The sequence below is a fragment of the Pipra filicauda genome, unplaced genomic scaffold (genome assembly GCF_003945595.2).
Source record: "Pipra filicauda isolate LSUMZ 115617 unplaced genomic scaffold, ASM394559v2 scaffold146_size1912638_pilon, whole genome shotgun sequence".
NCBI lineage: Eukaryota > Metazoa > Chordata > Aves > Passeriformes > Pipridae > Pipra > Pipra filicauda.
The window spans coordinates 766,118-910,296 of NW_024103951.1; the positions used below are offsets into that span (position 1 = coordinate 766,118).

The following is a 144,179-nucleotide window of genomic DNA, read 5'->3' on the forward strand; positions in this document are numbered from 1 at the left end:
AATTAACACATCTCCACCATGCACATTGTGAAAATATTTGCAGAAGTTAGCTTTCTAGCTGAGCTAACTCAAGTGCAGTTTTGCCTTTCATCAGCCAGACCGCCCCTTTGTTATTCTTTGCATCAAGATGAAATGGATACTTTAAACATCAAAACAACACAGCCTTACATTCTGCTTACATGCCTCTAACAATACTGCTTCCCACCTGTAGGTCACCAGTTCAGAGGTGAACAGGTCATTTCTGTCAGTTCTTCAAATCTAAGACTAGAAATCCACAGTGCTTAAAGGTTTTTCAGAGCAGCTTCTTTGAGCCAAAGTTCCTCACCGCAGGTGCGTGCCCCTATTGTCACTAATTGCTGGAAACGCTGCCGATTCTTTTCTTCAAGTGACAGTCTTTTGAAGTTGGCTTGGGCACCTTTCTGCTACCTTCCTGCAAGTACATACTACGGATTAAACAGGGACAACAGTGCCCCGACGAGTCCTCTGTATCAATTGATGTGGGAGATGCATGAAGAACAGCAGAAATCACTGGGAATAATCACTGCCTAAAGCACTTGGTAAAAAAAAAAAGAAATTTCAGGAATTGTCTGGTTTTGAAGGGAAAAAATTATGAAGATGATTTCCTTGTTAACTAGAACTGTGTGCACTTCAGAGAGCTTTTTAAATTTTTACATAGTCCCAGGCCAAACAAAATTTGATTAAAATACTGAAGATTATAAAGGTTCAAAGCTCTAGCTCTGCTGCTGTAGGCTGACACCGAGCATTTTTGGCTATTGTGTAAGAGCTGGTACACAGCTGCCCTGGCCTAGGAACCCTGGGAAAGAGCTGTGACTCAGCAAACGCCTTCCTTATTTCCAGGGAAAGCAAGATGAACCACAGTTACTACAAGTCACTACGTACTGATGTAACAGGACCATAGTAAGACCAACTTTTTTCACAGGGACCTTAAAGTGCGATTGCCCAAGAGCAGCTGCTACAAAGTGCTAATTAAAATAGGATAGTGCTTTGCTATTTTTTCTCACTGTTTTCTCTCCCATTAAATTGTCGGTGAGTACAGTAAATACGCTTCAACCCACGAAGAGTTAAGAACCAGTGTTTACACTTCCGTCCCTCAGTTGTTTTAGCCCTAATCACCAGCTACAAGGCATTGTCTCCAGATTTCCCAATGACGTGTCTGGACCTGACAGATTTTGAGACATATTTAGTAACATCAACATCTCCCTTCACTCTGTGGTCCTTTCTGTCTTCTCTTCCACCCCCCGCACTAGGAAGCTTGGTGCCCTCGACATAGCGCAAATGACTTCATATGCATCATTTCAGATGAATGAAACTGTGTTATATTACATTCCACACAATAACAGATAAACTGATCTCGAACTTGACTATTACCTTTCGAGTTGCATTTCAAAATTAGTAAGTAAGGTCAGATTCTGCCACCTTTCAGTTGGCTGTTTCTCTAGGACGTTCCAAGTATTTTAAAAAGAATTATCGGAGGAGCACAGCATTTATAAAAAGAAGTCACTATTTATGCAACGGCTGTACCTTCCATACCGAATGCTAAGGGAGCTTTAACACATGTCCAGACATACATAGGCAGGCTTTAAACAGCTCTTCCCAGTAGCTTTTGACATTGCCTAGCACAGCGAGTTACACTCTGGCAACACCAGTGACGTTGGCTTTTATCAGCAGAGGATGTGTTCCCATCTCAAACAGTCAAATTACTGTTATTCTTCCTCTGACACTTTCAAGACCGTAGTTTGAGATGCTATCAGCTCACTTAAGCGCTGCAATTAACTCCTTAAGTTGTATGCTAATCAGAGCACGATCCTTATCTGCCGTCTGGACACAGGCTACACTTTACACTGGCAGAGGAGCAGCCTGTGCAGTTGGTACCGACTTTCCCCAGTACAAATGACGAGTTTCATGTGCTTAGCCCTCAAGATTCAGACACTAAACACCAGATTCAATTTTTTTACTCACAGGCAAAGGTTTAAAGCAGCTACAGTATATAAACATGGTACATTATTGTATACTCAGAGATGTCCTCATAATATGCTAGGCAGCCATAATATTTTTCAGGCAAAATTTACTCCATAGTTAAAAGAATGTTTGTAAACGGGTTTGTAGAATTCCCATAGGAGTGTTTCAGACTGAGGTACTAAGGTATAGATTAAGCCTTCAGTGACTCACATCACATTGCTATTGAGATCAAGCAAGTTCTTACGCTTATGGATGGGGAGAAATCGGTTAAAAACAGGCCTGCTTTTCAATAGCAATGCCATCAGAATTCGTCCCTCAATTCAGCCAGGGTGTTATCCCCTCTCTTATCTTCGCCTCACTGTAAGCAAGGAATTTGCGTACCAGTTGTTCAGTCTTTTCCAAAATTAGACTGAACTAGCAGGAAATTTCACAATTGATCTTTTATTCAATATAAAAAGCTCATTTATCAAATCCAGTATGAACCATTAAGGGATATTTATCAGCAGAAGATAGGACTGGATGGAGACAGAACAACAAGAAGCTTTCATCCCCTAAGGTGATAGGGATGAATGCTACAGGTCACTGGTTCGGAATGGTCCTTTGAGAAACAGGTTCAATTCCAGTGATCAACAGTGTTTTAAAATCCTAACTGCGATTGGAGCAACACAAAAAGAGTGAAAAAGACTCCCAAAGTAACTTATTGTCTGCTGCTAATCCCTCATTTGGGCAGCACCGGCTGCATTTCCAGCAGTTTCCACCAGTGGCAGTCAGCACTGCTGGGGGCTCTCCCGGCAGCGCAGAGCCCAAGTGCCCGCGAGGGCATCTTGGCTGCACACAGTCAATACCAAAAACCCAGGAATCACTCCTGACCTACCTCATCACTGCATTAAAAGTGACCTTTCCTATAAATACTGCGAGACACAAGCTCTCCAGCAAAGCTGTCATTTCATAACTGTTCAGTTCAATTGATACATGATTTGAAATAAAAACAAACAAACAAACCAGTTCTTTCAATAAGATCAAAGTTTCAACTCTTCAACCTGCCTGTGTTTGAAACAGGATAAAATTCTCAGTACCAATATTAAGAGCTCTGAATGTCTAAGTCATGCAATGTTCTTGTCTTTATTGGCTTTTCAACTTTTATACCATACCAGGTAAATGACAACTCCAATTCCAACTAGCCAAAAAAATTTCAATTTCAATTTTAAAAAAAAAGAAATCATAAGAAACTTGGAATGAATTCTGAAAGATTTTTTTTCCTCGTTTTTAATGTAGTTATGGAATGGCTTGACTCCACCATGCTCAAATCACAATGCTTCTAACACCTATATAGTAAAAAAAAGTGAAATACCTTTCCAGTGAGAAAACCCACTTATTAGGACACATAACAGAGAAACGAGAGAACAAAAGACAGCTTCTGCTGTACAAAATCTGAGGGAATAAAATATAAATTCCTCGCAACACAAGCACCCAAATTCCAGCTGAGTATTCAAAGAGAAAAAGTATGTATTGCAGAAACAAACACAGTGGGATGTAAATCTGCACTGCATTCAAACTATGCTGCAACACAATTCCTCATCTTATATCCTGTAGTGACTCAGCTCAACACTGCCACTTTTTAGGAAATGTGAAACCATTAATGGCCTTATCTGATGAACCAGAGTCCTGCTAATGACTTATCAATTATCACAAGGTTTATCTCTCAGCTTCTTATTAACCAAAGATGTTCTGGAGCAGACTATCCATGGAATTGCTGAACACACTGAGGCCAGACTATGAATGAGGAAACAAAACATTTTCCATTCAAGAACACCCAAACACCACAGCATCAACATTCCATTAAAAAAAAATGATCAAAGTGGATGTCTTTTTAGCCACATCAGAACCACCTAGTCCCTCATACCACCTTCACTTTTGGGATAACTGCTAATAAGTTGGATTTTATACAGTAAAACGGACCAGATTTGTAGGAATAGGTGATCCATTATCTCAACCAATGTCCCTGGAACAAATTGTAGGCTCTGGAAAATGCAGACCCCTCTTCAGGAAAAGCTTCCAACTAAAATTTGTGCTCACCAGTGAAGCAGGGTAATAAGAGGTGCTTTGAAACACCTGAAGTTTGTCCTTAGGGGGTTACTAACTCACCCAAGGACGGCAAGAGCATTGGATTATTGGTTTCATTTACAAATAAGTACAGAAAGACCCCGTGAGATGAATAAATAACAATTCCTCCAGCTGGTTGGTACACAATCAAAACTGCTTTGAGGACCATTAAGATAATATATGGAGAAAAAATAACACTAGAAGAAAGCTCTGATGTTGGATCCCAGATGTCTCATGCCAAGCACTGGTGAATTAGGCACCAAATAAGGTACACCTCAGGACAATTATCTGGCTGTTAGAGCACAGGACTGGCAGTTAGTGCATCTGAAGTGCCTGCCTCTGCCCACTGCTAAGGCAGTCACTAGGAAAGCTGTGTCACCACCAACAGTGACTTTACCCCTTCATGCTGCTGTTTGCACTGTGAGGACTGCATAGGGTACACAGGCAAGATTGACAGTAAAATAATAAGGCCTTATTAGACCTTTGAAATTTAAGGTATTAATAAATTAATCTCTAATTCAGTAAACTACTGAGCACACAGTTATGCTCATTTGGACCTTCTGATGATCAGAAAGTATTTCAAGACACTCAGAAGACCCTTCATCTATTCTGGGTGGCCCGTATCAATTCCTATTTCTTGTAAGTCCTTTCTCTTGGCTAAAAAAATCCCAAAACAAAAACTCCATCCCCTAAAATTCCAGACCACCGTTGATGAGGACCACAGTCGTGATCTCTGGATCCCAGTTGATAGCTACATAAAAATCCAAAATCCTCTGTAAAAGCTCTCCTTGCACCCTTGCAAGCCACTAATCATGTGACATTTAATCTAAACCAAAGGCAAATTGTTAGTAGGAATATTTTCCCTCTCCAGTGCTCTAAATGTAATAATGATTTTCAGAATGTGTGGGTCTGGCTCACTTCAAGTGGTTTTGTTCCTTCCTTGACTCCAGCTGCAAACTACTAAACACATACTTTTTTAGGTCATTATGGCCTAATGTCTGTGGCATTACATTATTTCAGTGACATATCTTTGAACATACCGTAATTCCAAAACCTGCAGGTCATCTTTTAGGCTAACTGGAGAGCAAGATTTTCTATTAACTCCAGCCTTTGTCTCTATCTCCCTTTTTAAAAAAGGAAAACAAACAAACAAACAAAAAAATCGCACTGAAAATTCCTTTCCCATTATTCCCTTCTTGGTAATGCGCCTTATAAACTTGCCCTATTAGGAAAAACCACTGCTAGTGGCAAAAAGCACACCACCACTGAGAACATCCTCCATCCTGATAAATCCTGGCACAGAACCAGGCACCAGGATAGCTAAAGCACAACAGTCATAATCAGAGATTCTTAGACAAGGAAACCTTGCCAAAGACGACTTCTACTCCTCCCCTTAAACAAACAAAAACCCCCACACATACAGAGGCCAATAAGAGATGACAGCTGTCTTCAGAATGATACTTTTTATGGTCCTTTTCAAAAGCAATCAAGAAATGAATTTTTCATTTAATACCCTCAGGTTAATCCGTGGTCCTTAGATACATATTTACCTACTTATACTCTAATTAGATATAAAATAAAATTTATTTGGCTAGTTTCTGTTTAGGAAAGGAATTCTCAGAAGAGCAAAACTTCCATAAATTAGGTACAGATTCTGTCATTGCAGTGACAGAGCTCCATAAATTGTCAGACTCAAAGTGACAAATTTAGTAAGAGTGCACACAGTCGTAACTTCAGCCACAACCTCTAAGTTAAGGGATGTCAGTCGCTCCATTGGATCGGTTTCATCTCTATGAAAAATGGGAATTCAGATATTTTGTCAACATAAACTCCATGAGGTACCATCTTCCATGAGCCAGGCTGTCTCATGAGCAGACTAGCACTGGTATTTTGCACTGGCAGCAGTATAAAGCACAATTCCAACTATGCAAGTGCAATACATTGAAGGATTCACTCTCCTTGTTTTGTATTCCTCCTGCAGTAAAGATTTTTTCCAAGAGAAAGAAAGCAGGCGTAACATGGAGAGTTTTGTCTCCATATGACTCTTTCATACCTCCTAATTTTCACCATGCCCTACCATAGTCAGATTCTCCTGGACACAACTGCAGGTTCCTAATTTCAGGATGGGAAGGACAGCAGCACTTCTCATGTTCTCAGGCACCCAGCAGGGAGAGCAAACGGAGCCATCAAACCAGCACTAGGAGAGACTCTGCTCTGGGCAGGACTGCAAGGTAAATTCCAGATTTCACTCCCCACCATCCCCCTTCCATACCCCCATGCACATCCACACACCTGAAAGGAAACTGTGAAGAAAGACACCTGTAAGATTTTCCTGTTACACCAAACCAGCAATGTCAGTGTTGCCAGCAAAGCCCCAGCAGACCCTCAGGGCGCTGGAGGGCCGTGTCTGCAGCAGGAAAGGAGGACACCACCTCAGAGGGGCACAGCGGCCTCAGCCAGCCTCCTACATGGAAGCAGAGAGTTCATGTTAAACTCTCTTCACACAAACACTTCGGGAAGCTGAGCTGTTTTTAAAGACACTTGCTTCTCAAAAAACCCTCTGTTGCTGCCCAGGAATTTTTCATTCCTTTTACCAACAGGCTGCTCTGGCACTCTTGGCTCCCTGCTGCTGGAAGAGCCAAGCAAAGGGCTCATTGCTCAACGAGCCCTTGGTGCAGATAAAGAGCTTTAACAAAGCACGCAGACTCTGGATGCGTATCCAAACCAAACCCAAACATCTTGAGATTCTTCCTTCTCTAACTCCAAACACATTTGATATGCTTAAACATGCACTCTGTCAGAAACCAAATGGCTATCTGCTGTTCCAAATAATCAGATCTATTTTGCCGGATGATGAACAGAAATACTGCTCACCCAAAGCAATCGAACTTTCATTTACATGTTTAAGAGCCTCCTCTACAGCCCCTGGAGCCTCTGGAACTATTTCCAGTCACTTTGACAGACCTTGGATCTAGCTTCAAGCAGTTTTCCCCCTAGATATATTCATCCACTGAAGGCTGAGCTTGGTGCTGATTTTTTCACACTGTAGCTAAAAGAATGAATGTACTTAAATCTTCTCGTAAGGCCGGATATCACTAGGTAAATTGGATACAGAGGCTTGTTTTCCTTACATTTGGTTTTGATGTTCTGTTCACTGAGCCTATGACTGCAAAGGTTATAGATGATGCAATTTATTTTCCTTCTGCTTTTTACCAGTAGAATACTGCTCCTCTTCCTAGATTAAACACAGGCTTTATTGCACATTTATCTCAAAATACATGTCTTTGAAAGGTCCAAAACCTAACAGCATGTTTCAGATTTGCTAGTAGTCTCTCATTTTTATCCTGGTCTTCTAAGGAGTCTGCTTCCAAACCAGTTTTGCCCTTCTAATGTCAATGGTGTGTTAATCCAGATTTTAACAGAATGAAATGCCAATCTTGAAACCTTTGGAAGGATTCTGTTCCTACAACAAGCACTGCAGACATTTATATTATCACCATTCCAGTAGAAATATGAAATTAAAGACATGGCACCTATATAAGATAATAAACTTTTAAAGTTTACAGTTGATTTTACTTTGTTCCTATTCAAACTAAAGTTATGTACCCCAGTAGCTGACAATGTTTATTTTATAACTACCTACCTGCATAAACCTGTTCATTCTCTAACCAGGATTGCAAAGTGTTGAATTAGCTGCCAAATGCAGCTCACAGTATTTCATGCTATGCTTGATTACTTAGGCATCATCTTAAAAATACCATCACATTGCTCCATAAGTATATTGGACAACATGGAGCCACACTCAAAACTGCACATCTTCATTCCACACAGTGCTTTTTGTTCCTTTGTTTTCTGTCAATACAAAACTGAAATCAGGCTCATGCCGAGAATAACTGGGCAACCAGCAGTTTGCACACAAGTTTTGTAAACCAGACTCTTTAAGGGAAGCTATTTGGTGAATACAAAACCAAAAAGGGGTTATTATACCTAATTAATTTTTTCCAGGGAATCTGTGATCTACCCAGATAAGTTTATATAATTTTTACAATAAAATGCAGGTAGGATCTGCATTAGGAAATCTAATTGACACTGGTCTTAGGTCCAAAGTGAGCTTTCCAGTTACATTATTTGACCTCAATTAGTGCCTAAGAGTGAAGGTAAATCTCCTCATTGGTGAGTGTCACACTGCAAGTCTGTTCTACAGTATTGCTCTGACACCAGCCAATTACACGGACTAATTGAGAGCAAAACATTCCTACCCTGCTCTTGTGTTAGACAACTCTTCAATAGTTTCCAGAGACCTATTCTGAGTACATCTGTATGGTACCCTCAACCTATAGGCTTTAATCAAATTATCTTCCTTTTTAATTGGTCCCAGTTACAGGTTGAACACCTAATTATATGTACAATTTTAACTTGTATACTCACCATATATTTATGAAATTTTTCACCTTTCTTATCGGGGAATAAAGTTAACTGTAAGCAATACAACAATCTATAAAGTTGTAAACTTTCAAATAATGTAAACTTGCAAAATAATCAGTTCAGTCCCACACATGACCGAGATTTGAAAGTCCTTTAGGTTCAGAGGAAGTGAAAACACAAATTATGGACTTGATTCAGTTCCTAAAGAAAGCACTGGAAGGGCTCTGCTGAATGTAGCAGTGCCTAATAAGCTACTAAACTTTTCAAGCTGAAAGTTAAACTTACCAACATTTGTCAGGCACTCTACAGAAACACTGAGGTTTCTAGAGGTGGGTGCAATATTAAAGAGTTAACAAAACATTAAAATATTAAATTTTTTCAAAATTGAAATTAGTAAATATGATATCTAGATATTAAGATACTAGAAGCTATTATTCCTATTTATCAAGGAAGAAAAATAATGGAAACCTTAAATAGGAAAATATTTAAATGTGCTTTCAAAACTAGACAGAATTAAGGACAATGGTCAGTATCTGGTACTAAGCAAGATGCACAATTCATCAGTCACTTCTCCCACTGAACTGAAGCGAGCCATTGTTTCAAAATAATTTTCACAAGCAGAGAGAGATACAAATTCAGTTGAATCACTTAATAGAGCATTAAAAAAATCATAGGACAATACCTAAAGCTTGGGAAAATTCAGATCCTTAAGATGCTTTTCAGAGAACATTGATAAGTACTTCCAATACTTCTGCAACACCTGGAAATTTTTATAGAAGTCACCGTGAAAAGGAAAATGGCTAGCAATAAACTTCCAAGGAATCGTTGTAATATGTAAATAGTATGCAATGAATCTCAATTCAGCCCTCAGTGAAGATTTAGTGAGAATTTATCGAGCAGACACGATCATCTGCTTTCCACTACAGCTCATTAGCAAAGGATGCACTCCTCACACTCGGTGTAAAAGACACCACTTGTTCTCTGGGAGGAGCTGAAGAAGGAAAGTGAGGAAGGGACGGAAAACAAGCTGCAGCCTCACTGCTCTGCCTGAGCCCACTGCCCTCCCATGCTGACAAGGGAGGAATTCCAGAGTAACCAAAACATTTGGTTGCTTTCTCTCTCCACTGCTCTTAGTTAGTAAATATTATCCTAAGTACCTCTTTAGTAAACACTGCTGTAAATAGCCACCTGTTCACTGGATTGACACGGAAAAAGCCAAGTACCAGCTAAACTTCTCCAGTTACATTTATGCCGTCTTCAAACCAGTACAATAGTTTTGACCCAGTTTGCTCCAGCAAAGTTTCCTTTGCTGAAACATGGATTCAATGACCACAAAGACCTAAATAAAATTTATATCCTAATCGAAACTGAAGTTGCATTTTGTTAAATGTCTTCCGACATCTTACTCCTGTATTTAAGAATGTCTGGGGTTTTTTTTCCTTCAAGAGGATACAGATGTCACTAAAGTCAATCCTGATAAGAGCAGCTGGAAGTTACTACAATCCCAGAGGTCTGTGCTCTGTAAGGAAACATTCTGGGTTTAAGTTTTAGATGCACATTTTATGACAAAGAGCACAAGGTGCCTTCTGTCCCACACAATTCATTTCAATTAAGCAGAAATTGCAAGATAGGGACTCACACGGTATGAAAATGAGCTAATGTATTTAGCAAGCTGTGAGAAATGTGACTGGAAATTATTACAAACACCAGGCTAATGCCACCACATAGCCAGTAACTATACACATTATACGAACATCCTTTCCTGAAAAGAGAATGCATCGTTTTAGGGAAGGTTCTCGGACAAAGCCCAGCAAAGAGCACTTTCTAGGCACGACAGCTCAATTACCACAGACATCTCAGAGAGCAATGGAAAGGCTGCAGCGCATTCACCAAGCACTCTCGAGATACTGCTTGATGAAAGACACTCTTGCTTCTCCCAGCAGCCTCCATGGAATCCCCAGAGCAGCCATTACTGAGGGAACATCCAGGTGTTGCTGAGCTTGAACAGGAGAAGAGGCTGGGAATGAGAGGAATTTTGCTCCCCTGCCCACCCCTTTTGTTTCTCTATTTTTCTCTCCACTACAGCCACATCCCATTTCTGAAGAAGTGACAGACAGCTCCCAAAACTTGACCACCTGGCCTTTATCAATAGGCATAAGCATAAAGCCCCCAGGACCTGGGCCAGATGGAAAGTAAAATTCAGCAACATTCACGAACAAAAGGACTTACAGACTAAAAACTTGTTGTTTCTTGGTAAAGTTTAGCATTGTTTACTGACAGATCAGCACGAAGAGTAAATCTCCTCTAGGAATTTGTGTCAACACTTCTCTGGCCACTGCTAATTGCTACTCTGTACTTACGTCACTTACAGACACCAGCACAGTAAAACACAGTTAGTAAATCACTTCACCCTCACGCAGCAAACAGCACCTGAAGGAAAACACAGTTTGCTCTCTCAGCACTGCAGCCACGCACAAAACGTGCTGCTCACAAGCACGCCTGAAAACATTCAAATGACAACTGCTTTTAGTTGATAATCAAGTAAGAACAAAGTTTAGGGCTTTTTTCTGTTTGTTTTTTACAGCTCAACCATGCAAATTGCTAAGCCTCTGATAGGAAACAGATTGAGAAACACTAAAGTGTTTCCATTGAATTTTGTCACTTTTCATTTGCCGATGTCCCAAGTTGCAAAGATTTCCTTTTCACTAAATGCTCCTTACAGCTTTCTGATTAGATGATAAAAACGTTTAAATGCTACTTGCAAACACAGCATGTTAACAAATACTTTCCTTTGTTGAAAGGTAACTTGCAAAGCGATTTTCAAAGCACCTAAAAGGAACATAACTGTAGTGCCTCGCAGGGGACCCCGGACCAGAACTGCAGGACGTGTCAGCAGGGACAGAAATCCAGGGAGAGCCGTTCCCGTTAGTGCTGTGCCTGATTAACCTGCAGCTTCCACCCAGGCTCGTTCATTAAATACAACAAAACGACACAAACTTAAAAGATTTGCAAGTTCTATCATCTGGAGAGCGGTGGCCTTATGCCACAGAAATATGGAATCCTGTTCTTTGCTTCAAATCTTTAAAATATCAGTGGGAGATACTTTATTTTAACCAAGCTCAGGAAATTCAGGTTCCAAGCCAGCACACACTCCTGTCCCTAATATTTATTTTAATTAAATCAAACACGGCCTCAGGAAGAATATTTTGGACTTAAAATTAACCTAATGTTTAAATGCTTGTAACTTTTCCCCTGAAATATTAGTACAGGACCAAGTATGAAACAGCAGTATTGTGAATCTTACAAATACATATGAGCAGAATGTATAAGAAATTGTCATAATATTTATATAACAGTTGTTATAATATTTGTATAATAATTGTTTTGTTATTTGTGCTTTTAGAAATAAAAGCAGAAATTGTATGCAGTCTTAGTGTGATTTTCACTAATCAGGCATGTAATCTTTATGCTGCACATAATTTCACATAAAAAAAAATCTCAATAACAAAGCACCAATCTAAATATTATTCATGTGGTTGCAGTTAGAATTTCATAAGGTCAGACCATACCTACATAAAGAGATAAAAATGGATCATGTGGTTTCAGAAACACAAGCTTCTGAAATAGTACTCACACACTGTTCATCCCCAGGACTGAAGAAACCAATCTAGCCTTGATAACCTTCACTCTCAAAAATGTCATGATACATTTGTGAGGAACTGGCTTTTCTTATTTCTTAAGATGCAGTTTTCCACTGCTTGAAGCTTTCATTTTTCATCATGAAGTTTTAGTACTAAGATTACTAATTCTATATTAATTCTATATTAATATATTCTATATTAATACAGAGTTACTAATTCTATATTAATGTAGGGCCAGTAGGCTCCGCTTTAAAGAGGAAAAAAAAATAAATCACAGGCTTAACATGAATTCAGCAGTTGATGGTACTGTATTAGAACCCCTTGTTAAGCTGTTACAGAGAGGGGCCAAACAAATCATGGACTTTGCTGGCCAGGCACCCAACCCAAACAGCTTTTCTTCTTTATTTTAATTGCCCTTCCTTTAGAAACTCGAGACAGACACCCAGAACCTTGAGACTGCTTGGTGAAGTCGTATCTGCGACTACAGGAGATCACAAACTGTTCAGCATCTCTCAGACCACATTTTTTTTTATGTCTATCTATTCCTTTGTACAGCACATTCAGTGTCAGGAATTCAGCATTATAAAAGCAGCAGCAGGTTTACACTGTGTGAAGGAACTGTTTGGGAAAGAGGTTTAGTCCTCTGCACACAGATGGTTCCTAGATGTGGAGGACAGAACCCCGTGCCAATACGAAGTCTCAGAATTCATTCAAATACCTTCTTGCCTTAAAAATGGGTAAAAAACATATATAAGAACAGATACTTATTTCATTAAGCTGTTGCCCTTAAAACCTTGTAAATTGAATTAATACACTGTAAGGTGTGCTAAATTAGAAGTTGTTCACTGCAACACTCAAACCCAGCTCTCAGGTTCTTGCTGCCTTTCCTCCCTGACTGGCCCTACAATCACCAGTTCCCTTCCTGCTCCTGTGGCGTAAGAGAGAAGGAGCTGGAAGGAACAGCAGTTATTTCATGTCGCGCTTATAGGATTTAAATCGATTTTACTCTCATCACTGGTTTGAAAAGTTGCATAAACCTTTAGTTTTAACTTTGTGTAGTGGCAGGAGCATTGGCATCAAACTGAAGTGTAGACTTCTTTGCTAGAAATCCTATGAAGTCCATTTTAAGCTGTTATAAAATAATTTCCATGTTTCTTCAGGACTCAGTCTGTCTAAATTTGTTTTTGTGACATCATCATAAGTTCACTTTTGGTTCTGCTTTTGCCTCCTGTGGTACCCTTGGATCTGTGTTGTAGTCTTGTCTCTTGGAAGGACCCTGGACCTGAACTGTAGCTGGTGTCACAAGTTTTCTGTCCCTGTTCCCTGCTGCCAGGATGCTGGACCAGGCTCACCCTGTCCCTCTGCCCGGGGCTGTCATGAGCTCTGTTCTCAGACCCTGCTCAGCTGCCTCGGCTGTGCTTTAGCCAGGGAGGGCCTGTCCTGTGCTCCCTGGGACTCCTGGGTTACCCACCTCCTGGAGCAGCTCTGCTCTTGCTGCTTCTTGGGACTCTTCAGAAATCTACGTTTCTGAGCCACAGGAGCTGCTTTTGCTCTCAGTGTGCAAATAAAAAAGACATGACTTCTTCAGGGAGTAGGTTGGAACGCAAAAAGTGTTAGAAATATCACAGAAGTTTGGGAGAGTGCTGTGGTGCCACTGTACAACTGCCATTGAGGAACTAGAGTATGCTATGGGTCTCAGAGGAAAACTGGAGTTTAGCTGTCTTGCTCTCTCCTGCCAGCCACAGTGCTGGTAATGGTTGTTGTTGGGTTCTGTTGTGTTCAGGCTCTGGATGTGAGCTCTGGTTCCTCTGAAAATCCAGGCTTTCCATCAGTGTATTTTAACAAAACTCTTTTTTCCTCTGTGATGTGGGATATTGAAGGTGCCACTGCCTCTCCTCTGCTTCTCTGTTCCCGAGAGATATAATAGAGCTCCATACATTTTTACTTCAGTTCACAAGTCCTATTTCTATGTTTCTTTTTACTCCTGTGTCAAGTTAAATATGTTCCACATTGAAAGACACTGATAACACTGACAGAGTGTGCTCTGCTATTCTACCCAGCAAAGCTTTGTCTTCAAATGAACCTTTCCCTCAGCAGACAAAAGTGAAGGGCACTAATAGCAAATGAAAACGTAGTTCTGTTTGTTAGAGCTGTTGGTTTGAATGCCAAGTTCTCCATACAGGATTAAGTGCGGTTTGTATACAGCTGGAATATGTCATAGATATATTTAGGTCTTTGAATTTTAACATTCCCAGGTGATTTTTTTTTTTCCTGTCTTAGCCTTTAGTGCAGAAAGATATCTGAATACTTTTTAAGTTCTTCCATTATGAAAAAAATAGTGTTATTAAAATTAATTCAGGATTATTGAAAATAACATTTATTTTCAAATTGAATTAGCAAAAGAAGAGCTATAAATTTCAGATTTTACATACCTTCTTTGAATTAAAGCTTTTTGTCTCACTTCAGATATCCATTCCCAATACAGTATTGGATCTTGTGACTATTTAAAGCAGTGAAGTTTTCTAATGATTTTACTCACAAGTAAAATGAGTAGAAAACTTCACCACTGATTTGAAGCTTTACAAATTTTCTAAACAGAGGCATCCATCTTCTTCCATGTGCTTTTGAAATACCACATTAGTTCCATGCCACAAAAGAAAGGGTTTCTGCCTGTTGTAAATAACTGATATGTTTTATAAAATATGCTGCTCATTTATGGTCTGATGTCAATCCTGTTGAATCTTAAAAACATTCCCATTGATTTCTGGGGACTCTAGATGTAGTCCTTAGGCAAAATAATTTCTTACAATTTTATTAAAGTAGCCATTTGGGAATAGAGATGATCTGCATGTTAACATAAAATGTTCTTTTATAAATATTCTGATTAGGTTGGTTTCAGCTTTGTTTATTAAATAATATCAATAATGGTCATAGAGGAATTTATTTGGAGTGGTGATATTAAGACACATATACTGAAAACTTTTATAGGAATACAGACAAAAAAGAACTGAATAAATGAATTGGAGGTTTCATATATGTAAACAATTCCCGAGATCATCCTCTGGCCTGCCACCACTCAAGTCTAGCATGCTTTTATCAGCTATGTTTTTGTATGGGAGATTAATACAACTGGGAAGTAGATGAAGATACTTATTAGCATTTGATCATTATTATTTGGCTCTCAGTTTGAGAACTTATTTATTCAAAGAAACACCCTGCATACTGGCTTTTTTTTATATGAATCCTTGCCTCAGGATTTTTAGGCAGGAATGGTGGCTTGTTATGCTCCTTCTCAGTGTGTAGCTGGTCAAAAAACGGAGGCTTGTCTGCTGATAAGGACCTTCCCAGAGTTACTTATGTCTCTGACACTTCCATGCTGTTTTACTGCACGGACCGGTATTTGAAGTTAGCCTTGAAGACCACCCAGAAGTACCAGCTGGTGCAGAACTCTGCTACTCACATTCTTAGTAGAAAGGAGCTGCTATCACCATAAAACAAACTGTGCTCAGTGTTTTGCTCTGCCTATCTTTTGCTTGGTGCTAGAGCAGTGTGCGAGTTGTAATGGGAAGGCCGGATAGCCTGGCAGGCGATTACTTGAAGCTGCCTCTCCCCGCTGCTCCATCATGGCTTGCTTCTCTCAAGTCCTTTGATGAAACCTCTAGGACCAGAGGCAAGCCACATTGAGTAAAAGATCAAACTCTTCCCCTCTGGCAGTTTGTCAGCACAAGAGCTTGGTAGGGCATAGTGCACATTTGTTATGGCAGGTTTTTAATTACATCTATGATACAGCAGTGATAGGATTCCATATGTGAGAGTAATGCAGCTTATGCACTGGTACATCAGAGTTGAAACAAATTTAGGTCTTTCTCACAGCCGAGAATCTGATCCCTGGTGAGATTTTACTAAAATGTCTATGCTATGAAAATTACCATTAGAATAGTTATTTTGCATAAAGGTACTTTTCTCTCCCTCCTAACCCTGGAGCTCAGGACGTTACTAAACTGTCAGTGAACTTTCAGGAGAAGCAGACCATGTGTTGACCTGCGTAAAACACACGAAACCTTGAAAATATTAGAAGGTTGCGGACTTTGGAACTGTGAACCTCAGCTGGAACTTCCTGCCTCCTGCTTTCCCGGTTAGGAGGCATCAGGGCGAGTTTTGTGCTGCGTGGCGTGCGGCACGTCTGATCACAACTGACAGATGGCTTGGGAAGCAGGCAGGAAGGATGGACGCTTCATCTGCCCCGAAATATGACTGTGAAAGAGTTTCTAACTAAGGGAAGCAAGTGAAATTTGGTATGGGTAAGATGATTTGTTTGTAATATAATGTTCATAATTTAATATCTGTAAGTGACAACAAACCTGTGTGTGTGTTTGTAAATTTTGGGAAGCTGATTTGTAAATTCTGGGATACTGATCAGTTCAGTATCCCTACAGTAGGAGCATCATTAAAAATAATGTAACTTTCTGAGCAGTGTTCTGTACCAATCCTTAATTATATAAATTGCATGCTGTTCATATTACGCACTTGTTTACATTCAGTAAGTACCAGTTTAGTTTCATCTAGATAAAATGCCTGTAATAAGGCCATCTCACTGCAGTCTGCTCACTGCAAAGCTTGCAGTCACAGCACACTCAGATCATGGCACTCAGACTAGCTGTGCACAGCTCCCAATGCTTCTAAGGACCTATTGCCAGTGCTCACCAGTCGAGGATCTCATTGCTATTTTTAGGCTACAGAATGACTTCAGAGAAGATCTTTTCTTTGAATTCATTAATAGATGTCCTATGAAGTTCTCCTCTCCCCTTTCTCTCTCTACCCCACTTCCTTGCCATGTGCCCGGGCAGCCAGGAGGGTCAGCCATGTCCCAGGGGGCATCAGGCACAGCATCACCAGCTGGGCAAGGGATGGGATTGTCCTGCTCTGCTCTGCACTTGGGCAGCCTCACCTGCAATATCGGGGCAGTTTTGGGCACCACGATGTAAGAAAATATTGAGCCATTAGAGAGTGTCCAAAGAAGGGCAACAAAGATGGTGAAGGGTCTGGAGGGAAAGCCATATGAGGAGCAGCTGAGGGCACTTGATGTGTTCAGCTGGAGAAGAGGAGACTGAGGGAAGACCTCATTGCAGTTACAACTTCTTCGTGAGGGGCAGAGGAGGGGCAGGCACTGATCTCTGCTCTGTGGTGACCAGTGACAGGACCTGAGGGAATAGCCTGAAAGTGTGTCAAGGGAGGTTTAAGTTGGTTATTAGAAAAAGGTTCTTCCCCCAGAGGGTGGTTGGGCACTGGAACAGGCTCCCCAGGGCAGTGGTCACAAGTCCAAGCCTGACACAAGAAGAGTTTGGACAATGCTCTCAGGTACATGGTGTGACTCTTGGGGACGGTCCTGTGCAGGACTTAGGGTTAGACTTGGTGACCCTCGTGAGTCCCTTCCAACTCGGCATATTCTGTGATTCAGTGATTCCTTCCAATTATCTGAAGGTCAATTACTGAGACTCTTTCCTGTTCGTGCTGAACAACATGGTACTTTACTAATTGTCCCCAAAGACAATAGGAGTGTTGTCAGTGTAAGGCACTAATTGGTGCTGATGGAAGTGGTAGAAACCAAAGTAAGAGCTCCAAGTATTGTTCTCACTGACTTTGGAGGTCCCAGCCTGTTGACCATGATGTGTACATGAAAGTGTCCTTAAGACAGAGGGTTCTATGAAAAATTGGTTGTGAATTAGGATCCTGTGAGAAGAATAAAATAATAGGAATGCATTTCAGCTACTACACTATATCCTGTTCTGAAATAAAAATGCAGCTACAGGTATGGGCCTGTTTCAGTTCATGCTCCTGTAGGAGTGGGAGATTAACCTCAGCACAGAAGGCTGCAGGAGTCCACAGTAGAGAACAGGGGACACAGCACTGCCTTGCTCTGACCTGCCCCTGGTATTTGAAGCCCTGGCTCCTTTTCACAGTGTGTTCTTTGGCCAAAAATCCATGGGGAATAAAAGGTCTTTAGTAACTGACATAGTTTTCTGTCTTTCTTCTTGGAATGTCCTAATCTGGATATTGCCATCACCAAAAGTTTTGGCCAAGTGTGAAGAGGACGGGGTGTAGTCGAATGGAGGGAGGGATGATGGCAATCCAAGTTTGACTGTTTTTGTCTTCATGACATTATCAAATCTGGGAATTAGAGCTGACATCTGAACCTCAGCAATTTCTGAGGGACTAATCTCAGTCCCCTATAGAAGACTGGGAGGGAGCAAAACACCTGATGTGTGTTGGTCTTCTGCGGAAAGAACCAGCCTACAAAAGTCAAGGACACGAGAGTGACAGGGCAGGTAGACAGGAAACAGAATGCCCACACTATCAGACTCATCCTCTCATTCTTCCTGAGGTCAGGCCATGATTTGAATACCCAAAAATATGCTGAGATTTTAGCCTCAGGGAAGAAAATGACAAGGCATTGACCCAAAAAGGAAATGTTCAAGTCTTATAAATACTTTAGTTCTGTTTATCAAACAGAATCTTCAGCTTTTCCAAACAGAGTATTTTCATTTCATGCTTCCATTTTCTATATCACATGCACAGAGAAAACAACCAAAAATGTTCCAGAAGGATCAACAGTATATTGTGATAGGGAAACAATTCACTTTTCATGCTCCACTTTCCACCAGTGTCCCTGAGGCTTGCAAGTGAGGCCTCATGATGCTGTTACCATGAGCATGAGGAATCAGTAACAGAAGTCAGGTGTATTTTTGATGTAATGTTATTTATTAAAGAAATAATAATATTCTCTCCTCTCTGAGCGTATAAAAAATGAACACAACTTCCTTTTAAAGAAAACTTCACATCTGTCACTCCTATAAGCTCTATGTCCTAGTGCACTGAACCAGGGAGGTGGATGGAGTGATCAGAAAGGAAATGAACAGTTCAAAAATGGTTCTGGTGAAATGGATCACATGTTTTGGGTGAAACCAGGATTTGGGAGAACAGATATGTTATTGCAGGGATTTGTGGTTAATCAAAGCTATTGTGCTATGACATACAGCAAACCCCCACAGATTTACAGCTGTATTCACAGGACTGATTTTACTGATCTCCTTGTGAAATTACCTGGCTCTCTGCAGGTGTCTTCAAAATCTTGTGCTGATATTGCACAAACTTTTGCACATATTTAACTTAGCACTTATTATAGACAGTTCTGCTGAACTCACACTAGTTGCATGACTAGTGTCTATTTGCAAGTCTGTAATATCTATCCAAAATAGATGATCTTCTACATTCAGTTTTACACAACATGGTATGAATGTGTAGCAACCTGTTAGTCCAATGAAATTTAAGAAGAAAACGTCCACTATAAAGTGTTCTGTAGTGCTAAGAATTTATACTCTCATAAACAGGGACACAAATGAACATCTGTTTCCATAAATGAAGACAGTCAGAGTAACCTACAGTGACTGGTCAAAAAAAAAAAAGTAGGAATATGCAGCAATGCTGCCAGCCCTGGAGCTGTGTAATGCACACCCTGCCACGATGCACGTGTACACTGTGCCAGGTGTTCTTACTGAGCTGTCAAGAACAACTGGCTGCTCCTTCCACTCACCTTTGCTACATTATTCACCTGTTCAAAACACCTCTTTCTAAGGTATTTGTCCTCCAAATAAAGACCTTGATCCAACTACTTCTGAATCAGGGGCAAATGTACCATTGAATGGAGTAGGACTGAGTCTTAAATGTGTATGAGCAGTTCCATAAGAGAGCAGAAGAGACAGTAAAATACATTTACCCAAAACATCTGTGAATTTTACTAAGATTATAGGTGAAGGAGCATATATTTTTAAAAATATAAATAATACACCAAATAACTTCAAAGTTATAATTTGGCATGCATAATTCACATTGATACTAACTGATACAAACAAATTTCCAGCTTTCACAACGTCACGACAAAGAAAAAAAAATCACTAGAAAAGAAACATTATGAGCCCATGAGGGAAAAAAGTGTCTTCTAATGGATGACTAAGGAACACCATGTTAGTCAGCATGCAGGAGGGGAAGGGATATCCACCTGCATTAAATTAGTGGGGTTCTTTCACTGTCCTTATTTAACTAGAGGCTATCAATGTAACATTTGGCCAATAAACAGGATGATAATGACTATTCATCAGACTATAAAGCCTCTCACAGGGATATCATGCTGCTAGAGAATGTGTCTTATTTCACAGCTGGTCAATTATGAGTATGACCCAAAAAGGCTTATCCCAGCATCCTCTGGAGTTTCAAGTATTTTTCCCCACTATTTGCAATAACCATCAAATTGGCTTCTTAGTGGAAAAATTCTCTAGTGATTTACATCTTGAGATTCACATCAAATGAATAATACCACTACTATTAGCAATACTAGTAGTATTAGAAATAACATAATAAAGTAACAAATAAATAAAAGAATATTTGTGCAAAACCGGATCTTACGTATCTAAGAAACACTAATGAAACACCCTTTCACTTAAGATTGAATGTGCTGTGAGATTGCCATGCTGAATAAAACAAGGCATTGTTGAAGTAGCTGATTTATTGGCTTAAATGTGTGTTTACTTATCCCCAATGCCATGATGATCCACAAGGAGAAGCACAGCATAAAAGGGGTCTAATTCCTCTGTGGCATAATACAAGTGAAGAAGGAGCTATAAGGGATTAAATGAGATAAAAACTGTTGACTGCAAGCAGCAACACTAGTCATTGTAAAAGAGATGAGGGCTTCAAACAGGGCACGTGTTTGCCTCCAGATTAAAGGCTGTATTCTTTGAAAGGGTCTCCTTTTGGTCTGTAGAAAGGAAACAGGAGAAGGAGTCAGTCTTCATCTTAAATACTATCTCAGACAGGAAATGCAGCTTCTACAGAAAAGTTGAGGAACCTCTCATCAAAGCTTAGCTGAAGACATAAAATAAATAAATAAGAAGTCATTCCTTTGTTAGAAACTCTGTGAAAGGGCACCGAGCTCCTGCAGCAAGGCCTCTGATTGCTTTGTTCTTACAAGGGCTAAAACTGTTGTGGTTGGTCCCCAGGGACAGAGTTGTGTTGGATGCAGTCTCCTGTATTTTAAATGGTTAAAATGGCATTTTGTTCCTACAGGCAGATCCCAGATTGCCAAGCGTGTTCCTGCTGTGCTTCCCTCGCCTCATTACAGGAGGGGGTCATGCTCATGCTCCTGTGATTTAAACATACAAGTCTTTGCCCTTAAGGTCAGAGGAAAGAGAAGAGGGTCCAGCCAGCTCCTTGCCTTGCCTCCTGTGATGTTGGGCTGCATAGAACAGCTGGAGCTCAAAAAGCCAAAGTACATTTGCACCTTTAAGGGAGATGCAAATTATACCATTATAAAAATCCTTTGCTGACATAACTTTTTCAGTGCTGTGAATTGAATAACCTACACCAACAAACTGCTTTTAGGCTTCTTGTCAACACTGCTCTCTTGAGCAGTGGTGGGGCGTTTTGCTGGGATTATGGACTTAAATGACAGTTCACCTCATAACAGAGTTGTAGAACTCACCCATCAAACATGTTTTCTTCTGATGGATTAACCATCAAATATATACCACACTGTAAGGAAATGCAATCTTAAATCACATGCCCTCCAGCCAGACTCAGGCTTTGTGCTGTCACAGTGGAACAATGCCTAGGAAATGATCCACTTCTTGAAGTAAAAGTAACTCCCAAGAATCATCTCTGAATTACCCAAACTTCAGCAAATAACTGCTGCTTGTATTCTGAAGATCAATAATCACCATTGTAATAGAAAGTTAGTTGTTTATATTCTGTGCATAATGAATAAAGTACTCATATGACAAATTTAGGTGATATTCCTCCAACACAGATTTCTTGGAGTATTTAACTGGTCATGACCTCTAAGTTTTCACCAATAGCATTTATACTAATCTGATCCCTCAGTCCTCAGTAGTATCTTTCTATTAAACATTCCTAGTATGTAAAACATATCCAAGAGCTCAAAGAATTTTTGCTCCAGGTCATATTTGCTCCCAAATATATACTGATCAGGTGAAAACATATTAGAGAATATAATTCTCTGGATTAAATATTTTAAAATAAGTAACCAAAATGTTTTCAAGAATCATTGGTAAGGGAAGAACAGAAGTTGAAAGAGAGGCAATGCAAATATCTGTATTAACCCAATGGCAAAGTTAAATATAGAAATACTGAGCAAAATAGCTCAAAATCAGAGTTCTCAGGAGATCACGACCTTTGCCTTCTGTGATTTCTCAAAATAATAAGTCTTTAATGGAATTATCACAGAAGACATTAATTTGCCCCACTGGCTCACAGAGCCACAGCATTAAACACAGCAATGACATTGGCAGGGCCCCAACCTGAGTGATCTGCTCTTCCAAATGGCAGCAGTGATGATTCACTGTGTGCTCAGAGCCAGTTTATGCCTTGTATACCTGCAAAAATCAACCACAGGCCCTTGGGAGCAACTTGGTCTTTTTATTTCTATTACTTTAAAGACTCTCTTCACATAATTCATTCAGGCACCTCAATGCTGTGGCTGCCCTTACTCGAGTTTAGATTTTCTCTAAAGAATTACAAAGAAATAATAGATATTACAGGGAAGTTTTATCATTTTTTCTTAGGAAAAAACCTCCTTGCTAGCTCTTACAGGGATAACATCAGCACAGCCACCATGTAAGACCGAGATCTCCTCCAGTGTCTGACCAGGGCATCCTGTAGGAATGCCTCAGGAGGAACCTCCTGTGGCTTTTGCCACCTGGCTCATTTATCCTGCAGTGGAGCTCCATGCACCTGCCTCACACTGCAGGGAGTCTGGGACTGGAAGCCTATTAAAACGACAGAGAAATATCTTCTCTGTTTATTCACCTTGTTTATTCACCCAAAGGTACACAGCAAAAGACCAAACCCACACAAGTTTGCATGCAGAATGTGCTAAACTAGACCTTTCTTTGCATTCTTTGACAATATGCAGTGTCTGTGCTAAAGCCTCTGTGAAGATGCCAACTATTTTGCTGTAACATGCTCCTGGTGCTCCTTTGAGATGTTCTTCATTTGTCTTCTTTCCTGGGACAGGATGTCTCATATTTTTGCATCTCCTCTGCTCATAGACTCCAGTTTAAGCTTCAGAAGCCTTGCTAGCCTGGTCAGACCCAGTTCCCCAGGCATCTAAGCATGCTTATGATGTGATCAATTCATTGCCATGCCTTGTTTTCTCCTTCCTAGCCTTTCCTTATTTATCTCTATAAAGCTGAACAGGATAACATCATGTTGGTAAAGTGAGATGCATATGATATTTACTACAAAAATTTAAAGCCCCAAACCTGTGGACATTTCCATTTCCTCACTCATAAATGGAATTTAAAAGGTCACTAGACGAAAACAGTTTTTGTAAAAAAAGTGACAAATGAAATGACAGGACCTTATAAGGTAAAATGACAGCTATGAAAGGAAAGCTCAAAAAGGAACCAAGAGGGTTCAGAAAAGCAATCCTTCTTTGAAGAAGAAGCTGAAAGAGGGACAACTTTTTAGGAATGAGCAGAAAGAATGATTTCCCAGATACAAAAGAAGTGATGTTATCTCTTCCACACTTTAAATCACAGGGAGAGAAAAAGAAGCTTTCAGTACTCTTGGGAGGTCTGGCAGATTTACATTTTTGGTTTAGATGAGATTTTAACTTCCCAGTAACACACTGATATTGGATAGACTACAACCACACAGAACTATTTTGCTTCCTCCAATATTAAATGCCACGTGAGAATGGAAAGTAATCATAAAGGTAGAATTTAGTTGCCTAAAACATTCACACCAGATGATCACATTTAAATGTACTCCAGCTTGTTTCTTTTCATCTTTGGAGGCAATATGTATTGCACAAGATAGAAACACAGTGTAATTAAATACAAATATATTTTAGCTTCTAAAAATAGATATTCCTCATATTTCTCATCATCCTCTGTATTGTTTCTCAGTTATTTCTCTGACTCTAAACACGCTGCCTGGTGGCTACAAACCCTTGTGCTGTTTGGATATTTCTGTAGTAATAAGAAATTGAGCCATCACAGACAGGATATGCTGAATCTGGCCTGTGTGGAAAGAACACGGAAATACAACAGAAATCAGTTAAAGCATATGTATTTCACAACATCTGAAGATGTTCAGAAAACAAATATAGCTGGTTTTTAGGTCTATATATACTGGGAACATCAGTTTAGTAACCTGAAATGGCTTAGAGGAACTTACTCAAGGAGTTAAAGACAGTTCAAATGGTTATTCCTATGAACACAGCTCTTAGGCAGGTGTGTAGTCCAGCTAAGGTTTACCCTTGGATTATTACACTGTAGGATGTGTGAAGACAACAACTTACAGTGACGTTGGTAATTCAAATTCCTGTCTATGTTTTGCCTCACAAACATAAAGTGATGCCACAAATTTTTATTTCCCGATTTGCATCCAGTCAGAGATTATCCTGGAAGTTCCAGTAAGAGGCTTGAAACCAACCCCAGCTAAGGGATCTTTTATGTTTTCAGCTTTTCAAATACGTTTCTTAAATAATTTTTTCCAGTCACACTGCACAAAGGACTCTAATATTCTTCTGCAACAAAACTAACCTGTTTAAACATAATAGATTTCAAAGATAATGGTGTCTATGTTAGAACTCTTTTTAAACACTCTTATGGAGAGTAAACAAGATCTTGTAGAATATACATATTCTGATTTATTTCTATTATAGTTCCTTATTACTCCAATATATGCCAGAGCTAGTATTATTTGAAACCAACAGAAAAACATCCACTATGAGATGGGCTTTATACACTGATTTTCCCTAGTTCACTGCTTGATATTATTAATACAGAAGTACATATTTCCTTTATGTCTTTCACCAAACTTTTAACTGGAAGGAATATGTAGATATACACACTAAAAGAGGATATTTCCCATCTCTTTAAGAACTCATGTCCGTACTTAGTCACCTAAAAAATTGGTAGACTTCAACAAGCTCCCCAAGACAGTTTTAAAGCTCTGAGTATCTTCAAATGTGATTTGGCAGTGTCTCAGAAAACAAGAGAATCAGTTCAACCACAGAAGTTGTTTCCATTTATTTTCTCCTTTTTTTTCCAAAACAGCTTCCACATTGATAGCCCTTTTCCTACTCAGTCCTTGTATCTGTATGAAGAACTAGGGGACAAGATAAGACTATGGACTTCATTTGAGTGTATCATAAGGCTTCTGTGTTTAATTTATTTTGATAATTTTGACAAGATACAAGATACCACATGAGTAGATTCATGGAACCATAATAACTCCTGGAGATTATCACTGTAAGTACACAAATTTTACATGCTGTACAACTGCCCATGGAATGAAGTTAAGGAACGAGACTGAACTTTTAAATTATTTATAAAAACTCTCACTATCTTATGCCCAAGTGATTAATTCCATCAGTGAACCAGAGATGTATATGCCAGCTTAATCAAAATCTGCTCAGATCAGGGGAAGAGGTTGAATCAGTTGCAATCCCCTTGATATCCTACACCTTTGGCCCAAGAAGTATCTTGCAGAAGATACAAAAGATAAATATATACTTGCTGTGTTGTCATCCTTTTTCCTGGGATCCCTGCAGTATTTCAGACAGAAAAGTGGGCTGACTGGACTTCTGATCTCACAGCTGATATTATAATTAATACAGGAGGTGGCACAAGCAGTCAGCACAAGTTAAAGAAGTGGGGACACTTTTCACAGATTTCCTACAATGAGAATCCCAGAAAAAAATGGGTCCTGTGGCATTGCCACTTTTCTGCTTCTTTGAATTCAAAACCTCCTTTTTACCTACACCTCCGACAGTTTAGATACGTATGAGTGCAGCAAACTTTGAGAACTTTGGTTCCCCAATGTTCTGAGCAAACAGCCCGGGTGGGTTCTCAGCACTACATCTTCTCTTCCCTCTCTCAGCACACTGAGAAAGAGCCCACTCACTATATTACACCAATAAGCAAGTCATCCACCTTAGAAGAGTGGAGAAACCACAGCACAGAAAACATGGTTTGAACAAAGCGAGTTCTCACGAACCTGGTGTTACAGAATCAGTGTAACTGCTCAAGAGTTTCTGATTTCCAGCTTTTCCTGAGCTCTTGGCCAACAGCAGAACTCTATTTCTCCACATTCGCTGCAGCAGCACACACAGAAGTCTACTTTCCTTTAGAAGTCTACTCTGACTAGACACTTTCTAAAAGGACCAGCAGTTTCAGCAATCTGATGTGTCGAGCTGTTGGAATGTTGTCACCTTTGTCACCTTCATTTCATGAGTGTGAATGTTATCATGGCAGCACAGGGTAACACTGTCACCTTTATTGAGTCCTCCAATAATTCTGTACCAATCATTGCTATAGGGGACTAGGTATTACTAAATCATGTGGAATATAACCTATCTCAGGAGACCATAGTATGCCTTAGGAATTTAGTAATTACATTATTAACCAATGAAGGTGAGTACACCCTTGTCTGGGGCATCAGACAATGAATGGGAAGACTTGGCTTCCACATCCTGGTCCAACATTGACTTCCAGGGTGAACTTGGAAGAGTCATGTGGACTCCTGATGCTTTTGTTCAATGGGGTGATGCTGTTTTTTTAAGGATTGCACAGGAAAGCCTCAGTTATCTTTACAATGTAGGCCAATACAGAACTAAGATGAGAGTTTCTCAGCAGAAGCCGATTAATATCCAGCACATAATCTCCCAAGAAACACCCCCAAATCCACTCATCAGCCTGAAAGGCATATGGTTCATTTGGGGCCAAAAAGACTCTTTTTGTGTGCATGTGTGAATAAGATTGAGTCACACAAGCAGTTTTACATTTCCAGGTCTTGGAACACTTTTTTTAGTTTAGTTTGAAAATAGCTTTACTATTGCCATGCAATCACAAAAATGACATAGGGTAGACTTAGTCTTTAAATGTTGATCTCCATTAAAAGCAATTTTTGTCTTGGTTGAACTTATTTTTCAGTCTGCTGATGACCCCTGTGGGTGTTAATATGATGAAACATGGTAACAGTACCAGATTTTTCCACTATCTGATTTCTTTTACCTCTGCATCATTCAATATATGTCCTCCAGTTGATGCAATAAAGAGAGCCTAGAGGCAATACTGCTTCTGATTCATCAGCCTATGTCATCCCAGACAGTTCCAGGCTTCCTCCTGAACAATGTAAGGGTACTATGGGAAAAAATAGTATAGTCTCCTCCTCTGGAGACATTAAAAACCTGCCCGGACACATCACTGTGCAACCTGTTCTAGGAGAACCTGCTTTAGCACGGGGGTTGGACTAAACGATCTCCAGAGGTCCCTTCCAACCCCAACCACTCTGTAATTCTGCAAGAGCCATACAGGCAAGCTTGATCCTGACATTCCCTTACTCTTGAATGCTGGAATGACCATCCTTCTAACTCTACTCTTTTGAGTTTACTAAGGAGTTCAGCTCTTTGATAGCAGGTGATAGACAGCTTAGTGAACAGATGTAGAAGCTCCTTGTCAGCTTTGTCCCTCAGTTCTGGAATGACCTGAATGCAGACAGCCTGAAATGATCTGTTTTACCTCTCCTATGAAATGACCCTCATTACCTGCTGTGGAGAGATTCTACATTCCCTGTGGAATCCCTTTCAGGGCTGCTTAGCTATTGACTGGAAAACATTAGAAACTGTCCGTGTATAGTGGTATCATGGATAATACTATTCAAGGACAGCTGGCTATTGGATCCATGTAAGGGCACACTGGGTAGGATGTTTGTTTGCCTTTTTATGCTTTGCAAGTGACTTCCATTCTTTCCCTGTCATTCCTCAGCAGTGAGGCATTTTCTGATGAGTGCAAAACAGCCGAGTATCCAGAGACACTCAATAACCATGCAGCATGCAAGAAGAAAAAGAGAAATATTTGAATAACAGAATTAAATGAAACGGCCACTTTGCCTGACAGGGTAAGAAAAACAGGAAAAGGAAAGAAGTGACATCTCTGGTGTAGAATAAAGAGGGGAATTCTTGATATACTTGAATTTTAGATTTCTCATCATCATGCTGCTATATGCACAAGCCACTGTGGTCATGAATTGGTGTTTTTTATGGGACGGATTGACTTGTATAAAGTCTGTGCCTTAGTTTCCACATTGTAAAAATTTTGCTTTTGGTTGGATTAAATTCTTCAGGGAGAGATGCCTATCTTCACTGGATAAAACATGACTTTTTACAAGGCTCAGTTCCAGCTCTGCAGCCTTAGTAAGTCACATGTAGGAGGGATATGCAACTTGAAAGTCTTCACTGTATTCAGTGGGACTATGACCCAAATTGTTGGGACAGCAGTAGTTCTGTGGTCAGAATAGGACACAGTAGGTCACTGACTGTGTTTACTGAACACTCTCCAAGGGTTCTATATCTATACAGGGCCTCTACCTGACTGCACCAAACTCACAGCAAGACCTCTTACTAATAAGGCATTATAGTAATGTTATATTAGTGCTACTATAGCAATGCTGTGTGCTGGTTTAAGAGAGAAATTTCTATATCCATTACCCAGTCCTTACTTACTTTCACACTGCAGAATTTCTGTTGTGCTGTTGGAATAGTTGGAGATTGAGCATGGCAAGAAAAAACCACCCCTGTCTATCTGACCCTTGAAAGGAACTGTCTGTGTCTAACAACTCAACAGTCTAAGAAGCTGAACGAATCCTGAAATCCTTTGGAGCAAGTACTAAGTTTAAGAAATGTCTTTGGGCTAAGCAAGGAAGTTATTTGCTGTAGAAAAGTTGAGTTATTGATAAGAGTGATAATGGTATCCTAAGGCCAACTGTTTAAGGGTAAACTGTGATTCATGTGCACTATATGCATTGAGTGAAATGAAAAGAAAATTGCCTAAATATTTATGTTAGTTAATTGTGTTTATGTTAAAAGTTACAGTGTTTGTTTAATGTCTTTGCAAAATCTGTAAACTTGGCTTCTGGATAAAGGCCTTCACAATCCTGTTTAGGGTTACAGCCACGTGTTCCTGTCACTCACTCGTAGCACTCCTGCAGCAAACCCAGGCCTGTTTTATTCTCAGGTATCCAGCAAAGTTAACACTGGCTCTGCCTGAAACAGCCACTGAAACATTTCATGCACTGACACAGAAAATACAAACACAGGGGCAGCTTTTCTTCCTGTGACTGAGAGCAAGGGTTTGGATTTTGAAACTGAGGCTCTTTTATTCTGCTTTTATCTCCCCAAAGGGCTTTTTCTATTTAAATGAAATAAGGACCTTAAATAGAACTGTTGTTTTCTCTGGTTGATGATCTCTCTCCTTGGGCTCAGCTCTGGCAGAAAAAAGGCCAGTTCTAACACACTTGCTGAAGCAAATTTTGAGTTAGAGAGACATGAGCACAGCTTTGCCAGTTTATATCATGAGAGAGTTTGGCCTTTAATGTGGGGCACACTATCCAGACATCATTGTTCACTGTTAACTTCCACTGAAGACCTGGATTTAAAGAGGACCAGCTCAGACACATTCCCTGCAGTTGGTATGACGAGCAACAAACACAGCTTCTCCTCAGACTTCCAGAAATATCTAGTCCTGAAAAGAGTTTACTCCTTTCTTGAGAATAATCCCTTCCTTTTTAGCTTTAAACTTAACTGTGTACAGTTCTCATGAAAAAGATAGTAAAAATATTTCTTAAGATCAGCTGTTGTCTTAGGACAGCCTCAGCCTACACCTTCCAGCTTCTGTTTCTTGGGAATATCCACCATTAAAATATTACAAATCTCTGCTTCAAAGCAGCTAAGGACATTTTAGCATTCCCAGCAATGTTAAGCTTTGCCATCAGAAATGTCACAGTAAGAATACCTATCTGAAAAGCAACAGGGGAAGGCTGGGCCAGCACTGGATAGACCTTGGTTTCAAGTGAAAAGTCTGTACATTAATCTGGCATCAGAGTTCTGTATTTCCTGATTTCTACAGCAGAGCAGGTTTCTGCTCAGTACTTGGCTGCAGCAGAGCACCTAAGCATGGGATTAGCATTGAGCAGCCAGTTCAGTGCTAAAATAAACCTGCTCTTAAGGGCGTGCCTGAAGGACTACTGCCTTTTTCCATGTGCCCAAATCTTGCTGACACCAACTAAATCGTGTCTGAATAACTGCCACCAAGCCAGGCAGTTGATATCAAGAAGAATTTGATGTGAGCGTGCAAGGTAAAATATGGACTGTGCTAGAAGTTCATATTGATTTTCTACCTATTTTTTCACAAGAGTTTAAATGTGAAAACATGCTGACATTGTTGAGGCTTGTCCTTAACAGGCAAGATAAATTTCAGATTCATTCTATCAGTTGTTTTTTAATAAGAAATGTAAACAAATAGGATCACTTTGCAATGTCCTCGAACAGGATCTTCTGTTAACAGTGATAGAGTGCCTGAGATTTATATTCCTGGTAAATCACAAGTATTTTCTCACCAGGCTTTGCCATTTTCAGTGAAACTTATTACTGATTATGGGAGTTGATTTAAATTAGACTTCTGTGTCACTGACATTTAATCTTATTTTTACTTATAACAGAATACTAAAAAAAATAGTGCTCAGAGGTTCAGATCTGTTGGCATTTGAGCTGACTAGACTGTGTTAATTTTAGAACTACAAAGTTATTAATGCCAACACTGGTGCAAAGAACCGAGGGGAGACTGCCTTTCAGTTCAATGCTGGAGCACCAGTGACTGAAGTTCACAGATTCTGGAGTGAAAGTCAATTAAGATAACAAGTATAAGTGCTTTATGCTTGAAGATGCTTTCAAGTTTCAGGTTTCTAAGTACAGATATACACCCAAAGAAATTTTTTGGAAGTATTTTGGTTTCTCCCATGAGCTTCCAAATCTTTCTGAAAATCTTTTTATATATAAATGCTAAAGGTTAATCTCTGGTGATTTTTCTAAATAAAAAATGTAGGGTGGCAAATTCTACACATTACTCATGGTCTGCCCAGTGCACACCATCACACACAGTGTAATTACCCTCTTAGAGGTGTAGTTAGTTCCAGAACACAATCTTTCAGCAGCTCTGTAAAATCATGGCTGTGCAGAGCACTCTGATGTTTCCCTGGTAGGTCATGAATTCCAATTGCTGACTTGATGCATGTGCTATAAACAGATAATGTAATTCCCAGTCTTGAAGTTCACAGTCCCTGCCAGCATCACACCCAGAAATAGTTTACTGGGAAGGTGAAAGTTATGCTTACCTTGGCTGCTACAAAAAAAAAAAATCAAGAATGCTGATTTCAAAAGGCATATTTGGATGGTTGTCTCTAAAAGGATGCTTAATAAGGCAGATGTTTTTCATCCACTGCTGAGTTCACAGTAATACACACTCACTGTCCACATGTTCTCTGAAACCCTAATCATTTACATGCAGCCCTGAAAAGGGGTGCTACAGCCCAAGTGAGTCAAATTCCATCTTGTTGACACAACCCACTTCAGCTGTTACTAGGACAAAAATGTTACTATGCTATAATTAATCTGGGCTGAGATTTAAGAGTGTCATTAAAGTAGTTGCTGCCTCTCCTAAACACTGCATTAATCTGCAGTAGAGGGCAAAAAGCAGAGCGAAATTAAAATCAAATGCAGTGATAGCTTCCAAACATGAAAACCAGTCTTACAAACATCAATAATATAATATAATATAATATTAGTATATATTATTCCCAAATCTTCGTTCTGGAAGCCCAGCCATGAATATATTATAAAGCCAAACAAGTGTGTTAATGGAAGAACTTGGCTTTCTGCACTCTGCACAAAATACATGGTGGCACTAAGAGAAAACCTCTATCAGCAAAGTTAAATTTGAACTATCAGAATGGAAAGATAAAGTACTTCAAAATGAAAAGATAATTATTAAATTAAAAGGCTAAATGCCTGCATAAAACCAACCTGATTGTCAGAGCCAAATAAATATGCTCCACTTTTGCCAAAATTCTTCATGTAAAGTGCGAAAAGACTTTCAAACTGCTTTTTGTCTGTTTGTTGGGAAAACAGAATACAGTAACAATACTTGCAAAATTCAGAGGGTTTGAAGTGTCTTGTGCATCAGGACTGAGCTCAGCATCTGTCTGTGAGAAAAGCATTGCAGCTGCCTTAGAAGAAAACCCATATTTTGGTGCCATAGAAAGGATTTGTGCTAAAACAATAGGAATTAACATTCTCATTTATGATGAACCAATTCCTTATTACAGAAGGAAAAGAAAACAGCCATAAACCATGTCATTCCTCTTCACTTCTCTAGCTATCACCTTACATTTATTAACTGAAAAAAATATTCATGGAAGATAATTTTTTTCTCCTCTTTTTCAGAGGTCTGAGGAAGCAGAAGCATGAATGGAGAACAAGAGCCAGTGCCTTGGTTTACTCTCCTCTTCCTTGTGCACATGCATATGCACTGGACAGACTGCTCTGGCATAAAAACAGAGGAAATCCTCAGCAAAATGGAGGAAATTTAATGTTGGGGAAACCTCTGGTTGTCTTTAGCAAGTGGAATTAAAGGGACTTGGTTTTCAATAATGCTCAGAATTGGCAATTAAGGCCTGGACCTTATGAGAATTCAACTCCATTTTTGTCATCAAAACACAGAATCATAGAATATCCTGAGTCAGAATGGACCCACAAGGATCACTGAAGTCCAGCTCTTGGCCCTGCACAGGAAGCCCCAGGAATCCCACCATGTGCCTGAAATCATTGTCCCAGATGTCCATAGAGGTTCAGTGCTGGTCAGTGGCACGAGAAGTGCTGACCTTTCTCCATCTGATCTAATGCACCATTGGAACATGGGAAAAAAAAAAGATTTGGACTCTGATTTTATAGGAAATATTTGCTACCATAACTCCATTACACAGGACCTATCACTATCACTGTTATTACTGAACACAGTGCTTCTATCAACTGCGTTGCTTCCTCAGGCTCTTAACAAAATCACCTCTTATTTATGAGAATAGTTTACAGAAAACCAAGTCTTGACAATGGACCAAAAGGCACAACTGTTTTTAAAATCACTCTCCCAAAACAAAGGACTGGTTTTGGAGGGCCCAGAAGCAGGGACTGAAAGTGTGGTTCAGCTTCTCCAGGACTTGCCCCAGGCACACAGCTCCTGAGCAGTGTGGACAGACAGAGCCCTCAGCCCACAAATGTCCTCACAGCTGTGCTCCAAATCTGCAGCCTAAGGGAGAACAGCCAGCACTGATCTGAGTTTCTGATAGCAGGAGCTTTAAGGTGCTTGTGCTAATCAAGAGGAGCAAGCTAGCAATTAGTTAATTGCATTAAAGAAGCATGAGAAAACCTGAGCTGAAGGATACACAGAAGAACAAAGATAGAAAAACATGGTGATAAAAGACTTTGCTAATCATAAACTAAGAAGGCAGTGATGGGGAAGGGATGAATCCTTGACAAAAGATCTGATAATTATTGAAATTCAGGACAAAACTTTTGGAAAGAGATATAAAAAAATCCAGAATTGAACATTTGCCAAATAAAGAAATTCACGCTGTCCAAGAATGGAGTTTCTGGAAGCAGCCAGCTCTGATACAGTATCTCCTAAATAGAATCCAAAAGACTGTAAGAATAGAGAGAGAAGACAGAGAGAGCTCACAAAAACTAACCCAAACGTCAACAACGTTGCAGCAACCATCTCAAACTAAGGCAATGCCTGGCAGTACGAAAAAAGGATTGAAGAAATTCAGTGGATTACATCACTTTGGAAATAGTTCTCAGCAGCAGTAGAGGATAAGCTATTTAGGTAGAAAGGAAAAGAGCAAAACTGCTTCTTTGGAGTAACGGACAGCATTGTCAGTGACTGAGACATCACTCCAGAAGCACACAAAATATCCTTTTCATCTAACAGGATATTAGACATTATAGCTATGTTTCATCAGAAAAGAAACAATGCAAGGATAAATAGAAATGAAAGGCTATAAAATAAATACAGATATATATTTTTACATGCAATAAAAAATAAGGATAAGGAAGTAACATTAAATGCCTAATTTTGTGTTCATTCAGTCTTCAGGAGACATCATACCCTTTTCATATCATGTTAGTTATGTTCAGTACCAGAAATGAGACACTTGAAAATACACTATAAATTTAAAAGGCCTAAAATATAGTTATCTTTTAACCCACAGGACAGAGGGCAATAGAGGTGTGAGACCAGTCATGTGCTCATGTAGGCAGGGCTGGTAGAAAACTGCCAAAATAACTGCCCAGCTAGAGCACTGAAGGTCAGATGATGCCCTGCAAACGGTCCTATCAAAAGGTAAGTAACAGCAGCGTGGTATTATTGCCTGTCACCAGATCATGCTTTGTTCAGGAAGAAAAGTGAGAGCCAAATGGCAGCACGTATGAAAAAGATACCAAAATCACTAAGAACTGCCAACCCCCAGCTAATGGGGAAACACGTAAATAGTCCACGTGATTTGGGATTCAGAGATACTCCACCATCTTTTCTTCTCCTTCCCTATAGTTAAAGCCTAAAAATGGAGATGTTGACCTAAGACTTCACTCACACAGGTTTATTAGCCCTGAAGACCAATTACAATGGAGGAAAAGCTCACATGGATGCCAGAGAAGAGAAGATTTCAAGGGGCACCAAGCATGGTGCAAACTCCAGAGGTTGAGATAACAGGCCATGAGGACATAAACAACCAGATAAACAGGACTGACAGTCTGGTAGTGCTGATTTTCCAAATGAGCTCTCGTGTGAAGAACTGCTCAGGGCATCTCAAACACTAAATGAACACTCTTAGTGAACTGTAAGCATTCTGAATTCTATCTTGTATTATTACTATTAGCACTCATATTCGGCATTGAATGTAGTGCTGGACCCAGGGACATTAAAAGCTGGTTTTTCCATGCCCCAAATGCAGGCAGGGTGCACAGTCAAGAGGAACAAGGTGCAGAATAAAGTAGAACTCTTTCTAAAAATATATTAAAAGCTAAGCACAACAGACCGCATAAAGTAGAGTTGGGATAAGAGGAAAGATAATGGCAGTGGCCACTGCAGTGGTAGGGTATTTTTATTTCTCAAACAAACAAATTACAGAACTGAAACAATAAAAAATGAATATGAAAGTAATGCTATTAAGGCTGGAAAAACCTCCTCTTTCAATAGCCAGAAAGTTTTGTAAAAGTAGAGGGACTTTGTTACAAATTACGGGCTCTCTATTTGCCACTCTTAACCTTTCAGGACAGAAATTAGGAAAAGCAGCAAAATAAAAATGAAAGCAAAATTTATCTTCGACATTATTCCTGTTATTGGACTCAGTGGCATAAAAGAGGGTCAACAAAAAAATTGAAAATTCTGAAGATTTAAAAGGTGAATCTTTTACATTATAAAATAACATAAAAAAGCACAGTCGAGTTTCAGCCCTTGTATAATAGAAAAAGCTCTGAAATTTCAAAATGTTACACTGAGCAACTATTTGCTGGTTTTGAGCAGTTGTAAGACTGAGAGTGCTAGATGACAGCCTCTTGCCTCTCTTACTCTGAAAAAAGTAGAGGTAACATAGGTAATGCAACACAAAGTTGATGAAAAATAGCCACCTCTCACCTAAATAAATTATTCCTAATCCAATCTGAGCCATAGAATTCTTATGTAATTCTAGGTAAGTCACTTAAACCACAGTTTTCCCAGAGGATCTCTTGTTTATAGTCTTGCACAAACTCTGAGTGTTTAACTCAAGGCAACAGAACAGTTATTGGAACCTGCTTTTCTCAAGCTGAATGTTTTTCTTCTTTCTTTTTAACTTTTCAGAAATCTGTAATTTCCTTCTGTTGTTCCCAGGCCTTTTAATCCAATCGGGGGGAACAATCACTGTAGGATTAACATCTTTACCTGCTTTTGAAGCCCAACTTTTTCCAATCTGATAGAGATATAAAATTTGTCACTGAATATACATGGTTCAATAGCCTCATGTATACATACTTAGTAGACTAATTCCTCCTTGACCAAAAATCATTTTAGACTTCCACTTCAAACAAACAAAAAAGAAGTAAATCTGTCATATTAATTCAGTTCCCTGATCGATCCCTCAGGGAAAGGGCCAGCATTGCTTTTCTTTTAAAAGCTCATAAGATGTGTTTAATTTGGTTCTGTAGTTATTTGTTCAGTATGCAGTGCAAATTTTTCTGGCTACAGACATGGATATGGTAAACCTTTGCCTGGATCAATGTCCAACCTCTTTTAAGTTGTGGAGAAAGTTACTCTCTCATAAAGTTCAGACCTGCCAGACTCAATAACTCTACAAAAATGTTCAGATGAAAATTGCTTCAAGCAATCCTAGTAGAAAGCCAGCACCTCACCCCTAGTTTAAAGTTATGATCCTTATCATAATTAATTCAATAAAGAAGTAATGTACTTCAACCTAGGCATAGAGAATAATTTTCTGTCCTGAACGGTATAAACTTTCAGCTAGGGACGTTTAAACTCTGGACCTGATCTTTTAGAGCAAATAATAAATTACAGACCTAGAGCCTGCAGATTATTGCTGAAGTTGAACCATCACAAATATGTTGCTACGTCTAAGATGAAAAGGTACACTGGATAGAAGTGATAGAAAGTATAATACTATTTATAAATATAACAAAAAATGTTCTTTTACTGACAAATTAAACACTGATAACATTTTTGAGCTGTGAATGCATTGAAGAGTGTGATTCCTGTAAGGTGGCATACCTTGGATCTTTAATTTAAAACCAACATTTTTCTGCTGATGAAATATAGAACTAATTCAGTGTCAAACAAACAAACACTTTTGCAGAAGATGTTTGAAAGATCTGATCTCAAATGATTTAGGTATTTAACTTGTGTCTCACCTTTTATTTCATGCTATTGCTCTGCTGACACCCCTTTTCCTGGCACTGCTGTGCGAAGCAGATCCTGCTGCAGGGCTGTTCTCACCTGATCTGAAACCCCCCCAGCACACAGAGCAGGGACTGGCCTTTGCCTGCCCAACTGGAGATTGCCATTCTTTATTCTGGAGAGAAGGATGCCCTGAGCACAGTGGGATGAGGGAATGGCATAGGTGTAGAGTCAAGTGAACACACTGCAAACCCTCTTCAATGTGCTCGTTGCTATTTTTCCATGTGCATTCAGCAGCAAGCAAGAAAGGCCTCTTGAAGGGAAAGAACAGGCCCTGGGGGAATGCAGGAAGGTAGAAGAGGTGGGTTTTGGACACTTACCTGAGTGTTCTTTTCCTCAGCTGCTGGCATATGTTAGAGAAAAGAGCCAGTTTTTTAGCAGCAAAGATGCAACAGTGAAGTGGAATGTGTACTTCTTTAAATTTGAGCCTTTGTTTTATCGGCTCATCTCACATTCCATCTCCTTGCATTCAGTCGTGTCTGCTGCAGTGACATAACTTGTGCAGTGTTAACAGTTCCAAAACATGTAAGTTGCTTTTTCAAGACATCTTGTCCAAAGCAAATATCCCCTTCTCACTGATTTAGTTTGATAGATAATCTTTATGAGACATACTTAAAATACACATACTACATTTTTCACATGTAAGAAATGTATTTTTATTGTAATATGAATGGATTTATATGCTGTTTCTACTGTTTTTCCTTACTGCTACCTATATCTATTTATATTTCATTCTCCCAGTTCATATATAGACACAAACCATGTCCCTACCTTTAAACTAATGCAAGATGCAAATTGCAGAACTAGTAGGAAGCATTTGTGTTATAAATTTCTGTTATGTCCAAACACAGATGCACTATAAATTACAACTGTATATGTCACTAAAACAAGAGAATATGTGTAGTACCTTGACTTGTAAATGTTCATTGATGGGAAAAATCCCACAGGTGAGGAGGATTCCCTGTTTAGTTTTTATAGAAGTTACTGAATGAGGGAGAGTTTGTGGGATTTTAACTCATAAAAACTCTCTTAATCATCCCACAATATTAAAGCAAAAAAGCAAACAAAAAATCTTTAAAAGATGCTTCAGGTAGAAGTTAAATTAAATAATTTTCCACATTGATTTTCTGACCAAAACCTGTTGCTATGGATCTGACAGGATAAAACAAAATCACTTTAGTAAGGTTTAAGAGCTTCTCACTTCAATTCTCTGTTGCTAATAATTGTTTTGCAGATTAGCTTTCCTCAACTGAGTAGCCCCTGTGAGTAGTTTATATTATAGGAATTACAACTCTCAAGCTTACTTGTGTACAAGATCAGACTCAGATAATGTCAGTAGATGTTACTCTTTAGAAATATATTTGTATATTTTACTATTTTGAAAGTAACACTGTATGGTATTTCAGGTTCTTTTACGCTAAATTACCTCCCCTTTAGAAGTGTCTGAAATAAATTCAAGCTCACATTTGTGCACATACAATCACATAATGTACAAATTTACCCAGCAATTAAAAGAGCAGTTCCAGTGATTGATCAGTTATTTACAGTGTGCACAAGCCCAGAGCCATAGGAAGTCAGTCAACACACCAGAGATTGGTTGCTGTTACAACAAATCCGTTTTTGCCAGAATGTTTGACCAACACTTGCAACCCTGCACCCCCACCTCCTTTGAGTCCCCCTTGGATTGATTAAATTGGCTCAAGATGACACCAATAATTGGCTCAAGATGCCGCTTCGACAGACCCAATGATCCATATCTTTGCATTCCCTAAAATCAGTCCTTTCAGCTCTGTGTTAGATTTAGGATGGTTTACATTGGCTCTGTCACAAACATTTTAATAAAGTCCCAGAGAAACCTCAAACTGGTGACATCATTGGATGGTGTTAAAAAAAAGTTCCACTTTGCTGGTTAGTTGTTAGCCTTTATAATCCGATCAGAACCTTTTTTTCCATCCTATTTTGTCATTCCTTTATAACTCTCTGCAATTAGGACCATAGTATTAAAAAGAAAGAAAAATAATATTAGCTATAAGGAGAAAACAATTCTAAGTATTTTGACATCAAGTAGTAAATGAAAAAAACCAAGCTCAAACATTTACTGTATCTTAAAGGCAGGAGCCTTAAACTGCTGGATGTATCATTTTTGAAGTATTAGATGAATTAATTACAATGAAAGTATTGTCTGTTCTCACGAGACTATTGTATAAAATAAATAATGTTATCAAACTCACTGGAAAGGCTAATACTCATTAAACTACTTTTAGAAAATAAATTGCAAATTCTTCAGTGTGTCCCAAGACTACACACACGTCTCGGTTCAGCAAATGCACACAGGGCCTGATCCTCCTGTAGGTCTGGGATGGAGAAAGGCAAAGATGTCCCACCTCTAGCAGAGGAGCTCTGCCAGTTTGAGGTCTGTGGCTGCTGAGACCCATCCCCATGCTAGTTGTCTACTTCTCCCACAATGTATGGCTTTTTTAAAAAACAGCATTTTCAGCTGTTAATTCACATCCACCTCAAGAATGGAGTTGCTGAGAAGCTCCACAACACAGGCACTCCTGTTATCTGATATCTGGGCTTCTTGAGCTTTCCAGTTTTTTGAGTTTAAACAGATGACAGTCCTTGTGTCATCAGATGTTATTACTTAATTACTTCTAGCAGTGGACTTTATATAAAAAGGTTACTCTGAGTATTTTTTTCCACAACACGCTGGAAAATTTGACGTGCTTTTCCTTTTCAAACTCTAGGGCTGATTTCACGTCCTGAATTTCCATACTATTGTCCTTAAAAATATGAAAATCCCAAGTAAGGGAGAGCTAAAGCCTACACCCAGTTTAAAGCACAGGAACAGCCTGCATTGCCAGGTGCCAGGATTTCCTGTGATAACTAAATCTTATTTATAATCCACTAGCATCCTGACACAGAGCCACAGTCGGACAGACACTGATGCTAAATGCCGTCCTGACATGTGGGAGATGCTCCAAGCCCTCATCCAACCCTGGATCACTGGAAATCAAAACAGAGTAGGGCAGTGGAAGAGGGAGCAAAGAGATAGGAAATGACTTGTTTAAGGTCAGCAGCAGAGCCAGCATTTGAACCTGGTCTTGTACTCTGTCTGCTGGGGCGTTAGCAGCAAAATTCCCTGCACCGGACTCGGACGCTTCTTCACACGAAGCAGAGGGCACTCAACTCTTCCCAGCCAAGGAGCCCACGGGCATTTCACGGGCTGCTTTATCCTCACTGTGTTTGCACAGAAGTGGGAGCAAAACACAACCAGGATCCTGCACTAAAATCCACGGGCAGCCACAGGCAAGAGCATTCCTTGCACTCACAAGGTACTGGAGAGCAGGAGGTGGCTCGATTTGCCTCCGTTCTTTATAAAACAAACACTTGGGTCCAGATGCTTGGCTCGTGAGAATCAGTGTCACCACATTATCATCCTCAATTTACACTTCTCACCAAGGAAAAGGGAGGCCTGATTTCTACAGTCAATTCGAGCTCCCTTCAAAAATCAAACACAAATAAAAGGAGCTTTGCTATCAAAACACAGAAATATTTATTTTTAACACGTTAGTTAAAAACCTGATAGTATGCTTTAATGATCTAAAAAAATAAACTGGCTTTCAAAACTATATCAGCTTTCTCAACAGAGAGAATGCTTACAACCAGTATAAAACCATATTGATACTGTTGCACAAATATTAGGCAAGTATAGATAAAAGTATTGTTTTTCTCATTCTGCTCTTTTCCAACATTCTTTACAACACTGAGGTAAAATACAAGTAGTTTTAGAAAAAGGCCATTTTCTATAAAATATTTCTTGTAAATGCTAAAAGCCTTACTCTTTTCTCCTTTTTTTTTTTTTTTTTTGGTAAGAAAAAACACACCAGGATAACTGCAAGCATATTTCCAAAATAGAACAAAAAAGGTGATTTTCCAGGCTTCAATATGTAACAGCCTTTTAAATTATCCAATACGCTGCCTTGATTCTGTACAAATGTTCCCTTCCTTCAAAGAGACAAAAAAGCATGTACTGCCAGATCTGATTGTACGTGGAGAGTGGATCTGATCCCCTTGTCACTAAGGTTACTAATCAAATTTCCATCCAATATGCTCATGCAGGATTTCCTGATCAAACACTTAAATCTGCCCCCTCTGCACCCCCATTAGCTAACATGTTTTATATGTAGCGGGGTCATCAAAAGTGTAATTCCCTTAAAGAAACCTAATCCTGCCCCCTTGTCAACCAGCAGATAGCTAATAATGCTTTCTATCCTACATTTCTTGAACATCAATAGCATACCAGAAATTAAAATCTTATTTTAATCTCATGACAGATGTTCAAAACAAAGGTATCACACACGTACATTTCACATATTGAAAAAACCGTCAGGTGAAGAAATAAGGACGTTTCGTACAAGATCAGCTTGGGTTTTGCTGGGAAAGTACCAAGTAGGTTTTTGGTTCTGTTTGGGCTGGGTAAGTGTCCTGCAGAACCTCCTGAAATGAGGTTGCACAGTCCAATTTCGCTGCTGAAGCAAGGGGAGGTTTGGAGAGAGCCTTGTGCTGGTCCCCAAACGCAATCCTTAGGGAAGCTGCGGGGGCAGCTCAGATCTGCTCCTGACCCGCTCCCAACACGCCTGCTCACCCTCACTCTGCCTTTCCCTGCGTGGATTTCTACAACTTCTCTGCTCTGAACACTTACTAGATACTTTAGCACTGCTTTTCCTTCATAGGAAAAAAAGAAAGCCAAAGTAAAAGAAGAAAACTCTGAACTCCATTTCCCTGCAAACAAGATTCAGTACTGTTACCAAAGGTGGTTTTCATTCTCAAATCCATCTTTTTATTTTTAATAATAAAATGAAACCTTGAAGACTTGGTTCAAGATTTTTCTTTTGTTAATTAATTTCTTTATTAGCAGGTTCAATAGGAATTTTTACTGAAGAAATATAACTTCCATGACGACCCTTTTGGAAGCCTGTGTGTGGGTGTATTTTTTTTCCCCTTTTTCTTTTTTTTCTGAGCAATGGTCACAATCAGAGCAGCAGAAGTGGGTCAGGAAATTTAACCTGACTGGTCGAACTCTGGGCTGAATCTGGAAGGTCTGCAAGGCCCGGGTTTGTCAGAACTCTGTGGATTATATACATCTGAATGGCAAAACAGATTTAAAATGCTGTCTGTTTTCAGCTTAACATTTGCCCCGGACATTCTGAATCTCCATGAATCTGGACCCCATTGACTCAGCTTTAGCACTCAGCAACTTTGGTACAGCAATGAAATTGTTCATTGCACACCCTGGAGTTAATTTTTCTTGTCTCTGATACATGGGCATTTAACAATTTTTTAATATGTAAAGAGAACAAGTGCAGTGTAATCCTGGTGCTTTCGGTTTCGGTTAGTGGTATTTTATGAAGCCAATATATAATGTTGACAGATCTGACTAATACTTCATATAGAATTCTTTGGGACCCTTTAGACATATTTTAAGTGTAACTGAATCATTTCAACTACTGTAAATGGTAAGAAAATGTATTTTAAGCATATAAATACCATTTTGAAAAATGTTGATATTTTATTGATTTTAAAATGACTTACTGAATAGAGTTAAGGAGAAAGAGCATAAAGGGATGATTTAATTTACTTCATATTTTTCTGTACAATATCTTTAATGGAAAACAAGTGAATGCCTTAAGCTCTAACTAGAACAAAATTTAATATAAGAGTAAATGGGAGAAAATTCAACAACAAAATTAGCTGAGGACGATCTGGGAATATGAGGTGTATGATCTTATAAAAATCAAACACTCATTATGTTAAAAATTAATTCTTTTTGCCAAATGAGCTTTTTTCAGGCCTTTCTCTGATATTGCAGAACATACACATTTTAAAACACTAAACTGATAATCACTTTCTAGGTGGTGTTTAAAGACATTTAAAGGAACTGGTGAGATTTTAGTTCCAAAAACTTTAAAAAGGATGCAGTAAAACTAAATTATTGGAACAAATTAAATAGCAAGAAAATAATGTGGACACTGTAAGTTCTTATTATTTGTGTACAAAAATAATTGTTTACTTGTAAACCTGGGATTTTCAATTAGTATCCTAGCCTGAAATCTTCCATTTGATAAGAATAACATTCTAATTTAATATCTACCATGATCTAAAGCTTCTTTTTTATTCCCAGCACATTTAATATACTTAGAAGTTACCAAATCAGCCCAGTCATTGAACAGGAAAGAACTGAGTAACCTTCCAAACAGTAACATGAGTCTTAACGAGAGCTTTCAAATGAAAACAGTGATGAGTTATGCAAACGCAGCTGATATTGCATCATACTCCCAAATCTTCTATAAATTAGCTCTATGTCAGAGGGCTATGCTGAGAGAACACACTCTTGTGAAAGTGTGTCAGATTAAAACAAGTTAGAATAATATCAGTTTACTGCAAAATCTGAGAGATCACTATATTTTATTGCAGTGAGCAAAGTTTTTACGTTGTTTCATTTTAAAGCTATGGCTCAATTTAATGTGTTACATTAAAAAAATCACTCAATTTTTTTCCACACAAAACATTTTCTGTTTTTAGAGCACCATGAGCTACATGAGTAGATCTCACCCAAGTGACAGACACTTTGAGTGCTCCCAGGGGGAACAGTTCTTTAACATGAGCTGAACTGATTCTGGTTTCTGCCCAGGGAGGTAGAAGGATCCCAGGTAAGCGCTGAATGTCACCAAGTGTGTCTCCAACTGAGAGAAAATACATCAGAGGGAAACATCACAGACCTTTGTCACATTTGTCAGAACAAAAATGAAGCTCTTAGGAGTGTTCTTTTTCATGCACTGTTGTAAAACATTGAGAAGGGAAGTCCTTAGTGCAAATTTTGGAAGAAGATTTTACAGTAGAAGGCACCATTGGCTCAAAGAAGCTCCACAGTATTTAATCAGTTGCCAACACAATAACCTATAAAAACCTGCCAAAAGCATGAACATTAGCAAGAATTCAGTTATAACTCAGCTACAGAACACAGCCCCAAATGATGCAGAACAAAACCTCTCACTAGAGGTTTATGGTTGCCAGTTGTGACATGATATACATGGCTACAGCACTGCAGTGACTGAACTGAGGACCAGAAATTTGGCTCAGATGTAACTGATAGGCACACAGAGAGTATCAAATTAATAATAGAAATGTTGTATGTATATATATATATATATATATGTTTGGATTTCATTTCCATGTTGATATAGATGAGTTTCCTATGAGAATAATGAATTTTAGTTTATACGTGCAGCCTTTTTAAATTATTGTGCAATAACAAAGATGTATTGGTGAAATATATAATAGACATGTGAGTAGTAATTAATGATCTTCGTGATAGCTCCTGCTGTCTGGTTATGCCCCACTAAGCTGATATCATCACTGGGAGAAAGCAAGATTCATATGGCTGTATAAATGTCCCCATTTTTCTCTTTAGAACTACTTATGTACATATTTCTCTATCAGTTTTGTTGTAAGCACTACTTCTGCATGAACAGATTCATTTTCAACGCTTCATTTTGGGCCACCCAACTGAGTTACACATGTGGATTGCTGAAGTTAGAGGGGAGGTTGTTAGTGACACAAACTGAAAAGCAGAAGCCAAAGCTCAGCCTTTCCAACTGGAAAGTCTTCACGTGACAGATCCTCTCATTCTGCTGTCGTTACTTTGCATCAAATGTAGAACCTCCCTCTCCTCCCTGGGTGGGGGCTGCACCGAGCCCACACTCCCTCTCAGCCTGTGCTGACCCTGGGAAGGTGTGCTCTGCTCCCGAGGCAGATGCTCAGGGGAGAGGGCAGGGAGGCACATTCATCACCACAAACTAGAGCTGTAAGAAGATTATAAAGACAGGCATACTATTCTCTAAGCCTTTCCTATCTCTCCACCTTGGGCTTTTTAAAAAAGTTAAAGTTTCCAAAACCCTAAGTATTGAATGCACCTGAAACTCTTCCTTTTAAAGACAGAGGAACAACCATTTATTCAGAAGGGCCATCTGATTAAAGGAAACTCAATCCAACTGCTGGGCTGTCTGAAAATTTAATTTAGAATTTTTTACTGCAGACTAAAGTAAAATAAAAGTTGCATCCTCTGACTTTTCCTGAGGTGCTGCTGGGTATATTCATTCCTTATTGGAGCTTTCCACATCCAGACATGCACACCTACACCAGGAAAACCAACGACTGGCAGACAAGTACAGAAAGAGGACGAAGGCCACACCATGGCCTTTTATCCATGGGAACACTTATCAATCCCTTTGGAACAGAACACAGGGACTATGAAAGAAAGGTGGCCTTTAGTGAGCATTTGCACCTTTCACAATTCCTTACTCTCTTCTCTGACATACCTAACTCATACATTGCTTTTCAAATACCTGTTTTTTCCTGTGATGATTTAGATTCTGGTTGTCTGTGGCACAACTGTGCTTTTTTAGGTGTTAGAGCCACCGAAATTGTATTCAGCCACTTCACAGGGGTGTTGGAGAGGAGGGTGATGGGGAAAAGTAACTTCCAGAACCCCCTCAAAGAATGCTATGACCTTGTCCAAGTATCCATAAAGGAAAGGTGCTCGGAATCAGCCCTGCCCAGAGGAGTCCAGCGGAAGCCCAGAGTCTGTGCCTTGCCCAAGGTCACCCAGCACTCGGGGACAGGAATGGGAACGGGCCAAGGTCTCTCAATTCCCATAAACATGCCTTGATTTTAATACTCACTGTGACACTGACAAGCAATGACACATCTCCCAGCAAATATTTAGAATACATGTGTTTCCAACTACTCTCACTGATACCCACAGGTATATCAGTCTAAAATATATGCTTAAAATACAAATGTTAAAAAGTAAAAGGCAAAATCGTAAGATTTCTTGGGAAGGTTGCGAAGAACTCCGTGGCCACAGTTCTTTATCTCCCATTCCAGGCCCAAAGGTAAATATTTCTTGTTTGTTGATTATGTTTTAAGAACTGAAGGCTTCATATCAGCAGTCATACATGTTTGGTTTAGACAGGAATATTTTGATTGTGAAGAGGGAGGATTTGGGACTCTCTGTTTATTGTTTAAAAACAGATTCACTGTAGAATCAGTAGAGGATAAAAACAAAGGAAATTTTCTTCTCTAAAACAAAATTTTCTTTATTTTTTTACTTGTTTTGTCCCCTGCAAATGAGAGGATTTATAACAGCTTTCTCTTTTCCTGCTTGGCTGTAGCTTGAGCAGAAATAGGTCCCTGGATAATAAATTTTGTATGAAAAACAACTTTAGGAAGCCTCCTATTTTATGACTAATGAAACAGACAATTTTTGCTTATGTGTGTAGAGTAAGAATTTGAAAAAAATTGCTTAGATATTTTCCTCAAAATTTATAAAGAACAAAAATTACCAAAATACAAATACTGGAGAAGAAAAGGAGAGAAACCTGATCCTGGAATCTCTAATCAAAGAAAAACTTAATTTTTATGTAGTAACACTTTGGCTTCAGGGAAATAATCATTTATGTTTTGTCAATTACTGCATTTTCCCCACATTTGCTTTTTTAATGGTTGAAATTAAATTAGTCAAATTAGGCATCATGTTACTCCATAAGCAACAAGGTAGAAAGCGGTGCAGCTTCAGTTACAAAATACACAACCAAATCTACTTGTTCTACTTCATGTCATAAATACAGCCACAGGGCACTTCTAATGGGCTATGTGTTAGAAAGAAAAAAATAGTAGAAATACAGAAAAATACTAGTCTGGAAAAACAATGATATTCATGCTCCTCCTCAGTGGGATTTTCACTAAAGTAAAACGTGCAAATTTGGGCCTTTTCTTTGCAGTCCTGCAGCATATGAACATTCAGAGCAAACTGAAAGCTTGGACCCATAACATAATTTGCAGAAAACCAACATAATTAAAATGTTTCAAAAGCATTTTACAGCTGGTTGATAGTGTTCTTCTGAAAAAGTGCTTAAATATCATTGTCTTCACGGAGACTTTCTTGTCACTGTGCCACCCTTGGGCACAGACAGTGTGGCAGATGTGTCTGGAGAGCTGGGGGTGGGCAGGTCTTGAGCTCTGATCCCGGCTCTGCTACTGATACAAGGCATAGCCGTGGGCAGCTCACCTGCCTGCTTCCCCTTCCTCCTCTGCAAAGGCTCCCAGCACTGGCCAGAGAAGAGAAATTTTGTTTCATAGTAATCGATGAAGTCACCAAAAATATAAGAAATATTACCCCCCTCTCCTGCGCCGAAGATGGGCACAAGAGCTAATTGTGTGCTCCCTCTACAAAATGCCACCCCCACGGTACCAGCCTAACTCAAAAGAGAGGAATTTCCAGCAGCAAATTTGCCATGAAGTAAGAGGTAAGCAGCACTTCTGAAACTTTGCACCATTTGTCAAGGATTGGCAGGAATCATCTTTTGGAAAAAGACATAAGGAGACAATTAAATGTCTGCCTCTGAAAAACAAACCTAAATTTGCAGAAGCTCATTGGCTGGCATGGAGGCTCGGGGTAGCTCAAGTCCTTTGTCACACACCACAGAAGGGCTCAGCCTCACAGGTAATGGCTGTAATCATTTCCCTGGGAACAGCTGAACACTGAACTCTCTTGAAAATGTGACTCACTGTGTAGACTTGTATTACCAAAAGCTCTAAATCACTTCTGATTGATCCAATTGAGAGCATTTGTGCAGACTGCTGCTTGTATGTTCCGTGCAACATGAATACACTGCACACTAGGACTTGGGGGTTTTGCCAGATACACAACCTTCCTGCCAAAAACTCTGACCCATCAGTGGCAGAACGAGAATGAATAAACAAGTTATTGGAGAAAATTATTAATGTATGTGCTGCAGCTTCACTTCCAATCCAAATTCACTGAGTTCTGGCAGACAGATCGCTGAAGTTTAGCTCTTTGCTTCAGAAAGCCAGTGTGCAACAAACAGTAATATTATTACAAATGCCTCGAGCTATCCTAAATACACAGTGACATTTTTTGGATAATGATTACATCCATGCCAATGCTGAACTGAGCTCTTCATTCCAGCGTTGTGAATTCCCAGTTGCACTGCACGTGTGATACAGGGACATGTCCAGGTTACTGACAAGGGTTTCTGAGACACTGTACAACAAGGGACCTATTTGAAGGGCATGCATCTACACTAAGAGAGGGTTTTTACATTATTATTTCTGCAGTAGCTGTTGAGCAGGAAGCATCCAGAGAGATCAATTCTGCCTGTGCTGGGCAGGAGCTGTACAAGCTAAGAAAAGCCACACTTGATCAACACTGCACCAGCCTCCAGGAATCATTACTGTGTTTCCTCTAATTCAGACTGTGGACAAGCTCTTATAGAATGAAGTTCAGGGGTCTCTCTTCTGTCTCCCATTTCACAGTCAGGGAGGTCCTTTCAATCTCTGCCATGAGCTGAATGCCAAGGAAGGGGTCAGCCATTTGCTAAAACGTTTGGTTCAGTGATCACTCGCTGCTTTTTCCTTGCTGAAAAGGAATCAGGAGAAAGGAGGGCAGGGGAACAAGAACCAACTGGAAAAGCAAGCAGGAGGAGAACAGGAGAATGATCACTGAACAGAATTAGCAGGAAAGTATTTCAGGGGAGAGAACACCTGAAACAAGTCATATAAGTGTTTTTTAAACTGTATTTATAGGCAAGGAGAGGAAAGAAGATGATGAAAAGCTGTTTGCTAATAGACTGACAGTGATTCCAATGGCACAGAGGCTGAAAACCTCCTCCAGTGAATGGATGTGGGGGCCAAACCTCTGGAATACTCGATATGAAAGTCCTAATTAGGACAACTTGATCACTCTGACTTCTAAGAGGTTGGAGGCTTTTCCAAGTCTGCTCTGAAAATCAAGTATGATGTACAACATAGAAGCAGTAAGTGCAGAGAGCTTCATTTTCGACTGACAAACGATCCCGCCCAACCCTGGTAACTTTATGTTGTCAGTTCTAATACACGTTACAACCATGTCTTTCTAACAACTCTGAAAAGCTATTGATTATTAGGTATAGCCACAAGGAAACACTGCAAATATTTTCCATGTGCCTATATTAAATTTTACATTGAGTGAATTTTATTTTGTGTTTAAGGCTTTGTTATTATTTTCTGGTGGCTAAATGTATATTTTTCTTTTTAAAATGAGAACCACACCAAACAGTCACACTGACCCTCAAAGATGATTTGAGCTCAACATACTCACAGGTCAGAAAAAAAAATCTGAAAAAAGAGAACATGGGAGAGACATATATATGTATATATCCATATATATATATGTACATATATATGTGCATATATACATATATATATGCTTCCACATAACCAGTTAAGAAACAAAGATGGTATTTAAAACCCATTGTCTATTAGGAAGCCACCTATTCATAATCCAGTGAAAAAGCCCCAGACAGATAACTGTTATGGGTCCATGCAGCAGTATTTGATGAACTGTATTATCTATAATAGCACCATCTTGAAACTTTTTAAAGAACATTAATCTGTTCATTAACACCACAGGTCAAGCCCTGTCAAAGCACAGTGTTAATAAGGGCTCATCCCATTTTGACACCAAGACATTCCTGTAACTCAAGACATGTATGTTCCCAGTTAATTCCTTAAAGTACCATTTTTTGTGAAATTCCCACACTGGCTCTGCTGTGCTCACCAAGCTGCCTCACCTGCTCAGTAGATGCTGAAATGTATTTTATAAGTACACTGCACACCATATTGACCCACAACATCTCATTCCTGTTCTCTCACATCTCTAATTATTCTGTTGACTTCAAGCCCTCTGGGACCAGGGTCATCTCCCGCTCTCTTTGTAGAATGCTTTACTTGTTGTGGTCCTGATCAAAGGATCATGAATGCTCTGATCAAAAAAATAATTAGAATTTATTGTAATAAATGAGAGGTTTTCTATTGATTTCAGCAATCTGCCTCTCTGACTCTCTCCAGTCTCACTCTGAACTTCGGTCTGAGCACTCCATTGATTGATTCTCCCCACATCCCTCCCCACTTATCATAGAAGAAAGAGACACAGAGTTTTCAGAATAAGAATATGCAAATGGGAACAGCTTTGCCTCAGTCTTCTCAGATTTCTTGGGCCTCCTTTTTTGTGGCAGTCTGTATTTATATTTTTTTTCAGGGGAGTTTAAAGCTGCAAAACCTCATTGCAGAACTATGGCAATAAAAACAAATAACGTGGCAATTGAGATAACAATTTTGGCAACAATATCTCCTGCCCTGCTAAGTGCAGAATTAAGCAGTTTGTGCTGCAAGTGGGACAAGCTTTCAAATGGGCAGATGGCAGAGAACCAAAATTATTCTTTCCTGCTTGACAAATTGTTTGCTTATACAGGCATAAGATACTATGCTAGAAGCTCTTTAATGGTGGTGTTGAACAACTGTCTGCTGTTCATCAAAGGCTCAGCTAGGCTGCATTCCACACGGTAAGAGAGCACTCGAATGTATTCTTTAGTAGAATAGATATGAACATTTCCAGTTCTTGAAGCTTTGATCCTGAAAAAGGATTTACCCACAAGGCAGCCTGTTGTACTTAAGAGGATCTCTCAGTAATAAACAGGTGTATTCAAACAGACTGAATTGCACTTTCACTTTTCAGCTTGTGAAGTTTTTCACTCGTTGTGGTTGACAATTTCCAGATTCTCTGATAATCCCTTCCCAGCCTATCTTCAGTTAGGCTTTGTGTATAATCACAGAATGTCCCAGCAGAAATCAGTATAACAATGAAAATACACACCCCTTCTCCATCTAGCAGATGTTTACTTCAGCTCTTATAGACATAATGAAAGTTGCAATTATTTACTATATTTACCTGATACATTTTTTTAGCAAGGCAAACAGTGTTTATAACATTGCTGAAGTAATATTCACATCAGTCACAAATAAGAACAAGGGATGTTTCTATGAACTGATATTTCAATGACCTAGAACCTGCATTTCCATTTCTAGTAATCATAGGATTTTACCTAGGCAATTTAATATAAGCACGAAAGACCCTCTTTCTCTGAATTTAGGTTTATGTGTCTAAATGAATCCTCCACAGAATTGCTCCTGGGATTAAAATTAAGCACACACAGCACTGGAAGCTGTTTACACATTTAGTAAATTGTTGATATGTACTTCTTTTGGGATGGAATTCTAGACTACACAGTTCAGAAGACAGAGAAGCACTGGATGAAAAGCCTACTCATGTCCTCTGCTCAGTTTAATTAGTAAACAAGAATTTAGTTGTATCTAACTTATGACAGACATGCTTAAAATTTTTTTATAATTATTACAATAAATTCTGTCGTAAAAACGTAGATTTATCTTACTATTGAAAGTTACCTCAGTGAGTATCAAACTGGATTAAAAACACATGGCTAACATCTCAATAGTCAGATAATGGGTGAGAGCTGGAGCAAGAAAACTCATTATGTGCAGCATTTGTGAAGACACTTTAGACCACTTGTGGTTGTCTACAGGGATGGAAAGTGATTTTAATCATTGACTCCCAACAGTGCTGAGAAATGTAGCTGAGTGAGATCTAAGTGCTGCAGAGCACTCGTTGTGCTTGGCTGAATTTTATGATTGAAATCTAAGTAGTTTATTTGGAAAGATTATTTGGAAAATGATCTTTACAAAAGGGTGAACTTTTAAGAGGGTTTGATAAACAGCACTTAGTTTATCTGATCAGAGATAGCCACAAGTCTGAAAATTTAAACTTTTGATTGTTTGCAATATAGAAGGAATGGGAGGCCCAAGAAGAAGATAAAGGCTAAGCTCTCTGGAAATCCCACATTAATCACAGGTATCAGAGGTGTGATACCTGTGGCTGAGAACAGACATCTGATCTTCACCACACCCCATGAAGATGGGGAGGTTGAGGTGCACATGGGCTTCGTGTCAGTAAGAAAGGATTACAAAGTGTTTGTTTTCTCACTTTAAAAGGACATTAGAAAACCTCACAGCAAAGGCAGCTGGCAGGAAAAAGCAGATCCAGAAAGGCACACACTCTCCTAGTTTTCTCAAGCTGAGAAGTAACAGCATATTTCCTGATACAGCCCCTAAACAGCACAAGCATCAGTATGGGATCCTTTTCAAAAAGGTTGTTGGAGTCCAATAAACTGAAAGGGACAATTTCCTTCATGCCAGCAGAACAGTGCATTAGAGAGTCTCTTCAGTGGAGACACTGCAGAAATTCTGAGAACATCAAAATGGAATTCTCTGTGCACTGTTATGAACTGTGAGAACAACAACAGGGAAGTGTTACATTTTTGTTGTGCAGTGGTTAAGTGAATGCTTATAAAATAAACCCCTGTAGTTTCTAGCATCATGTCTGTAGACGAGCTTGGAATTTTCATAAGGTTTCTTGCCCGAAGTTTGTGACAAACTGTGCCTCTGATGCCAACTTAGGCATTAATATAAAAAGTCTTATTAAATTGCTTTCTTTGCTTCTCCTCAAATTTGTTGGAATACTTTCATGGACTCATAATAGTAATGAAAAATCCTAAAGATTTTATATTGTTTTTAACACTTTTGCTGTCCACATAGTTTTCTAATTATACCTGCATAGCTGTGCATCATTCATTGCTGGGTTAGGGAGTGCTCTGTATCCATACACTCAGACAAGTTTCTTTATCAAAAATGTGGGGCATTTTACGTATTTTTAAAATGCAGAAAAATACCCTTCCTCCACAAATATCCCAAGTTTACTCCTCAGACAGAAAAGGTTTGGAAAGAAAACAAGCACAGTCAGCCATTATTATGCCTTAGCCCTTTGAGCTTCCCAAAGATTTGTTCCAGACATAAACACCTGTCCTGTCTTGGGCAGAGGCTCTGGGACATCTCCTACATTGCAGAGAAGTCTGAGATTATAATAATAATATTTTTTTAAATGCTACAGGTATATGCGACTGGTCCTCATCCCTGAAGGATTCACAATCAGATTCAATCCTACTGAAATTGTTTTGGAGTCTTTACATTAATTACCATAGGATTTTGGGGGGGGCAGCATCCAAATCACCCCATACATTTCAAAACTGCTTTTGTATTTTTTAATGTACTAACACGTACAAATAAAAAATCCACGTCTGAAAAAGTTTTAAATAAATTAAAAAGACATGCCCTCTGCAGTCCTTCTGGTTGTATGCTTGTTCACAGTAGGTATAGCACAGGTTTAGAATCAAGACCTAGAATAAAATTCAAAAGAAGAAAAATTTAAAAAAAAGTCTGGAGAGAACAGCTCCATATCCCAAAGCAGCCTGTGTGGCCTTTGGGGTCAGAGGAGATATTGCAGATACAAACGTGCAGCCCAAAGCATTTCTGAATTGCATGTTTCTGTGATTGCATTTAAAAAATATACATTAAAAAAAGCCACTCAGAATGATTCTCTTCTCCTCTTTCAAAATAATTTTGCAAACAAGGGGAAAAAGTATTCATGACCAATTTTATTGCTAATTTTTTAATGTCCAGCTGTTTATCTGCCTTTTGTTAAAGATCTAGTTAACTGCAGTTAACTGCATGTTTTACAAATGAGTGGGGGGTGGTTTGGATTCAAGTAAATATTTTAATGTCTTGTCATGGGCCACTTCTGCTCTGTCTTTTTTAAACCTGCATCTATTGCTTTCCCCTAGAAAGTCTTCGCAGAAATAGGAACTTCCTTATAATTAAAAAAGTTTCTTTTATTTACTACTCATTAATTTACTGTACATGGCAAGAAGAGATTTCTGTCCTCCAAGAAGCCAATTTGAGTTGTACATTCCAGTTCATGAGGCAATTATGGCTAAGTGAAGAGGAAGTTAATAGCAATGTTATATTTGGGGTGGCTCCAAGCATGCTTTCACAGCTTTGATAGCTGACATAGAGATGGTCATTTCATGCAAGACAAAAATCCACTTACCACTGAAGTTCCTTTGCCAGATTTTTCACACTGTCTCCAGTAATAGCAAATGTATAAATGAATTCCATTACTAAACAATAAGCCTTGATTAAATACATGCATTCAGTATCTCCATTCTCCAAGAGAAAGCACAGGATTCTTGTCCTGTGCTGGTGCTTGTAAGACAGTGTCTCACACCAGGTGAGGAGAAATGTCATGGCAACTCCCTGAAGCAGAGCAGGAGGGCAGTGCTGCCCATTCACACAGCCCTGCTCTCCAGCCTGGCTGCTGCTCAAACAAGTGTGTGGAACAGCTCTGGAGCTGATGCTTTCAGGAGAATTGTTCCTTCAAGCCACTCTATCAGATGCACCAATTTCAGTAAAACAGGGTGGCCCCTGCGTTAGATACATAATGCTCTGTAAGCTGTAATACCTGAAAGAGCTGTAAGGCAAGAGTCCAAGCACTGGCTCCAGGGTGACTTTCATTAGGGTGAAATCTCTTACTGAAATGAATCATTACATATGGTTGCCTTTAATGCTTCTCCTGATCCTCTTTCCCATGCACTCATTGACCTTTCTGAGTAAATCTAATAGGGGGACTATCCAAAGATCTCCTTGGAAACTTGCAGTCTAGTGACACCAGAGGGATATGTTTCCAAATATTGAGACAGTTATCCCTAAGGATACTTCCTGTTGCAGGCCTGGCAAGTGTGGAAGCTGCTATGGTCTTATTTTATGCTCAAAAAATGGCCAAGAAGTGAGGGAACTGCTGCCAAAAATATGCCTTAAAAATTACAGGATGACAGAGTTAATCATAAGTTTTTAGGCTGGTGAAAAAACAGCTGAGATTCTGTTGCTCAGTGTGGTAGCTGGAATGCAGGTTGTGTGGACCGTGAGATTTGAAAACACACCTGAAAGACTTTTCAGTGTCCACCTAAATGCAGACTCTTGGTCACCAACAGAACTAAGACCTGAGAATCTTTCTTATTTTCCACATAAGTCTAATTTTAGAAAAATTTAACTTGAACTGCTAAGTACACACACAGTGCAAACCAATTTTGCTCTTTCATTTCTAAGTTTCTACTTTTGCTTTAAACACAAGATTTGGCATAATCAGTACATGGAGAGGTGAAGGGAAACTGAGGCACATAGTAGTGATGTGATTTCTCATTATATCAGAGGGAGCCAATGGCCAAGTACTTGAATGCACCAGTAATCCACATTATCACTTAACTAGGAACATAATTTAAACTGACTTATTATGGAAAGTTATTTTCCAAAGTTAATATCAGCGGACTTGCACGACATTTAACACCAAGGGAGCAAAAGATGTCAAACAAACTTCCAGCAAGATGTTGCAAGTTTAATAAAGTGCACTGAAAAGTGACACAGTCTGTGATGTCTAATCTGATTTTTCAGGCAACTTCAAAAAGAAACCCTTTCAATGACACGCAGCATTTGTCTCTGAGTTCCTGTCCTATGAAACAGCACACTGGAGTCCAGAATATTAAATAATTCTTAAGAGCATGTCAAAAAGGATTGAGTTTTTAAGAAAGCGTATTTCTGTAATTTGCAAGAACAGGAAGAGGGTGAATCGCTTTCTGAACAAAAATAAAGCTGAAGCTTTCCTAGATTTCCATTCTAAGAACATTGACCTGCGTGTGGGTGCAGTCCAGGATCTCTTGGATGGCCGAGTGGCACTTTATCCTTCCCAGGGGTTCACCCTTGAGCCAACACACCTGGGCCTTGTCACAAAGTTCCCTCTGCCCAAGGAGGGTGTGATGGGTAAATGGCTAACAATTAGAGAATACTGGACCACTGGGAATACTGGAGGGTTTATTTCCATTCAGTGATTGAAGACAATGACATTCAAAATGCATCTACCACGCAGTGCAACCCAAAGGCCTGTTCCAGGGAAACCACTGCAAACCAGTCTGCATGTGGATACAGCATTCCCCTGACATATAGTTTAAACAGCTTTGCTGCAAAGCAGGGACATGACATTTCTCCTATGCAAGAGGAACCCCTAATAAACACATACCGACTTCAGCCAGAGCCTGACTCATGTATTTATTTGTAAGCTCACACCACTTTTTTTTACGTGGCTGGGCATGCTTGGAATCTGGTCCACGCTTAAATGGGTATTCAGATTGAATCAGAGCCATAGGCTTTACCAATCAGAACGTTTGAGAAATAAAATTTAAAAAGGAGAAATTTAATTTAAAAAAAGGGAAGAAGAAATTGATCACTGTGATGTCCGCAGTACAAGAAAACATAACATTTAAGGAATATCTAGTACGATCTGTTTTTTTAGTAATTTGACATATATAGTTTGGTCTAATAAGCCCACACTTAAATGGGAAAGCTTTGCTTCCTCTAAAAACCAGAAAATTGAAACTACCTAGCAGAAGTTTATGAAAAATAGAAACTGTTTTGACTCTGTTTCACAAGAAAAGAATTCATTGCATGAAGCTGTCAGTCACTAACATTGAGACACTCAATTTTCCTGCAAAAAAAAATGCACAAATGGCTTTCATTATATTTAGCTGCAGCTTTAAGAAAATTTAATCAACTTAAACTGTTTAGTCTTTTTCCCTGATGAGAATCATAAAGTCAAATTCACATTTAAACCTGTTTAAATTGAAGCTCCTGTCACCACCTCTGTTTATATTAAATCTATAGGCATGAAATGCATTAAAATAAGAATAATGATATAATGTCTTAAGTGTATAATGTTAACATAGGTCCCAGACAGAAAAGTGGGACAGACAGGCTGAACATTGTAAATTAATTTTCAATGTGTTATATTTATAACTGTCAGCTTTTCTAAATAGTTGCTCTTGTAGCTTTTACACATTGTACTTATCCATCTGTCTCTGTTACTCAATGTCCATCCACTACCATTAGTTTTTCAGCAGAAAATTGCTACTTCCAGATTTTCAGAATGGGTGGACACACTGGATATCAAGTTCTCTTAGTACTTGCTTTCAGAAATAACAACAATTCAGTTACCAGGAATGGTAAACCTGAGATATCTCAGCCTCTATCCCTGTGCTGTCCTTAGATGGCCACTGTCAATGCTCCTCCAACTCTTGCATTGCTACGGAATCTATAAGAAACTTCGGTAATGATAAGGGAACACAACTGCCAGAAAAAACTGGAATTTGGGGGTAACCACTCTTAGAAAAACAGGTATATCTGATGAAGTTCAATCTGATCAGAAACATGCTACCCAGGAGGTCTCAAAATCTCGCCTCAGACTTGGGTTTGTTTCTGTGTTTCATATTTTATTAAAATACCATAAGATTAAAAACCAAAGCCCAGAAAACCCCAACAACTACACCTTCCCCAGCTAACACTGTTAATATTAGGGCCCTTTTTCTGGGCATTACAATCACCCCTTTCAGTTGTTGAGGCAGTGGTTCAGACTGTATGGGAAGCTGCAACCCTTTCAGATATGATGTGTTTCAGAACAATTTCTGTTGTACAGCACAGCACTGCTTCTTCCCATTTGCTGAGCACGGGCTTTCACATGTCTTAAATTATGCAACCAAAAGGCCTATTTGTGCTTGAAAAATGAGGACATGGAAATAAACTGGCCAAATATTGCATTCCTGACACGTCCAGCTTTCACAGTCACTTTACAGAAAGTTTTTTTGAAAGAGCAGGAATTCAGTTTGATCTTTATGTTTACAGGATCACAGAAACACTTTCTTGAATTTGTAGCCTTGAATGCTACCAAAGCTCAATATTTTATACAGCTTGTGATAAATGAGACTGTAGATGATTCAAATGGTAGAAGTTCCCTGAAATCGTGGTAAACAAACCACAGACCTGTTCCCTCACTTGCTGTGCATAACCAGAAGGGTAAAACACAGGGGTCTGTGAGATTAAAGTTCATGATTGTCACATAGTCAATTTGTGGGAGCAAAAGATGCAGTGAGTCAACCTGTTTCCTTTTCCAGTTAGTCCAGCACTGGTCACAGTGTGTTTGCTGTATTCTGATGACTCCCCTGGTCTGAAACTGGACTTTGCATTTTTTATGCAGAAGAAAAAACACATTGGTTGTGGGAAAAGGGGCCTCTGTCAGGAACCGATAGTATAAAGAAGCAATTAATAAACCTTATTTCTGGTATCTTACTTTTGTTTTCAGGTATGTTACCTAAAGGTGCTCTTTGAACTCCATACAGTGGTACATAGAGTATCATGGATATGATAATTTGCACTTTATTATTTTAGACAGTTGCATGTGCAGGCAGATACTCATGAATGTTGGTGTGTACATGACAAGTTTGGTCTAAACATGGAAATTTACTCAGATTTCAAACATGTGAAGCTCTCCATGAATTAAAAGCAATATTAACTGTAATTTTATAGATGGACAATGTTCATTATCAATGTCTGGAAAGGGACATATTTTGTAATGAAGATTATAATACTTTTCATATAAGATACTTTGTGCTTAGAGTGAAACCCCCCTAGCTTTGCTTTTTGTTAAAATGCTTTCCCTAAACTTCTGATTGAAAATCAAAAGTGTATCTGTGAGGCGACATAAACTAAGAGTGGTCAAAGAATCACTCTCAAAGAACTTTATCACTGATGTATTTATATCTCTAAGCTTTTATGCTTGTTTACAAATGAGTCATTATGATTGGAGCTAACAAAAAATTCATTTTGCATTCTCTGGATACCTTCTGTGAGGGCTGTTAACAAATTAAGTAGAAATAAAGCCCAAGTAAATTACACATGTGACATATTAAAATGCAGCAAACTTAAATTCCCAGGATCTGCTAAAGGCTTTATTAGTTCTATATTATGTCAGTAACTTCCCAGCTATTGAATCAGTCATCACACACTCATTTGATTGACAGCACTATTACTGTGATGGTTTTCTCTGTTACATGCACTATAATTTTGTCTTTTTTTCACAGTTTTTCTATTATGGCATTTATATTAGGAACTGGAATTGTCTTCTAGCCCATGCTACTTTCTCCTCTCTTTTGACAACATATTCTCTGGAAAATTCCCATTTTCTTACACAGCCTGCCAATTTGACCACTACTGTGGTTAAACTTTTTCACTGGTCTTCCAGCAACAATTTTTGTGCATATTAAATTCCCTTCTCAATGGTACCAGATGTGACTCTTCAGTCAACTACTCTTGAAACACAGTATACCACATCTTCCACGTTCCTTCCCATTTTACTCTTTCCTTAGCTCCTGTGAATCCTGGATTATTCCCCTGCATCCTTCAGTGTCTATCACCTTAGTGGACTGGGCTATCAACCAACATATAAGCCACTGCAGCTCCATGGGAGTCACTGGAACAGGAGTGATGTATACCAATGTCCCCATCTTTACAGTTCAATCCATGGGAAACTGTCTCCCAGCAAAACTACAGTGAAAAGAAGAGAGAGATGAAGTAGACTGTTATAATATTGATTACTGTGACAACAACAATCAGTAACCAGCCACAGTTTGTGAAGCAGTTCCACAAACTTGCAAGATGTCAGCAGGTTCAACAAAGGGTTCCAAAGACAGTGAGAAGGCACAATATTGAGGAAGCCTTGTTGTCTTTTCCATCCCACTGCCCTGTTCCAAAGGCAGTAAATGCTGCCCACACTGCTAACTCCAACAGCACAGCCTCCACATTTTGTCACAGCATTTGCAATACAGTTCTCAAGTCTGTTTTGTTCCTGCCTTGCCTTCAATAAATAGAAAAGGAAAAAAGATGGTAAAGCAGTTAAGCTTTCTGGAAGAGACAAGGAGGCAGAGCCCATGCCACAGCAGTGGATCAAAATTCCAAAGAGGAAGGTTGTGTCCCTTTTTTCCTACATTATCAGTTGCTAACTCATCCCTTTTAGATCCACATGGGACTTTGGCCCAGGTTTTATGCTGTGAATCTGACCTGCCCCAACTGCAATTTAGTTATCTGCATTCAAATTTTTTCCTTTTTCTCTTTTTTCTCTCTTTTTTTTTTTTTTTAAATACAGTCTAATCTTCATTGCTTGCATTTTAATTCTTGGAAATGCCAGGTTGTTTTGGTTCAGTCAAACCACAGAGGCGACGTTTATCACCACTGTTACACTGCCAACCAGTTCAGTTCTCACCAAAAAGAACTGTTATTCCCATCAGTGACATTTTGTTCTGAAAACAAGGCTACTGATTTGGCTGAAGGAAACAAAACAGCCTTTCCCACTCTGAGATAGCTACAAGACTCTCATCTCAACCGTGAAACAGAGGGGAGGTGCCACAGAGCCAAGGATATTATCGTTTCTGGAGGACCATTTACTGATACGGGGGCTAAATCCCAGTGAAAGACAGATGCTTCATTTCTCAAGCACTCCTTGTGCATAAAAATTCCAAAGTAATTTTCATTCATATGTTGGCCTGATTAAACAAGGATTAGAGAGATAGATACTTCTGAGAAGGTGAAATAAATGAGTTCTCTGATCATGTTGTATTACCTGTGCTGGGAACCATCAGCAGTTTGTCTTGTTTCTTAGACAGCACATTCAGGCAGAAAGCAGACTCACAGGTCTCTGGCTTAGAAAAAGTCACCACACCTAATGAATAAAATATCTGGATTGCTTCAATAAATGTTGAAGAGTTTCCTTCAGCTTCCTCTCACCCCCAAAAAAGGGAAAGTTAGCTTGTGGAAGTTCACCAGTTATATGATGATCCTTAGGGGTCCCTTCCAGCTTGAGGTGTGCTAAGATTCCATATGTGAAGAGCTAGAGTAGGATTTGCTCTGGGTCAGCAGTGCTCTGCCTGAAGGTATATAGACCAAAACTGAGCAATTTTGAAACTATGGGACTCCTTGCCTGACATAATGTACAAATACTGTGCATCCCTCCCCGAAAGGAAGAGGGGCTTCAGTTGAGCAGCAGTGAACAATTGTTTAAAGACAGCAGCTAAGGAACATCATAAAAGACAACGTTGGAGGGGGATTAAAGAGAGTAGCATGTAATTATCCCAGTTGGAACTCAGCCTAGAGCAGCGTTTCAAACTGTTTTTCCTTTTTCAAGAATAATTACTATGAAAACACTTAACCAATACTGTCAAAACAGATGTCAATATTCCATTCCAAATATGTAAGACCTTTTCCTTATTAAAAGGGAATCCGTAACAGGGAACATCCGGAGTTACAGTTTTTACTTATCTGTTAGCAGTTGGTCAACTGCAAGAAATAAAGGTAATACCCCAGATCCAGCTGGCTAGAAAGGAGAGGTTAAAGTCAGATGTGGATGAAATAGCAATTTTAAAAATCAGAATAATGTGTGTTTATTCCTAAACACAGTTTCTTTGGCACCACTCATGGCCTGGCTGTGACCTTTGTGACAACTGAGGGGCCAGTGACTGTGGCATGGAGCAAACTGTTGGAGTTGAAAGAGTAGGAGTTCTTTTCACCACTATTACTGTCAGTATTGTGCTTGATTGGAACACTGCTACAGACTTCTAAATCCCTGATTATGCTAAAACCCAGAAAGATGGTGGGTTAAAAAGGAGATGTTAAGTCTCTTTCAGCATTGGAGTCAATGGCCATGCACACATATTACAAACAGGAGGGCTTTTCTGAGAAGCTGGTGTCCTCTAAGAGTTTAAGAGGAACACTACAAAAGTTTTTTCATGTTCCTTTCAAGTAAAAGAGCAGTTCTGATAGTATCTACTCCTATTGAACTTTTTATTCATTCCAAACTTTCTTTTGTTCTGCAGGGTTGTTTTTTTCTTGGCAAACACAGGGAATTTATTTGGGTACAGCAGTACATCTTGACCAAGTATTTTGCAGTTAAAATACTTCTCTGTTTGTTGGATGGAATAAAAAAAAACCACTGTGGCATTTCGCTATCCTGAAATTATTTTTACCCTCTTGAAATTTCTTCTGTGCTAGGATAGCAAATAAAACTTAATGGATTTAGGGCATAGAAGGGGAGATTTTTATTTTTTTGGAAAAAGCAATGAGGTAAACAGTCACAGCAAGTAGGAAACAAAATTTATCATAAGCATTAGCAGTATATATATGTCTAAAATAATTAGTGCTTTTATAGCTATAAGTAACCATATGAATAGACCGTTTCTGACCCACCTGCTAGTGGGCTGGCACACACAAAGCTTTATATAAAGGGATAGCTCTAAAGTTAGGTCACATTTGCACCAGTGGAAATTTCTTGCCACCAGCGGAAATTTCTTGCCACCAGTGGAGCTTGACCCAGTATGAATTTGGCTTTAGAATTCTGAATCAGTTTTCCAAACAGAATTAAGTGAAAGAGCTGGATGCATGGCTTAGTCAACTCCTGGAAAGCTGTCTTGATTATTAAAAGCTGAAACTAGAGAAAGAACATCTACAAACAACATAGTACTGATCCAAAGGCATTTAATTTAACTTTGGATAAATGGGGATTAAATTTGCCAGACTTTAAAGGCTTGCCTTTCCCCATCCTGTCTGCTTTCCTCTATGTAACCCACACCGTGCAATTTGTCTCACACAAAAGCTTGGATGGATATTATTGCACATTAGAGGAAGTTATACAGTTTAGCATCTATGAGAGAAAAGAGAACAGATCTTCTCTGGACTACTCTGAATGAAATACAGCTGTTTTCAACTGCTGGATTCTGAATTCACGGACTTGAGAAGTCTCTAGCTCATTTTGGAGTTTAAACTTCTTGCCCATGATGAATGGATTTTTAACCCCAAAATTTCCTTACCATGTCATTAGACATTTTAAATTACCAGGTGACACAGGTGTGGGTTCTGCAAGCAAACAAAGGAACTGCTTTGCTGAAGGGCACCGGCAGGGAGCAGCGGGACCTGCTGCTGTGCCAAGGGGGGAGCTGAGGGCAGTAAGGCAGCTGCCAGGGCAGGGGCTGCCCTGAGCCCAGCACAGCAGGCACTGCCAGAGGTGGCAGCCAGCCTGAACATCAGCCTGAACATCTCCACATCACCGAGGAAGATCACGGGGAGAGGCAGGCCTGAGTTTCAGTCAGCACCACAAGTCAAGCATGAGGATCAGGCTCGGTGCTGGTAACCAGGGGCAGCCACTGCCAGGGACTGCTGGGCAGGCCAAAGCCATGAGGCAGGGCCAGGGTCAGGCCCAGAACCAGTGTCAGTGAATGTATTTGTATATAATCTCATATTGGCCTGAGCATATCGGAATATTTCCTAAATTTTTATCTGAACACTAAAAACCATAAGCATCAATAACCATTTCTTTCGCTGCCAGATTAAAATGCTCAGCAAACCTTAATCTCTTTTAATTCAATTCTAAGCCAGCACAACTCAGTTATTCTGGTAAATCTTAATTTGCTGATTTACAGCCTTGCAATTTTGAAGATCAGTAACAGCTGGAGGCCAGGCAGGCCCCAGTTCTTGAAACATGGGCACAATTCCCTTCTCTTATCAGTCTGCAAATGCATCATGCAAATGAGAGAATGAAAATCCAAATATGAGTAACAGCAAGTGTTGTGAAAGTTATTGTGGATCTTTGTTGCACTTAAGAGTGGCAGCTGTAAGAGGTATGGTCAATGTTGATGAAACCTGACTTTTTAATATATGGTTTTTATAGAAAATTCTTTTTCTTTATATAAAATATAAAAAAGAAGGGATATTATTGCATTAACCTCATATAAGATAAACTTTTTATATCATCATTTGCTCAAATAATTGATTGTAATTTTTTCATCTAACTGTTACTTTTTCCCATTCAGTGAGAACAGAATTCAATGGATATTAAAGTGAAAAACTGTGTGTGAAAAATATTGTAGGCCACTGACTGTAGTCAGTGATACTATTTTTATATTGTAGTTAATCACTTCTGAAAAATGACATCTGCTTTTCTCTTCTTACTCACATGACTATCAGTATCAGCAGTTACCATGTGTGAAATTCTAAAACTTCTCTATCTGAACACCAAATGACAAAGACACAATCCTGAAAAGTTTTTACAGTATTATTGCTTGATATACTGACTTTGGGATTTATAGGACGTGGCATAGTCTGGAGAATTGGTCTCGGATCCTTCTCGAGAGGAGGAGGCCCATTAAGATCTGCAGCCATCAGGACGAAATAAAATGTGTAGGATCTTAAAGTTGGCCACTCTTTTATGATACATTTCAAAAAGAAAAGCAGTATGGTTATGATTTAAAACCCCAGGACAGGAAATAAAACCCCATGATAACCAGGTGAAACGAAAACTGAAGTTAATACTGGCAAGTTCTATTTAACCAAGAGGGGTTCTGGTCAGGACACCAGGGTTAACAGTCTCATACATTTGATAAGGTGCCAGGGGCTATAGAATGCTGGTGTGTGGTCAGCTCCTTGGTTCCCCTCCTTATGGAAAGCAAATGTTTTGGAACCCGTGTTTCTCTACTCTATCACTTTGCCACTAACTACTGTACCTTTTCCTAGTATCAAGATTGCTCTCACTGAAGCCTGTGGCAGACTATCTCTAAAAGTCCACTTGGGACATGGGATACTTATATTGTACCCAGACTGAAAATGTGGAAGTCAGTTATTTAACCTAATCGCAATCTTCCTGGTTTAATCCCACTTACTGATTGCCCAACAAAGTAAAATTAAATATAGTGAAAACAGAAATCTTGATCAAGTAATACAGTGACAAATCCAGTTACTAAATATAGGAACTTAGGGGAATGTTATAGGGAGTAAATGTTAGGCATGATTTCGCTCTTCTCAGTTATCTGCAAAAGACTGTTCTCAGTACATTTGGTTCTCCAGTTGGCTCCTCTGCAGCCACAGAGATAGCAGTTAATTGCTTCAGTTGATTAGAATTCACAGCTGCATCTGCAGCAAGAAGGCTACTTCTGCAATAAACTGAGCTATCAATCAACAACTGAGCTATCAATTTGCTAGAGTGAAAAGCAACTAGTCAGCTGTGTGCTTATCAAGAAAAACAGCCAAGTTTCTCTGGGAAAACTCCTAATGTTTGATAAAACAATCACATGCTTCTCTCCAGCCTTAAACATCAATATAAATCATTGCCTTCCACGTTTTGAGTATTCTCAACACTTTTCCCCACTTTCTTTTCCATGAGCTACTGTGTTTCCAGAAGAAATCTTTACAGGTTTCTCCAATGTATTTTACTATGCAGCATCAACCACATAAACAAGGCATGCAGGTGCACATGAAACTTTCTGCTACAGTTTCTGAATTACTCTGCTCAATATAGTGTTATCTGTGCTGTTGTACTGCTTGGTAATTAGGCAAACCTGAAGTTAACAAAGACCTTGCCACATGTCTTACAGTAACTGCTATCAAACCTCAGGTTCCTGAGAAAGCAAGCATGAAAACTTAACCTGCTCTGAATAAATTGGAAGAAATACATGAAACAACTTTTTTTTTTAGCCATTGCAGCCCACAGTGTATTTTGAGATTTTGGTATCCCCAGTCAGACAGCATACCTACTCATTGAGGACAAAACCATATTTTAAGAGGAACTCAAGCTGTTATAAGAAGCCTTGAAATCTAACTACATAGGCTATGGTAACTCCTTCAGTCTCATTCACAGCCTTCAGATATATTTTAATCAATTTTTCCTAGTTTATATTTTCTAATTCTGACCTCAGCTTGTTAATGCAGATAACAGGCTCTATTTCTATTATGATCACAGACAGGCTCTTCTTCTCCCTCAACTTGTGCACAGTAAAAACTAGGAGAACTATCTTCTGTAACTAGGCCCCCTTTGCCTCTTGGGTAACTTTCTGACCTTGGTGCCATAAGAGCAATTGGAATAACCTGTTATGCTTGAATTTCTGCTCATCCTCGAAAATTCATGCTTTTCATGGCTGTTTTCTCTAGACTATGCCCAGCAAGTAATATTTTTTTATATAGGCTCTATTTCTGTGGTACTTCAGTTAGTCTTAATGTAGTTGCCTTCAAAAAAATTGGGAAGTAGAGAAATAGAATTGTGTCTATTTGCAAAAAGTCTCCCAGTATCTTAACTTGTTTGTGGAAAGTTGAAAAAAGCAGACTGATTAATCTGCTTCTTCCCACAGCCTAAGCACAAGGTCAGCCTTAACTGCTGAGCACCTCCTGACTGCAGCAGTGTGTGCAAACCTGAACATGCTCCAGGGTGTCTGCACTGCAGGTGAGATGGTAAACAATGCTGGCCATCAAACAGAGGTGCAGGAGCACCCACTTCAGAGCAAGCCAGCAATCCATCTAGAGCATCAGTGGGGCTGTGCACTAAGACCTTTGGAAAGCGATGTCTGAAGGCAGTTTTCTGAAAATTTGTTTATCAAAGGCACAAACCTAATAGGATACATGCAACACAGCAGGATCCATGCTGAGAGCTCTTCCCTCTCGTCCCATGGTCTCACATTCAGAGCTTTACTGTCAGTTGAAACCTTAGACTGTTATTATTCAAATACTTATAAGTATTAAACTGCTAGTATTTATTAATAAAAGTACAAATACTTAAATATTTTCAAATGTTTTTGTCTGGTTTTATATGATGACTCATTGTGATTACCAATGTTAATTTTCTTTTCATGTACTTTGAAGGTATCCAGGACTTTACACAGGAAAAATGCTGATATTCAAACATATTATAAGGATTGAGTTGTACAGTCCAACAATCTTTGAATAATTTCTCCATGTCTAACTGCATAAATATCATGCATAAGTTCAACCTTTTGCATCAGAGCAGAAGTAGTGACTGTCTAGTGTTTAGTATGTGATTGGCAAGAGGACAGACATAGCAGACAAAATTCCCTCGAAAGAGACAAAATTGCCCTGTAGATTACCTGAGTCTCAGGAGCTACAGGTTCAGCTACAACTTACTCAGCAAGAATATTATTGCCCTTTGAACTTTGGGAAGGGCAGGAATTTTATTAATTGCAATTAGAAGAGCATTAAACCAGAGATGAGTACATTATAAACATCCCAAGTGTCTTTATTAAATAAATTAGACATTTTTGTGTCCTAGTCATATTTTATACATTATTTCCTGAAGTTATAAAGCCCATCTTGCCACACAAATGAATGCATACAATGTCATGGCTTGTTATAAGTCACCATTATCAATTAAGAATGAAAGATCAGTCATCAGATTAATTTGTGGTAGGAATTACAACCTTTGGTGTGTTAGAAGCTGTTGTCTACAGCAGTGACCTTCCTTCAAGGGCTTTGTGGTGGAATTCAGAGGTCAAAAAATAAACATTGCTAGAACACTTAAATGCTGAAGTGCTTGTGCTTCGAGGAAGCAGGAAAATGGAAGTGTAATTTCCTATTTTAGAGATTAACCATTCTTCCAGCAGCTGGGTAGTGGGGCATCCTACAGTCAAATTTCAGTGTTATGAGCTGATTCTAACTTACAGCAATAAAACTGGACTACATTAAGTGGGTTTAAGGTGGAGAGCAAGGTCAGCCTCATAGTTAAGGTTATCAAGAAGCAGAACCAATCAAAAAAACCCCCAAACCATCAGCTCAGTCTCCTTTGTACTAATATTAGTATGTCTCAAAACAAGGCCATTAATTCTTTTGAACAAAGTAATTGGGTGATGTTATGAAACACAAAGGTATTTGAAATTTTAGTTTTCTGAATTGCCTTCTAATGTGTCGTTCCTGCCACAGGGCTGACGGTTTCATTGCTACCATTCTTTCGAAATATTTTTGCTTTCCAGTTTAAGCAGACTTGGAATAACTGAATTCAGGGCAGACATTACAATTAGAAAACTGCATCTGCATAGGCCTACCTATTTTAGGACTGAAAATGTACCCCTTAATCCTCTCAAAATATTTTTTCAAAGGTAAGAGAACCAAAACAAATAAATGTGTTGTTTACAGGGCAATTCTAGCAACAGTAAACTGATTTTAATGTTACTGCAGTGTGCTGTATGCTATTCCTTCTAAAACTAGAAGTATTTCCAAGAAGTTACCTGACAGAGGGAAACACTGCACCAGCTGTGGGCTGACAAGACAGGAATAACTTCAGAAAATATGCTGTGTTATGAATTCCTTATGATCAGATAACCCACCAGGCTCATCGTGTGCTTTGCTGCATTATTGATAAAAATTTTATTCCTTGGTATTTTTTAGAATCGGGAATTTTAACCAAAATCAATTAAAAAAATACAGCATTGAATAAAACCCCTACGATTGTTGCCTATCTAGATGTTCAACAGGCTGAAAGCAGTTGTTCAGGGATTTAACTCTCATGGATCTGATTTGCATTCATTTTATCCTCCTGTTCCTCCACTAATTAAAGTTTTAGAAATGCTTTTTGTGAGCTGTGATCCAGCATCTCCGAGTGCAGCACAGCTGAGCGTCCCGTCTGGTACTGACCCATAACTGTGAACAGATGTGCTGCTTCGCCGCAGACAGAGGTTACAGATGTTCTGCTGCCAGACAAAAAAAAGCTGTTATTTCAGTGAAGCAAGAGGGACTCAGAGCACCTTGACCCATCTAAGGAACACCTTACCCTTTGCTTTACTGTTTTGCCAGGTTTTTCTTCTTTTCATATAATGTCGTTGATGAAGCTTTAATGTGTGGGAGACAAGGCTATTGCTGTTTATCAAGCCCTTTGAAATGTCCAAATGCATTGCCAGGACTGGGAAGCACAAGTTTTATTGAACTGACTCTGCAATGAACTCTCTACACCAGAGTATTTTTACTTCCCCCCTCTCCAACCCCCCCAGTTGGGTTTATAATAAAGCAACAGCTGACTCAGCAGATATGCTCTGCTCTTTTCATTATCATTTTAAGAATATTAGAGAACAGGGGTGCTACATAAAGCAGCCTTTTCAGTAAAGGAGAGTGGTGGTTTCAGAGGGAAGAATGTCTTAAAAAATTACTTTTTAGTAGCTTTGAGATCTAGTTTCTTCTTCACACTGAGGACACAGCAAAGACAGCACAAAGAAGGGCAGAAGGAGGATTAAGGGGTGACAACTTTCTATTACTCGTGGCTACTGCTTCCCATTGTGAATATTGATTTTTAATCCTGCACAAACTCCAAACTCAGTTCTAGACCAAGAAAGTTTCTGGAAGATTTTTAAGATGGGGTCAGTCTGTCAGAAGCAATAAACCTTGCCAAAAGAAAACATTCATTGGAATGAAACTAAAAATGCTTTTTGTGATTCTGAGGCATCAAGTCAAGCACCACAGCATTTCTTGTAAAGCTACAGATTGGAAGAAAAAAAATAATTTTTTTTCTTACCTGTTGCAAATATGTGCAAGGGTTACTGCCTCTATGCCTCTGAAGACTAAAAAGAGCTTAGGCTAAAAAGTTCTGCAAGCAAAATCACCTACTGTTGTTTGTCTAAAATCTTTTGGGACATGGCTGGTAGTCTAAGCAGTTGTACTGCATTATTTACTGTTAATTTTTACATTTATATTTTCACACTTTTTGGGAAAATAATTTAAATAAACTATTTTCCCAAAGTGGTACAATAACAGATTATTCTAAAAGAGGAGTGATTTATTTTCCTTTCCAAAGAATACTACACAAATGATTATCAGCCTACATTAAAACACTGAATACGTGTGGTTTAATGATAAATCTTTATAAAATCATTGAAGCTCTATGATTAAAGATTCATCTTTAAAAATAATTATTAAAATAAAGAAAAGTGATCAGCAGTTGGGGGCTTTACTACATGTTTGCATTTAATTGAGTAAAGCATACTGAATTGAGGAAAAAATTCCTACCCAACAGTTTTGGATGGTTGCTGTACAGAGATTGCAGAATGGTACAGATTATTTGGGAGGGAAATATCACTGTAATTCCATACAGTTCATGACATTAAGGACTTGAGGAATCTTAAACTGCAAGTGCTGACACATGAACAACTTCAATTTATGATATGCATCATTAATGCTTTATGCATATGCCCCAATATCCCTATAGAAAGCAAATAATATTTGAGTTTTCCTTTACTTTGTGAAATGCATATAGCTACATGGTGATTGTATTTTCCCTTTAATCCTGAAAAGCATCTCAGTTAAGCTTCATTTGGGAAATTATATTGAATTTTTAAAATGTATTTGCATCTCAGATCAATGCAGAAAGAAAATACAAGAATAGAAACCAACAACTGTAATGAGATGAAGAAAGAAACTATGGCTGTGGAACTCTCCAGATGCACCCAGCTGTTATTAGGGGTATTTCTAATCCTTACTCTCACAGAACTAAACTGCTTTCTGACTGCAGATCTATGAGCCTTGTTGATTATGTCTTTGAACTCAGATAGGTCCAAGTACATAACAGCTGTTCTTCACAAAGAAATCAAACTTACTAAAAACAACACAAAGAGACCTGGTGGTAACACTATTGCATGTCGTTTCATTAACCAGGCAGAACCATCGTAAACAACTTTATTAAATGATATTGCATTATATTATGTGAAAGATGAAATATTCTGAAGCTGGTTCCTATTTTCTTTAACTTGTTTTAATTGCAATCAGAATAAGGACATAAATTGCTGATCATATCACTTTGGATTCATAAAGCATCACAGATGTAAGAACAACTCTGCAGCTACAGAGACATATAAGTACTTTTGAACTACAAAGATAGAGAGGAGGCACCAATGAACACAGAGCAATTGAGCTCTGTGCTGTCAGTGAAAACCCTCCGTGTCTCTGAAACCTATTGATTCCTTTAAGATGACCTGTGACCAGTCTGCTACCCCCCTTATTCCTTAATAAGGGTTTAATCAGAAGCTGGCACTAATATGTGGGGTAATGTACCACTGTACTGTGAGGAAGAGGAGCCCTTTGCCTATCCTGATAAGGAGTGAAGTAATGGGTCCCAGAACTGACTCCCATGGGTGAGAAAAATTTGTTGGTATTGTCTAATCTCCAGCCTTGAAAGTGCCATGTCCTCATTCATATATAGTCACAGCTTGTAAATGCATTCCCACATTCCTAGTCTAAGGAAAACACAAAGTGCTATGAGACCAAAAGTGTTTGTCACGTACATTTATGTATAATTAATTATTACTCTGCTCTTGATCATACCTATTAATATAGTCATTTGGCAGACTGCTCCATTCCTGTGAATGTACTTACTTGATTAGAAAAGTGAATGAAACTATCGTTGTAGGAAGGGTTCAGGAGCTCAGAGCTCTGCTAACTTGGCTGCCCGGGCTCTCTGGGGCCCTGGGCACCAGCAGCTGGGAGACAAATGTCTGCAGTCATTTTCAAAACCTGTTATTGGCATGACTGTCCCCAGAACTGATTTGTCCCATGTACCAGGGGACATTGTGGCATGTCTGAACTCCTCCCACATGCACAGACCTTGCTTTTGGGACTATTCTATACTTTTCTGAGGCTACTCTATACTGTTTTATATATATTACAGTAAACATGGTTATAAATCAAGGGTGAGAGATGAAGGAATGTAATTTGGAAGTGCTAAGGGAAGCATCTTTCCTCTAAGTAGGAAGCACATAGTTTCTTAATCAGTTGTCAGATACCATATTATCATATCCCTCTCCCAACTGCATCCACTTTGCAGATTGTTGTAGGCTCCTCAGCATGCTGAACCACATACTCAGAGTTGTAAACTCGGCCTCCACTCAGGACTGACTTCCTGGATGCCCTGCTAAGAGGAACTGAAAGGCTAAAATGGTTATCTCTGTGCCCACCAGGGTTTACACTGGAAGCTCATGTAGTCTGGCATCCCCAGGTCAGAAATGAAGCAGCCATGGAAAACTGTTTCAAAGACTGGGTGCCAGTTCTCACAGACCTTATTTGAAGTCCACTGTGAACTATCAGTCTCCTTTATACAAGATGAGTAGCAAATACTGAAATTAGGAGATGACAGGTAGGATATTTATAGATTTTTCTTTCATAAAATGAAAATTTAATTGAGAGCCACAGTGTGTCCTTTCTCAAATGTATATTCAGGCTAAAGTTTTATCTTGTGTGTGATAACTATTAATGTTGTGTTACAGTCTAATAATTTGATAACCACCTGGTTTAAGAGCCTGCCACTTTACACTGATTTAACCTGGGGTTCAGTATCTGGATCTGTGCCATGTCGCTCTCATGTTCATTAAAGCTCTGTAAGGGGTGAAAATGGACACCATCATTCTCCAAATCTTCATTATCCTTCTGCCTTGTAAATGGCTCATGTGAGCAGTGTCATTTCTTAATTTGATATGTTCTGGTTTATTTTGCAGGGTGCAGTATGTTCAGAATCAGTGCAGATGTTGCCACCAGTGGTAGCACTGACCCCAAAGAGTAACCCTTCCCACCACAAAGAGTGACCAGTCTTATGTTAAAACAACTGTAATACAGCTGACTCTCCATTGTCCACTGAAATGGGAACTAGGACAGTAAAGGTCATGGAAAAACCATGGCTCAGGTGGTTACCAGACTGCATGGTGCACAGACAACTGTGTGGAGCCAGCCAAGATCCACCAGGGATAATGGTGAGCTAGAGGTAACTGGTCCCTGCAGAGGAAAGGCTCTCTCTGCACATCAGTGCTCACTGATCTTGGTTTAAGAAGGAACCAGTGGATGTGACAAAGCACCAGCCCTCTTGTGAACCAATATCTCCCTCACTGAAAAAGTTTCTTGGGACCCAGAATGCTGGAGAGATGCCCAGGCAGCTCTCTCTAGGTGTCTCTGTGGCTCAGTACCACCGAGGTTCCACTCAGAGCAGCTCCTGCAGACCCTGGGTCAGTCTCTGCACGGGGCTGGAAGTTACTCTTCTTTTTAAACATCAGTGAACACAAACCTTCAGCTTCCTGCTTAGGAAATTTCCCACCCAAGTCTACAAAGGTTTTGCATTCAAAACAATTATGCCTTTAATAAGCGCTCTAAATGTCATCCTATAAATTAAGAAGAGAGTGTTTAGCAAAGCTCATTTCCCCCCAGTGTTTCTGTCCAGTTATTTAGCTACAATTTCGACAGAAAAGAAGATGCAATGAAATTCCATAGCTGAACTGCATTAGAAATGCTGTCAAGACTGGCTAAAGATTACTGATTCTGCTTCAGTTGGAATTTGTACAAGTAATGTTATCTAAAGAAGAACCATATGAGAGCAAATTGAGAAGCACAGAATGAAAACTATTAAAGTTTAACCTAGCAGCAAAATGTCTAAAAAAAGATCATGCATTCAGCAATACATATGAATATGTGAACATCTGAGATACCTGAGGAGCAAACCAAATTACTCCAGTTTCAATTTACCCAGCCCTAGTAAAAGTCATAAAATCTTCAGAGCATCTCATTCAGTTATGAATCATTTTCCCTTGATAATACTGCATCTATTAATTTATAATTCATTAGAAAGGACTGATGCTTAACAACAGAATGCATCAACCTTCCAAAGTACAAAGTGGCATATGCAAAAAGGAAACCTGCATTTTGATGGAGTTATTTGAATAAGTATTATCTTAGCACAGGCAGTTATCATTTAATGCATATCAAACCTGCTTCTCTGAATGCTATTTAGATTAGAAGCACGAGTAGTTTATTTTGAAGAGTGACTCAGAGAATAAATTACCTTTACCTGCAAATACTCCATGATTAATTCATAATAGCACCTTTTGTTCAATTTTATTTGCTTAAATGTGGGACAGTACTGGTACTCAGCATTAACACTGTTCACTGTACAATCCTCATGCATGTTCCACAAAATACCACAAAGAAAGAGTCATAGGGATGAACTGCCACAGCCTGACGTGTGGCAGCAACTAGTGCAGTAAACTGAAGCAACAGTACACCAGAAAAAGAAAGATAATATTGGACAACACTTTCCTCAGCTAAGAAATTATGGGCCTTGTAGTTACGGCACAAGTGGAGGAGACAGGAAATCTGGGATTTATTCTGGGGTCTGTCACAGGTTTCCTGTGTGGCTTGGAGAAAGTCCTGGGGGGGTAATTTCAGCCATGGGCTTTCTTCCCTTTGAGAGCAGCTCGTACCCACCTCTCGACACCCCTCTGCAGTGGGAGCTGATTAACTCAAAAGGGAGGATGTTACCAGTGCAACTTTTGTACACAAGCAACAGCAGGGTCAGGATCTAATACAGGTGAAACAATATGATCAAAAGAAGCCTAGGCAATAAAATTCCAAACACTGAGGCAGGCAACAGACCCCTTCCCAGGAGCTGCCAGGGAGGGAATACAAGGAACCTGCACTCCAGCCATTGACTAGCACAGTTGTTACACAGGTGGAATCAGGAAACAGAAATTTATTCTCACTGGAAGCCAAGACTTCATTTCCCTACTGTCTTCCAAGAATAAAAACTAAGGGCAACATACAGGGCTTGCCATTTCTTGAACTACACCTCCTTTTCAGTTTTCACACACAGTACCTTCCCCTCCTAAAATCTGCCAGTGCTGGGAACCCAATACACTCATTCTTCCAAAAGACACCTTCCCATATTTTACAGAGTTAGCCCGGAGTTTTCAGTTACAGAAAGTATTATGGTCATTTCAACAGGTCAGTTTTATTTAAAAGGCCTGGGTGGCTTAATGTCTCAGATTTGAACAAAACAGAATAAATCCCACATATTCCTGTTGTGAGCTCATACCCTTTTGAGTTCTTCTGGCTGGAGAGACAGTTCCACCCACTCTCTGAGGACTACCCCAAAATTAAAATAACTAACCCACAACAATAAACCATCTTGTGTTTTAGGTCACATGCCCAGTGCTCTCAGATGATCAGCTTTTATCCCCTATGTTCTGAGCTATTTTGTTTCTCCTCAGTGTTGCTACCTACAAGGGAAACAAAAGCCCAAGAGGCTCAGTGTTGCACTCAGCTTCAGTGTCAGGAGCAAGGTGTTACCCAACTGAATTTCCTACCCATGAGCCAATATGGTTATTAAATCACAGTAGGTATTTCTACTTGTTTCAGTGGTGCTAATGATGCTTGGATGCTAACAGAGCATGCTAACTTCATACATTTATAACTTTTGGTTATTTATAGTCAGTAAACAAATAAACTCCAATATTTTGGGCAATGGAAAATGCAGCCTAGAAAAGCCTTAACTTTGAATTTGATCTGTGTGAAGAATTTAACAAGCTTCTGAAGTGATTTATTTTAGTCTGTGCATCAAATCTTAAACTGAAGAATGACTTGCTTTAACCTTCGTTTTCAGAGAAAGATAAGACTGGAATCAGACATTTGGGTCTTATTATAATACTGCATCCCAATCTCCTAGATTATCCTCAAAAATTAAAGATGTGACAACGTCTGGCTGCATCCATGTAACCCTAAATCACAACTTTTGTTAACAAACTACTTTATAGACTGTGATTAAATTTCTAGGAGACCTGAAACCACATTTAACCACTGAAAACGAGGTACCTGGTTTCTCAAAGATATCCAGTTGCAATTCTTCCAGCACTGCTCTCAACTGGATCTGCTGGGCATTTGTGAGAAACCAATCACTTCACTGACAATCCTAAATGGAAACAACTGAATGCTGTTCTGTTTGGTCCCATAAGCAGCACAACTCTAGAAAAAAACCCAGTTAGCAATATAACAGCTTGTGTCCTGAGCTTTAGGCTCTAGGTTTGAAATCAAAGCTGATTAGAGAGGTAATGCAAACTTCAAAATCAAAGCTTTACAACAAACAGAAAGGTCAAGACACAGGGCCACATGTTCCTTTTTTCCACTATAAGTCTCCTCCTGGTGTGGAATCAAAACACACCCCTCATTCTTTCACTGCAGTGCAATGGCCACATCTGCCTCCTCACACCCATCCTGTTCCTCCTCAGCCCCATGTGCAGCTTCACCCTCCAAGAGCTCAACACCATGTAAAACAAAAGAGCCTTCTCCTGGTTTGGGGCCAGTTATCAGCCCTCTTCCTCTTACCTGGCTCCTACAAACACCTACAGGGACATTCCCAGCAACACAACAGGCCTAATTATCCATCAGAACATATTAAGCATTCCATTGAACCTAATCATTCAACCACACCAAAATAATTAACAACGTCCTTTTCTCTTCCTAAGGGCTCTAAAGGACACTATAACAAAAATATTCTGGACATAATTTGTCTATTTAAATCTGTAGTGACTCAAGAAAGGTCAAAATATTTCAGACCCAAGATACAAACCCAACATCCTCCTGAAGTCTCCAGTTTAAGTTCTACTGCTCTAGACACAGCACAGATCATGCAAATATCTGTCCCAGTAAAATGCATCTGATTCCATTTAATGTTTCAATTATTTTTTCCTCTGATGCTGTATCAGAACCTTTATGAATCTTCTCAGAAAGTTGGAAATTCAAGCTTATGGTAAAAAACCCTTCTATGGCAGAGTGTAAGATGCAAGTCAGTCAAATCTCTAGAAAAATTAAATCATAAGTAAAATATTATGTAATATTTCTGCTGTATGATATGCCTTTTGTGTAAGTTTTTATTTCCTCTTTGTAAGAATTCAAATCCATGTATCTTTATGCAGACCTTGCCCATATATATCCACATTTCTAGCACAAGCATTGCTATTTCTTTTCCCTATTATTTTATATAATTGTGTGTTAAATGCAATTGTGACCTACTTGGGATGGTCTTATTTGCCTACAAAAAGTAGAACTTACACAGTTATACACCCTGAGGGCTTTGGGATTCCAATAGATGTGGCAAACCATAGCATTTCTCCTCAAGAGCAAGCACTTCCTGCCCACATTCCACTGTCCCCAGGAATATCAAAACTAGGTTCCAATTTGCTAATACAAAACGAGAAAGACTTTTCACATTTTCATTTAAGAGAAGAAAACCCAAAAAGTCTTTATCTTCTCATAGTTCAAATAATGACTCCAAATGTTTAAACCAACCAATTGGTGCTGTGTTTCTATAGCCATGGTCTGTCCAAAGCACCTTGGGAAGGTTCCATAGGTGTGCTGATGGGAACAACAGAAGAGCCTCTCCTCACGATAGTACCACATTTGTGGCCTGTCTTTTTTTACTTTTGGGTCTGTTTGTGGAACATGCAGCACAACGGGCCTCTAATTCTGGCACAGATTTCTGGGAATACAGGACAACAAAAAAACTACAAAAGAAGAGAGGGTGAAGGTGCCATTGCAGTTATGACTGGGGCACTCTAAGCATGGACATGAAGTTCAAATCATCCAGAAGGGATTAGGAGACCAGATTGTTTACCATATAAGAGAAAAATGCAAAGAGTTTTTAATAACCATTTTTTCATGCTGTAACTGCATTTTGACAACAATATAATTTTGTTAAAATATCATAAGAATAGTTTATTATCTCACAGCATTCCTTCAAAATCTAAACTGAGTTCCAGAGAGCTGTACCAGATAATTAACATCAGAACAGTATCCATCTGTTGTCCTTCCTGGACACCTTGATTTACTACCATTCCTATCTAAATTACAGCATAGTAACTTTGTTTTCTTGTATGTTACATTTCCAAATATTTTCATATGTTATAGCAGAAAAAACCTTTAAAATATTTTAAATTTTTTTTCATTTACTCTGTCTTTATTGCCATGAAACAGGCCTTCAGCCAGAGTAGATTCTTGTATATCATAAATTTCAACAAGGGTTTTTCATCTTGCATCTTACATCACCTATTTTTGCTATGCATTTAGGAAATTACCAAAAAGCCTATGTATGTCTTCTAGAAAGGAGAGAAAGCATAATTATCTCTTTCTAATTATTGCACTTTGGCTTCCTTGGAATATTTTTTAGCATCAAGATTTGTTTATGTTCACTGATACACTGGTTAAGTTTATTCTTCATTTATTTTAATTTTATGTTCCAAGGATATTTTACTGAACCCTCCCTGTAAGACCTTCAACTGGCCACCCACATCCTGAAATTTTCTCTCTACCTAATCCTGCCTTTTGTCATAACACAGTAAATATATATATATATATATTTCCAAAATACATTTCTTCTAGCAAAATATACATGGTATTTTGTATGTTATTTCAGAAAGTTTGTGTAGCATTGCCCAGTGTGTGTGTACAGAAGTGTTAACCCCCGCAAGAATATACACAGAGCTATTGTTGAAAATTTTCATTAAAACTTTGTAAAGGAAGTCCATCTGCCACAGCTCAGGATGTCCTGTTTCTGTGAGGGACTTCGGCTATTTCTTGGCCCTTTTCTCACTGAAAACATAAGTAGGAGATTTGAGAGCATTTAATCTTGCTCCTATTAAAACAAACTGATTTGGAAAGGGTGTTTTGAGGAGTTTTCCCCCCCACCTGGGAATCCTGAGGCAGGGACACCCCCTCAGACACAGCACACTTAGGTTTGTGTCCCCTCTTCTGGTGTCAGCAATGGGAAGGATGGGAGGAAAAATTCTTTCTGTAAGGATGGGATATAATCTGGTCATTGAGATAATCTCAAAACACAGCTGTTGTTCCCAAGCAGTGTCTGTCAAGGCAAAGCCCTGTGGGCTCCTGGCAGTGGTGTGGGCTGAGTCCCTCCCCTGAGTGCCTGCAGAGCAGCAGTGCCTGTGAGTGCCCCGCTCAGTCAGCACACGGGGGCCTCAGCACCTCCAACCACCGAGGGATGGGCACGTTCCTCTCTTGCCAGAGGGAAGGAACAGAAAGCCTTGCCTTCTGAAGTACTGGGGATGTCATTTGGGCATAGTATCTGCTCATAACATATAGCTGCTTGTTTAATGAGCCTGATTGCTTTGTAAGAGGATAGAGGCAGCTCTGTGGCTAGTCTGGATTCTGATTTTATTTTGAATTAATGAAAAAAACCCCAGAAAGTTTAAACCTCGGGAAAATTTTGTCATGACTGATTGGATATATTTGTTTTACTTTAGTACTGCTCTCCAAAATGTTCAGTTTTAATTTTACAGTTGATCAGTTTGCAAACTGCAGAAAATCCCAAATCTCATTTCCACTAAGCAAGGGCTTGTCCTTATGCATATTCCTCACTGAGAAATAAAGGATTATAGCCATCAGAGGTAACAGTTTACCCCTACACACAGTGGTTCTGAGTACCCAAAGCAAAATGTTTTCAGTGGGGACTGAAAACATTTCAGTGGGGACCCAACCAAACAAAACTAAATGCCACAGGGACATGCCCTTCTACCAGAAAAAGAAGAGGAGGAGAAAGAGGGACAATGGGTGGAAAAAAGGAAGTGCACAAGGGGTCAAAAATGTCAAAATAAAGCACCAGTGGGGAACATGGAGCAGAAACAAATAGCAAAATAGAAACAGGGGTGGAGAAGGGTCATTAACAAGGGCCCTAAACATCTTAGTTTCCCATTCAGGCTTTTTTTCCCTGATGGAATGACTGCTGGTGTTTATCACAAGACAGCAATGGATGCTGCATTAGGACGGAGAAGACAATGAAATAAAGCTGTCTGCTCATGCTATGCCTCTCCTTTGAGCATAGAAAGCAGCACTGCCTGTGAGAAGAGAAAGAATGAGACAGTGGTGCCTTCATCCTGCACTCACGGATCCTACGGTACAGCAGGAACCACAGGCCAGCACAGTCCTTCCATCTCATGAGAGCATAACATGAAACAGCCTTTTAATCCAGCCAGAGGCAGAGACAGCCTTTCTGCCCTACTAAAAACACACCAGTGGGCAGGAGGAATGGAACATTCTGTAGTATCTTAGGGATAATGCCCCTCTGTAACATTCTTGGTGGGTCCTCCTCATTGCAAACCTCCCTCTTGTTTGTACAGCAATAATACAGTAAATGCAAAGTTGTACAGAGACTCACAAAGGCATCTCATAATTTCATTCTTCTAACAATTATTTCTGCCTGCACTTCCAAAAAGTGAGATAATCAACTGACAAACACAGGGCACTGTTTTATCTTGAGGAAAAGTGACCCACATAGACTAGCTAAGAGAGAGACCTAAAGCAGTGAGGCAGAGGTAGGATGTGACATGGAAAAGTAATAACACATGACCAAACCCACTCAGTCTTTCCCTTAAAGAACCTGTGCAGGAACGGGCCCTTTTCCATAACATGTCAGCTTGGGTAAGATCAGTGGCTTTGAAACCACCTCTTTTAAAGTCATCCAAAAGCAATCAAATGCTGACAAAATAACAAGTGGTTGCATTGTTTGTTTTCAAGATGACTTTTTAGCTCAAAATAAGGGTATGAGGTGGCCATTCCTACCCAACACCTTTTGCTTTTACATAATTTTTAAAATTTCCATTCTCATTATTGTCGTGACAGTGAATAAAAGGTTATTTGAGGAGAGAGAAGAGGCCAACACTCCCACTGTCATTCCTTCCTTCCAGTTCTAAGGCAAAGAGCATGTTGATGATGTTGGGAACTGAAAATTCTCTCTGTTGATAGATTAATCGATTGCAGAGCTTTCTTGTACACCAAAAAAATGAGTAAATGTTCTACTCACCTGTCCAACTCATTAGGAAATGTTCCCCATGCACTCATAATGCAGGAAAAAAGAAAGTTTGCAAAGTTTTTAGAGTGTAAAAATCGAGCATTTACACATTTTAATTGTTTTCATAATAAAAGGGCAATATTACAAATATTTTTGAAAGATGAGGATTCTCTCGTGTTGAGAGACTTTTGCTACTGCCATTGCCGTGCATGACATACAGCCATACATTGCCATCTAGCGTCCAAGGCCATACCGGGACTAACCTGAGAACTTGGGAAGGATATTCCAAATTATTTCACAATAACAAACGCGGATTAGTCTTATTTTTCATAAATTTTCAGAAACAGTACTGTCTGATAAAACAATTGCACCCAGTAGTTGAAAAGGCAGATACTATTCTGAACTACCTTTTTTTCATCTTTCTGTTTTTGAGTAGCACTGAGGAAATTATTAGGAGAAAGCAAAAGAATGTCTGACTATAAAGCAAGCATCATTTAACCATAATTAGTAGGACATATAATCATATTTAGAGAACATTGCACATATTGTACGAGCATTTAGACGTTTGCCTGGGCCTACAGTAAAAAAAAAAAGAGAGGAGAGGAGGGGGGAAAAGAGTGAACAACTAGTTAAAATGATGCTTTGCTTTAAGGGTAAATATTCAGTCCTCTGGGTTGAAATGTGCACAGAAAATGCACAGTTGATTTTGGACTCACTTATTGAAAACCCTCCAAGCAATAGCCTGCTTAATTTGAAAGTATCAATCAAAAATTCCTCTGCTTAATTACAAAGTAAATGGTACTTAGGTTGGAAGGAATTCTGCTGCAACAGAGCATACGGGGAAAATGAAGTGATCTGCAAAACTGTACTGTAAAAAAAAATCCCAGTGGATTGGCTGCATCTCAGTAATGCCTTGCAAGGTTTAGGAGATCTCTGTGCTATTGCAGAGACTCAAAGGGGACAGAATTCAACTTGCTTTTCCATGCAACAAATATGCTCCCTTTCAGAGTTAGATCCTGAATTTACCTGTGTCCCAAAGTGTTGTGCTTTTAATCAAAATTCAGAAGAAAATAACCGACTCTGTTTAGGGACTGTCATGAAGACCAGAATGTTTTCAGCAAGTGAAACAGCCCAAGGGAGGGCTTGAACTGAGGGAGAAGGATAGGATCAATTTTGGCCAGTTATAAAACAGCATCTTGAGGGTGTAGTTACCTGAAGCACTGTGACACAATCTGGAGGCTTGCTGATATCAAAAGGAGAAGATCCTGCTTCCATTCTTTTTCCTTGAGAGGTTCTGGCTCTCATTAGACCCTTCTGTGACTTGATTCAGCTCAAAAACCTAAAAGAAAATTATTCATTGTTTCCACTTGGATAATAACCTGAGATTGTTTATGAAAAGATATGATGTGTGTGTATGGAGTGGGTGTAAGGGAAGGAATTAGAGGCAGGCAGTCCAGAAGGGGTGAATAAAAGCAAGGACCAACACATTCCCATTTTGCTGTGCAGTTGTAAAACAAAAGGTATCTAACAAGATACAAACATTTGAACTTCTAGCACTTTTAGCTTTTCATCTTTATTTTCAATCTACTCGCTTGCTGGAAGGTTGTTTTGCATCCCTTTTCCCAACAACGAAAGAATTCCACACTGTGTCCCACACACTTATCCCTCTGACAAATGGGGACACTGCCCACAGTGCACAGTGTGGAGTCAGGCCTGTGTGGTTTATGTTTCTGGCACTAAGATTCCTCCTGCCATGCTGGGCTGGGTTTTTTTTCCCTTGAAACTTTCTATAAAACCGCTACCAGATCTCTCCAGCTACCCAGCCACATTATTTGCTTAGATATGTAATATGGCCCCTCATAAAGACCCAAGCACTTGTTGTAGCCCAAGTGTGCAAGCACTGGCACATGTTCATGCTCACACCACGTGCTGCAGGATGGCATGGCAAGGCATGCAGGGGGGTGGCCATGCAGGAGGAAGCACTGTGGAAACACAGTGTACAGGATTCTACCCATACATATAATCTCTGAAAACCAAAAGGAGCACGAATGCAATTACTCACTCAGTGAACCGTTTTAAAACAATTTACAAAGAACATACACGTATTTTTTGCCCCAGAATAAGCAGGTGTAGCACCAGCTGAATAATCTTTACCAGCGCTCTTCTGGAAATCATCTGGTGACATCTCGTGCTCTACTCAGACAGTTTGTCCAAAAATGGATGGGAATCTTCCTATTAACTCTAGTGGATAACCTAATAAATGTCAAAAGGATTATTTGGAAAGAAATCAGGAAAATAGTCTGATAACTATTTGAACAAATTAATTCTATTTCTGCTTTTGTTTCTTGGTTTTTCTTGATTTGCTTGGGTAGAAAGAAAGTAACAAGAACAAATGCAACTTGAAACTGTTCTTGTGAGACAGGCTCTTCACTAAAGAGCTTCTGTGAGATAAAAATATCTTTTAATTTCTGGGTCTTTTCTTTGGCTTACTTGATCAGGAAGAGAAGATATTGTCAATTTATGTGTTGTTTGTACTGAAGAGCACAGCTGGTTTAGCTCCTCTGTCAGACCCCCCAGGATCCTGTCTTTATAATGACTTTTTTAAACACACAGTGGGTTTGCCTAAGCAAATGCAATTTGTATTGCATTCTGCACCCAAAGGATAGAATAAGAAAAAAAACCAGAAAACCCCCCCAAACAACCACCCCTCCAGTGCCACCTTTAGAAGAGAGGGGATTTTGCTTTAAATGGTGTGATATGGGTAGGAAATAGATTAAAAAATGTTGGTCTTATCATGCAGGCTATTTAAATATATAATAGCAAGCCAAAGGTACACATTGCCCATCTCAACAACAACAAAGGAAATTAAATTATACTGTACATAGCAAACTACAGGAGCTTCTTTCAAGAAAAAAATAATTTGGGGAAAGAAGAAAGAGGAAGCAAGGTGACAAAGCAAATCCTAATAAATCCTGATGAATTCAAAGTAATATGAAAACAGGAAGGCTGCGGGGCAATATGATGAACAATTAGGAGATTTAAAGAAAAATAATTGCACAAGCCTGAAGAAGTGAAATTGCAAAAGAATCCCAGAGACAGATGGAGTCTGAGAAGCAAAAAGAACTTGAGAAGGGAATGGCTGCAGTTAAGAGTGATGTCTTGGCATCACTAAGCAGCAAGATGGCTACTGTGAGGTAACTTCTAACTGGGAAAAAATAGGCAAACAAACAAAATTATAGAAACTGAACCAGTTTTGGGAAAAAAATAATCTATTTAACTGTAACAAGTCATCAACAGATAAATGTATTCATCTGCTTTGGAAGCAACTGAAGAATGAAGTGGTTGCCTGTTAATAAAACCAAATATTACAAGAAAAGGATGAAAGAAACCAAATTTTGCAGTTACCATTGAGTAGGTACTAGAGCAGTTTATAACTAGGAGGATGTGCTTCTGTGTAATGTAAATTCATTTATAAAATAATTAAATTAAAAACCATAAAATGATACAACAGCCCTGATGAAACTTGGATTTAAAAAAGTAGGAAAATCAGACCTCCAGGCTTCTTTGGGAGAGTGACAAAACATCATGAAGTGTAACTACTAGACACATGTGATTTGGGTTTTTATGAAGCCTTTGACAACAGGCAATACACATAACACACATCTAGGTTTAATCTGGACAGTTCAGAGTTCAGAGGATTCTGTCAGGTGTTAGATTTCAGGGAAAACCAGATAAAAGAACAATTATAAGAAAAAGGTATTGACTACTTGTGCCAGCAACAGGAGAGAAGGGAAATATTATAACTAACCCTTGAATGAAATGGAGAGTGCCATCTTCTCCTAACTTTTCTGTCCCCAGAGAACAAAGCAAACCCACGAATCTGTGAGGATCATTGCTCTGTCCTTCTACTGTGGAAATAAAGGGACCAGATCCATCCCAGCCTGCCCACATGAAACAGTTTATGCTGCACACCAGGTTTAGTTCACAATGCCCTGGCAAGTGCTTGGATTCAGAAGGACAGGACTCGAAACAGTTATGGACTATAGAGGGAGGTTAAAAAACTATTAAGAATGGGGAAAACAACAATTACTCAAGCCCTACCTTACTTTGAATAATACTAAATATGTACTATTATTTTTTCCTTGGTAAGTATTTTTAAAAGATAAGTATTACAAGAGAAAAAAGGAATAATAAGATTTGTTTGAAAAATAAGGACTCAATTCAGAGCTTGCTGAAGTTAGAGAAGGACTTTAATGGGCTTTGGCTCAAGCCCTTATAGTGTAGCAAAGAAAACAATATAAACCGAAGTGGGATTTATATCCCTACTATAAATAATGTATGTAATCTCAGCTACTGGAGACAGTCTTTGTATATATCTAATTTATCATTATTAAAGGGAGATTATGGCAGTTTTATGCGAGACAGAGGCAAATCTGGGTCATTAACGAAAGCAGTTCATTTACATGATCCACTGGAACTCCTCAGGCACTTTCATCCCTCCCGTTCAGCCCTCAGTCCTGCCCCGCCGTGGCCCACAGGAACACAGCACATGTGCACAGTGGAAGTGGGGCTGAAACCAGGCTGAACAGCAGGACAATCCTTTTGGGTTTGTTGGTTTTCCTTCAAATGGGAAATACAAATGTCAAATAGTCAAGGCACAAATAAATCCTCGAGGGACATTTGCTCTTCAACCTCTGCTGACTGTTGGCACTTGCCAAAATGGAGAGCACTGAAGAAACAACTTCATATAATGTTCCCTCTCACTAAGGATATTTACACCAGTAACAGAAGGCAGCTGGTCCCTCAGGATGATAATGCTGCAGCTGAACTCAGTTTCTGTAGTTTCAGTGGGCATCTCAGTTATTATTTGTAAAAATGGGCTTTGTCCAGCAGAACCACCCATAACTCTGCCTTCAGAGGTGGATTTGGCCCAGCAGCCTAGGCCAGAGTTCTACAGCCACACTGATCTGTCCCTGCTGCCAAGTACCCACAGGAAATCTGAACATTAAACAGCTTTTGAGATAGAAAACAGCCACTCTGAAGTATGAGCAAAGGCTTATGCATCATCATCACCATCATCATCCAAGGAGTTACACAGGCCTCGGGTTGGCAACACAAATCCATGGTCACAGACCTTAAAAGACAATTTTGGATAAAATAATACTCTCTTTGTTAAACAAAATAAACTGATAAATAAGATGCTTGCAGGCAATGTGCCTGAAAATAGGCAACCATATTGCAAATGACCACCCCAACAATTTTACAAAAAAGTACTGACTCCCTCAATGTACATGGGGAAACAAAACCAAACATGTGTAATGTATTATCCCTTTAAAGGCTAAGCTGATGATATAATAGAGTTTGTGTCATCTTTCTTACTTCAGCTCTCTATGCCTTCTCTGTAAAAAAACAATTTATCCGTGCAGGTTTAGTAAAAAAAGCTTCCAGCCTGGTCCATTGTGTCCCTCAGAAAAATGTTCCAGGGGATTGCCAGAGTGTTTCTTATCAGGAACAAGAGAACCAGCCATCAATTTTAAAAGGGTCATGTCATCAACTGGGGGCATGTTCACAGCCTGCCTGAGTTCACTCTGTTTATTCTTATAACGAATGGATGCACAGTTACCAAACCTTACATTTTATATTTTTCACTGTACTTTTTTCCAAAAAGAATTCTTTCTTCCAAAAAACTCCTTACTACTAATTTGACATATTTATTACTCAGAAAGACTGGTAAACCATAGCAAAGGCCCTCATTTGCCTTCCCTTTCCCTGAGATGTTAATCAACTGGTTCACTCCCAGCAGCCACCTGATCCTTTTGCTCTCCTGAAACTACCAGCAAAAAGGAAATTAATGCCAACGGGGCAGATGATTTGGTATTGACACTTTTCCAATAGAATCCAGACTTGAACCACCAATGTGTTCCACAGGGGACATTCACCCAGCCATCAGATGGTTGTAAATCTCCAACAGCAACTGTCTTGGGATGCATTCAAAATAATAACAAAAGCTAAGAAAGATTCTTTATTTCATTATCAGTTTTTACTCCACTGATTCTTCAAGGTGGTTTTATACCAATATAAAACATCCTACTTAAAATTGTTACTCCAGTACAAAAATAAACCACAAATAAAATATAACCAATCTATTCAATATAAACTGATACTACTTTATAAGTTATGTTAACCTGCTATACTCCCATCTACAGTACAGTTAGTTAATATTTCCTTTCATCCCACCAGACAAAAAGGTTAATCCTCACACCAGCTGTTACTACTCCAGTACAGAATGAATGTGAATTTAACCTCTCTTGGATATAGCCCAACAAATTCTGTTGTTTTTCTAAGCACTTCTGTAAATTAAAATGGACATTGGCTTGCCATCCAAATTCATGAACAGGTCTGAAGTGGCTTTTAGGCAAGTGGCCAAATAACTTCCCAATTCCCTTATAGGGTATAGCTCTCACTCCAGAGATCTTCCATGCAAGAATTGAAAAACAACACCTTCTCCATTTCCTCAAAGTTATCTTTCGTTTTCTTAGTATTATTTAAATAAATTCTGCACAAAATTACATTAAAATAATATTAAGGGTTCATTTGCCCTCTTCAGTTCTCAAGGATTTCAACTTAGTTGTAGCAATACAAATATGAGAAGAATATGCCCTCCTGCAACCTTCCTGATGATGCAAACACCAGGATATTGAAAAAGTTGAAAATTAAATTCAATCCAGCACACGTGTTTGGATATTGCATAAGGCTGAGAAAAATAGGAATATCCCCAGTACAAAAAAGATCAATTACAAGAAACAAATGTATTTTTTTCGGCTGATGCTTAACTTCAACCTAATGAATACCAATATATGCAATAAAGTCTTCATTTTCTCCCAGACTTCAACCGTTATTTTCAAAAGTAGTGTAATTTAGACTTTGATTTAGCAAAGCAACGAACAAACCACTAAAGTTTAAAACAATTGGAAACCTCCAGAATGTAAGTACATTACCTCTGTTTTCACATCTCCCCTCCTGGAGCTGAAATACTTCCTGTTTGAACAGGAAGTCATCAGCCAGGTTGCATCGATGTGTGTGGCTTTGAACCTTTCAGAATTCAAAGCATTTTGGGGCCCTGAACGGAGATGTGGCTGCTGGTAACAGGATCATAGAATCACCAAGATTGGAAGAGACCTTAAAGAAAAATGGGTTTTCTTTCAGTTTCACCCCCCCCCCAATCACTGTGTGTAAGACTGAAATTCTCAATAGAAGATACAGACCAGCCAGAGAAAATAAACCTCAAGTAATAATAAACTTTCACCCCCTTGAAAGAGACCTGGTTATAAGAAATCAGTTATAGTCATAGAATGGTTTGGGGTGGAAGAGACCTTAAAGATCATCTTGCTCCAACCCCCTGCCATGGGCAGGGACACCGTCCACTAGACCAGGTTGCTCAGAGACCCATCCAACCTTGGACACTTCCAGGTATGGGACAGCCAAAGCTTCTCTGGGCAACCTGTGCCAGTGCCTCAGCACCCTCACAGAAAAGATTATTTTCCTAATATCTAATTTAAACCCACTCTCATTTTGAATCCATTTCCTCTTGTACAGTTTCAGTGGAATACCATACCCCTTTTGACTGCAAACCCTGTCTTCACTAGCTCTGATCTGACATATTTATTGGGTATAAAATTCACCTTTGGCTTTATGCTTAAATACAGTTATATATCTTCCTTCCTTTACAAAAGCATTAAAGCTCCCTGAACACGAGGAGAGTGAACTCCTCACCCCCCATGGCAGTGACACTTGTGGCCAGGCTGAGGAGCCCAGCACAGCCCCGCACAGCACGGGTGCTCTCAGGCATGAACCACGCAAGTGCCAAAGCAGTACGCAGTGCCAGATGGGGTTTTTAATTTTGTGTAAATTACCACCGTGTTCCTCCCGCTCGGGCGGACCGCCCAGGAACCGGGGCAGGGAGCTGCCTGTCACAGCGGGCAGCCGCTGCTGCAGCGCGCCCTCCTGCCGCCTGCACCTGTCCTGACCTCACGGCAGCTGCGGGTTAACAGCGGTTCCATCGCGCCAGTGCCCACGAGGGACTCAACTCCACCTTTCTTCCTATCACTTTTTTTCTCCGCTAAGGAAGGAAATTTGCCAGCCCGCAGCCCTACTCCGTCCCCTCGGCGGCTGAGGGAGCCGGCTGCCCCCTCGCTCCCGCTGTGCTCCCGTTGTCCCACAGCTGCAGGATGGGTTCCCGCCCTAACCTGCCCCTCACCTCCGCCTCGGCAGCCTTTAATAACACAAACGCACTGGGGGGACTTCAAACGACAAGGTTCTTACCCTTTCCCTCGGAGAAAATGCCGGAGGGCTGCGTGTCTCCCTCGCACCAGGCAAAGGGGGATTTGTTCAGCTTGGATGAGACTGAGGGGAGACCTCATAGCAATCTACAGCTTCCTCGTGAGGGGAAGCGGAGGGGAGAGCACTGGTCTCTGCTCTGTGGTGACCAGTGACAGGACCCAAGGGAACGGCACGAAGCTGTGTCAAGGGAGGTTTAGGCTGGGTAAGAGGAAAGGGTTCTTCCCTCAGAGGGTGGTCGGGCAGGGGAATTGGCTCCCCAGGGCAGTGAGCACAGCACCATGCCTGACGGAGCTCAGGGAGCGTTTGTACAACGCTCTCAGGCACGTGGTGGGATTCTTGGGGTGTGGGATTCTTGGGCCAAGAGCTGGGCTCGATGATCCTTCCAACTCAGGATATTGTGTGATTCTATGACTCCATTTCCCGGCGCGCCTCAGCGGGGGCGGAGGCAGGGCGGGGCGTGTGTAAGATGGCGGCGCTGGGAGCGCGGGTCTCCTCGGCGGTGCCCGCGCGGCTGCGGGCGCTCTGGGGGCGGCACGCGCGGCGGGGGCTCGCGCAGGCCGCGGGCGGTACGTGAGGGGGGCGCGGGGGGACCCCGGCCCAGGGACGGGGCTCGGCCGGGCCCGACCCGCGCGGTGCTGTGGGGAGGGAGGCGGGACGCGACGGGCCTGGGGGCGCGGGAGGAGGGGGTGGCCGTGACCGTCCCCTCGCCCCCCGGTTAACCGCGGGTGCCCTCCGCTCGCAGAGGGAAAGGCCGCCAAGCCCCGGCCCGCCTTCACGGACGAGGCGGTTCAGGCGCTGCTCTATAAAATGACGGGGATCGACCTGCACAAGGTGTTCCGGCCCGCGAAGAAGGAGCTCAAGCCGCCTCAGTACAAGCTGATGACCGAAGCTCAGCTGCAAGAGGTAGGCTGCTCTGCTTCCTTAGGAACTGAGTGTTGGCTTTAATAAAAGAGCTTGTAACAGCTCATACTTCTGTTTCCTTTATTGCTGCTTTTGAAAACATTTTGGTTTCTTGCCTTCGTTTCAGGTCATTCCCTAAAATAGCGTAAAACAGTGTTTCTTCACTTTAAATAACTTGTTTTGTTCAATGTTGCTCGATTTTTATGCAATATGAAGGAAATTGGGTGCTTTCTCCCCCCCCCCCCCCCCCCCGCGAGTGACAGCTTCTCTTTATTATCCCATTATGCTTCCTAACTGTGTTAAATGTTTTATCAGATATCTAAATTATAGCCCTGGGATTCCTTTGACTGCTTTCTTTTTCCTGTGGTCTGACTTGGTTTGGGGTGACAAAGAGGCCTGACTGGAGCCTGTTCTGGAGCCACAATCACAGCCATATACAGACTGTTGATCGTGGTTTATGATTTGGGGGAAAATTACCCTGGAAAAAATACCTGAAATAAACGTGGGGTTTGCAATTTGTCCACTGCAGTTTTGGAACTTCCTCCAGCATTTTGCCCAGGTTTCAGTACTGGTAAATTGTTCATGTGTGATTCATCTACCTGGAGTTTGAATTAGTGTCTCCTTTCTCTTAACTGCTGGAGAAAAAAATTTAAAAAAATACTTCTCTAAATGAAAATATTTGTTCCAAAATTGTATGTTAGCTTTCCAGTAGAATGATATTTTTAATTGTAAAATTACACTACTTTTTTCTCCCAAGGCCACAAGAAAAGCCATTGAGGAAGCTAAAGAAAAACTAATCATGCCCCCTGTTTTGGATGAACGAGAGCCAATTGATGATGTCTTAGCAGAAGACAAATTCCTTGAAGGAACTGAAACTTCAAAATATGTATTTACAGATTTAACATACTCCACTCCGCATCGGGTAAGTAACACAATTAAAAGTATTAATTTGTTTTCAAAATAACCTTCAGGTTTTAATGAAGACGTAATTATGTCAGTTTGCAAAAAGGCTGACGAGTTGTAAATTTAATCTGGTATGAGGCAAGAGAGAAACATATATTTCCAAAAGCTTGCTTCTTACTGATAATGATAAATTAACTTCTATTACTCAAAAGCAGGCATGAGGGGAAGCTGTGGGGTAGTTAGTTATTTTATAAGCAGATGCTTGTGATATGCTTGGAGTACTGAGTTCTTCCGTATTTCCTAGAAACTTTCTGTGGAATTGGAATATTTAGGACATAGGCTAAATATGTACTAAAGATGGAGCTCCTTCACAGCAGCAAAAATCTGGTGGAAAGCTGTGCAAATGATGGATGAATTCATGGGAAAGCTGTAAAGAAACAGCTGTCAAGTAGACTTGTTGAGTATAGGGATAGAGTTTTCTTTGTCTAATGAAACATCTAGATGGTCTTTAAGTACCAGTAGGAAGAGGCTGGAAAGATTCTTAACAAACAGTTATGATTCTAAGAAGTCTCCATGGTTCCAGCATGCATATAGTGATGGCCCTGTGAAAGGAATTCCCCACTCCTCCATCTATTACTCTATCTGAGAGCTCTCCCCAGGAACCTGCTGTTTATTTTTCAGTGCATTGAACAGACTTTCCCATCTGCTGCCCTAAATCAATTATGCTTGTGAACAGATCTGAGTATATGGTTTCACGTGTATTTTTTTTGTACTGCAGTTGCCCTTACTTGATTCTAGCACCTGCCTCTGAAACAAAGGTAAAGAAGTGCAAGACACTTGCATTTTTAATTTCATGTGTATTACTCAGTGGTAAAATCAGGCCAGCAGCAAGGCTAACTGCTTTGTCTGGGTATGACTTATGTTGTTAATCTAAACTTAACAGAGCTGTAGCTTTTAGTATAGGCACATGCACAGTAAAACGAAGGTGCAAATGTAGCACTTAATTAGCAGGTACCAAGGCAGAAATGATGAATTTAGCACATAGCAACAATCAGTTAGAAACTGGCATTATTGGTGGGAGTTAGGTATTGAAGGGCTTTGACAAATAATCTTTCTTTATAGTGGTTCTGGCTACGAAGACAGAAGGCTTTGGGAGATAATGCTCTTTTTTTTTTATTTTACCTTCTTTTCAGGAACGTTTCATTGTAGTTAGAGAACCAAATGGTGTGTTAAGAAAAGCGACGTGGGAAGAACGGGACAGAATGATACAGATATTCTTCCCAAGGGAAGGGCGCAGAGTTATTGCCCCAGCACTATTCAAGGATGAAAACCTTGGGGTAAGTTCCTCTTGAGTTTGAAAACTGGTTATTTTTACTTAACTGTGCTCTGTTACTGGGCAGAGGAGCTATGAATAAGCCACTCCATGTGCTTTAAGCTGCTTAAATTCTGTTTTCAGCAACTGCTTATCATTGTAACTTAGTTAAAATACTTACAGTAAAGTTCCAGGTTAGGTCCAGGTAAATCCTGGATAGTTATAAACACTGTGTCATACTAGAAGTCCACATTTAATTGTTATGCATTGATGATATTGTACATTTAATCTGAAAATGTGACCTGGTGTTTCAGAAACAAAAATCAAGGAATACTGTATTAATGTCAAGGCAATTACGGTACTTCTGTGCATTTTATCTTTCAATTAAGGGGTTACTCACTGTAAGTGTTGCTCAGAACAGAATGTTGTGGCTGCTGTTTTGATTTTGGAGAGTTGGAATGGTGTGATACAGAATCTCCTGAATTTGAACTGTTGTTTCAGAATGTGTTTCAGCAAGACCGTCATGAAGATGTCCTTAATATGTGCATTGCTCAGTTTGAGCCAGATTCACCTGACTATATCAGAGTGAGTTCACTTGTCATTTTTCTACTAAAAAAAAAAAATAGTGAAGAACTGTTAGGGTTTGTCTTGTAAACACAAATATTATCTGGGGCTCAAAGGTGTTGGTCACAGGTTTTTTTCCCCTCCATATAGATTATCAGTTATCTTTCTGATGAGTTTTGGGGTTTATTTTTATGCAGGAAAGTAAACCAGAATTCTGTTTAAGTAATTTTCAACAGGACAGAAAAATATCACATATGCAAAAAAAATAGTCTTTGTGCAGATATTTTTATTATCTAAACAGAATTGATGATAACATGCCTAAGGGGCCGTGAGCAGAGTTGTGCTGCTGGAGTCATGGTAACTGCTCTGTTAGGACTTAAAAGGACCAGTTAGATAACTGAAAGTGCACTTTGAGAGAGAGCACTGTACACAAAGGATGACTTTTGACAAAGACCAGGTGCAAAAATGTAGTTCTAGCTGAACTATTTAAAGTTAGTAGCTGTAGCTGCTGGTAAATATGTTAGTCTGCAGTTGCTTTTAAAATGTTTACTACTCTTTACTCTGTGATAATCTCAGTTGTCTGAGAAACTGTAACTTCTGTTAGGTAATTTTTCAAGGACCTTTTCTTCAAAGGCAAGTTTCACTTCTTTGCTCTAGCATTTTTCACCTTATAGAGCAGATTACAACTTGACAGCAGTGCACCGAAGGTTGAGGTTATGTCCCTGCCTCCCCAAATGTTCAGGACATAACTAGGATTTAGCTTCCTTTTACCATAAAGGTGCCTGTGCCTAAATCCTAAGGACTGGGCTATTCCACTGTTACCCTGAATTGTAATATGCATAAAGCTTTAAGGTAGCATGGTTCAGTCTGTGGCTTACTCCTGCACTTTAGGGAAAGAGAAAATAGATTAAAAACTATGAGAGAGGTAGAGGGGAAGACCTGCCATGAAGCTCCAGTTGTGTGAGTGAGACTGAAACCGTCCCTGGGTGCAGGTTCATCACCGGGCGTACGAGGACATCGATAAACACGCCAAGTACGACCTGCTGCGCTCCACCAGGCACTTCGGGGGCATGGTGTGGTACCTGCTCAACAGGAGGAGAACAGATGGCTTACTGATAGACATGATCAACAGAGACCTGTAAGTACTGTGTGACGCTTACTGATTCTGCTGTTCAAAAATAATATTTCTGTAAGGTGTAGAAAAGTTTTCATTTGCAGGAAAACTTAGGCTGGCTCTAAGCGTTGGCTGTACAGATGCTGTTTGCTGTATGGAAGCACTAACTGCAGTGCATGAAGTTGTGGGGTACTAAACTAAGTTTCTGCAGAAACAGACCTTTTGGAGTTGTTGGGGTTTTATTTTGTAATTGTCAGAAGACTTTCAGCCCTGGGCAGTGCTGATCTTAAACATGCTAGTCACCGCAGTCTGTGTTCAGAAGCTCCCCTTTGGCACAGTTGCTCCACTAACTATTTGTTGTGGGGTAACTAATTTTATTTTATAGATAGATTTCAGGTGTATTACTGCTGAGCAGGGCACCAGGCTTCAAATGCACTCTGGCTAGATTTAGGTACTTTTCCTGGTGCACTGTGGTGTTCATGTGCTTCTGGTCTTCCTTCTCATGAAGGGGCTGCTACAGATGATGGGATGTCCGTTGCCCTGTTTGCCATATTGCAGTGACTGGATACTCAGTGAAAGCAGCAGTTTATGACAGCCTGTGGTGTGCAAATATACACTTCCTCTGTGTATACACAAATATACAAATATACACAATATATGTGTATACACAATATATGTGTATATACAAATATACACAATATATGTGTATACACAATATATGTGTATATACAAATATACACAATATATGTGTATACACAATATATGTGTATATACAATATATGTGTATATACAAATATACACAATATATGTGTATACACAATATATGTGTATATACAAATATACACAATATATGTGTATATACAAATATACACAATATATGTGTATATACAAATATACACAATATATGTGTATATACAAATATACACAATATATGTGTATATACAAATATACACAATATATGTGTATATACAAATATACACAATATATGTGTATATACAAATATACACAATATACACTTCCTCTGTAGACTCTTAATGATTAAGAGACAGTAATTGCTACAAATGAGCCTTTATTTTTTTAGGCTGGATGATGCTACCAGTTTAATTACACTGTATCATATGCTACATCCTGAATGTCAGTCAGCAAAAGAAGCTAAAGAAGGGAAACTTAAAGGAGTTGATCTGATCAAGGTATGCTTTTCTGCTTTAAGCTACTTTAACTACAGAGGAGAAAGCTTTTAAACAGCAGAACCCATTTAGTAGCCTAAATTTCTTACCTTAAGAAGCAGATATTTAACTAGAACTGTTCTGCATGCCATGTTTGTATTTTAAGATATATATATATATCTGCACCAGGATTTCAGCTGTAGGTGGCTGATCTGCCACTGCCATGATGAAATCTCATTATGCAACTCTGCTGTCAACTGTAATTAATCTCTCTCCTGCCATGGTTGCAGGTATTTGTGAAAACTGAATCCCAGAGAGAAGGCTACATCCAGCTGGCCTTGCAGGCTTATGAAGAAGCAATGGCTACTTCTACAGCTTCGTGAAATAAACGGCAGCTCATCCTAAGTTTTAAGTCTGTTTATAAACGTTCTCTGTACAGGATTTCACAATAAATACAATAAACTGACTGTTCTGGATTTTTTTTTTTTACTGAACTATATAAGAATCATTACAGCAGTTTGCTATTTTGAAAAGCTCTGTAAATGAACTTAGAGCAGTCGTCATGAGTTTTGTTTTTGGTGACAATATGCCCTGAGTTTAATATTTTAATGTTACATCTTGAATCTAAAGAATTTCCCGCAATTCATTTTAGTTATTTTACTGATTGTTACCAAACCCAAGCCAAACAGCACAGTGAACATAACCCTAGGCCTAAGTGTATATGCTGAGGAATGTCAGGCTAAAATACTAATGTTCAGCTATTATGCTCCTGTTTCATGTATTTCTAATATACACTGTTGAAGCTGGGGTATTCTTAAGAATGGCACTATTCTTAGTAGAATTACTAGTAAATGGAGATCTGAGGAGAATAATGTTTAAAAGACTTTATTGAGTTGCTTGCAAAATGAAAACATTCGTTAGCACATGCTGGAGCCAGGCCTATGTCTTGAAATTCAACGTACTGGAAGCTGATTCTCCACGTACAATTGCTGGGTCTGCACTTCCTTCTACATGTACATGGTCCACTTGTGGTATAAAAATCAAATTAACTTGGAGCACATAGTCCACAGAACTTCATTCGTTGGTTTGGAGTAACTGATTTGGTCATCTAAAAAAGGGTGTTCACTCATCTAAGATCTCTTCATCCAGGTTGATATCTGTAGTATCAATATCCTCCAGATCCAAGTTATCTAAGTCATCTTCCAAGTCCAGCAGTGTCTAGGGAAAGAAAAGACTAGGTGAAGGGTACACTACTACAGTTCCCTGTCAGCCAGCTTATATGATGAATGATTCTGTAGGATGTACTTGCACATTCTGCAAACCCCAGGTTCTGGCAGTGGTGTGGAACAGGAGTGCTAAAATAAGCTGTAGAGAGAAGCTCTGTGCTTGGTAAGGAAGCATCTTTCATGAGCTGCAGCTTTTTACCATGTTCTGGCCAACTGTGTTTGAACTTCCCCCTTGCAACCCCCAAGGCTGTTAACTGGTCTGTGTCACTGGGGATGGTTTCTGCAACCCAGCAAGGCAGGGAGGGACCTGTTCCCTGTACTGGCCCTAAGTTGTCCAGTAATATAGAGACATTTTCCAGTAGCTTTGTTGAATCACATTATTAATTGAAGGCTTTAACATAAAATTAGTGCTCGTAGTGCTCCCCTTCATAAAAAATATGTTTTGGTACCTTCTGATCTCTTGTTGGAAGTATATCAGAATTCTGCAAAACTGTCTTCATCACTTCTTGTTTAGGAGAGGGAACTGGTTCTTCAACCTTCTTCTAATGACAAAAAAATTCCTTTAGTTCTTTTGAATTTAAATTTTCCAACAAAAGCAAGTAAACAACAGCAAACCTCTAATCCTCCCTCCCAGTAGTTATCTTCCAAAGTTTTCCTCGGCCATTCTTGAGCCAGAGCCTGTAAGGGTTCTAGTCCTCACTCCTCTGGAACCTGCCATTTCCCTCCCCAGTTACTTTGAAGCAGTTGGAACTGCTTCAATGGATGGAACTGATCAAAGGAAAACCACCTTCAGAAAGTATCAGTTCATTTCAAATACCGAAGTGCTGTTAGAAAGTGATTGTACAGGTCCTCAGCAAGACACATTAGGTTACTTGAGACTGTGACAGCAAACCTTAGTACTGTTGCTGGGTTTTGTGTACCCTGTAAAGGTTTAACACTTCATCTTCTCTCTTTGCTGCTGCACAAGTTTTATATTAAGATAATTCATCAGTATCATTACTGAAGCAATACTGTCCAATTAACTGTGTTTTGATTAATTCTATAATTATCTCCTACCCTGTAAAAGACAACTGTGGTTTAGGCCTTCTATGTAATCATGACAGCTACTTGAAAGTAAGGTAACTTCTCTGAACTGCCAGTGATGCTTTGTAGTGCATCTCCTAAGAGGAAAAAAATAAAGACAGAATGGGGAGTTGTGGCTTATATGTTTCTCCCTCAGTTTCTGATTTTAGTTCTAATTTAAGATGTTTATAGTGTCAAAGAGCTGTGCCTCTTCAAGAAACTCACAATCTGATTTTCACATACAAATGTATTTGACATGAGCAAGAATTGGAAAGTGTCATCTTCTGTTTAAGCTCTGAAAAGCATTTGAAGTGTTTGTTTCAATCTGCATGCTCATACCTTACACTTAAGTTGTGTTTTCTGCATAAAAATTGGACAACTGAGGTGGAGAAAAAAAAAATCAGCTTGTTACTTCAGATATTGATTAGAACATCTGTTCAAGTACCTGAGTATGATTCCTAATCAGTCAGTCATGGAACAGTGTTATTCCATAACCATGCAGCACACTAGCAGAGAACATAAAGCATTTTTAACTGCTGTAATACACAGGAGTTTCCAGGTTCCAGCAAGTGAGCTTTTAGAAAACCATCTGCAGTTGGGGTGGTGTTTGTATGTGCAACTGAAATTGGTTTTCTGTAGGATGAATTCAGTGGTAACACTCTACAGTCGCTCACACCACAAAGGGTGACCCAGGGTAGGGAAGCACACAAATAATTTCACAGTCAGGAAGTTCTTAGTAGTTACAGATGCACATAAGAAGAATCTGAAGCAAAGAACACGGAACTCAGCTGCAGCACTTACAGTCAAGCCAATAAGAGCAATAATTTGTCCATTATTGGTGAAATATTCTCCAAGGTAGATGTTATCACCAAATAGCAAAGTTGTCTCTTAGAATTCATCACTTAGTACCACTGACCTGAGATGCCATTACTCCAGAAGGCTCAAATCCTTTTGCTTCTTCAAGTAAGTTTCTTTCTTCATTTGGCTAAAAGTAAAAAACCAACACAACATGTGCCTTTAAATGTTGCACTGACTTGCTTAAAGCTGCTTTCACACAGCACCAAATCTTCTTCTAGAGACAATAAAAACTCCCACTCACAGTGACAAGGGGGTATTCCTTGGCCGGCCTCAAGTCAGCCAGGCTTTGTTTCACGTATTCTTCAGCAACAAAAGCTTCCTTCAGGCCAGGGAAAAGGTTTTCATATTCTGTAGGATCAGCGAGGGACTCAGCAGCTTTTTGATTGACTTTAGAGAGGTTTTCCCGCCAGAGTTTAACAACCCTGGAGACGCAAACAGTATTTGTCACACAGAGCTAATTCTGACAGTGCCATTCGTGCTCTGAATATGCTTAAAAATTACCTGGAAACTTGGCTTGGCAAATATGTCCGTGCAAGAAAAGCAGCTTCTGGGAGACGCCCGGTTTTAATCAGGAGTTCCAAACATGAATCAAGCCTAGAAGATTTTAAAATGTGGTTTTAACCAGTACATTTAATAAAGACAAATTCCTGTGTTAAGATTAGCTGTTTACACTATTACATTAATTTAAAGTGCTTTCATTTCAGATTTTAAATCTAGCAGCCATCATAAAATAGAAGCACCTCTTCTGAGAAGGTGCCCACCACCAAGTTTCTCTGTGAAAGTTGGCTGTAGTTTACCATTTGGAGAAACTGAGGTACTTAGAACGGCAGAACAGACCGATCAGAATCTCTTGTTTGCTACTTACTTTCCCTGCAGGAAGTAGCTCATAAATGCCACATTATTCTTGCCATCTTTCTCTGCTCCTTCAGCTAACTTGTTCACCATGTTGGCATTTCCTGAAGCTGTGGCCAGGAGCAGCAGCCCTCCATAGTCTTGTGCATGGTGGAGACACTCCTGGGCTAAGCCAAACTGGCATTTACTGATGGCAAGCTCTGCAAGTTGCTTCCATTTCTGTTCTGACTAATTGTACAAAAAGGGGAGAGGAAGGGAAAGAAAATAAACCATAACTCACATTTTTGAACAGCACTGAAAGATTTGCAGAGCATTCAGTATGAAAATGTAAGTTTACTTATGTATCCCATTACTACATTGTCTTCCCTTTGAGGTCCTGTGATTACTGTAGCTTCACAGCATGACACTGAGTTTTATAAGATCATTACACAGCTATACCATTACATAAAATAAACAGTTTGTCAGTAAACATGGAGGTGGGAGGTAGGAATAACTTTGGAAATTGGCCTAAAGGCCTCAGCCCTGTCATCCTCCTCTCATTGTTCAGTACTGGAGACTTGGGCTTCGTTCTTTGCCCAAGTTCTGGTTCTCCAGGAGATCCTGTAGCCTTCTGAGCAGACAACATTCTTCTGTCCCCATCCCACAGCTTAGAGGCCTTTGAATTACAGGCAGAAGAGCTTCATCAAAAGAGTTGGAGGCATTTCTGTTGTGTTCAGGAAGCTGTACTGTGTCCCTACACACCACTGTCTTTTCTTACAGGGCCTCTCAGATTCATGCTAGCACTTAGAATTAGTATGAATCACCAAAAAGTATATATGTACCTCTGCTTCCACTGCAAGCTGATATGCTATTTTTAACTCTCCAAGCTGAAGAGCAAGTTCAAAACGATGTTCTGGATCTGTAGATACTGCAAGAGCTTGTTGTTTGAAGCCCTGAAAGAAAAATCTCAAAGTTAGGTGGGATCTGTCAGGTCAAACAGCATCCTAGATGTTTTAACGAAAATACTCTCAACAGAAGGTTACAGGATTCTCAAATAAATACAGATAATTAACAGGAGTTTATGCTTACATAAGCTGGGTTTTGCTTAGCAAACTCAGTTAAAAATGTGAATTAACTGATTTGTTTAGTTTGATAACTAAGAAGTAGTTTTCTTGCCTGCTTTTCAAGGAAATGTGCAACTCTTGTTCTCTGTTCTTTTGGAATTGTGGGAAGAACTTTGTCAGCCATACCAAAATCTCTTCTCATCACAGCAGTCTGATATTCAAGCACCGAGACCAGCAAAGAGTAACTAACAATGTTTAGCTCTTTATCACCCAAATAAAGTCGGTTGTCCTTGGGGATATACCCCAGAAGATACATTGTTCTGAAACAAAACAAAGAATATTCATCTTCAATAGATCCACTACAAAACAGTCTATTAAAAAAACCCTCCAGTAGTCCTTATGGTAGCGAGAGCACTCACATAAAATATTCTACTTCTCCTAGATGTGCACTTTCACACAGCACTGTTCATTCCCTCCACCATTACACTCCTGCCTCAGCACATCCATCAGTATGATAGATAAGAAGGGGTTGTAATGCCCAGCAAGCAGGGGACAAGGTTTACCTTGGATTCACTTGACTGACAGAACCTTTAACACTCGCTCAGGAACCTGAAGCAGCCACTTACCTGTCCAAATGGGCAATAGTGACAATCTCTCCTCCAACGTAGTAGTTGAGTCTGTTCACAGAACTGGTGTAAATAAAGCAGTCACCCACCCACAAGCCTGTTTTCACAATCTCCTGAATCTCACCAAGAACCTGCAAAGTAAGATTGGTTTAATTAGAGACAAAAATGTACTTTTAGGTAGCAGAAAGATTACTGCACTTTGAAATTATATTTAATATTCTGTATTAAGTAGTGGGGCAAGTTGCAAAAATAAGTTTAGATACAGATTAGAAGTACATAAATGATGATTTGGTTTTACAAAAATGCTACCTTAATTCTTAACTAACCCAATTATAAATCTAGGAAACAAGCACCAAACCAAGCATTAAGCAAGGCAATCAAAGACAACTTTCCTTCTGAAATTTTCATTTCTGACATTTCACAGCATGACATTTTTTCACTTCTAAATTTGAATAACATTTCAAAACTTGTAAAAAATTGCAAAAAAAAAAAGTTTAAGCCATGACCCAAAAGTGTGTTTTAAAAACAATCTCTGTAAGTCTGTGAGAACAGTAAACAGATAACTGAAGGGAAATGCAGGCATCAAGGTCTGTTATGCTGGGATTCAAACTGGGATAACTCTCCTCTGGAACCCAAAGAAAATGATGAAGATTGTTCCTTAGGCAGATGTACTGTGTGGTACTCAATGGTCTGGAAACTATGGTGTAAATAGTTATTTTAACCCCTAAGTTGGCTACACTCTGGGAAGACTGGCTTCTACCATCTAATCTTATTCCACTTTTCAAACAGAAGTTTTAAATACCTCAAAGGCATCTTCAATTCCATCTTCAGTGACACCTTCATGTGTTTCTTGGGCTGCTGCTACTTTTTCTGACAGGTATTTCAGAATGAAGAATGACTCCTCAGTAGCAATGCACACAAGCTCACCCGAGTCAGACCAGAAAATCTGTACCATCAGAATCAACAACAGAAGCTTTAGACACCTCAGCTTAGGAAAAGAGGATGTGTAAATTAAAGTTAAAACATATTAACTCTAGAAGCTTTAGGACCTGAAAAACCAACACGTACAGGATTTTTTTCTTCTCCTTCTGCCATATGATTGAGATAAACTTTAGGATTGATAGCTTGGCTTCATTCATGAAAATCAGCAGTTTAGTAAACAAACGAAAAATCAGTAAACACAGACAGCTAAATATCTTCAGTCCCATGTAGAAACTTACGTGTTTGGGCTGAATTTCAATTCTGCGAATCAGTTCTGTGTTTTCCCAGTCATAGAATGCCAGGCCATTAACAGATCTGACTCCCAACAGAAAGCCACCATAGATGCCTGCAAGAAAATAAAGGCAGAAGAAATCCAAACTGTGCAAAAAAATGAACCAACATATCTATTTTAAAAGTAAGTACTTACCTTCTGCTCCAAAATCGGGTTTGAAAGACTTCTTCTCTTTGAAATTTTTAAATATCTTTACAACACTGTTGCTCTCCCTGATTGCATATCTAAATAGAGATTAAATTGTAAGAAAAACCAAGATTATTTGGTTTCCAAAGTAGCAAATTACTAAATCATAAGCTGCTACAAAACAGCTGCATTTGAGTTATCTTCTGCAACTAGCAGAGTGCTAGAAATAGTAATTTTAAAGCAGCCAAGTTATTGCAAGTTCATTGTCCACATAGATTTTAGTCTTCAGGCCAGTTCACTGTTTGCACGGCCCAAAAACGAGCGGTAGCAAATCTGATACATAGGAAAAAATGTGCACCACTTACTCTGAGGAATCATGTGCCCAAACAAACTCCTGTGCAGAACCAAAGCTCTTGTTTCTCAGAGCCATGGCTGTGTAGATGATGTACTCACCATCACCACACACCACCACGAACCTGGAGCGGGAAGAAGATGGAACTGGTCAGATATCTCTGTTCAGTTCAACAGGCATCATCAAGAAGGCAAATTATCTAAAAAGTGAAAGGCCCCCATGCCCAATATAATCACTGCAAATGCAGACAGAGCATGAGCTTTATGGATATATAAAGTGTCAAGGAGCTGCATCTTTTTTCTGCATCATGTTGCTGGCTACTTGCTATTCCCTCTTCCTTCTGGTCTCCACTGAGCAGCTCTTGTACCTTGCATGCCTTTCTTTTATTTTAGCCTATCTGTTAACAAAAAAAAAACAATTCAAGAGAAGGATAAAAGAATGTATTACCGTCCATTAGGGTTGTGCTGAATGGTCTGGGGATAGATTTCACAGCTCCCCATATCCTTCACAGCCAGGGGCAATCTCTCTCCATCTTTGATTTCAGCATCTCCCATGGCTTTCAAGTTCGCCTGTTGGACTTCTGAATGTTTAGCCCAAATAATTTTTCCATTTGCATCCATGGACATGGCAGGTTCTTCACGACCAAGCTAGAAAGCATAGTGTAAGAAGGTGGGAGATGGAAAGAATACATTTCTTTTCAGTTGAAAATATCAAATGAAATAGTCCATCTCTATCTAAAAACGCCAACTAAAATGTCAGACTTTCAGTATTTTACAAATTATCCCAGAATCAGAAACCAGCTGCTCTGCATCACCGTTTCTCATTTCCAAGCATTAAAGGTACCTTGACAATAATGCTGCCTTCATCATATCCCAAAGCCACATTATTGGACCCTCTCAAGCTGGCCACACACCACACTCTCTCCATGCCATAGTTCAGGGTGCTTTCCAGGCGGTAGGTGCTGGAATGCCAAATGCGGACAGTTCCTACAGGAAAAAGAGATGGATGCTTTTCCTCTCTTCCCAGTGCAAGGGCAGGAGTTGTGCAGCCTCACCACAAGAAGAGTTCTCCCCTAAGTTCTTTCCCTGTCCTTTATACCACAGAAAACACGAAATTACCGTCCTCTGAGCCCGTGATGATGATGGGCAGCTCAGGATGGAAGCTGACACACGACACGTTCTGAGCGTGCCCTTCCAGTGTCTGGACACAGGTTTTATTCTGCAAAAGAGAATGAGAAGTACAGGTACAGAAAATGAACACAGAGCTACATTTTAACCTTCATTTCTCAAAAAAAACCTCCCTCAAAATCAAATCCAAAATTTGCCTGAAAACATATTTCTCTAGATTTCTTCCATTTATTTCCAGGCTGCTCAAACAACAGCATTAACATATTAAAAATTATGACTGTACTGAGTTAATTTCTCTTGCCCAGAAGAAAATATTTATTTCCCTACACAGAGGTTTTTTCCTCTATTTTCAGATAGGTTTCTGCCTAGAAAATATGCTTTCCCAGAGCTGTGCAGCACAACAGATTAAAGTAACATAGAAAGCTGAGTTCACTGCAAAAAAAATCAGAAAACATCTGAATGTAAATGCAGGTGAAGACAGATCTAATGTCTTTGGTAAGAATGTTCAATCACATGAACATGAAGTTATGAATGAAAAGGCTACGCTGCTTGTTACAACTAAGACCAACTGATGGCTACCAGAGCTGTACATGGTGGCAACATTTCAAGCAGTGTTGTCTAACAGTCATTACTGCAGTGAATGCTTAAATTAACAGTGCCAGCTTAAACTTCTGGGCTTGGGTTAACTCTAGGACAATGCTTTAATAAGCAGAAAGTACCACCTAACAACTTCTGTCTTGCCCTTCTGGCCATTCATACACTTGTACACAGGAAGAACTTTTGAGTTCTGGGGTCCAACAACAGAACAGAGCATTCAAACAGGTCCTCTCACGACTCCTGTCAAGTAGAAGCACGTGCATGGGTGTGCATGCACACGTGTGCCTGTGTAAATGTGCACAGGATGAGAAAGGAGAGAGGGAAAGAGCTGATACGTGAACAATATTTACACAATATTTACACTTGAACACAAAAGAGGAGCATGTTAATCCACAGACATGAAGCCTAAAAGGCAGGGATTAATATGTTACAAGGAAAAAACCTAGTGCTAACAGAAGAAACCTTACGTCAAATTTAATTTTACAAATCAACTTTGAGGCTATTTAAATTCACAGCAGGTTTTCTCAAGGGTTAACAAAGTTTTTAATTAAATACATGTCATGAAATATTCCCTCCTCAGTATCCTTCTTTCCAAGGAAAAATGAGGGAAATCTGTTGGTCTATTCAAACCTAGCCATGGATGTTTTGCCACAAAGGTTCCTGAGGGCTTGAACACGTACCTGGTAGTCCCAGATTTTCACCAGCCGGTCATCAGCCCCCGAGATGAGGTAGGGCTTGTCCCCCCCACTGTAATAGTCAATGCAGTTCACTCCTTTCTCATGGCCTTCCAAAGTGAAGTTGGGAGAGGATGATCCCAGCTGCCACACCTTCCCAGGAAAAGACCCAACAAAACACCAACCACATGCAGTTACTGATCTTTTGCCTCCAGGTCAAGCTTGCCAAACAGAGCAGGTATTCAGGTGTACTTTACAAGTCCAAAGATAGATACCATGGAATTCCAAAGGCACAGTTGCTTTTCTTAGGTGAGGAGTCTCAACAACTGCTCACACTACCAGTCCTTCCCCCCAAATAAAAACAAAAAACCCCCCAACATGTCGAGTTGCACATGCCCTGCTCATACCTCTAAACAATGGAATTGGTTTCTTTTGACTTCTTTTTGAAACATAAAACCATATAAAGCACTGTCTGTAAGAAGAAGTACCTGTTTATGATATCAACTAGAACACCTCAGAAAAGCAACAACTGTGCATACACGGTTTGCCCCCAACTGGCTCCTGAATTTAATTTTTTCCCAGTTACATTAAATGAATAACAAATCTTATGTTAAATGAGGATATGTTAAATAAGTGCAGAAATACTGCTATTTTCTGACGTTTACCACATCAAATCAACATTTACGTGGACCTGATCTCAACATCTGAGGACATCTGAAATCAGAACTGGCTTTTTACAGCCAATATACTGTACATGGGAGGAAGTCTCACTGCTCAGGTGCCCGTAAATCTGTAGTCACAGATGTTTAGTAACAGTTTCACAGCAAATCAGACTCATCAGGGTGTACCACGAGAAGGCTGAGGGCACCTTTGGAAACAATTCAATAGACAGCCAAGGACAGGAAAGTAATGAGTGAGACAGCTTTACCAGAGTTTTGGTTTTTTCTTTTTGCTGCACAACTAAAAGCCTTTACCCACTATATAGTTTTAATAGTGCCAAACCACTCACTGACAGTTTAACCATTACTACTCTCTGTATTTCTGTGTAATCCAAATAGAAAAGCAGCACTTCAAAAAGTTTAAAGAACCACATTTCAGTGATTAGAGGTGACAAGTAATCTGGTAAATTTACTGAAATACTTAATAAGTTGACCAGCGTTCAGGTCTTTGCTCAATTTATATTCAATTCTTGCACCTGCTTTTAAGGATACTGATGCACTGTCCATACAGGATTATTGGTTTGTGTATACTGTTAATTACTTAATGACTAAAAAAATCCCCAAATACAGTTTCTTTACCTTAATTGTCCTATCCAAAGAGGCACTGGCAAACTGATTATTGTCTTTCGGGTTTATGACGATCTGCATGACATAATGGGTGTGTCCTTCAAACACCTGAGAACAAGACCATTTTTTATCCCAGTCCCAGAGTTTAATGAGCATGTCATCTGAAAAAAACCCACAAACAACCAAGCATCACTGAGTGATAACTACCTTCTTAAACTACATAATCCTCAAAAGCTTCAAGCTAAAGGCCGGAAAGGAAGCACTGCTAATATTCAATATATTTTTCATCTGTAAGATTTCACCAGTCCTTCCTTGCAGAAGGACCCACAGCGAGTACAAGTTTCTCAAAAAGACTGTCCAGTAAAATGGTGATAAAACTAAGAAAGAAATACATCTGTCTTTAAAAGGGAGATTAAGAATTGATATTAAGGGATTGAATTATTAATCTTAAAATAGTGTGCAGACATTAAGTAATTGGACCTGTGCTTTGTTCTGCAGCACCTACTCTGATGAGTGCTAAGGAACGGGAAGCAGAGACCACCAAGCTGGCTCCTCAGGACCTTCATTTCAAGTGCTAAGTGTAAGTTTAACAGCAAACCACAGAAATACAGAGTGCGTGTGACACACAAAGCTCTCTGCATTCCTGCAGAGCTCTGACTGCATCAGTAAGGTTTCCAGGAACAAAAAGGACTGAGCAGCACGATCCAGGTGTTCCTGGGCAAGATCTCTTGTGCCACTGATCTTCCAAAGCTGAGTAACAGAGATCACTTCAAATAACAGAGAGCTCAGTGACATTTTGGGAAAAAGATTTAAGTTACCTGTTGCTTCCAAGTCAGATTGCCAGCTGAAAACATACTCCAAATCATTATGTAATTTTTTAAAAAACGGGACTCATGCTGTTATTTGAGAGTTTGCCACACTAATTAGCATATATAGGAACCCTTCCCCTGGCAGATATTTAAATGAGAAGGTTCTTTGCTCTTCTCTGACATGACCATAAGCTACTATATTTTAAATTTTAGGTGCAGTTGATATTCAACCAAAGAAACAGGAATGCAACTGATAAAGAAATAACCAAGTGACAACTGATTCCTGTTTCTGCAGGAAAAGGAGAAGACATGCATCCCTCACTACACAGAAAACAGAAGCCTAAAAGTAGCTGGTTATTAAATATAAAATAAATATAAAAATATGCCAAAGGGCTCTTACCACTGCTGGTCAGTATGAAGGGCTGTGTGGGATGCACAGCAATGCAACGGATATAATCAGAATGGGCCTCAAACATGTGCACCCTTTCCAAGGTGTTGTAATTAAAAACTCTGATCTGCATGTCATCCTGTGAAAGGTAAGGAAAGCCACCATTAAAATAAGGCTCTCTGTCCAGTGCACCTTCTGTGCCATGCAGGGGAGCTAGAGAAAATATTCCGGCACTTAAGAGCCTCTAACAACAAAATGTTGAAGAAAATGTGTTTTCTGCACATTGCTAATGGTAAAAATTATGCTTTAATTCAAAAGTTTATAAATTACCCACTGTTATTCCCAAGACACTTAGGAAATGGAAAGAACTTCAACCAAAATTTAATTTTTAAAAGTAACTTGGTCACAGCAGTGTAAAACAACAAAATGACAAGAAATTTTTACTCTGTAGAGGGCAGAAGACTAGGAAAAGAAAATTGAGACAAAAATATTTAGGCATTACCTCAATTCAAACAAAAAATACTCATTCCATCAAGAAAAATGTGTTACCAAGATTAGAATAAAACTATTCCTCTCAAAATAGACTCACTGAATAAAAGCAGATTTTTTTCCTAGAGGTAAGCAAAACTAAAAAATTTATGAGCAGGAACAAAAGCAGAAAGCAACTTCTAATTCATCTTACCTAGGATTGTCAGTAGTTTCATCTTAAAGCAGCACCAACAATATTGAGTCAAAACTGGGTGCTGAGTATGTTCCAGCTGGCAGCAAAAGCTGACTCTAGATCTACCCTGTACTACCTGCAGAGTTACTCACATTATTAGGCTGCTCTCTTTGGAAATGAAGAGTTTAAGCTTCTAAGCTTAAACATGCACAAAGCAATGGCATGAAAATAAATTAGAGAAAGTACAGCTACATATGAAATCACAAGAGGACAATATCTTACAGCTCCAGTAACAACCCAGTTCTTCCTCGCCACGAATTTGGCAGCTCTCACAGGCAGGTCACACACTTCAAAATTCTTCACCAGAGTCTAAAAATAAAAACAGTAAGTTTATAGCACAGGAGAAAACACAAGTTTTGAAATCAGCTCTTCATATTTTCTTAACAGTGTCCACTATGTTGCCTCCTTGTCTACTAATACAGTGACTTTTGTAATCAGAGGAGAGCACAGTCAGTTAGCGACAGTGATTTAAGATTCTTGGATAAATTCAATTTTTCAGTCCCAGATACACATCTGACAGCTATGAAGATTCCATAAAAAAGGCAAAGCAAGCCCCTTCACCTGTGTCTCATGGTTCCAAACACAGACACTGCCATTGTAAAGGCTGGCCAGCATCCATGGCTCCGTGGGGTGCAGGTCCACGCTCTTCACCCGGTCGGAGCGAGCCGTCAGCTTCCGCTTGATATCCAGTCGGAGAGGCTGGGGGGGAAGAATTGGGAATAGCCACTTACTGAACAGAAAACTGGCACAGAAATACAACAGGGAAAGGAAAGCTGATGTTAAACCTCAAAATAAAAGGATCCAGTCTTGCTTTTCAGGCAGGCAGAAGGCTACCACTCTTTTCTATCCACCTGTTTATTTGGTTTTGTAGGGAACCAGCACATCCCCATCAATGGCAACGGGTCCATTACATTTAATTTTGTGAAATTCAAAATTTCTTCAGACTGTAGAAAGCATCCTCAGAACAGTAAAAACCAAGATGCACTGTACATCTTCCTGGTGTCCCTGACCTACCACAGCAAAGCAAAGAGAACTTGCTCCTAATACAAATGTTAGAAAATTAATCTTCCTGCTACTTCACCTGAAAAAACAGGTAAGAGAGCCAATTATCACAACAGAGCACAACAAGATTTGCCCATTATGAATTTATTTCCCTTCACAACTCCAAAATAAAGTTTTAGAACAGAACACTACGTCATAAAAACTGAGAGGAGGGACAAGTTTAAGTCTTTCCCTTACAGAGAAGGCCCTGACTTTCCACTTTCATCACTGGCAATGTAAATCCACAGTATTTGAAAGGCACGAAGTCTAGTGAAATGATTTTATAAACTACTGGACGCATTACAGATTCATTCAGACACTCAGCTGAGCTCACTTAACTCTGCTGACATTTGAGCTCATAGAAACCTTAATGGATAATATCTGATCAAAGAACGCTGTGTTTAGTGGTGGGATAACATTAATAAACCTGCAGCTACATTTGTTAAGACACCGCAGGGAGAAAAAAATACCCACTTAGCATGCAGTACCTGTGACTTACAAACAGGACATGGTGAAAGAGGATGGATCTGTGGTTTATTTCTCCCGACATAAACACTAGAACACGATGCACTCGACTCTGTGCTTATTCGTGGCACTGCTCAGACCTGCAGCCCATCAGGGCCGGGTATGGCCGCTCTGAGGGGCGACCTGCAACACGCACCCAGAACACTGGTACAGCTGCTCGGTGCGTCTGATGAACACCCCACCAGTGACACCGCGCTGCTGCTCCGGCCCCGCGACCCCCCCCGCTCCCCATGTCCCGCCGGCCGCGGGGCTGCGACTGTCAACCTCCCGCACCGGGAGCTGGCACAGGGCGCTCCCCGCGCTCACCATGGCCCCGCTCCCGCCGAGGTCTCCCCGCGGTGTCTCTCAGGTGTCCCTCAGCTCCCCGCGGTGTCTCCCCGGTGCCCCTCAGCTCCCCGCGGTGTCTCCCCGGTGCCCCTCAGCTCCCCCGCCGTCCCTCAGCCGCCGCCGCGCCCCGGGCAGGTTCCGACCCTCCGACGTGGAGCTTCCGGATCCGCAGCTCTCGCGACAGAGCGCGGGAACTCCCGGCACTCGCGAGAACGAGACGCCGCCCCGCGGGGTGCCGGGAGATGTAGTCGGCGGGTGAGGGGGGCGCGTGGAATAGGCTGAGCTGGGAGGGACCTACAAGGATCGAGTGCCACCCCTGCGCAGGACACCCCAAGAGTCACACTATGTGGCCGAAATTGTTGTTGAAACGGTCCTTGACCTCTGTCAGGCTTGGTGCTGCGACCACTGTTCTAGGGAGCCTGTTCAGTGCCCAACCACCCTCTTGGAGAAGAACCTTTTCCTGGCATCGAACCTAAACCTCCCCTGATGCAGCTTCATGCCGTTCCCTTGGGTACTGTCACTGGTCACCACAGAGCAGAGATCGGTGCCCTCCCTCTGCTTCCCCTCATGAGGAAGCCGTAGGTTGCTATGAGGTCTCCCCTCAGTCTACTCCAGGTTGAACAGACCAAGTGCCTTCAGCCACTCCTCGTACAGCTTCCCCTCAAGGCCCTTCACCGTCCTCGTGGCCTTCCTTTAAATGCTCTCTAATAGCTTAATGTCTTTTTTATATTATGCTGCCCGAAACTGTGTCTGTTCAGTGTCCCCTCAGTGTTCCCAGCCACAGTCCCCTGTGCGACCTCGGACCTCTCTCAAAGACAACGACATGAGCCTGGTCAGCCCTGCAGGCCCTGTGAGAGGCTCTGTGACACATTTCTCCTCTTCCTATTCATTCGGTCAGCTGAAGCCACTGCAAACCCAAGCAGCATCTCATAGAAACATGGGGAATGCGAGGGTTTGGGAAGCACCAAAGCACAAGGGAATTTCTCTCCCAGCATTGCTGCCAGGTTGAAGTTCCACCTCCAATTAAAAATTACAACCCCCCCTTTCGTTGTGTAAAGGAGAGGGATAACATGGAGCATATTTATATTCATTGGAATTCAGTTAAAGAAAATTCTCCTTTCGAAAACAAATGTTCCCCTGGGGATTAGGAGCCCTGTGTGTTCGATCCCACAGCACAGCAAGAAGGATTACACTGACCTGGAGTGATTACAGTCTGAGGGACATAAACAAACAAAAAGGAGAGAGACAGAGACGTTACTGCAATGCTTGTTATTTTCACACCAAGAGGGCAAAGACAGAAAAGATAGATAATTAAAATTCGAAAAACCACAAGGCTGATGAAAAGTGAGAAGAGAAATGCCTGAAGCAAGAGAAGGGGCACAGTACTGTTATGGGTGAGTTTAGACTTTCAGCTTTCCTTAAGGCTTGCTTTTTACTTTGAATTCATTGGAGTAACGATTGTAGAATAACACTGAAAATGTTTGAGTCCAGAATTTCAGGATGCAGAATCTGGATAATCTCGCTTAAAAGTAATGATCTGAGTACAATTTATGACTTTTGAGTCTATTTCATGGTTTTTAGGCAGCTGAGGTCTAACAATGAAAGAAGAGATGTAGAGGAAAGATACCATATTAGAGAATGGAGGTAGTGGAGGATATAGAGAACACACTGTATATTTTTCCTTGAAAAACTCAATGAGTGAAGTGAAATATATAGGTATAGATCTTAGTAAGTGAAATATATAGGTATAGATCTTAGTCAAGAAAATAACAGCAGGGAAAGGAAGAAATTATTTTGCTGTTAGCTTCTCCTGGAAAGTTGTAATAATAGAAAAACTAAAGGGAGAAAAAAAGACACAGGGTATAAGCCAAGGCTGACCTTACAGTAAGAGAGAAGAAATTAAAAAAAAACAATGAAATGAAAAATAAGAAATATCCCTCACAGCTGTTACATGCAAAGGGACCAACTGGGTACCAGTTCTGAGTCAAAACCATGATCCATTGTGAGAATTGAATGAATACACAGAGGAAATATATTATGTATTTGTTTTCCTCTCACGTTCTTTCCAGTGTATCCTGTGCTGGCCACTGTTTCACTAAGGGTTATATACATAATAGCTGGAACCATGGGGTGTCTCTAAGAAGACTTTCACTACAGGGATTAAATGAGAAACAAAATCTCTACACTTCAGGTTCTTTTGTGTGACCCAACAGCTTTTCTTATGCCTCTTTACTAAAAGCTATTTTTCAGGTAAAAAACCCCCCAAGACAATGTTTTACTCCGGAGGAGAAAGAAAACTTTGTTTCTTGTAGGCATCGTCTTGAAGTCCCTCGTTGCCCCTTTCATCCCTCTGCTTCCTTGGCAGTGTAGGAGCACTTGCTGAGCTTACCTGGAACAACACAAGTGTGCTGGGCATTTGGCTCTTTCCTCCCAGGCCTGGAAAAAATCTGACATTTACTGTACCTTGGAGGAAGGGCACAAACCTGGTTTTGTCTGTCTCCCATGGCTGCTTCATAACTTTAAGACCACAGGCAGGAAAAGGGGAGAGGAGAGAATGATGAAGGGCAAATGATGAGATGGCCAGAGATCATTAGAGTGCAGCCATAGGCCTTGTTTCCTTAAGAAACCAGAATAAAGCTGGACAGAATGCAGTGTCTGGTACCATTCTTCAACTGTCTTCTTGTTAGAAACACAACCAGCATTCCTGAAAAGTGTGGATATTTGTGTGTATATAAGTGCATAATAAAGGAACTGCTAGTAGGATTTTGCAGGACACATTTCCTGTAGGTGCAAAGCTACTTTTAAATCTCTTGAAGTTCTCAATACAAAGCATTAAAAAGGATCTTTTTTATTACCAAAAAACCCCCAAAATCAGAAAAAAAAATGATGTTCTAAACAACTGACCAGGTAAGTGCTGGTAGTTGAAGCAGTTGCATTCTGACACATTAAATTTTGCAAAGCTAAAAAATTACTGAAGTTCTGTAAGAGAGGAATTCTGCCCATTTTTGCTGTTGGTGATTTAGTCAGAAACACAGCAGCTAAAATGGGTTTGCCACAAGCAATGCAACAGTGGGAAGGAGGAAGCAATGCTGGTACTGTTTCAGCGTACTGGTAGTTTCTTCTTTACAGGGTTTTTGCTCCTCAGGAGAGCCAATCCACTCAACCTTATTTGTCTGAGACTTCAGCTTAGATCCTTTAGGCTATGAAATTATTGGCAGGTTTTGAATTTGCGTGGCAATATAAAAAGTTTTTCTGGAAACAGGACAGAGTATTTTAAAATAAAAAAAATGTACAATGTCATTCTTTCAAAGAAAAAGATTAAAGCAGTTTGGGATACAAGTCACAAGCACCTGTAATTTATCCTCAGCATAGCAGATGAATTTTAATTGGTGTTTTAACAATAAAACACCAGTCCACTCTCTTTTTCTCTCAGGTGGAGACTAGGGGTCTGGAAGTAAGAACCATATCTATGTGGCTCATCCCATACATCCGAAAATTCATATTCAGGCAGAAATCTATGAAATGCTGTTAGGAAGATCCACACCTAGTATAATTATTATAGTGTGTGCTGCTGCTGGCTGCAGGACGTAGCTCAGTCCTGAGGGTCCAGTATTTCTTTGCCTTGATTGTTCTACCCAGGACACCACCCCTGTTATGTAAATTCTTTGTTTCTCCAGACTTCAGCCACTGCTGGTTCTCTTTCTGGGGTTCTGTAGCAGAATCACTGCCTCTCACTTTGGGTTTGCCAGTGCCTCGGAGCTTGGCTAACTGAGGTAGTATTATGGGTGGCTTTTTAATTCCCTAAGTGTTCTGTAACCTGAATTATTGTATTTTATTCTCCTAAGATCCTTTATTCTATAATAAACAGAGGCACTTATGTATTTAGGTCAACTCTGCAGTATTGTAAAGTGTTCATTTCATCTGCAAAATCAATGTGCTGTGCTGGTGATTGCCAGGAGTTAATACTTGCAGTGCAGTGAACTGAAGCAAAACTCATTGCAGCCTTAACTTGGAAGATAGTAAAGATTGATGGAACACGGTGGGATTAAAGAAAAGGTGTTATTAACATGTAGGTGTCAGAGCTGTGAGACAAACCCCATTGTAAATCTGCATTAAAGCCTCCCTTGAAATGATAGCATTTCACTTTGTTGTAGAGCAGGGACACAGCAGTGTGGGGGAATGCAGTTTGTCTCTCTCAGTCTGAGATGCCCAGCCTGTCCCTTCTCACCCTCTTGCAAACACACTACCCTTGGATACAATCCTGACACAGATACAGAGCATTAAACTCACTGGGATAATGAGGAATTAAAATGCCAGTAAAGAAATGAGAACTGTCAAAAGTGTAGAGTTCATATATGAAAATATATAATCCCATCCTCTCCAAAACCTGCAACCTGTCAGCAGCAGCCTGATGGTGCATAAACTGATAGTTTCAAAAAATGGTTGTTCCTTCAAATACAATCATATATGTGGTGCATACAGGGAAACTAGATACTGCAGTAAGTAAAGAAGGGTTTGGAAGTTTTATATTTGATGTCATCTCAAATAATATCACCTGACACTTCCATTACAGGCCTGCCTTCTCAACCCACAGTTCTGCCAAACTTCAGCCATGTGGGTTTGAATTTATTGGTGCTGAATGTCTCCATCTGAACAAGGGGCCTATTTGACCTTGTATTTTCAAGTTTCAGTAGAAGGGTTTGGTCATTTTTAAAGGAGCAATTTAGTAATTTTAAGGGAGCACAAAATCAGCACCAGGATAATCAACAATATTTTTAGCAGGATCTGATATGGACTTAATTTAAAGTATTAATCATGGTAGCACACTGCTAAGTGGCACCCACATGCTAATAATAGTGAAGAGAGAGATGTCCATAAACAGGGAACTCTGATAAAAAAGAAGGTTGTCAGTGAGAGAAAACAAAGTGTTGTACGTAATATAAAGACTCCACTTCTTGACCTCTTGTGCTACATCTTCTTTGGGTACACTTGATTCATTAGACAAATGCTGTCTTTATGTCATTCATGAAATCACTTACCAGCAATGATCTTGATTGACCTGTTAGTGCTTCTGATTTATGAACACTTGCTGCTTCGTGTTTTATTTCCTGGAGGCCACAGTCTCAATTTTGGCACAATTCCACTTCCATTAAGATCAGTGACAAAAGGCCAGGCCTTGAAAGCACAGAAGTGGTTCAGAAGGCAGCAGAATATATCCTCCCAAGTATTCCAAGTTTGGAGCTTATAATGTCTTTCTTTATCAGATTTACGATGCCTTTCACTCTGGCTGAATGTTGGTGTTAATGTTCTTTTACTGAGTTTTGAGTCTTCAGGTAAACTTATTCTGTTTTTTCTGCTCATCTTTAAACGTGTCAGGCTGTTTCTAAGGTCTGATTCAGCAAGAATCCTTGAATATAATTTTGAGATAACATGAACTAGAAAACCTATAAATGTATTTCTTCTTGTCTGAGGAGTATCAGTCCAACAGCTACTTAAAAGTTTCTATAATGCTATTGGTTTCAAGACAAAAAGATTCTATGAGTTTCACTTCTAATTGCTGTTACATATTATTACCTTATCATTGCTGACCACAGAGTTGGAGCATTCTTGGATTCAGCATGAGGTTTTCCATAAGCTTGCAAAAAATGTTTATTGAATAGTATGGGTGGCCAGCACTCGAGAAAACTGAAAATACTGAGTTTGTTTCCTATTAATGTTAGAAAAAATTGACATAGAGTTATTTTTTTATCCAGCTACAAAGTGGTAATAAAAGGTACTTTAAGAACAGCACTGTGGACACGTAGCCAAGGTGAAAGGTTGGTGGTCAGACTTCGATAGTTGACTGGAGCTTGTGAAGCAACAAAATTGGTTATTTTCTCTCTCTCAGACAGTTTTGTGTTTTCCAGATGCAGAGGTGAGGCTTCAACTCCTACTGTAACACCTCTGCAATGTACATAACAATACAGGATCCAACTGTCAAAGCATATTTATTTGGTTAAAATGAACTGACCAGTACTAATATCTAAATATTCTACATTAGGATCTGTTTCAAAGGAACAGTAATGATGTCAAAAGGTTGATGGGACTGCAATGATATAAGACAATGATATAAGGATCTTTCACTTGTGCATCTCCTCACCAACAAAGGGAAGGAAATTGAGGTTAAAGCGTAGCTGTCATTCTTGTCACTAAGGTCCTATTGCTTAGGCACTCGCCCTCATGACCCACTGCTCTGCCCTGAGCAGTCTTTTGGTTTATAATTTGAGAGCAGTTGTTTCAGCAGGGCTCAAATGCGGGTCAGACTTGTGGTGTGATAGCACAGAAAACTAAACCCCTGCTACTGAGTTTTTATTTCAAGTCAGGCTGATTTACACAAGGTGTCAGGAGAAGCTTTTAGAAACCCCAAATGTGACTGTAATCCAGTGCTCTTCTCTCAAGATATGCATGTCAAATGAAAAGTGGCTCTGCCGATAGGTTTGGGGCTTTTTGAAACATTCTATTATTTTATTTTTTATTTGTTTTCAGTATAGGTAAAGTGGGTTTTTTTTAAGGAAAGTTAAGACCACTGTGTATTTGTGATTTGAGCTGCATAGTTACGTAGTTTATCAGTTTGCATCATGTTCAGACAATCAACAATCACAGAATGTTATGGCATTTCTGTAACACCAAATGTATGGCTTTGTATCGGAAGCTTTTTCTTCCCAACAACACAGTAACAAGTTGTTTATGTAGGAGAGCAGGCAGTGATGAAAGCTATATTAAATTTTATCCCTGCTCTTTTATAGTGATCGCACATAAATAACATATTGCCAGAGGCAAATGTAACAATATATTTATATATACAAGTCCTATACAATAGTTGTTTCTTTTGTTTTCCCATTTCTAGCAGACCCTGAATCATTATTTTTTTCAGAGATCCAGTCATATACATAGCTCAATTATAATGGTGTGTGGTATGTACCCTCTTCATCTAGTCTGAAGGCTGCAAGTTATCGCAACCATCTGTGGCCAATGTTTGAATTTTCAAACTCAGACTGCAGCAATTAATGCTTTTAGGTTTGAATGTCTCTTTTTCAGTCCTTTGTCAATATATTACATAAATGGAACCTGACCTGGGATTTACAGCGTTCAGATCTTCTGCACAAGTTCACTCTCAGTGATTTAGTATATAAACTGATGATGAGTGAGGATCAATATAGAGTCTTGGTTTAGGCTAAAAAATTGTATGCTTTTAATCCTGGAGGTTTCTGGTTCAACTCCTCTGATGCTTTTCTTCCAAATGCTGCCATTCTGTGATGTAATCAATGTCCCCCCTCCCTCCAAGTGGTGATAACTATCACCTGTCACCTACACATAGTTTTATAAACTTTATGAATTATTCTATCAAAAATGGATATGTACTATTTTTAGATGGCTATCCAAATTGAACTGATGAATTTTAGTAACATGTAGTCAGTATGTGGTTGGAATTTCATCCCCTAAAAGTAAAAGCACTTGGAAAGTTTTGTGGTGATGGAAAGTGATGTGGTTTAGAGTGTGCACGTTGGCTTATGAGGGTTTTATTTCATTTACTTGTAGACATATAAAATTACAGTAGTGCTGGTATTTTTTGATTCGAGGAGGTGAAGGGGACAGTGTGATTACATGAATCGCCACTCGATGGCGCCTTGATTCTGTTAATATCTATTTTATGGTCTCTGACTGATGTCTGGATGTGAAAATCCCGAAACTGTTTCTGTAGTAAATCCAGCTGGGAAAGAATGCTTACCGCACGTTTCTAAAAGATAGTTTGAAATGTCCTCTACTGAGGGAAATACATTGTTTTCAATTTTCACTGATGCCTTTTAACTCCAGCCTTTCAAAGAAAGATGGTGAATTTCCTCAGCTTTGGTTAAGCAGTACTTCAGTGTAGATATTTGCAGGTGGGCACTGGCATGGGAGCAGTTCCTGGCACCAAGTTGCCAACAAGACCTAATTCCTTTGTGATATTTCTTTATGAGTCAAAGGGCTGCACTAGGCCCAAACCCTAATATAACACATCTTGTGTGTTAGAACGTTATTATGTTCTATGTTCTTGGCTGCTTTGCTGACAAAACCCAGGCTCTTTAGATGGTTTTGTAACTGGAAGAGGTGCCACCCACTGCTTGAAACTTTCAAGTTAGTTCCAAAGTTACTGTAATGAAAATGCTTTCTGATTTTTTATGTGAACTGTGTCATGACAGCTGATGGCTGTTGTTCTATTCAATACATTAGAAACTAGTGGTGGAATTGTTTGAAGGGCTTCTCTGAGATGGGACTCTGAAGACTGACTCTGACTGCAAATAGAAGCTGGAAGCATTTATAAAGTAACACTGTCTCCAGTGTTATTTTGTCAGCAGTATTTTTGGTAACTGTTGGCGGAGAGAATTTTGTTGTTTGGGAAAGTAGATTTGATTTGGACAAGACAAAAACTGGGCTTTCCTGGCTTACATCAGGTTTGTGTTTACAGTTTTAATGACAAAAGGAGGTCTCTGGCAATAAGCCTTTGCAGTGTAGACCAGACTTTTGAGGAATTTTTTTTTTTGCTGAAGATGATAGTATGGAAGAAAAATACCTTCTCATAAATACGTTCTCCTCAAACCCAAATATCACTAAATTAAAGCATTTGTCCTCAGAGAAGATACTGCAAATTCTTCTGTGGCTTCAAGTGACTTCATAGAGGGCCATTAAAGACATTAAAGACATTACACATTAAAGACAACTACATAAACCAAGATTTATTTGGTTTTTTCTCTCTAATTAATACTACCAGATAAGAAGACCTGACATTGAACTAGATACAGAAGTTCTCAGATTAAATTTTTCCTACCCAAAGATGTTCTCTGGTGCATTTTTTTGGTTACATAGTCATTATAATGTGGGGGGAAAATGGTGATAAAAGCACCTTTATGCTCTTCAGTCTGTGGAGATTAATTACTGCTGAGGCAGCCAGCAGGAAAGGATAGGAGTAGTAATGGTTTCATTACCAAAACCTAATGGAGTGGTCAGGAGAGTTATACCTTATAATTGATATATTTCCATATTTTGTTTCTTTAATCCAAGTGGAATCCAGAAAACAACCAAAATATGTGCTCCAAATGCTCTAGCATTGATCTAATATTTGAGAAAGTTATTTGGGCTGTTAACTGCCTAAGGTGAAAGTGTTTGGTGAGAGTCTGTGTACATTCTTCACTGCAGAATTATAACCAGTGGATATACATTTAGAACTCTTGGTTGTTACTATTGTTGGTAATCCAGCAAAGGATATTTGAAATATCTTGCAGGCCCAGATTTTTAGATAAGTTGTTGCACTGTTGTTATACCTCACACAGTGATACTGATTTATTCTGTGAAAGAAATTTAATCTGTGTCTACTTCCATTAGGAAACAAATTTTCAGCGTGAGGGGAATTATTTGGGCTTCCTTTTAACCCTATTCCAAGGTGCCAAAATATGTTCTACTTTTCACTGGAAGATTCCTAATATGCTCTGGGTCTCATTTTATTTAAATTCTCTGCACTAGGACAGCTACAGAGTTCTGTCATATACTTTATAAATAAAACCCCAGATCTGAGAAGTTATTATGGTGTTTTCATGCACAGCTTTGCTTATAGTTTGTTCATATTGAGATCTACAATAAACCAAACAAATGTTTTTTCTTCTTTGTGAAGGATTGACTTTCTTATTTGAAACAAAAGACAAACACAAACTATATCAACAGATTATAGAGATTTATCCTTGTGAAAAAGCAAGTTATGAAAACCTGTAAACTCAAGTCTGAGCTCAAGGGCCAGAATTTCCATTGCCTTGCATTGTGCCAATGGAACATTGACAGGTTTAAACTACTGTGCTAAAATATGGTCTGCAAATCCTTTGTGTTAACTTCTCGTTGGGGGTGTGAGTGGAAGGCTGAGACAAAATTTATTGAAGAAAAGCCCTGCTGTTGAGTCACAAGGTGCAGAAAGGACTTGATTTCTAAACTCCTTCTCAGAGAGGAGTCGGGGTGCAGCTGAATCCAATCTTAGCCTCAGATTGTGTCAGTGGTTTACATTTAAGGAATTACAGAGGTGTGATTGAACCATTTTTGTCCAGTAGGTTTTAATGATTGGCAGGCAAAATGAGAATATTTATATAAAATGAATCATTTATTATTACAAATGATCAGACAAAAGATATTAATCAGAACTGTTTACTACACACTATAAATGCTAAAACTACTAGTAGTATAGTATAAGGATAGTGCACTATTTTGAAACACTTATTGAAACAATTATATTAAAGCTTTCAAAAAGAAATAATTATTAAGTAGAGATTTGATGTAACTCACCCACACCAACACTCATGGGGAGATCTCATTCTCTCAACCTTGAGGAGTATCCTTGAAGATTGAATCTCACATATACAGCCCAAGAAGGTTTGTGATAGAAGAACCTGACTGTTTGAAAGTGGATTGGACTTTTATACTATAAAGTGATTGAGTGCTAGTCACAAATTTACAGGCCAACTACCAGCTTATCTGTCACATCCAGCTTCAAAAAGCAGGATGTGTGTTTGAAGTTTGGGGAACTGGGCTGGTTTTAGCATAATTCAACACCAAAACCAGCACCCAGCACTGGTGCCACCAGTAACTCACAGAGAGCTTGCAGGAGAGCTTGAACTGTTTGCATTCTCTGACTGGATTTTAGGTCTCATTGGGGTAGGCCCTCCTGCCACACTTGTTCTATGGAAAGAGTCCAACTAGTTGGTATGAGATCATCTCCTGGTAAATATTCTCCTCTTGCATCACCTCTGCAGGACCTCCTAGTGCAGTGCAGTGCAAGCTAAGCCAGGTGTAACCAAAACAGTCTGATAGCCCTGTTGCTGAGAGCAGATGTTGTATCTGGAAGTGCAGGCAGAGGCAAGGGCTGGAGCTGTCTAGAATTCCCTTGGGGATCACACTGGGGCCTGCAGCCCCATGGCCAGAGGTTAATTTATTCCTGCCATTGTCGTTTAGTCCCAGTCCCAACCATTTTGCTCTGCTACAGAATGACTGTGCACTCAGCATGGCCAGAGAAAATCTGGTTCTGCTGCTTGTTTTAAATGATACAAGTTCACTGAAAGAGAAACTAAATTGATCACTAAACCAGATCAATTATGGTCATGCAAAGTCTTTCTCTGCAAAACAGTTATTTTCCTTTAGTGCCTTTTGATGTGCTAACATTTTAACTCAGTGTTCATGTTTTCTGTGTATTCAGTTTATGCCATCAAGGAAAGCAATTTGCTGTAATGCTGCACAAGGCACCCATTAGTAGCAAACAGCAATCTGTGTTTTTAGAGAACCAAGGCTGTTATTTCACAAAGGGAGCAATTCAGCTCTCCCTTAATCCTCTAACCAGTAAAGCTCATCTTCCAGGTGTTATTTCTGACTGTTTTACTAATAATGGCTTCAAAAAATGTATAGAAAATTAAATTCTAATTTAAATTAAGTTGTTGATGTATTTAAAAAAGTACGTGATATATGTCTATATAAAGAAGTGTAAATTCTCAATTTCTTTTCAAAATGACAGAAAAAACTGCCATATGTCACATGCCTTTATTTTTAGTTGCTCGATTTGAACATCTAATCAAAAAGAAAAATGTTTAACTTAAAACCCTCTTTCTAAATATTCAGGAACTTTATTGAATTCTTTTGTTGTTGAATCTTTGAAGCAGGTGTCAATAAGAGTGAATAATAATACACATTTTTCTGACCCTGATACTTTGAATGCATTAAATTGTGCAGCTTCAGTCTGTGCTGGCAGTAGCTGTGTGTGGCCTGACTCAGGGTCTGGCCTGGCTGAATGAAATAAATGACTCCAGGGAAGTGCTCTCACCTAAGTAGAACTACTTGCAAAACCAGCTCCAACGGACAGTTAGAGGCCTTTATAATTATTTCAAAAGCTGACAATTAATTAAAAACGTTTAAAGAAAAGCTAAAATTACCTATTTTGAGAATATGCCATTGTCTCACTTGACTCTTATTATGACTTTACTCACTTCTGTGCCAAAGGCTCAACAGCCTTTCTCTGCTCGAGCAGGAGGCACGACCACAGTGACTCCATATGTTTCAAAGGCACCCCACACTCTTTTTAGGACTGCTGCCCTGGGTGGAGTGTTGGAAGAGCATGGCTTTAGTCTGGCCATCAGAAAATTTAAGCAATCTCTGGCTTTAGTGCATGTCCGGGAAAAACATATTCTTCAGTTATTAAAGTTCTTTTCCCCTACACATGTGTAGGAAAATTCAAAAATAGCGAATTTGAAGAAACAAGTGATTAGATACTAGAGATAGACAGTCAGAAAAAGGCAAACCAGATAATTGAGTAAGTAGCAGAAATACTAAATGTTGTAAAGTAGTCAATAAAACAAGTACTACTGTGAGCAGCAGAACTCCTGAAGCTTGGTTTCTAGTGGGTTTTATCTCATGGTTGAATTCATTGGCATCACAATACGAACTCCAGCTGATGGTTTTCCATGGTTACGGGCATTTATCCTGAGTGATTTTGCTGGGACTTGATAAACATGAGTTCACCCTGCAGCCTGTCTTTTACTGAAGACATTCTATCAGGCCATTAAATTTCACATAATGTTGTAGAAATACTACATCTTACAGACTTTGTCTTGTACAGTCAGGTTTGGTTGGCCAATCTACACTGGGCAACTGGTTCAGAAGCTGTGGAGGTGTGGGCAAACAAATGCTATGGACACTATGCCTCATCTTCTTAACAAATGAGGCTACTGAACCCCTTTACCCCTAAATGTAAAGGTGTATATGTCTGTCCAAAGTGAATGAAATAGAGGGGACAGAAAAAAAACAATTGAGAAACTATAGGAAAACAATTGACTTTGGATGCACTGACAAAAGGTAGCAAAGGGCATCACATATTTAAAAAGCAGTTCGAAGGAAGGCCCTTTGCAGCTTTCACAGAGAGACATTCTATTTAACTTTCATGCCAGGGTTTCATTCTGAAGTCATAACTAAGTTTACAGCTCTTGCCTAATGTTTACCTGAAGTTTCCATGCTGCAGTTCCAACCTGTTCCTTCTTGTCCTGTCTTTCTTTCCCTGTCTTTGAGTGTGGGTGACAGTGTGCCTCCATTTCTTGAGCAGAAGCCTTTCATTTTGTGTTCTTATGCCAAGTGAAATCTCTGTTTGCTGTCACATAAGACAAAGCTCCTAATCTTTCCATGGATTCCTCCACCTCTAAGAACTCTGGAATATGTACTGTCATCTACTGCATTCCCATTTCTATTTAGCAGTGACTGAAGCACTGCAGAGTGAGATACAATTAAAGCCAATGTGATATTTAGGGAATAACTGACAAAATTTTTACAGTTATTGAAAAGCTTGTCTGGTTAATTTTATTTTAAATCTCATTTTCACAAAATGGTTTCTTCTAATCTTCACCATCTGCATAACAAGTGTAATCGGCAAGCTGAAATTAAAATCTCTGCCACCTCTGCCCTTCAAATCAGTCACAAATTAAACCTGAAAACAGTGTCTTCTAGTAGGAAAAAACCTTCCAAAAAATCCCTCTTGTTTATTTCTCTCCACTGAAGTAAAACATTTACCCTTGCTTAAAAGAATACAAATAGATGTTACTAAGCAACTTTTTTTTTTTTTTTCTGAATTTTATCTTCATCAGATCTTGAAGTAAATGCTGATTTAGAAGCCTTAGACTTTTTGCCAGGTGGCATTGCAGTAGACACCTTTCACAAGCAGCAAATCAGCAGAGCATCCAGGATATTCATGGAAAATTTGAGAGGCATTCTGTGCTTATCCTGGTGACCCTTCAGAGCTCCACAGAAAGGCAGCATCACAGGGACTTGCCACAGAGTGTTATTGGTAGGAGCATTTACAGTGTTATTCTACAGCCTTTGCCTGCAGTGTTGCTCTCTTCTTTTAGCAGCTGGCAAGAAAATGCAGGTAACTTCTGGAGAGAAAAACTGGCTCAATGGAGAGGATTTTTAGTAATTCTGCCATAAACTTTTCTTACACACATCTTTGTCATTGTCATCTGAAAAGTCCACTGACAGGTAATGGTACTGATTCTTTTCCCTGCACTGTATCAGTAGGAAGGGCTTTTGTACAGTACAGGCTTTTCTGTTTTCTGGATCAGGAGGTTGCTGGTAAATTCCCTTCCTGGAGCTGTATTTGGGTAATATTCTCTGTGAGGAAAAGAATCCATGCAAATGGTAATCCTTCAAAACAGTTGAGACAGCACTGTGTGCCAGAGGGCTGAAAAATGTGAATGAACATGCTCTGATTTACCAGCAAGGTCTGTTCCTCCAGTGCAAATATTTAATCTGCTGACAAGGAGATAAGGGGCTTTGTACAGCTTGGAGACCAAGCTAACATCCCAAATATGATACATTTCTTACCTTTGGAAGAAATTATAATGCAACATAATGAATATCTCCTCTGTCTCCAGTTCCGTGTATACAGTTGTAAAGGATACTGCAGGTTCTTCCATATCAGCATGTCCAGAAACAAAATGTTGTTTTGGAGAATAAAAATCCTTGCACGTTTTCTCACTTCCTGTTAAAGAATCTGAAATTTTCATTTCCAAAGTAGATGAGAAAATAGGGTCAAATCCAGTTTTCTTCTAATCAAAGTTTACTTGTGCTCAATTTCCTACTTCATTTACTTCTGAACCACAACCATAATACAAAACTAATTGAAGAACGTTTACTCTCCATCTTCAAACTCATAATTTGTGAATTGATGATAGTTCTTTTTGATACATGAAAGGTTTTCTTTTGTTTTATGATTTGATGTGAAGTCACAAAACCCTTCATTGTGCTCATTCCTGGCAAGAAGTATGAGAAATGTCACTGATTAAAACGTGCACATTTTGTTTTCTAGTGATTACTTCCTTTGGATAACATTTTGAAATCTTAATGAATTGTGGCACTTCTTATCCCTGTAACTGTCAGAGACTTAGAAATAGGAATTAAATACATTTCTACTGAAAAGTCCAAGTCAGGGCTGAATAAGAGAAAATAAGGAGTTTACTAAGTCCAAGTGCAGTTTCTTCTCTGTGAACTCACACGAAAGCATTGCTCAGTTGAAGTACACAGGAAGTTTGATACCAGGTCAACTTTTATCAGGAGAAGCAAAGTCCAATTCATAAATACATCCTTACATATGCACCTCTATGCCTGTCAGGATTTAACCCCAGACAGCAACTAAGCACCACACAGCCCTTCACTGAGAAAACTCATGTGTTGAGCTAAGGACAGTTTGATAGGTAAAGAAAAAGCTTCATGAACAAGGAAAGTAGAACAAGGAATCAATTCACCACTTCCCATGAGTAGGAAACAACTGTTTTCCCTCTTTTTTCTTCAGCTTTATAAGCCAAGCATGGAACATCCCTCTGGCCACTTCAGGTCAGCTGTCCCAGCTCCCTCCCAGCTTCTCGTGCTCCTGGCAGAGCATGGGAACCTGGAGTCCTTGGCTTAGAGGAAGCACTACTTAACAGCAACTAAACCATCAGTGTGTTGTCCCCATTATTCTCATACTAAATCCAAAGCACAGCACTGGTGTAGTGGGTTGGCCCTGGATGGACACCAGGTACCTGCTCTCTCACTCCCCTCTGCAGCTGGACAGAGGAGAGAAAATATGACAAATGGTTCATGAGTTGAGATAAGGACAGGGAGAGATCAGTCACCAGTCACCATCACGGGCAAAACAGAGTGGGGATATTAATTAAATTTACTACTGACAGAATCAGAGCAGAAGAATGAGAAGTAAAATAAATCTTGAAAACACCTTCCCCCTACCCCTCCCTCCTTCCAGGTTCTGTCTCGTCCCCACAGTGACACAGGGAGATGGGAATGGAGGTCATGATCAGTTCAGCACAGGTTATTTCTGCTGCTGCTGAGAGAGAAGAGTCCTTCCCCTGCTCCCTATGGGGTTTCTCCCATGGGAAACAGTCCTTCACAGCCTTCTCCAGCGTCAGTCCACCCCATGGGCAACAGTTCTTTACAAGCTGCTGCAGTGTGGGTCACTTTTACATGGGGTGCAGACCTTCAGGCACAGTCTGCTCCAGTGTGGGTCCCCCACAGGGCCACAAGTCCAGGGAAACCCTGCTCCAGGGTGGGCTCCTCTCCCCACAGATCAGCAGGTCCCTGCAGGGTCCCTGCTCCATCATGGGCCTCCCATGCAGTCACAGCCTCCTTTGGATACCCACCTGCTCCGGCCTGGGCCCCTCCAGGGGCTGCAGGTGGGTCTCTGCACCCCGATGGTCCTCCATGGGCTGCGGGGGAACCTCAGCTCCGGTGCCTGGGGCCCCTTCTGCCCCTCCTGCCCCTCCTTCTCCACTGACCTTGGTTTCTGCAGAGTTGTTCACATGTTCTCACTCTGCTCTTTTCTGGCTGCAATTTTCATCTGCCAAATAACTTTTTTTTCCTTCTTGATGATGTTATCCCAGAGGCATTACTGCCATTCCTGATGGGCTTGGCCTTGGCCAGTGGGGGGTCCATCCTGGCAGCTTCTCACAGAAGCCACCCCTGTAGTCCCACTGCTACCAAAACCTGGCCACAGAAACTCCATAAAACTAGCTACTAAGAGGAAAATTAACTCAATCCCAGCTGGCACCAGGATGATGTCCATGGCCATGTCAGTATTGGTGACATAATAATCAGATTTTTGCAGATGTAACCTAGTTTTCAGGCTGGGACTCCTTTCCTATCCTGAGCTATTGACAGTGAGTGGGCTAAGGAACAGGTAGGGATGAGGAGAAAGTATATGTTCCTCCATTTATGAAATTCTTTTTCCACATATTTTCTGTTCTTCCCTACCACTGATCTATTTAGTGAACTTCCACCCCTCCCATACTAAACAGAAGATGGGGGCTATAGACCAGAGGGAACTTTAACAGTGATAAAGTTGATGTGAAAGTTTTTGTATCTGAAAAGCAAGGTTGTAGGAAAGACAGTATGTATTATTAAATAGTTCATATAGGTGGGAAAAAGCAGATGAGCTTTTGGGCACACCAGCTCTTCTTCAGTTCCCTGGAAGGCGCACACGCATTTTGCCAAATCATTTCAGTTCATCTACTGAAGTAGTGCTCATCAGCCATGGGTAACTTGAACTTGCCTTTAGCAAAGAACATGAATTCTTTTGAAAAACCCTGAATAAAACTGAGTAGAGTTGCATGGAAATGACTCTTCTTTTTCAAGTCTCTGAAAGGTAGGTGCAAGGCGAAGAGTGCAGCACGCGGGGTGCTCTTTATGCACAGGGAACACGCAGACTGTGTATGCTCTGAAGTTTTCCTCTTACATCCGAAGTGTGCCTTAGTTTTCGCACCACAGAGCAACTGTGAAAATGCAGAGTTTGCTTCAAACAGCAGATTTCTCCACTGGGATTTTTAGTAGGATGCTATTTCTAGCTGGAGGTTACAGCATTGTCAGTGATCCACCATAGTAAGGAGCTGCAGCATTTCCCCATGGCCGTGAGACATTTATCAGGTGATAACTACTAGGAGCTATAGACCTGGGCCAAATTCAAGGGAACATCTTGTGAAAGGCCGTGTATTGTGCTCAGTGAGCCATTCTGGTACCTGAAACTGTGGACTTAGTGATCCAGGACTAAATTAAATAGAAACAGTCCAATGAATGTCCAATTTTACTCAGTCATCCAAATATATTATGATAATGCAGCACTATAGAGAGATATACTGTGGTTGAGATAATTGTGACTGTTAATTGTCAGCCTTGTTGATAAAGGACATTCCTCTGGAAATTATTTGAAAGACATAGGGAAGCAGTATTTGAAAGACAATTGCTTTTATTTACCTCCAGACTGAAAGGCAAAGAAATTTATGAGGTTTGTAACTGTTTGATGTTATTTCTATAAAATGTGTTTGTTTCCATAAACAGGAACAAAATATATTCACATAGCAGTGTTAAAGAAGTGAAAATCTGGTTTTATCCTTCTTTTAGACAAAACATAACAGCAGAACAATGTGATGAAGATCAGGGCAGCTTTCTGCTCAATTTTATTTCTTCTTCCTGAACGTCTGATGGCACACCTGGTCTTCACATGTCAGTTCCTACAGTATTAAAACAATGAGTAAATATATAGTGGTGGAAGTTATATTTTGCATACACAGCAGATCCCACCAGAAATTACTACAACTGAGCCACCACATTAAAAACTTATGCTTATGAAAAAGAGAACAGAAAGAATAGTGTAATGTATGTAACCAAACAGCAGGCATGCACCTCATGTTGCAGTAATTAGTTTTTGACACTTGAATTGAACTCTAAGAAGAATAAACATGAAAAATGCATAAAAATTGCGCTTTAATGCAAGGCCTTTTCATGCTCTGTTATTAAAACAATATACTGTACTAGTTTATAATTCACGTTACCTCATAATTCATGAGAAGCAATGAAACAAGGAAATAATAAAAAAAGGAATACTTTCAAAAGATGATTTGCTTCAGAGGCGTGCCCAGCTATTTCTCAGGGGCCAGAACAATACGCCGTTTTTGCCCAGTGTTGCAGCTGACCCCTTAAAGTTTGGCACAGCTGCTTGTTGCAATGCAGTCAGTTTGCTTAGTCTGATCAGCCAGCATTCCTGTGCTAACAGCACTTTGAAGGGAGCTGGAGCTGGCTTTTTGGCCAGCAGGGAACCAAACCTGCAATACAGTTTCTGAAGACTCTTGTAAGGATCTACTTGGCCTCTCTGTTTCCCCCAGTCTTAGCCTCAATGGTGGTTCCATCCTGTAGAACCTTTGTTAGGTCAGCTTTTGAGTATGTGTTAAAGTAGATTTGAAGTCACTGGATGGGTGAGTTTTAGTTTGGTGGCAGATGTTTTAACTCACAGCTTTGACCTTTCGGGGGTACAGACCCGAGCCACTGTAGGTGCCACACCAAGAATCCACAGAGGAAACAGGTGAAGGAGCAGATGTCTGGGTGCAAAGCGTGGGAGAGAACAATGAGAGCTCCTCCACAATCTTTCTCCCCCCCACCATTGTGCCATCCAACACTATCGTGCCCATTTCTTGATTGCTCTCCCAGGAAACTCGGGAATCATTATCATTATGTGAAATGTTCAAAAAAATGAGTAGATGTGGCAATTCATGGTATGGTTTGGTGGGCATGGTGGTATTCAGTCAGATCTTGGATTTGATGGTCTTGGAAGTCTTTTCCAACCTTCTATGATTCTATTATTTTGAAATCTTTCTGGACTTCACAGCCTGCTTATTTCCTGCACGAGTTCTTCAGGCCTCTCTTAGACTCACCTCTTCTGTCTTTGGGTTCCAGCTACTACCTCAGATGTATGAATATTTTGAAGTTTTTATTGTACTAGCAAAAATAGTTGCAGTAGAGGTTGTTTACGGGATCCTCTTGAGTATCCATGGGTTTCTGATCTGTATTACAACATAGCGTGCTAAAATTTCATAGTGCTTCTTTCAGAACAAAAAATAACATTTCTCTTGCAATCTGCCTGATTGGTTTTTTGTTATTTCTTCTTTTTTTTCTCCTACCAGGGATTATAACAGAATGAGATGATGCTAGAGATGCAATGTAACAGGAAGGGTTAATGGCTGGAGGGCAGTGGACTGGAGCAAAAACCCCACTGCAGGGTTATGCCTTAATTGGGAGCAGGTGGAAAGAAATAGAGCATTCCTATTACTTAAGGGTAATTTCCTTAGAGTTCAGAGATCAAAACCGTCTAAATAAAGACCTTTCTAACTAGAAAAAGGATCATTTGAAATGGAAAAGCTGAGTGTGTTGCACCCTCAGAGATGTGCCATGTATCTGCACAACAGCCCTTACCAGATGCAGAATGTCTCCTTCAATCCAGTGCTTCCAGCCCCTGTTGTTCTTTTCACCTTTCTGAACACAGACCAGTTTGTCACCGTCCCAGGTCACCAGTGTCTGCATGAATCAGATAATTAAGGCAGATATGTTAATGAGAAGTTAATGAATACATGAAAATAAGTTCAATCAAAAAATGTAAATACACAATTACACAACTGCTTTCTGTCATTTCCCATCTTCCTCCTAAAAAACTTGAAATGCCTTTAACCAAAACCCCAGTGCATTCAAGATGCCAACAGCATTTTGAAGGGAAGTTTTGCAGTGCTTTGTTTTCATTTCCAGGTGTTTCTTCCCATACACATATATCAAGTGTTCACACTAACCAATGAACTGCTGAGTGAGTTAACAGATAATTGTGCAATATATGCAAATTGTACTTTTTTTTCTTACTGTTTAAAGCAAGATGGGTGAAGACCTGGGGGTTCATACCAACTAGTGCAGTGCTAACACCTTTTTCTAGGTCTGCATAAAATAACAAGAGAAAGTGGATGTTAGTATCATCTCATACAATAAATTTTTTACATGTTTTCATGCACTTTCATAAAGACATTTAACGAGATGTGATCGTAAGCTGGGCAATGTGCTGTAGCTGACCCTACTGGAGCAGAGGGGTTGGACAAGGTGATCTCAAGAGGTCCCTTCCATCCTCAACCATTTGATGATTTGGTGTGATTCAGAGTCTGTCACTAGTAGACAGGGTATTGGGTGTGCTGATTCTTGTCCAGGAGCAGGGTAACTGTCAGTAAGAAGAATTTCTCTTTACAGGCTAAATCCTCTCTAATATCTGCAGATGTGCCAGGGTACATTCACAGCAATTTTGTTTGAACTGTTCTAGGTTTGAAACACTGTACTTTAGGGGCGTACTTAACCATGTCTCAGACAAATCCTTTTTAGAGCCCAGTTACAGTCCATGTAAGTTCAGCTATTATAAAGCTCCAAGTGTACTGGGACCTTAGTTCATTTTCTACTCCAGCACTGGATAATTTATTTCTCTTAGGAGGGAGCTTTCTATTAATGCAACAAAAGTCATTCCATTTCAGTTAATTTCTTTTTTATTTACGGAATTTTCAAGCTACATGCTCTCTAAATTATCCATGCCCTCTTTACACTTAAATGTTGCCTACCAATTTTATTATGTTCATCTAACTTTAATGTGTTTGTGGCATTGTTTAGTTAATAAAATGACCGGAACATTCTTTTACAGCAGTCCAGAGAAAAATGGCATGACATGCTTCTCTTTTGCTTCTTTTCTCATTAGAAACAAATAATATAATTTGTTAAGAAAAGAATATTAGGCCAAAGTAATTAAACCAGGTAGGGTTATAAATGTACACACCGTGTTTTCTTCTTTCCTTCCTTCCTCCCTCCCTCCTTCCCTTCCTTTCTCCCTTCCTCTCTTCCTTTCCTTGCCTTTCTTCCCTCCCTTCCTCCCACTGATAGTGAAGAGAAGAGTCTGCAAGTGAAAAGATTTTGCAGGGAAAGGCAAATGCTTTAGTAGGGGTGAAGGGCACTAGAGGAATGTTAGTTGATGGATTTAAGGAGTGATGCATCCAATGAGTCTTTATATCCTTCATAATGCCTTCAACTGACCTAAAGAGGTGTGGGAACAATGTTTTAAAGCATGGACTTTATCACAGGAATATGTCCTACCCAGGGCTCACTGGAGAAAGAGATAGGAAGAAAATTTCAATACAGGGATATTCAGGATAGTGGGGAAAAAAAAAGGTTTTTATTATTTGATGGCTTGCAGTGCTGTCAATGAGAAATAATTTGAAAGAAGTCATGGAATTACACTGCACAAGGTTAGTTTGAGAATGCAAAGTGATCCATGGTGAATAAACAATGACTCATGTTAAATTTGTGCCACTCCAGTGCAGGATGCTGTGAGTTCAAATGTAAACATGTCCTTTATGCTGCCAGGTTCCTGTGGCAATTGCCAAAACAAACCAGATCTTTTGACAGGGAGCTTTGGTCTCAGCTTCCCCGAGCTTGGCAGCTGAGAGCTGAGTGGCAGAACACGGCTGTGGTGATGGCAAAGAGTCAGACAGGGGCATTCAGGGCATGGTGCCAAGAGGAGCCAGGGGATGCAGGATCAGCAAGGCTTGGGAGGGGACAGGCATTGGAAATGTAAGATCTACTGGGCTTTCTAGCTTGGAAAATCTTGCTTAATTATTTTAGGGGCGAGAAGAGAGTAAACCTGCAGTGGTATTGGTACAGAAACACGAGGCTGAATTCAGTAAATGAATTAGGACTCAAGTGTGTTCCTTTCCTCTCTGACAGAGCCCTGTCTGAAGGCCCCACAGGAACCCACTCACTGACTCTGCCACAGGAGGGAGGGAAGGGGCTAATGCACAGCATGGCCCTTGGTCCAAACCTGTGTGTCTGAACATATCCCCACAGATTCCTGGGGGAATTCTGAGCTCGGGTTACTCCTGTAATCCAAAAGGTAGCAGAGCATGCACTGCTGGGCCTCCTTGCCCCTCTGCCCCTGCCAGCAGCCCTGCCGCCTGGATCACTGGGAGCTCTGGCTCACATTTCTTTCTTGCCCCTTCCTGAAGCTCCCTTAAGGTTCATAGCCAAGCACAGTTTATTTTTAACAGTGTCTAACTGTTAAACTGCCCAGCTGAGGCTGATCAGGCTCAGATTAAAAATACACTCTGAACACAACCATTGCAAACTGAAGATTTATATTGATGTGGAAACAGTCCTAAATTCACAGGGATGAATTTAAAGTTTCATTAAAGAGGATACATAGGTAAAAATAAGTTTTTCTGCTTTCTAAATACATAAAGAAAGTAGAAAAGCTGGAAAAATTCCTTACTAGAAAAACCTGTAATTAATGATTGTCCTCTCGAGTCTGAGTAACCATCCCGATTGACATTTCTAATAAATGCTTGTAGCAGGAAAGAAAACTGTCTCAAGATGCAAATTATTTCTGCTTTATAAAAATCCTCTGATGTTTGTGAAATATTGGGGGCTTATTTAATGTGTTCAGCTGATTTTTGAACCTGCTGACTCAGGTACCAGATTTTTACCTTTACCACTCGGTTATCCAGTCCTTTGGTGTGTTCTTCAAACTCCACTCCCACTGTGTAATCCACATCATAGTTTCTGAAAGTGCTGACTGTTTTTGTTTTAAAATTATCTCCATTTTGAGTAATCTCCTTTGTTTGTTTCAAGTGTTTTGCAATCTTACGAGTTGCAAAATCAATACCTGTCAAAAACCAAAAGAGAGAGTATCACAATGAAAATTCCAGTATTTGATACCAAAAAAAAAACCAAAACCAGAGCATATATTTATAGATTAAAAAAATATGTGGAATATAGTTCCACAAATAATGCTTTTACCTAGAACATTTTGCAGAGAAAAAGGTAATTTCAAATAAAAATCATCTTGTGATTGCAAGTACACTTTCAATTCGATGATCTTCCACTGATTATAAATTTATTTATTAACAGGATATCTGTGGGAATGTGAGCAGAGCTACAGCACACAACCAATAGTGTTTAAATTACCTGAACTTCCAGGTTTTTTTGAGAACATGAAACAACAGGGGCTATTCAGACTGACATTGCCTGTTTGACCTCCCTTCCACATGAAGCTGTGGGATGCAGGAGAACTGTTATCATCTAATAACAGGGAGCCATTCCTTTGCCACTGCCTTTCCTAAGCATGCAGGAACTCAGGGGGCTCCCTTAGGCACATGGGGGTACTGCTCTTTGTCCTGCAGGATCACAGATGTTGGCCACTTCTAAAGAAGGATCTCAGAATAATATTCCTTTTCAGAAATAAAGCCTGTTAGAAGGAGTATGTAACCAAGGGAGAATGAGCACGTAATCAAAGGGATTCTGGCATGTTACTTTTATGATGAACCTACAGCCTGTGGGAGTATATAAGAGGATAATTAATTAACCTAAAATAATGAAATATATACTGGTGACCAACATTCTAATGTAAACAAGTGCTTGCAGTGGAATGCACTGGAAGTTACCAAAGGCAGAATATAGATTGCCATGCTGACAGCTTGCCCCAGCCAATCCACCTCATGCCAGCAGCATCACCAGCTGCAATAAATATTTCTGCCCAGCTGGCAGGGAACCTTATTGTGGTGCTCTATGCAAATGAAATAATCTCACATGCTGCTGCAAGGGGTTGAAAAATGGGTTTGGTTTGCCAGCCATCCTTTAGTGGTTTTGCATGGGAGTTCATCACTGTCAGCTCGGCAATGCCATGTTCTAAAGGAGCCCTTTTTCTTTTGGTAGATTCATTAGACTACTTGTGAAGTGCTCATAGAGTTGAGCAAGAGGATTGGCTTTAAAAAAATGTGACTTTTTAACACAGGGAATAATGTTCTCGTTCGGTATTTATATTCAAGACTTCTTGGGTATATTTTATCTGCTGGGGTGGATTAAAGGTATCTCTGGGTCTGATTTATAGCCAGACAACATAAAATTTAGTTCTCTCCGAGGGAAAAAATTGTCTAGACCTCTAAAGAAATGCTATTTCTGACTAATATATTAGTCTTGTAGCTCCTGGAGAAAATTAGGGGAGGTTTTATTAAAGCATGGTTTTCATAACTGCATTTTGAACAATACAAGCAATAAAAAGGATATATTGTTTAATTTTGGTAGGTTAAAATACTTTGTAACATGTTTATGATAAAACCAAAGTTCCTGACTTAAAGGACAAAAGCATTCTTTAATTAAAGTATAGAATATATGTGTGCATTAATTAAAAGGATGGATGAATTTAAAAAAAACCCAAAACCTCAGTGTGCTTTGAATCTGAGCACTTTCATACTTAAAATACCAGCTACATGTAAAACTGTGAGAAAAAGAGCAGAAGAATATTTTTTCACCCTTTGCCTGTAATTTGTTTTCATTCTGAGAATCACCTATAGCATATGTATCTTTGTGTTGGTTTTGCAGTTTTAACTTCATCTGACTTACAGTGTGTATGTGCTTGTGTACACAAAAAAGCATGATGGAACACTCAATTTGTGACAACTGGAAGTTGTCTTAAGCATCAGCCAGACCAACAGGCCCCATATTCAAAGCTAAAATCCCATTTCAGTTGCACAGAAAATAGCAATTATTCTTCATGCTTAACTAACTGCCAAACCCCAGCATGCAAATCACTTCAGTCAGTGTGTATCTTTCTCCTGAAATTCATGATATTGGCTTAATCATTCTTATTTTTTTAAAACCTCACAGGTGTCTCTGTATCTTATCTACAGGTGTCCCCAAAGTTATTGATCTTTTTTCCATAAATACAAAGGGCAAAAACTATGAAGAGTGAAACTTGCCTTTCTCTCTTAAGAGAGTTGAAGCTTTGAGGAAATTATAAATATTTTCAATTGTTGGTGAATAATGATGAGAGTTTATTTATAAGTATTTATGTGCATTCCTTCTCTTTCTATCCGAACAGATAAATCAATTAGGGTTAAGATTCTTTGGTAAGAGTAAAACTAGTACAAAATCACATAAAGCATCAAATTTTTCATTTATGTAACATATAATTTTAGTAGTTCAAAGCACTAATTAAGTATTAGCATTATTGTTGCTTTAGTGATATAAAACATCCTATTCCTCTTTAGCAGAGCTAACCAGGCTGTGGCTTCACTGGTACAGTAAGTATTTACAGGAATAAAAAGAGTTTCTGTATCTGAAAGCCTGTTATTTTGGATTTTTTTTTTCCCCCCATCTGTATCTGTTTTTTCATTTATCTAAATAAAGAATAATGTATTTGGCTACAAATCTTCTCTTGCTTATATACTTATATCACGGTAATTATAAGTGATTTGTTGATTTTCACTTGATTGGCAGAAGCCCTTGTGCCACAGCACACACTACAGAAATAAGCTCATTAATTTTTAGAAGGGTTTTACTTATAATTGGAACATTTCCTCTTCTCTCTGTACAGTTAATGTTTTTTCACTCACCTAAAGCCACCATGTAGCCTTCAAAGTTCTCGTTGGTCTCCATCTCCCAGGTGCCATTGTAATCAGCCGGCATGGTGGCCACAGCTTCCAATCACCTGCAGCTCCAGAGGGGAGGCTGGGAACAGGACCTGCTCACAGAAGGTTTTATAAAGCTTTTCATATCTTTTTTAATAAGGTTTATGGTTTTCTAGATAATACAGAGTAAGGGGCAGAGTGATAACCCTGCAGACTTTGCCTTCGTTAACAAAGTTCACTTGAAGAGCTGGCAGCCAAGGAACACTTTCAGAAATCTGGAGTAATACAGGCTATGATTTTCCAGTGACCTCTGGGAAGAAGGACAAGCTATTATGGGACACCTTTGAAACAGATTGAACACAGTGTCAAATTGGGCAATCCACTTAAAAGTTTCCAAGGTGAATTCCCTTTTTCAGTTCCTTTCTCTGTGTCACTGTTCCCTATGAAGGGTCAATTTTACGGAACTGTCACACCCAGAACTCCCATTTAAAAGTTTTGGAAGTCTCAAATGTGCAAAAAATGTAAAGCAGGGCAGAAAAAGGAATATTCCCATTGAAAATATTTTTGTTTTCCTTTGATTTTCAAAGTAGCTGTACTTATACCAACCACACTTCCATATTTTGGTTTTAATTTAACAGTAAGTTTATCAAATATAAATACAATACAATATCAAATCAAATCAAAATACAATACAATACAATACAATATCAATCAAAATCAAATAATATCAAATACACTGAAACATGGCAGTTAGAAAGGTATTTTTCATCCATTGGCATTACATTGTTGTGGACAAACCCACATATTTCAGTTGTGCAAATAAGCACATTCAGAATGTGTCTGAATGGAGATTTTGAATGTGCAGTCCAACTTTACTGGAATTTAAAGTAAGTACTAAAAGCAAATTAACATAAGATTTTACATTATGTGGCTTTAATCAGTCAAGAGAACTTAGAGATGGCTCTACAGAGAGAGTAATTGAAATGATCAGCAGTCAAAAACCCCTTAAACTCCTTGCCTTTCTTTCCCTCCTCTTTCTTCCTTTTTTTTTTTTATGGGTATATTATTTAAAAATTTACTAGAAAAAGTAATAAAGTCTAGAACTCCAACTCAGAAATAACAAAACTGAATAGTTACTGACCTTATAATGTCTCTTCTATGCCTTCACTTTGTTAAAATTTAATGTAAAATTCCACAACTGTTAAAAATTTATGTAGGGTTTTAAATAAACAACAAAAAAACTAAAGAAATTTGAGAGTTTCTGGGAGCTGAGTTCTTAAAATGCCTTAACTTAAGGAGCTAATTTAAGATAAGGAAAGGAAGTATCTTGATCTGTACTTACAGGAGATGGGGAGAGGGTTTTCAATCAGACAAAGGCTCCAGAATCTTTGTGTCTAAAATATTGTTCTGTGGTCATATTAGGTAATACCTATGCAATAGGTTTGATTTTACATATCTTTGTGTACTTTCTTAGCCTCCATGCTGCATCAATGTCAATAAATACATTATTACTCTTTAGATGTTTTGTGTATGTATTAAAAGGTTCTATAAATTTTATGTATGTACTAAAAGGTTCTATAAAAACAAGAAAAAGAAAATGTTATCATTCTCAAGTCAACCCCTCACAACCACTCCAAATTAGCTGTGTAAGCACCATCAGTTCCCTTGTGCACATGCATAATAATCTTTGCCTTATCACACTGTCTTCCCAACTGGAAGTTCTTCTCTCCCTTCAGGATACTGAAAGAATGAGGTACAATTTATAAGCAGGTACTCAGTGTTTTACCTTACATCTCCAAATGCCTTGGGGGGGGATTTATGAGGAGTAGATCAGACTGAATGTCTACAAGCACCTCCAAAAATCAGAGCATTTGCCAGAAGCTCACGGGGAGAGATTTTATGTGCTCGTTGATTTTCGTTCTGATGTAGTTTGCTTCCTATGTAACAGTCATTTTGGTGGGATGTGGAGGAGACTGAAGCTGTGCCATGTGATGATCCCCAACTAATGTCCATTAACAACCAATAAAGTGACAGAGGGTCCTGTTGCTGCAGATATGCAGAGCCAGGCACATTCAGAGAAAGTCAATTATGAGATGAGTACATCCTTTGCATAAAACACCATAATTAATTAACAGCATACACATATAATTGTACAGGTTTTCCCCATGATGTTTTGATGATATCCATCCATTTTTCTTATTTTTCCCCTGATGTGTATATTTTCTAAGCAGGTGTTTACCTATTAAAGTAGCATTTTGAGCCTTTTCAGGTAAATATACAGCCAAGGGGTTTACAGACACGAAGTTTAACCAATCAAAGAACTGGCTAAATAGGGAATTAATAAAACTGAAATACTGAAAATTAAATACTGACTTGGCAGAGTTCTGTGATGCTTCATGAGCTTTTAAAGAGCATTGTGTTAAGGTCCATGAAGAGAATTTTCAGTTTAAGAATGAATATCTTGGTAGACAGTAAAAGCTCTACCACAGTCAAACACCTGCCTAAATCATATGATGCCAAGACACAGTTTGGATACTGTGAACACAATTCTTTTTACAGCACTAGGTGGATAATTGCAAGTCTTGGGTCTGTGCCTTACCAGGTATAGTGACCTGCCTCTCATCACATTTCAGATTTAAAATTTTGACTAATTATTCATTTGAAATCTTAGAAATTATTCAGTGTGCTCTGTTTTTATTGTTTATGTACTGTAGACATAGAGACAAACTTTCAAAATGGCAAAAGAATATTTCCTTCCCATGGGACAAGTCTACCTTTGGGGAAATGAAGATAAGGTGCCTTCTCCTGATTGTCATTAATATTTTGTTCTCAGCATCCTTTTCTTGCAAGACCACCAGGGCTGCCATGTGCACCATGTATTGAACCCCAGGAATGGGGAGAGGGAGGGGTCTTTTCCATGTTTTCCAATATGTGTGTTAAACCCCAAAGTTCTGAGCTCATATCTTTTGTGTCAGGTGTCAACACAGGCGTAAGTTTTATGGCTGAATAGTGAGACCCTAGAAATAAAGCAAATCATGAAAAATCAAATTACTTTTGCTAAATGCCTAAGTAACTTTTTCAGTCTTTATTTGTGTGTGAAAAAACAAAGACAGTGTTGCCTCTTTCCTGTGAATCAGTATTGAAAAAAATAATCTCACAGAAGGAGTCTAGACTGACAAGATTGAAAAGTGAGGCCCAAATGCTGTTTGTGTGGAATAAGTCAGCACTCATGGATGTTACTTCTAACACTTGCCTCCAGCTCTTCTCTCTGTGTCTGAGACCTGCCTAGAAGAGAAATTCTATCCAGGTAGCTGAACAAAACTCAGCCTTTCTTGCTACCTGAAAGAGCTGGTGGTGCATTCTGCTTGGAAAGGTTCTTCTGTAAAGCTCTGTTGGGAGCACCACATAAAGCACAGAATGACCAGGTCAAACAGAATTTTTCCTGTAAACTTTCAGGCATGGTATTCTGGAGAGACAGTAACATGCTTCCCACTCTGTCCTTGTCTCATTTCATTTTCATTTTAGATTATCTAATATGCATATATAACACAAGAGAAAAATGCCTTGTACTCCCCCAGCCAGCCCCTACACTCCTCATGCTTGACAGCTGGGACTTTTGCCTATAGTTCTTTGGTTGTTGTTTAACACATAGAAATATGGCAAGCTGTGGAAGTTGTTCTTAGCAACTGAATTCCCCTGAAGGCTCCAGACAGAAGCAGCATGGTCACAGACACCTATTATTATTTTTAACTTGTTAGCACATGTGAATTCACTAGGTTTATTTTTATTTTTAAGAAAATTAATCATTTGAAATGTATTCAGAGATGGCTGCTACTGCAAAAGCTGTCAGAGGTGCTGTCTCACCAGGCTTGGGGCTCTGTTCTGCACTAACCTGAGGAGTCACATTATGGCAACTAAAAGTACACTGGCAGGAGGCAACACGCTGCCTTGTAGGTGTGTTGGAGGCCTTGGGAGTTCAGCTGGCTGAGGAGAGCAATCACCTGCTGGGCAGAGACCTTAGCAAGAAGTGGCAGGAGCAGCAGGAGGGGGCAGAATCAAAAGGCACTATTTGCAAAATGAGCTCAGCAAACAGGATTTGATGGTCCCTTTGTTGGTTGCCTTCCTCCAGCATCAGCTGGCACTACACTCCCTTGGATATCCTTAACTGATAAGCTTTCCTGCTGGGTCAGAGCCACCTCTGAGCACTGGGGGTTGGGGTGCTCAGTGCCTTGGGGTTGGAGTTTTGGGTTCTAACTCTTGAGATTGTTTGTTTGTTCAGGCCTAGACCCTCCACAGAAGGACTGGAAGTCTGACCAGTTGTACATAAGAGTTGTTGGCTGAACACATATTATTTGACATCAGTTCTTAGCTGATCATGCCAAAACAGAAACCTGCAGGAACAAACTTTTTGTTGACAGCTAAGAGAAGGGAGAATTCCTTCATTCCCATCTCAGCAGAGGAACGTGCCTTACACCTTGTTGACACAGCAGCAGGGACAGGTTGCAAACGCTGTGGTGGCGTGAGGGAGTGCACAGGGCTTGCAGTTATGCCAGTTTAGCACATTTTGTGTTTACCTTCAGCTTAAACAAAGATGCACAAAAATATGTTTGTAATCACTGTCTTAGAAAGAAAATACTTGGCTTTCAGCCATTGGATTTTTGTCTCCTTTTTTTTTTTTTTTTTTTAATCAATGACTGGCTGTCTTCAGTCATTCCTGTCTTACTCCATCTGATTTTGCTGATGGAGTTGGATGCAGATGTTACACACTTTATTAATTAGAAGCCTCCCTCCTCTCTAACTAAGGACTTTGGCTTAGCTCTTAGAGACTTCATAATGTCACTAGTGATCATGTTACTCAGCTTGATAATATTAAAAATACAAGCCAGTGGATCCTACTGGCTTGAGAACTCACTTTTATTAAAGTGGTTTACATTATGAAAAATTATGCTGTAGAGATATATTAGCCAATGGATAAAGCTGACCTTGGTTTTTAGAAAAAAATGGGGGTTACTGAATTCATTTGTTCCTTAATTCTCCTGAGCATTTATTCAATGCTTTTTACCCAGGGGAAGCAGGCAAAAATCATTAGCCTTTATGAAATTAGAAAAATGTAGGGAGTGACATGATCTGGCCAAGGGCATGAAGGTCATAAAGCCAGTGGGCAGAGCAAGTTAGTGAGTATAACCCTTTATGTTATCCACTCAAATCATGCTTCTACCTGGCCAACTTTAATGTGGATGGAAAATCTGGAGCCAGTTTAAATGCTTTGTCAATTTAAGGCTGCTTAAATTTTCCCTTCAAAGATTTTTTCAGGATTTGAATTCCCTGCATGAGCTGCACATTAATATCTGTAACTGTAATCTATAACTTAATTGTATTTATTCTGTGGCAAAGTTTTGTAATTGCAACTGCCACTTCTTATCTTCATCAGATAAAGGTTGCATTACTCAGACGTTGGACTGGAATACTGATGGATGGGTTTTGAATTAAAAGAATCTATAGAAAGCAATCTGAGGTTTTTTCTTTGATACTTCTATGACAGGCACAATTTAGCTAAGCAAATGTGTATCTCATGCCTGATCATAAAAGCCTAAAGGTCATTTTAATGCAGGGTCTCATCCATTAGAAGAATATTTTAAAGAATCAATTTTGTCAAACAGAAAAAGTCCTTTTTACCTCTCATCTGAAGAACACTTTATAGGGATAATTTCAAATATCTTAGACCTCAAGTTTTCACATACCTCATAAGTGGTTTAATTCAATGATGGAAAGATTTTGCTTCAAATTCTATAATTCAGATGAACAGAAAAAGTTGTATCAGGTGTTGCAGTTAGTGCACAAATTTGAATTCACTGTAACCTTTAAGAAAAAGATTAAAACCATTCTTGTGATAACCTGAAGGACCTAAAGCCATTTTCCCAGAAGAACTGTAGATTGGGTCCAGACATACTGATGAAAATCCACAATAATGTTCTGCCTCTTTTCTTTCACTGCTCTGCTGCCAGTGTGGAGCAGTCACAGAACTGTTACCCCAGTCCTGGGGAAACTCTGACAGTGAGTGTATCTGTTTCCTGAATGCTTTCTTTTTGCCATACATCAGTTTTTTACTCCTCCAGATTGAAAAAAATCACAAGCAACTCAGGGGCAAAATCTTCACAGTCACTGAGTGCAACCGTCCCGTGCTGTCCCACCTCTCAGAGCACAGGCAGAAGTCCCTATTTCCTGTTGACTAAGGGATGCTCTGCCTTGTAAATCTCAGGAGTTTACTCCTCTCCCAGTGCTGTATGGTTATTCTTTTCTGCCTGCATCTCCAGCTCCACAACAGCACCCCTGCTGTGGGAAAGGCTCTGCCTGCATTCTACCCACATTTGTTGAGCAAAGACCCAGTGTTGAGCTCTCCAGTGCATCCTGGAGCTTATTAGAAAATAGTTTGTTGTAGTAACAGTGGTGTTTAGATGTCTGTCTCTCCCTGTGGTGAATTTCTGGCTCTGAGTTAGTTGGCAATTATTTGATAGAAACAGCACTTAAGATGGAAATTTACGGTAATCTTTAAAAAAAAGTAACTTGAAAAATCCCAGTATTATCTGAGGTAGTTAAATGAGTTGGTACACTCTGTGTTACTAAACTGCAACATTGACACTGCAAGCTGGCCCTTAAGGCATGTGTATAATCAGTCAGTTTAGGAATCCCTGGTGCTGGGCCAAGCAATATAATTCAGGACACGTTGCTGAAGTTAAGATTTCTCCCTGGCATCTGTCGGGATCGGTTCTTAACAGCACTGATACCCAGTAGTCTCAGGAACTGGATGCACACGCATGCAAAGCAGGGGGAAGGATCAATTTGATTTATTGATATTGCCAGTGGATGTTTGAGTTGAAATGAAGAATTGGTAAATATGGTAATATCAGTTTTCAGTAAAAAGTACAAAGTACATTTAATATAGAAGAAGATAAAACAGAAAGTAAAGTTTCTTAACTGGTGCATTTTAGAAGAAAATGTATTCTTGTAGTTATAGATATACCTATACCAACATGTATAATATAACAGAATGGCAGGCTCTATTTCACTAGAAGAGTAAAAGAAAAGATAAAAATAATTGAAAATTGAAAACTCGAGGCCTAAATAAAATCTCAGATCAGGAAAGAATTCCCCAGAAATTCAGTCATGTTCATGATGATATTTTATACGTGAAAATAAAATTAATCAATTGATCAGAAGAGTTACTTTCAAGAGAGCATTTGAAAGTTACCTTTACAAATTTCCATTTAATGCTTCCCAGAAATTGGAGAACTATATCAGTGTTTTTTCTCATACTAACTGGGTTTAATAAGGGAAGGAAGAAAGGAAGGGAGGAAGAGAAAGGAAGAAAGAGAAAGGGAGAAAGAGAAAGAAAGAATCCTTATTGATGGATGTAAAAGTACATTTTTATTTATGATATCATTAGTATAGCAGCTTTCCTAGAATGTTGACAGAAGGGACTTAAGGAAGCTGAATGAATAAGGCAAAACAACCACGTTTACCTTTGCCTTGCTAAAACTATTTGCTACTTAGTACAAAATAAAAGTATCCACACTGATCTGTTTTCCCACTCCCTTTCAGACTGTATTTGAAGTTACAGCTTTTGTGGTTATTTGGTTTCATCTTGATTGTATGGAGATTTCCAGGTGATCTGAGGTTTGAGCAGAGGAAAAACTAATATGGAAACAAGTATCTCCTTTTTATGAGCACAGATACAGCCTGTCAGGCGTGTGGAAGCAGTGCAAGTGTCAGCTTTGACCTGTCTGATAGCAATCATGACTAAAGAGTGTGAGCTGGGAAGTATTTCTGCAGCACCATCAGACTCCTTACGAGGAGTCTCCCTTCATGACACTGGGAAACCAGTCTCGTGCTGAAACGAAGTGTGTTACTTGTGAAAACATAGATAACTGGGCAATTTTTTCTGATTTGCCAAACATAAACAGAAGTGGTTGCAGTGAGCTATATATCTGTTAGAATGATGTTTAGCATTGCCTTTGTTTCTAGTAAAGGACAACCCTGTCAGGGGAAAGAAAGTGTCTTAGTTCTCAGGGCATTGTGCTCCATTGCTTCCTAGTTGAAAGATGAGCCTTTTGGGGAGAGGATGCTGCCTCAATTAGCTGTGTTATCAAGAGATTGCAACTAACAGACATTTCAAGGGAGGAAAAGTGTCTTTTAGACCAATATTGAGCATGAGAGGGGGAAAAATGATGCCTTTTCCTCCTTGTGACTATTACAGCTACATCTTCAGCCAGCAGTTCTAAGGATTCCAACAGCCCCGTGTTATAACAGTGCCAGTGCCAAAGTCCAGCGTGGTTGGAAGGTCTGTGAGCCCTGTGAACAGTCAGCTGTGACACTGCCTGGTGCCTGCCATTCCCTGGAATATGCTCATGGCCTTTGAAGGCTGATTTGCTATCTCTGCTCAACAACATACCCTTGGCTCGTGAGTAAAGGTTACAGCACTGCGTGGCAGTCACACAGAGCTGCAGTTTCAAAGAAGACATCTCCTCATTATTCTAACCTTTTATATGGTGTCTCTTAAACACACAGTCATTAGACTGAGTCTAATTGGATGCTCTGAGAGCTTGGATTTATCGAAAGCAGCCCCAAACTGTTCCTCTTCCCCCTAGTAATATACTCTTCATTAGGATCTGACCACACAGGCTGCTGAGTAAACTGCTTTTTATCTGGCCAGCACACTGATGTAACTCTGTCAGTGCATAACTTTGTGTTTTAATAGTTTTCATATTTCATATTTCAAGGTAGAGATCTTGGGACCTCGCAGAATCTCATTCAAGCACATTTGCAGTGCAGACAGTAGACTGAGTTTAGGTATTTAATTACAACAAGGAGACATACCTGCATTGATCTCTAACATGGAAATACCTACTTTTGAAATCCTTGGTG

At 39.6% G+C, this 144,179-nt stretch overlaps 3 protein-coding genes and 1 long non-coding RNA gene across 5 annotated transcripts; 1 reads left to right on the plus strand and 3 right to left on the minus strand.

The window, feature by feature from the left end:
- Nucleotides 1-20,860: 20,860 nt before the first annotated feature.
- Nucleotides 20,861-88,664, minus strand: LOC113992221. Its single transcript, XR_003542168.2, has 3 exons — nt 88,545-88,664; nt 81,435-81,561; nt 20,861-20,961 (listed from the first exon to the last, which is right to left on the minus strand). It is a non-coding gene; the product is annotated as an uncharacterized LOC113992221 (long non-coding RNA).
- Nucleotides 88,665-89,016: 352 nt separating this feature from the next.
- On the plus strand, nt 89,017-94,988 carry MRPS22 (mitochondrial ribosomal protein S22). The gene is made up of 8 exons (XM_027729318.1): nt 89,017-89,128; nt 89,305-89,465; nt 90,220-90,384; nt 91,559-91,702; nt 92,179-92,262; nt 93,234-93,379; nt 94,437-94,545; nt 94,812-94,988. The coding sequence occupies exons 1-8, from the start codon at nt 89,029-89,031 to the stop codon at nt 94,902-94,904; spliced, it is 1,002 nt and encodes a 333-aa protein (XP_027585119.1). The 5' UTR covers nt 89,017-89,028; the 3' UTR covers nt 94,905-94,988.
- A 402-nt stretch (nt 94,989-95,390) lies between these two features.
- On the minus strand, nt 95,391-109,522 carry COPB2 (COPI coat complex subunit beta 2). 2 transcript variants are annotated; one of them, XM_027729317.2, is made up of 22 exons: nt 109,414-109,522; nt 108,103-108,240; nt 107,764-107,850; nt 106,833-106,959; nt 105,636-105,784; nt 104,344-104,490; nt 103,058-103,157; nt 102,783-102,925; nt 102,387-102,586; nt 101,953-102,063; nt 101,597-101,685; nt 101,409-101,515; nt 100,991-101,134; nt 100,189-100,319; nt 99,675-99,882; nt 99,341-99,451; nt 98,533-98,747; nt 98,169-98,261; nt 97,909-98,089; nt 97,726-97,794; nt 96,197-96,286; nt 95,391-95,739 (listed from the first exon to the last, which is right to left on the minus strand). In XM_027729317.2, exons 1-22 carry the CDS (start codon nt 109,414-109,416, stop codon nt 95,644-95,646), a joined length of 2,739 nt encoding a protein of 912 aa, XP_027585118.1. In that variant the 5' UTR covers nt 109,417-109,522; the 3' UTR covers nt 95,391-95,643. The 2 variants fall into 2 exon arrangements, with proteins under 2 accessions (XP_027585118.1, XP_027585117.1); XM_027729316.2 differs by having other exon boundaries at nt 96,197-96,289.
- A 17,944-nt stretch (nt 109,523-127,466) lies between these two features.
- Nucleotides 127,467-135,402, minus strand: RBP2 (retinol binding protein 2). The gene is made up of 4 exons (XM_027729344.2): nt 135,243-135,402; nt 132,336-132,514; nt 129,256-129,357; nt 127,467-127,520 (listed from the first exon to the last, which is right to left on the minus strand). Exons 1-4 carry the CDS (start codon nt 135,313-135,315, stop codon nt 127,467-127,469), a joined length of 408 nt encoding a protein of 135 aa, XP_027585145.1. The 5' UTR covers nt 135,316-135,402.
- Nucleotides 135,403-144,179: the final 8,777 nt, after the last annotated feature.

Coding starts and splice junctions, on each gene's coding strand:
- MRPS22 (XM_027729318.1), top strand. CDS start 89,029: ATGGCGGCGCTGGGAGCGCGGGTCTCCTCGGCGGTGCCCGCGCGGCTG. Junction 89,129..89,304: donor GCTCGCGCAGGCCGCGGGCG/GTACGTGAGGGG, acceptor CTCCGCTCGCAG/AGGGAAAGGCCGCCAAGCCC. Junction 93,380..94,436: donor GACATGATCAACAGAGACCT/GTAAGTACTGTG, acceptor TTATTTTTTTAG/GCTGGATGATGCTACCAGTT.
- COPB2 (XM_027729316.2), bottom strand. Junction 102,064..102,386: donor CAGCACAACCCTAATGGACG/GTAATACATTCT, acceptor TTCCCGCTCCAG/GTTCGTGGTGGTGTGTGGTG. Junction 96,290..97,725: donor CTGGAGTAATGGCATCTCAG/GTCAGTGGTACT, acceptor TTTTGTCATTAG/AAGAAGGTTGAAGAACCAGT.
- RBP2 (XM_027729344.2), bottom strand. CDS start 135,315: ATGCCGGCTGATTACAATGGCACCTGGGAGATGGAGACCAACGAGAAC. Junction 132,515..135,242: donor AGGCTACATGGTGGCTTTAG/GTGAGTGAAAAA, acceptor GGTTTTTGACAG/GTATTGATTTTGCAACTCGT. Junction 129,358..132,335: donor TGGATAACCGAGTGGTAAAG/GTAAAAATCTGG, acceptor TGATTCATGCAG/ACACTGGTGACCTGGGACGG.